This window comes from Ochotona princeps, chromosome Y (assembly GCF_030435755.1).
Source record: "Ochotona princeps isolate mOchPri1 chromosome Y, mOchPri1.hap1, whole genome shotgun sequence".
NCBI lineage: Eukaryota > Metazoa > Chordata > Mammalia > Lagomorpha > Ochotonidae > Ochotona > Ochotona princeps.
In genome coordinates this window covers 4,257,362-4,401,540 of record NC_080866.1, presented here as the reverse complement: position 1 = coordinate 4,401,540, position 144,179 = coordinate 4,257,362, and positions in this window count along the sequence as shown.

Sequence of the window (144,179 nt, the reverse complement as noted above, 5' to 3'; positions counted from 1 at the left end):
AGCATTCAGAACTCGGGAATCAGAGCTCAAAATACAGAACTGTAAACTCAGAACATAAATGTCAGCATTCACCACTCAGAACTCAGCTTTTCGAAATCGGAATTCACAACTCGGAATTCACAATTTCAGAATTCAGAACTCGGAATTCAGAAATCAGAAGTCAGGAAACATATCTAAGATCTCAGAATTCTGAACGCAGAACTCAGATTTCAGTTCTCAGAATGCAGAACGCAGAACTCAGAATTCTGAACTCAGATTTCAGAAGTCAGAATTCAGATGTCAGAATTCTGAATTCAATTTCATTTCAGAATTCAGCACTCAGATTGCAGAACTGAATATATTCAGATGTCAGAATTCGCAATCCTGAACTCAGAACTCAGAATTCAGAATTCAGAATTTGGGACTCAGAACTCAGAATTTTGAACTCAGAACTCAGAATAAAGGACTCACAATGCAGAACTCAGAATGCAGAACTCAGTGTTCAGAACTCAGAATTTCCAACCCTGAAATCAGAACTCTGATTTCAGAACTGAGAATTCATAATCAGAACGTAGGACTTAAATTTAAGTTCTCCCAATGCAGAACTCAGAATTCAGAGCCCAGGATTCAGAACTCAGGACTCACAAATCATACAGAGATGTCAGAACTCTGAAATCAGAGTTCAAAATACAGAACTGTGAACTCAGATTTCACAACTCAGATCTCAGAATTCAGAAATAAGAGATTCAAATTTTGAATTCAGCACTCGCAACTCACTACTTAGCACTCAGAACTGATGTCAAAATTCAGAATTCCGAATTGCGTTTCATTTCAGAATTCAGAACTCAGATTGCACAACCGAATCTATTCAAAACTCAGAGTTACCAATCCTGAAATCAGAACTCAGATTCAGAATTCAGAACTTGGAACCCAGAAGTCAGAATACGGGACTCAGATTGCAGAACTCAGTGTTCAAAACTCAGAATTTCCAACCCTGAAATCAGAACTCAGAACTGATAATCCATAACTCAGAAGTAAGAACTGAAATTTCAGAACTCACAATTCAGAACTCAGAATTCAGAGCTCAGATTCCTGGACTCATAATTCAGAATTCAGAACTCAGATCTCAGAACTCAGAATTCAGTTTCATTTCAGAATTTAGAAATCAGATTGCAAAACTGAATATGTTCAATAGTCATAGTTACCAATCACTAATTCAGAACTCAGATTCAGATTTCAGAAATTGGAACTCAGAACTCGCAATTTTGAACTCAGAACTCAGAATTTTGAACTCAGAACTCAGAATGCAGAACGCAGTGTACAGAACTCAGAGCTCAGAACTCAAAGTCAGATTTCAGATTTCAGCATTCAGAACTCGGGAATCAGAGCTCAAAATACAGAACTGTAAACTCAGAACATAAATGTCAGCATTCACCACTCAGAACTCAGCTTTTCGAAATCGGAATTCACAACTCGGAATTCACAATTTCAGAATTCAGAACTCGGAATTCAGAAATCAGAAGTCAGGAAACATACCTAAGATCTCAGAATTCTGAACGCAGAACTCAGATTTCCGTTCTCAGAATGCAGAACGCAGAACTCAGAATTCTGAACTCAGAATTCAGAAGTCAGAATTCAGATGTCAGAATTCTGAATTCAATTTCATTTCAGAATTCAGCACTCAGATTGCAGAACTGAATATATTCAGATGTCAGAATTCGCAATCCTGAACTCAGAACTCAGAATTCAGAATTCAGAAATTGGGACTCAGAACTCACAATTTTGAACTAAGAACTCAGAATACAGGACTCACAATGCAGAACTCAGAATGCAGAACTCAGTGTTCAGAACTCAGAATTTCCAACCCTGAAATCAGAACTCTGATTTCAGAACAGAGAATTCATAATCAGAACTTAGGGCTTAAATTTAAGTTCTCCCAATGCAGAACTCAGAATTCAGAGCCCAGGACTCAGAACTCAAAATTCAGAATTCAGACTTTGCAACACTGAGTTTAGAACTCTGATTTGGCATCTCAGAACTCAGAACTCAGAACTCAGAACTCAGAAGATAGATCTAACAACTCCGAATTCAGAAATCACAGATTCAATCTTTGAATTCAGCACTCAGAACTCAAACTCAGGACTCCAATTTCAGAATTCAGAATTCAGAGATTCGGACTGAGAACTGAGAATTCCAATTTCAGAATTCAGAACTCAGAACTCAGAACTCAGGACTCACAAATCATACAGAGATGTCAGAACTCTGAAATCAGAGTTCAAAATACAGAACTGTGAACTCAGATTTCACAACTCAGATCTCAGAATTCAGAAATAAGAGATTCAAATTTTGAATTCAGCACTCGCAACTCACTACTTAGCACTCAGAACTGATGTCAAAATTCAGAATTCCGAATTGCGTTTCATTTCAGAATTCAGAACTCAGATTGCACAACCGAATCTATTCAAAACTCAGAGTTACCAATCCTGAAATCAGAACTCAGATTCAGAATTCAGAACTTGGAACCCAGAAGTCAGAATACGGGACTCAGATTGCAGAACTCAGTGTTCAAAACTCAGAATTTCCAACCTTGAAATCAGAACTCAGAACTGATAATTCATAACTCAGAAGTAAGAACTGAAATTTCAGAACTCACAATTCAGAACTCAGAATTCAGAGCTCAGATTCCTGGACTCAGAATTCAGAATTCAGAACTCAGATCTCAGATCTCAGAATTCAGTTTCATTTCAGAATTCAGAACTCAGATTGCAAAACTGAATATGTTCAATAGTCATAGTTACCAATCACTAATTCAGAACTCAGATTCAGATTTCAGAAATTGGAACTCAGAACTCGCAAATTTGAACTCAGAACTCAGAATTTTGAACTCAGAACTCAGAATGCAGAACGCAGTGTACAGAACTCAGAGCTCAGAACTCAAAGTCAGATTTCAGATTTCAGCATTCAGAACTCGGGAATCAGAGCTCAAAATACAGAACTGTAAACTCAGAACATAAATGTCAGCATTCACCACTCAGAACTCAGCTTTTCGAAATCGGAATTCACAACTCGGAATTCACAATTTCAGAATTCAGAACTCGGAATTCAGAAATCAGAAGTCAGGAAACATATCTAAGATCTCAGAATTCTGAACGCAGAACTCAGATTTCAGTTCTCAGAATGCAGAACGCAGAACTCAGAATTCTGAACTCAGATTTCAGAAGTCAGAATTCAGATGTCAGAATTCTGAATTCAATTTCATTTCAGAATTCAGCACTCAGATTGCAGAACTGAATATATTCAGATGTCAGAATTCGCAATCCTGAACTCAGAACTCAGAATTCAGAATTCAGAATTTGGGACTCAGAACTCAGAATTTTGAACTCAGAACTCAGAATACAGGACTCACAATGCAGAACTCAGAATGCAGAACTCAGTGTTCAGAACTCAGAATTTCCAACCCTGAAATCAGAACTCTGATTTCAGAACTGAGAATTCATAATCAGAACGTAGGACTTAAATTTAAGTTCTCCCAATGCAGAACTCAGAATTCAGAGCCCAGGATTCAGAACTCAAAATTCAGAATTCAGAACTAAGAACTCAGAACTCCCAAATCCAAATGAAGATTTCCAAACTCAGTATTCAGAATTCAGACTTTGCAACACTGAGTTTAGAACTCTGATTTGGCATCTCAGAACTCAGAACTCAGAACTCAGAAGATAGATCTAACAACTCCGAATTCAGAAATCACAGATTCAATCTTTGAATTCAGCACTCAGAACTCAAACTCAGGACTCCAATTTCAGAATTCAGAATTCAGAGATTCGGACTGAGAACTGAGAATTCCAATTTCAGAACTCAGAACTCAGAACTCAGAACTCAGGACTCACAAATCATACAGAGATGTCAGAACTCTGAAATCAGAGTTCAAAATACAGAACTGTGAACTCAGATTTCACAACTCAGATCTCAGAATTCAGAAATAAGAGATTCAAATTTTGAATTCAGCACTCGCAACTCACTACTTAGCACTCAGAACTGATGTCAAAATTCAGAATTCCGAATTGCGTTTCATTTCAGAATTCAGAACTCAGATTGCACAACCGAATCTATTCAAAACTCAGAGTTACCAATCCTGAAATCAGAACTCAGATTCAGAATTCAGAACTTGGAACCCAGAAGTCAGAATACGGGACTCAGATTGCAGAACTCAGTGTTCAAAACTCAGAATTTCCAACCCTGAAATCAGAACTCAGAACTGATAATTCATAACTCAGAAGTAAGAACTGAAATTTCAGAACTCACAATTCAGAACTCAGAATTCAGAGCTCAGATTCCTGGACTCAGAATTCAGAATTCAGAACTCAGATCTCAGATCTCAGAATTCAGTTTCATTTCAGAATTCAGAACTCAGATTGCAAAACTGAATATGTTCAATAGTCATAGTTACCAATCACTAATTCAGAACTCAGATTCAGATTTCAGAAATTGGAACTCAGAACTCGCAATTTTGAACTCAGAACTCAGAATGCAGAACGCAGTGTACAGAACTCAGAGCTCAGAACTCAAAGTCAGATTTCAGATTTCAGCATTCAGAACTCGGGAATCAGAGCTCAAAATACAGAACTGTAAACTCAGAACATAAATGTCAGCATTCACCACTCAGAACTCAGCTTTTCGAAATCGGAATTCACAACTCGGAATTCACAATTTCAGAATTCAGAACTCGGAATTCAGAAATCAGAAGTCAGGAAACATATCTAAGATCTCAGAATTCTGAACGCAGAACTCAGATTTCAGTTCTCAGAATGCAGAACGCAGAACTCAGAATTCTGAACTCAGATTTCAGAAGTCAGAATTCAGATGTCAGAATTCTGAATTCAATTTCATTTCAGAATTCAGCACTCAGATTGCAGAACTGAATATATTCAGATGTCAGAATTCGCAATCCTGAACTCAGAACTCAGAATTCAGAATTCAGAATTTGGGACTCAGAACTCAGAATTTTGAACTCAGAACTCAGAATACAGGACTCACAATGCAGAACTCAGAATGCAGAACTCAGTGTTCAGAACTCAGAATTTCCAACCCTGAAATCAGAACTCTGATTTCAGAACTGAGAATTCATAATCAGAACTTAGGACTTAAATTTAAGTTCTCCCAATGCAGAACTCAGAATTCAGAGCCCAGGATTCAGAACTCAAAATTCAGAATTCAGAACTAAGAACTCAGAACTCCCAAATCCAAATGAAGATTTCCAAACTCAGTATTCAGAATTCAGACTTTGCAACACTGAGTTTAGAACTCTGATTTGGCATCTCAGAACTCAGAACTCAGAACTCAGAAGATAGATCTAACAACTCCGAATTCAGAAATCACAGATTCAATCTTTGAATTCAGCACTCAGAACTCAAACTCAGGACTCCAATTTCAGAATTCAGAATTCAGAGATTCGGACTGAGAACTGAGAATTCCAATTTCAGAATTCAGAACTCAGAACTCAGAACTCAGGACTCACAAATCATACAGAGATGTCAGAACTCTGAAATCAGAGTTCAAAATACAGAACTGTGAACTCAGATTTCACAACTCAGATCTCAGAATTCAGAAATAAGAGATTCAAATTTTGAATTCAGCACTCGCAACTCACTACTTAGCACTCAGAACTGATGTCAAAATTCAGAATTCCGAATTGCGTTTCATTTCAGAATTCAGAACTCAGATTGCACAACCGAATCTATTCAAAACTCAGAGTTACCAATCCTGAAATCAGAACTCAGATTCAGAATTCAGAACTTGGAACCCAGAAGTCAGAATACGGGACTCAGATTGCAGAACTCAGTGTTCAAAACTCAGAATTTCCAACCCTGAAATCAGAACTCAGAACTGATAATTCATAACTCAGAAGTAAGAACTGAAATTTCAGAACTCACAATTCAGAACTCAGAATTCAGAGCTCAGATTCCTGGACTCAGAATTCAGAATTCAGAACTCAGATCTCAGAACTCAGAATTCAGTTTCATTTCAGAATTCAGAACTCAGATTGCAAAACTGAATATGTTCAATAGTCATAGTTACCAATCACTAATTCAGAACTCAGATTCAGATTTCAGAAATTGGAACTCAGAACTCGCAATTTTGAACTCAGAACTCAGAATGCAGAACGCAGTGTACAGAACTCAGAGCTCAGAACTCAAAGTCAGATTTCAGATTTCAGCATTCAGAACTCGGGAATCAGAGCTCAAAATACAGAACTGTAAACTCAGAACATAAATGTCAGCATTCACCACTCAGAACTCAGCTTTTCGAAATCGGAATTCACAACTCGGAATTCACAATTTCAGAATTCAGAACTCGGAATTCAGAAATCAGAAGTCAGGAAACATATCTAAGATCTCAGAATTCTGAACGCAGAACTCAGATTTCAGTTCTCAGAATGCAGAACGCAGAACTCAGAATTCTGAACTCAGATTTCAGAAGTCAGAATTCAGATGTCAGAATTCTGAATTCAATTTCATTTCAGAATTCAGCACTCAGATTGCAGAACTGAATATATTCAGATGTCAGAATTCGCAATCCTGAACTCAGAACTCAGAATTCAGAATTCAGAATTTGGGACTCAGAACTCAGAATTTTGAACTCAGAACTCAGAATACAGGACTCACAATGCAGAACTCAGAATGCAGAACTCAGTGTTCAGAACTCAGAATTTCCAACCCTGAAATCAGAACTCTGATTTCAGAACTGAGAATTCATAATCAGAACGTAGGACTTAAATTTAAGTTCTCCCAATGCAGAACTCAGAATTCAGAGCCCAGGATTCAGAACTCAAAATTCAGAATTCAGAACTAAGAACTCAGAACTCCCAAATCCAAATGAAGATTTCCAAACTCAGTATTCAGAATTCAGACTTTGCAACACTGAGTTTAGAACTCTGATTTGGCATCTCAGAACTCAGAACTCAGAACTCAGAAGATAGATCTAAGAACTCAGAATTCAGAAATCACAGATTCAATCTTTGAATTCAGCACTCAGAACTCAAACTCAGGACTCCAATTTCAGAATTCAGAATTCAGAGATTCGGACTGAGAACTGAGAATTCCAATTTCAGAATTCAGAACTCAGAACTCAGAACTCAGAACTCAGGACTCACAAATCATACAGAGATGTCAGAACTCTGAAATCAGAGTTCAAAATACAGAACTGTGAACTCAGATTTCACAACTCAGATCTCAGAATTCAGAAATAAGAGATTCAAATTTTGAATTCAGCACTCGCAACTCACTACTTAGCACTCAGAACTGATGTCAAAATTCAGAATTCCGAATTGCGTTTCATTTCAGAATTCAGAACTCAGATTGCACAACCGAATCTATTCAAAACTCAGAGTTACCAATCCTGAAATCAGAACTCAGATTCAGAATTCAGAACTTGGAACCCAGAAGTCAGAATACGGGACTCAGATTGCAGAACTCAGTGTTCAAAACTCAGAATTTCCAACCCTGAAATCAGAACTCAGAACTGATAATTCATAACTCAGAAGTAAGAACTGAAATTTCAGAACTCACAATTCAGAACTCAGAATTCAGAGCTCAGATTCCTGGACTCAGAATTCAGAATTCAGAACTCAGATCTCAGAACTCAGAATTCAGTTTCATTTCAGAATTCAGAACTCAGATTGCAAAACTGAATATGTTCAATAGTCATAGTTACCAATCACTAATTCAGAACTCAGATTCAGATTTCAGAAATTGGAACTCAGAACTCGCAATTTTGAACTCAGAACTCAGAATGCAGAACGCAGTGTACAGAACTCAGAGCTCAGAACTCAAAGTCAGATTTCAGATTTCAGCATTCAGAACTCGGGAATCAGAGCTCAAAATACAGAACTGTAAACTCAGAACATAAATGTCAGCATTCACCACTCAGAACTCAGCTTTTCGAAATCGGAATTCACAACTCGGAATTCACAATTTCAGAATTCAGAACTCGGAATTCAGAAATCAGAAGTCAGGAAACATATCTAAGATCTCAGAATTCTGAACGCAGAACTCAGATTTCAGTTCTCAGAATGCAGAACGCAGAACTCAGAATTCTGAACTCAGATTTCAGAAGTCAGAATTCAGATGTCAGAATTCTGAATTCAATTTCATTTCAGAATTCAGCACTCAGATTGCAGAACTGAATATATTCAGATGTCAGAATTCGCAATCCTGAACTCAGAACTCAGAATTCAGAATTCAGAATTTGGGACTCAGAACTCAGAATTTTGAACTCAGAACTCAGAATACAGGACTCACAATGCAGAACTCAGAATGCAGAACTCAGTGTTCAGAACTCAGAATTTCCAACCCTGAAATCAGAACTCTGATTTCAGAACTGAGAATTCATAATCAGAACGTAGGACTTAAATTTAAGTTCTCCCAATGCAGAACTCAGAATTCAGAGCCCAGGATTCAGAACTCAAAATTCAGAATTCAGAACTAAGAACTCAGAACTCCCAAATCCAAATGAAGATTTCCAAACTCAGTATTCAGAATTCAGACTTTGCAACACTGAGTTTAGAACTCTGATTTTGCATCTCAGAACTCAGAACTCAGAACTCAGAAGATAGATCTAACAACTCCGAATTCAGAAATCACAGATTCAATCTTTGAATTCAGCACTCAGAACTCAAACTCAGGACTCCAATTTCAGAATTCAGAATTCAGAGATTCGGACTGAGAACTGAGAATTCCAATTTCAGAATTCAGAACTCAGAACTCAGAACTCAGGACTCACAAATCATACAGAGATGTCAGAACTCTGAAATCAGAGTTCAAAATACAGAACTGTGAACTCAGATTTCACAACTCAGATCTCAGAATTCAGAAATAAGAGATTCAAATTTTGAATTCAGCACTCGCAACTCACTACTTAGCACTCAGAACTGATGTCAAAATTCAGAATTCCGAATTGCGTTTCATTTCAGAATTCAGAACTCAGATTGCACAACCGAATCTATTCAAAACTCAGAGTTACCAATCCTGAAATCAGAACTCAGATTCAGAATTCAGAACTTGGAACCCAGAAGTCAGAATACGGGACTCAGATTGCAGAACTCAGTGTTCAAAACTCAGAATTTCCAACCCTGAAATCAGAACTCAGAACTGATAATTCATAACTCAGAAGTAAGAACTGAAATTTCAGAACTCACAATTCAGAACTCAGAATTCAGAGCTCAGATTCCTGGACTCAGAATTCAGAATTCAGAACTCAGATCTCAGAACTCAGAATTCAGTTTCATTTCAGAATTCAGAACTCAGATTGCAAAACTGAATATGTTCAATAGTCATAGTTACCAATCACTAATTCAGAACTCAGATTCAGATTTCAGAAATTGGAACTCAGAACTCGCAAATTTGAACTCAGAACTCAGAATTTTGAACTCAGAACTCAGAATGCAGAACGCAGTGTACAGAACTCAGAGCTCAGAACTCAAAGTCAGATTTCAGATTTCAGCATTCAGAACTCGGGAATCAGAGCTCAAAATACAGAACTGTAAACTCAGAACATAAATGTCAGCATTCACCACTCAGAACTCAGCTTTTCGAAATCGGAATTCACAACTCGGAATTCACAATTTCAGAATTCAGAACTCGGAATTCAGAAATCAGAAGTCAGGAAACATACCTAAGATCTCAGAATTCTGAACGCAGAACTCAGATTTCAGTTCTCAGAATGCAGAACGCAGAACTCGGAATTCTGAACTCAGAATTCAGATGTCAGAATTCTGAATTCAATTTCATTTCAGAATTCAGCACTCAGATTGCAGAACTGAATATATTCAGATGTCAGAATTCGCAATCCTGAACTCAGAACACAGAATTCAGAATTCAGAAATTGGGACTCAGAACTCAGAATTTTGAACTCAGAACTCAGAATACAGGACTCACAATGCAGAACTCAGAATGCAGAACTCAGTGTTCAGAACTCAGAATTTCCAACCCTGAAATCAGAACTCTGATTTCAGAACTGAGAATTCATAATCAGAACTTAGGACTTAAATTTAAGTTCTCCCAATGCAGAACTCAGAATTCAGAGCCCAGGATTCAGAACTCAAAATTCAGAATTCAGAACTAAGAACTCAGAACTCCCAAATCCAAATGAAGATTTCCAAACTCAGTATTCAGAATTCAGACTTTGCAACACTGAGTTTAGAACTCTGATTTTGCATCTCAGAACTCAGAACTCAGAACTCAGAAGATAGATCTAAGAACTCAGAATTCAGAAATCACAGATTCAATCTTTGAATTCAGCACTCAGAACTCAAACTCAGGACTCCAATTTCAGAATTCAGAATTCAGAGATTCGGACTGAGAACTGAGAATTCCAATTTCAGAATTCAGAACTCAGAACTCAGAACTCAGAACTCAGGACTCACAAATCATACAGAGATGTCAGAACTCTGAAATCAGAGTTCAAAATACAGAACTGTGAACTCAGATTTCACAACTCAGATCTCAGAATTCAGAAATAAGAGATTCAAATTTTGAATTCAGCACTCGCAACTCACTACTTAGCACTCAGAACTGATGTCAAAATTCAGAATTCCGAATTGCGTTTCATTTCAGAATTCAGAACTCAGATTGCACAACCGAATCTATTCAAAACTCAGAGTTACCAATCCTGAAATCAGAACTCAGATTCAGAATTCAGAACTTGGAACCCAGAAGTCAGAATACGGGACTCAGATTGCAGAACTCAGTGTTCAAAACTCAGAATTTCCAACCCTGAAATCAGAACTCAGAACTGATAATTCATAACTCAGAAGTAAGAACTGAAATTTCAGAACTCACAATTCAGAACTCAGAATTCAGAGCTCAGATTCCTGGACTCAGAATTCAGAATTCAGAACTCAGATCTCAGAACTCAGAATTCAGTTTCATTTCAGAATTCAGAACTCAGATTGCAAAACTGAATATGTTCAATAGTCATAGTTACCAATCACTAATTCAGAACTCAGATTCAGATTTCAGAAATTGGAACTCAGAACTCGCAATTTTGAACTCAGAACTCAGAATTTTGAGCTCAGAACTCAGAATGCAGAACGCAGTGTACAGAACTCAGAGCTCAGAACTCAAAGTCAGATTTCAGATTTCAGCATTCAGAACTCGGGAATCAGAGCTCAAAATACAGAACTGTAAACTCAGAACATAAATGTCAGCATTCACCACTCAGAACTCAGCTTTTCGAAATCGGAATTCACAACTCGGAATTCACAATTTCAGAATTCAGAACTCGGAATTCAGAAATCAGAAGTCAGGAAACATACCTAAGATCTCAGAATTCTGAACGCAGAACTCAGATTTCAGTTCTCAGAATGCAGAACGCAGAACTCGGAATTCTGAACTCAGAATTCAGAAGTCAGAATTCAGATGTCAGAATTCTGAATTCAATTTCATTTCAGAATTCAGCACTCAGATTGCAGAACTGAATATATTCAGATGTCAGAATTCGCAATCCTGAATTCAGAACTCAGAATTCAGAATTCAGAAACTGAGACTCAGAACTCAGAATTTTGAACTCAGAACTCAGAATACAGGACTCACAATGCAGAACTCAGAATGCAGAACTCAGTGTTCAGAACTCAGAATTTCCAACCCTGAAATCAGAACTCTGATTTCAGAACTGAGAATTCATAATCAGAACTTAGGACTTAAATTTAAGTTCTCCCAATGCAGAACTCAGAATTCAGAGCCCAGGATTCAGAACTCAAAATTCAGAATTCAGAACTAAGAACTCAGAACTCCCAAATCCAAATGAAGATTTCCAAACTCAGTATTCAGAATTCAGACTTTGCAACACTGAGTTTAGAACTCTGATTTGGCATCTCAGAACTCAGAACTCAGAAGATAGATCTAAGAACTCCGAATTCAGAAATCACAGATTCAATCTTTGAATTCAGCACTCAGAACTCAAACTCAGGACTCCAATTTCAGAATTCAGAATTCAGAGATTCGGACTGAGAACTGAGAATTCCAATTTCAGAATTCAGAACTCAGAACTCAGAACTCAGAACTCAGGACTCACAAATCATACAGAGATGTCAGAACTCTGAAATCAGAGTTCAAAATACAGAACTGTGAACTCAGATTTCACAACTCAGATCTCAGAATTCAGAAATAAGAGATTCAAATTTTGAATTCAGCACTCGCAACTCACTACTTAGCACTCAGAACTGATGTCAAAATTCAGAATTCCGAATTGCGTTTCATTTCAGAATTCAGAACTCAGATTGCACAACCGAATCTATTCAAAACTCAGAGTTACCAATCCTGAAATCAGAACTCAGATTCAGAATTCAGAACTTGGAACCCAGAAGTCAGAATACGGGACTCAGATTGCAGAACTCAGTGTTCAAAACTCAGAATTTCCAACCCTGAAATCAGAACTCAGAACTGATAATTCATAACTCAGAAGTAAGAACTGAAATTTCAGAACTCACAATTCAGAACTCAGAATTCAGAGCTCAGATTCCTGGACTCAGAATTCAGAATTCAGAACTCAGATCTCAGAACTCAGAATTCAGTTTCATTTCAGAATTCAGAACTCAGATTGCAAAACTGAATATGTTCAATAGTCATAGTTACCAATCACTAATTCAGAACTCAGATTCAGATTTCAGAAATTGGAACTCAGAACTCGCAATTTTGAACTCAGAACTCAGAATTTTGAGCTCAGAACTCAGAATGCAGAACGCAGTGTACAGAACTCAGAGCTCAGAACTCAAAGTCAGATTTCAGATTTCAGCATTCAGAACTCGGGAATCAGAGCTCAAAATACAGAACTGTAAACTCAGAACATAAATGTCAGCATTCACCACTCAGAACTCAGCTTTTCGAAATCGGAATTCACAACTCGGAATTCACAATTTCAGAATTCAGAACTCGGAATTCAGAAATCAGAAGTCAGGAAACATACCTAAGATCTCAGAATTCTGAACGCAGAACTCAGATTTCAGTTCTCAGAATGCAGAACGCAGAACTCGGAATTCTGAACTCAGAATTCAGAAGTCAGAATTCAGATGTCAGAATTCTGAATTCAATTTCATTTCAGAATTCAGCACTCAGATTGCAGAACTGAATATATTCAGATGTCAGAATTCGCAATCCTGAATTCAGAACTCAGAATTCAGAATTCAGAAACTGAGACTCAGAACTCAGAATTTTGAACTCAGAACTCAGAATACAGGACTCACAATGCAGAACTCAGAATGCAGAACTCAGTGTTCAGAACTCAGAATTTCCAACCCTGAAATCAGAACTCTGATTTCAGAACTGAGAATTCATAATCAGAACTTAGGACTTAAATTTAAGTTCTCCCAATGCAGAACTCAGAATTCAGAGCCCAGGATTCAGAACTCAAAATTCAGAATTCAGAACTAAGAACTCAGAACTCCCAAATCCAAATGAAGATTTCCAAACTCAGTATTCAGAATTCAGACTTTGCAACACTGAGTTTAGAACTCTGATTTGGCATCTCAGAACTCAGAACTCAGAAGATAGATCTAAGAACTCCGAATTCAGAAATCACAGATTCAATCTTTGAATTCAGCACTCAGAACTCAAACTCAGGACTCCAATTTCAGAATTCAGAATTCAGAGATTCGGACTGAGAACTGAGAATTCCAATTTCAGAATTCAGAACTCAGAACTCAGAACTCAGAACTCAGGACTCACAAATCATACAGAGATGTCAGAACTCTGAAATCAGAGTTCAAAATACAGAACTGTGAACTCAGATTTCACAACTCAGATCTCAGAATTCAGAAATAAGAGATTCAAATTTTGAATTCAGCACTCGCAACTCACTACTTAGCACTCAGAACTGATGTCAAAATTCAGAATTCCGAATTGCGTTTCATTTCAGAATTCAGAACTCAGATTGCACAACCGAATCTATTCAAAACTCAGAGTTACCAATCCTGAAATCAGAACTCAGATTCAGAATTCAGAACTTGGAACCCAGAAGTCAGAATACGGGACTCAGATTGCAGAACTCAGTGTTCAAAACTCAGAATTTCCAACCCTGAAATCAGAACTCAGAACTGATAATTCATAACTCAGAAGTAAGAACTGAAATTTCAGAACTCACAATTCAGAACTCAGAATTCAGAGCTCAGATTCCTGGACTCAGAATTCAGAATTCAGAACTCAGATCTCAGAACTCAGAATTCAGTTTCATTTCAGAATTCAGAACTCAGATTGCAAAACTGAATATGTTCAATAGTCATAGTTACCAATCACTAATTCAGAACTCAGATTCAGATTTCAGAAATTGGAACTCAGAACTCGCAATTTTGAACTCAGAACTCAGAATTTTGAGCTCAGAACTCAGAATGCAGAACGCAGTGTACAGAACTCAGAGCTCAGAACTCAAAGTCAGATTTCAGATTTCAGCATTCAGAACTCGGGAATCAGAGCTCAAAATACAGAACTGTAAACTCAGAACATAAATGTCAGCATTCACCACTCAGAACTCAGCTTTTCGAAATCGGAATTCACAACTCGGAATTCACAATTTCAGAATTCAGAACTCGGAATTCAGAAATCAGAAGTCAGGAAACATACCTAAGATCTCAGAATTCTGAACGCAGAACTCAGATTTCAGTTCTCAGAATGCAGAACGCAGAACTCGGAATTCTGAACTCAGAATTCAGAAGTCAGAATTCAGATGTCAGAATTCTGAATTCAATTTCATTTCAGAATTCAGCACTCAGATTGCAGAACTGAATATATTCAGATGTCAGAATTCGCAATCCTGAATTCAGAACTCAGAATTCAGAATTCAGAAACTGAGACTCAGAACTCAGAATTTTGAACTCAGAACTCAGAATACAGGACTCACAATGCAGAACTCAGAATGCAGAACTCAGTGTTCAGAACTCAGAATTTCCAACCCTGAAATCAGAACTCTGATTTCAGAACTGAGAATTCATAATCAGAACTTAGGACTTAAATTTAAGTTCTCCCAATGCAGAACTCAGAATTCAGAGCCCAGGATTCAGAACTCAAAATTCAGAATTCAGAACTAAGAACTCAGAACTCCCAAATCCAAATGAAGATTTCCAAACTCAGTATTCAGAATTCAGACTTTGCAACACTGAGTTTAGAACTCTGATTTGGCATCTCAGAACTCAGAACTCAGAAGATAGATCTAAGAACTCCGAATTCAGAAATCACAGATTCAATCTTTGAATTCAGCACTCAGAACTCAAACTCAGGACTCCAATTTCAGAATTCAGAATTCAGAGATTCGGACTGAGAACTGAGAATTCCAATTTCAGAATTCAGAACTCAGAACTCAGAACTCAGAACTCAGGACTCACAAATCATACAGAGATGTCAGAACTCTGAAATCAGAGTTCAAAATACAGAACTGTGAACTCAGATTTCACAACTCAGATCTCAGAATTCAGAAATAAGAGATTCAAATTTTGAATTCAGCACTCGCAACTCACTACTTAGCACTCAGAACTGATGTCAAAATTCAGAATTCCGAATTGCGTTTCATTTCAGAATTCAGAACTCAGATTGCACAACCGAATCTATTCAAAACTCAGAGTTACCAATCCTGAAATCAGAACTCAGATTCAGAATTCAGAACTTGGAACCCAGAAGTCAGAATACGGGACTCAGATTGCAGAACTCAGTGTTCAAAACTCAGAATTTCCAACCCTGAAATCAGAACTCAGAACTGATAATTCATAACTCAGAAGTAAGAACTGAAATTTCAGAACTCACAATTCAGAACTCAGAATTCAGAGCTCAGATTCCTGGACTCAGAATTCAGAATTCAGAACTCAGATCTCAGAACTCAGAATTCAGTTTCATTTCAGAATTCAGAACTCAGATTGCAAAACTGAATATGTTCAATAGTCATAGTTACCAATCACTAATTCAGAACTCAGATTCAGATTTCAGAAATTGGAACTCAGAACTCGCAATTTTGAACTCAGAACTCAGAATTTTGAGCTCAGAACTCAGAATGCAGAACGCAGTGTACAGAACTCAGAGCTCAGAACTCAAAGTCAGATTTCAGATTTCAGCATTCAGAACTCGGGAATCAGAGCTCAAAATACAGAACTGTAAACTCAGAACATAAATGTCAGCATTCACCACTCAGAACTCAGCTTTTCGAAATCGGAATTCACAACTCGGAATTCACAATTTCAGAATTCAGAACTCGGAATTCAGAAATCAGAAGTCAGGAAACATACCTAAGATCTCAGAATTCTGAACGCAGAACTCAGATTTCAGTTCTCAGAATGCAGAACGCAGAACTCGGAATTCTGAACTCAGAATTCAGAAGTCAGAATTCAGATGTCAGAATTCTGAATTCAATTTCATTTCAGAATTCAGCACTCAGATTGCAGAACTGAATATATTCAGATGTCAGAATTCGCAATCCTGAATTCAGAACTCAGAATTCAGAATTCAGAAACTGAGACTCAGAACTCAGAATTTTGAACTCAGAACTCAGAATACAGGACTCACAATGCAGAACTCAGAATGCAGAACTCAGTGTTCAGAACTCAGAATTTCCAACCCTGAAATCAGAACTCTGATTTCAGAACTGAGAATTCATAATCAGAACTTAGGACTTAAATTTAAGTTCTCCCAATGCAGAACTCAGAATTCAGAGCCCAGGATTCAGAACTCAAAATTCAGAATTCAGAACTAAGAACTCAGAACTCCCAAATCCAAATGAAGATTTCCAAACTCAGTATTCAGAATTCAGACTTTGCAACACTGAGTTTAGAACTCTGATTTGGCATCTCAGAACTCAGAACTCAGAAGATAGATCTAAGAACTCCGAATTCAGAAATCACAGATTCAATCTTTGAATTCAGCACTCAGAACTCAAACTCAGGACTCCAATTTCAGAATTCAGAATTCAGAGATTCGGACTGAGAACTGAGAATTCCAATTTCAGAATTCAGAACTCAGAACTCAGAACTCAGAACTCAGGACTCACAAATCATACAGAGATGTCAGAACTCTGAAATCAGAGTTCAAAATACAGAACTGTGAACTCAGATTTCACAACTCAGATCTCAGAATTCAGAAATAAGAGATTCAAATTTTGAATTCAGCACTCGCAACTCACTACTTAGCACTCAGAACTGATGTCAAAATTCAGAATTCCGAATTGCGTTTCATTTCAGAATTCAGAACTCAGATTGCACAACCGAATCTATTCAAAACTCAGAGTTACCAATCCTGAAATCAGAACTCAGATTCAGAATTCAGAACTTGGAACCCAGAAGTCAGAATACGGGACTCAGATTGCAGAACTCAGTGTTCAAAACTCAGAATTTCCAACCCTGAAATCAGAACTCAGAACTGATAATTCATAACTCAGAAGTAAGAACTGAAATTTCAGAACTCACAATTCAGAACTCAGAATTCAGAGCTCAGATTCCTGGACTCAGAATTCAGAATTCAGAACTCAGATCTCAGAACTCAGAATTCAGTTTCATTTCAGAATTCAGAACTCAGATTGCAAAACTGAATATGTTCAATAGTCATAGTTACCAATCACTAATTCAGAACTCAGATTCAGATTTCAGAAATTGGAACTCAGAACTCGCAATTTTGAACTCAGAACTCAGAATTTTGAGCTCAGAACTCAGAATGCAGAACGCAGTGTACAGAACTCAGAGCTCAGAACTCAAAGTCAGATTTCAGATTTCAGCATTCAGAACTCGGGAATCAGAGCTCAAAATACAGAACTGTAAACTCAGAACATAAATGTCAGCATTCACCACTCAGAACTCAGCTTTTCGAAATCGGAATTCACAACTCGGAATTCACAATTTCAGAATTCAGAACTCGGAATTCAGAAATCAGAAGTCAGGAAACATACCTAAGATCTCAGAATTCTGAACGCAGAACTCAGATTTCAGTTCTCAGAATGCAGAACGCAGAACTCGGAATTCTGAACTCAGAATTCAGAAGTCAGAATTCAGATGTCAGAATTCTGAATTCAATTTCATTTCAGAATTCAGCACTCAGATTGCAGAACTGAATATATTCAGATGTCAGAATTCGCAATCCTGAATTCAGAACTCAGAATTCAGAATTCAGAAACTGAGACTCAGAACTCAGAATTTTGAACTCAGAACTCAGAATACAGGACTCACAATGCAGAACTCAGAATGCAGAACTCAGTGTTCAGAACTCAGAATTTCCAACCCTGAAATCAGAACTCTGATTTCAGAACTGAGAATTCATAATCAGAACTTAGGACTTAAATTTAAGTTCTCCCAATGCAGAACTCAGAATTCAGAGCCCAGGATTCAGAACTCAAAATTCAGAATTCAGAACTAAGAACTCAGAACTCCCAAATCCAAATGAAGATTTCCAAACTCAGTATTCAGAATTCAGACTTTGCAACACTGAGTTTAGAACTCTGATTTGGCATCTCAGAACTCAGAACTCAGAAGATAGATCTAAGAACTCCGAATTCAGAAATCACAGATTCAATCTTTGAATTCAGCACTCAGAACTCAAACTCAGGACTCCAATTTCAGAATTCAGAATTCAGAGATTCGGACTGAGAACTGAGAATTCCAATTTCAGAATTCAGAACTCAGAACTCAGAACTCAGAACTCAGGACTCACAAATCATACAGAGATGTCAGAACTCTGAAATCAGAGTTCAAAATACAGAACTGTGAACTCAGATTTCACAACTCAGATCTCAGAATTCAGAAATAAGAGATTCAAATTTTGAATTCAGCACTCGCAACTCACTACTTAGCACTCAGAACTGATGTCAAAATTCAGAATTCCGAATTGCGTTTCATTTCAGAATTCAGAACTCAGATTGCACAACCAAATCTATTGAAAACTCAGAGTTACCAATCCTGAAATCAGAACTCAGATTCAGAATTCAGAACTTGGAACCCAGAAGTCAGAATACGGGACTCAGATTGCAGAACTCAGTGTTCAAAACTCAGAATTTCCAACCCTGAAATCAGAACTCAGAACTGATAATTCATAACTCAGAAGTAAGAACTGAAATTTCAGAACTCACAATTCAGAACTCAGAATTCAGAGCTCAGATTCCTGGACTCAGAATTCAGAATTCAGAACTCAGATCTCAGAACTCAGAATTCAGTTTCATTTCAGAATTCAGAACTCAGATTGCAAAACTGAATATGTTCAATAGTCATAGTTACCAATCACTAATTCAGAACTCAGATTCAGATTTCAGAAATTGGAACTCAGAACTCGCAAATTTGAACTCAGATCTCAGAATTTTGAACTCAGAACTCAGAATGCAGAACGCAGTGTACAGAACTCAGAGCTCAGAACTCAAAGTCAGATTTCAGATTTCAGCATTCAGAACTCGGGAATCAGAGCTCAAAATACAGAACTGTAAACTCAGAACATAAATGTCAGCATTCACCACTCAGAACTCAGCTTTTCGAAATCGGAATTCACAACTCGGAATTCACAATTTCAGAATTCAGAACTCGGAATTCAGAAATCAGAAGTCAGGAAACATATCTAAGATCTCAGAATTCTGAACGCAGAACTCAGATTTCAGTTCTCAGAATGCAGAACGCAGAACTCGGAATTCTGAACTTGGAACCCAGAAGTCAGAATTCAGATGTCAGAATTCTGAATTCAATTTCATTTCAGAATTCAGCACTCAGATTGCAGAACTGAATATATTCAGATGTCAGAATTCGCAATCCTGAACTCAGAACTCAGAATTCAGAATTCAGAAATTGGGACTCAGAACTCAGAATTTTGAACTCAGAACTCAGAATACAGGACTCACAATGCAGAACTCAGAATGCAGAACTCAGTGTTCAGAACTCAGAATTTCCAACCCTGAAATCAGAACTCTGATTTCAGAACTGAGAATTCATAATCAGAACTTAGGACTTAAATTTAACTTCTCCCAATGCAGAACTCAGAATTCAGAGCCCAGGATTCAGAACTCAAAATTCAGAATTCAGAACTAAGAACTCAGAACTCCCAAATCCAAATGAAGATTCCCAAACTCAGTATTCAGAATTCAGACTTTGCAACACTGAGTTTAGAACTCTGATTTGGCATCTCAGAACTCAGAACTCAGAACTCAGAAGATAGATCTAAGAACTCAGAATTCAGAAATCACAGATTCAATCTTTGAATTCAGCACTCAGAACTCAAACTCAGGACTCCAATTTCAGAATTCAGAATTCAGAGATTCGGACTGAGAACTGAGAATTCCAATTTCAGAATTCAGAACTCAGAACTCAGAACTCAGGACTCACAAATCATACAGAGATGTCAGAACTCTGAAATCAGAGTTCAAAATACAGAACTGTGAACTCAGATTTCACAACTCAGATCTCAGAATTCAGAAATAAGAGATTCAAATTTTGAATTCAGCACTCGCAACTCACTACTTAGCACTCAGAACTGATGTCAAAATTCAGAATTCCGAATTGCGTTTCATTTCAGAATTCAGAACTCAGATTGCACAACCGAATCTATTCAAAACTCAGAGTTACCAATCCTGAAATCAGAACTCAGATTCAGAATTCAGAACTTGGAACCCAGAAGTCAGAATACGGGACTCAGATTGCAGAACTCAGTGTTCAAAACTCAGAATTTCCAACCCTGAAATCAGAACTCAGAACTGATAATTCATAACTCAGAAGTAAGAACTGAAATTTCAGAACTCACAATTCAGAACTCAGAATTCAGAGCTCAGATTCCTGGACTCAGAATTCAGAATTCAGAACTCAGATCTCAGAACTCAGAATTCAGTTTCATTTCAGAATTCAGAACTCAGATTGCAAAACTGAATATGTTCAATAGTCATAGTTACCAATCACTAATTCAGAACTCAGATTCAGATTTCAGAAATTGGAACTCAGAACTCGCAAATTTGAACTCAGAACTCAGAATGCAGAACGCAGTGTACAGAACTCAGAGCTCAGAACTCAAAGTCAGATTTCAGATTTCAGCATTCAGAACTCGGGAATCAGAGCTCAAAATACAGAACTGTAAACTCAGAACATAAATGTCAGCATTCACCACTCAGAACTCAGCTTTTCGAAATCGGAATTCACAACTCGGAATTCACAATTTCAGAATTCAGAACTCGGAATTCAGAAATCAGAAGTCAGGAAACATATCTAAGATCTCAGAATTCTGAACGCAGAACTCAGATTTCAGTTCTCAGAATGCAGAACGCAGAACTCGGAATTCTGAACTCAGAATTCAGAAGTCAGAATTCAGATGTCAGAATTCTGAATTCAATTTCATTTCAGAATTCAGCACTCAGATTGCAGAACTGAATATATTCAGATGTCAGAATTCGCAATCCTGAATTCAGAACTCAGAATTCAGAATTCAGAAACTGAGACTCAGAACTCAGAATTTTGAACTCAGAACTCAGAATACAGGACTCACAATGCAGAACTCAGAATGCAGAACTCAGTGTTCAGAACTCAGAATTTCCAACCCTGAAATCAGAACTCTGATTTCAGAACTGAGAATTCATAATCAGAACTTAGGACTTAAATTTAAGTTCTCCCAATGCAGAACTCAGAATTCAGAGCCCAGGATTCAGAACTCAAAATTCAGAATTCAGAACTAAGAACTCAGAACTCCCAAATCCAAAAGAAGATTTCCAAACTCAGTATTCAGAATTCAGACTTTGCAACACTGAGTTTAGAACTCTGATTTGGCATCTCAGAACTCAGAACTCAGAAGATAGATCTAAGAACTCCGAATTCAGAAATCACAGATTCAATCTTTGAATTCAGCACTCAGAACTCAAACTCAGGACTCCAATTTCAGAATTCAGAATTCAGAGATTCGGACTGAGAACTGAGAATTCCAATTTCAGAATTCAGAACTCAGAACTCAGAACTCAGAACTCAGGACTCACAAATCATACAGAGATGTCAGAACTCTGAAATCAGAGTTCAAAATACAGAACTGTGAACTCAGATTTCACAACTCAGATCTCAGAATTCAGAAATAAGAGATTCAAATTTTGAATTCAGCACTCGCAACTCACTACTTAGCACTCAGAACTGATGTCAAAATTCAGAATTCCGAATTGCGTTTCATTTCAGAATTCAGAACTCAGATTGCACAACCAAATCTATTGAAAACTCAGAGTTACCAATCCTGAAATCAGAACTCAGATTCAGAATTCAGAACTTGGAACCCAGAAGTCAGAATACGGGACTCAGATTGCAGAACTCAGTGTTCAAAACTCAGAATTTCCAACCCTGAAATCAGAACTCAGAACTGATAATTCATAACTCAGAAGTAAGAACTGAAATTTCAGAACTCACAATTCAGAACTCAGAATTCAGAGCTCAGATTCCTGGACTCAGAATTCAGAATTCAGAACTCAGATCTCAGAACTCAGAATTCAGTTTCATTTCAGAATTCAGAACTCAGATTGCAAAACTGAATATGTTCAATAGTCATAGTTACCAATCACTAATTCAGAACTCAGATTCAGATTTCAGAAATTGGAACTCAGAACTCGCAAATTTGAACTCAGATCTCAGAATTTTGAACTCAGAACTCAGAATGCAGAAAGCAGTGTACAGAACTCAGAGCTCAGAACTCAAAGTCAGATTTCAGATTTCAGCATTCAGAACTCGGGAATCAGAGCTCAAAATACAGAACTGTAAACTCAGAACATAAATGTCAGCATTCACCACTCAGAACTCAGCTTTTCGAAATCGGAATTCACAACTCGGAATTCACAATTTCAGAATTCAGAACTCGGAATTCAGAAATCAGAAGTCAGGAAACATATCTAAGATCTCAGAATTCTGAACGCAGAACTCAGATTTCAGTTCTCAGAATGCAGAACGCAGAACTCGGAATTCTGAACTTGGAACCCAGAAGTCAGAATTCAGATGTCAGAATTCTGAATTCAATTTCATTTCAGAATTCAGCACTCAGATTGCAGAACTGAATATATTCAGATGTCAGAATTCGCAATCCTGAACTCAGAACTCAGAATTCAGAATTCAGAAATTGGGACTCAGAACTCAGAATTTTGAACTCAGAACTCAGAATACAGGACTCACAATGCAGAACTCAGAATGCAGAACTCAGTGTTCAGAACTCAGAATTTCCAACCCTGAAATCAGAACTCTGATTTCAGAACTGAGAATTCATAATCAGAACTTAGGACTTAAATTTAACTTCTCCCAATGCAGAACTCAGAATTCAGAGCCCAGGATTCAGAACTCAAAATTCAGAATTCAGAACTAAGAACTCAGAACTCCCAAATCCAAATGAAGATTCCCAAACTCAGTATTCAGAATTCAGACTTTGCAACACTGAGTTTAGAACTCTGATTTGGCATCTCAGAACTCAGAACTCAGAACTCAGAAGATAGATCTAAGAACTCAGAATTCAGAAATCACAGATTCAATCTTTGAATTCAGCACTCAGAACTCAAACTCAGGACTCCAATTTCAGAATTCAGAATTCAGAGATTCGGACTGAGAACTGAGAATTCCAATTTCAGAATTCAGAACTCAGAACTCAGAACTCAGGACTCACAAATCATACAGAGATGTCAGAACTCTGAAATCAGAGTTCAAAATACAGAACTGTGAACTCAGATTTCACAACTCAGATCTCAGAATTCAGAAATAAGAGATTCAAATTTTGAATTCAGCACTCGCAACTCACTACTTAGCACTCAGAACTGATGTCAAAATTCAGAATTCCGAATTGCGTTTCATTTCAGAATTCAGAACTCAGATTGCACAACCGAATCTATTCAAAACTCAGAGTTACCAATCCTGAAATCAGAACTCAGATTCAGAATTCAGAACTTGGAACCCAGAAGTCAGAATACGGGACTCAGATTGCAGAACTCAGTGTTCAAAACTCAGAATTTCCAACCCTGAAATCAGAACTCAGAACTGATAATTCATAACTCAGAAGTAAGAACTGAAATTTCAGAACTCACAATTCAGAACTCAGAATTCAGAGCTCAGATTCCTGGACTCAGAATTCAGAATTCAGAACTCAGATCTCAGAACTCAGAATTCAGTTTCATTTCAGAATTCAGAACTCAGATTGCAAAACTGAATATGTTCAATAGTCATAGTTACCAATCACTAATTCAGAACTCAGATTCAGATTTCAGAAATTGGAACTCAGAACTCGCAAATTTGAACTCAGAACTCAGAATGCAGAACGCAGTGTACAGAACTCAGAGCTCAGAACTCAAAGTCAGATTTCAGATTTCAGCATTCAGAACTCGGGAATCAGAGCTCAAAATACAGAACTGTAAACTCAGAACATAAATGTCAGCATTCACCACTCAGAACTCAGCTTTTCGAAATCGGAATTCACAACTCGGAATTCACAATTTCAGAATTCAGAACTCGGAATTCAGAAATCAGAAGTCAGGAAACATATCTAAGATCTCAGAATTCTGAACGCAGAACTCAGATTTCAGTTCTCAGAATGCAGAACGCAGAACTCGGAATTCTGAGCTCAGATTTCAGAAGTCAGAATTCAGATGTCAGAATTCTGAATTCAATTTCATTTCAGAATTCAGCACTCAGATTGCAGAACTGAATATATTCAGATGTCAGAATTCGCAATCCTGAATTCAGAACTCAGAATTCAGAATTCAGAAACTGAGACTCAGAACTCAGAATTTTGAACTCAGAACTCAGAATACAGGACTCACAATGCAGAACTCAGAATGCAGAACTCAGTGTTCAGAACTCAGAATTTCCAACCCTGAAATCAGAACTCTGATTTCAGAACTGAGAATTCATAATCAGAACTTAGGACTTAAATTTAAGTTCTCCCAATGCAGAACTCAGAATTCAGAGCCCAGGATTCAGAACTCAAAATTCAGAATTCAGAACTAAGAACTCAGAACTCCCAAATCCAAATGAAGATTCCCAAACTCAGTATTCAGAATTCAGACTTTGCAACACTGAGTTTAGAACTCTGATTTGGCATCTCAGAACTCAGAACTCAGAACTCAGAAGATAGATCTAAGAACTCAGATTTCAGAAATCACAGATTCAATCTTTGAATTCAGCACTCAGAACTCAAACTCAGGACTCCAATTTCAGAATTCAGAATTCAGAGATTCGGACTGAGAACTGAGAATTCCAATTTCAGAATTCAGAACTCAAAACTCAGAACTCAGAACTCAGGACTCACAAATCATACAGAGATGTCAGAACTCTGAAATCAGAGTTCAAAATACAGAACTGTGAACTCAGATTTCACAACTCAGATCTCAGAATTCAGAAATAAGAGATTCAAATTTTGAATTCAGCACTCGCAACTCACTACTTAGCACTCAGAACTGATGTCAAAATTCAGAATTCCGAATTGCGTTTCATTTCAGAATTCAGAACTCAGATTGCACAACCGAATCTATTCAAAACTCAGAGTTACCAATCCTGAAATCAGAACTCAGATTCAGAATTCAGAACTTGGAACCCAGAAGTCAGAATACGGGACTCAGATTGCAGAACTCAGTGTTCAAAACTCAGAATTTCCAACCCTGAAATCAGAACTCAGAACTGATAATTCATAACTCAGAAGTAAGAACTGAAATTTCAGAACTCACAATTCAGAACTCAGAATTCAGAGCTCAGATTCCTGGACTCAGAATTCAGAATTCAGAACTCAGATCTCAGAACTCAGAATTCAGTTTCATTTCAGAATTCAGAACTCAGATTGCAAAACTGAATATGTTCAATACTCATAATTACCAATCACTAATTCAGAACTCAGATTCAGATTTCAGAAATTGGAACTCAGAACTCGCAATTTTGAACTCAGAACTCAGAATTTTGAACTCAGAACTCAGAATGCAGAACGCAGTGTACAGAACTCAGAGCTCAGAACTCAAAGTCAGATTTCAGATTTCAGCATTCAGAACTCGGGAATCAGAGCTCAAAATACAGAACTGTAAACTCAGAACATAAATGTCAGCATTCACCACTCAGAACTCAGCTTTTCGAAATCGGAATTCACAACTCGGAATTCACAATTTCAGAATTCAGAACTCGGAATTCAGAAATCAGAAGTCAGGAAACATATCTAAGATCTCAGAATTCTGAACGCAGAACTCAGATTTCAGTTCTCAGAATGCAGAACGCAGAACTCGGAATTCTGAACTCAGATTTCAGAAGTCAGAATTCAGATGTCAGAATTCTGAATTCAATTTCATTTCAGAATTCAGCACTCAGATTGCAGAACTGAATATATTCAGATGTCAGAATTCGCAATCCTGAACTCAGACTCAGAATTCAGAATTCAGAAATTGGGACTCAGAACTCAGAATTTTGAACTCAGAACTCAGAATACAGGACTCACAATGCAGAACTCAGAATGCAGAACTCAGTGTTCAGAACTCAGAATTTCCAACCCTGAAATCAGAACTCTGATTTCAGAACTGAGAATTCATAATCAGAACTTAGGACTTAAATTTAAGTTCTCCCAATGCAGAACTCAGAATTCAGAGCCCAGGATTCAGAACTCAAAATTCAGAATTCAGAACTAAGAACTCAGAACTCCCAAATCCAAATGAAGATTTCCAAACTCAGTATTCAGAATTCAGACTTTGCAACACTGAGTTTAGAACTCTGATTTGGCATCTCAGAACTCAGAACTCAGAACTCAGAAGATAGATCTAAGAACTCAGAATTCAGAAATCACAGATTCAATCTTTGAATTCAGCACTCAGAACTCAAACTCAGGACTCCAATTTCAGAATTCAGAATTCAGAGATTCGGACTGAGAACTGAGAATTCCAATTTCAGAATTCAGAACTCAAAACTCAGAACTCAGAACTCAGGACTCACAAATCATACAGAGATGTCAGAACTCTGAAATCAGAGTTCAAAATACAGAACTGTGAACTCAGATTTCACAACTCAGATCTCAGAATTCAGAAATAAGAGATTCAAATTTTGAATTCAGCACTCGCAACTCACTACTTAGCACTCAGAACTGATGTCAAAATTCAGAATTCCGAATTGCGTTTCATTTCAGAATTCAGAACTCAGATTGCACAACCGAATCTATTCAAAACTCAGAGTTACCAATCCTGAAATCAGAACTCAGATTCAGAATTCAGAACTTGGAACCCAGAAGTCAGAATACGGGACTCAGATTGCAGAACTCAGTGTTCAAAACTCAGAATTTCCAACCCTGAAATCAGAACTCAGAACTGATAATTCATAACTCAGAAGTAAGAACTGAAATTTCAGAACTCACAATTCAGAACTCAGAATTCAGAGCTCAGATTCCTGGACTCAGAATTCAGAATTCAGAACTCAGATCTCAGAACTCAGAATTCAGTTTCATTTCAGAATTCAGAACTCAGATTGCAAAACTGAATATGTTCAATAGTCATAGTTACCAATCACTAATTCAGAACTCAGATTCAGATTTCAGAAATTGGAACTCAGTACTCGCAAATTTGAACTCAGAACTCAGAATTTTGAACTCAGAACTCAGAATGCAGAACGCAGTGTACAGAACTCAGAGCTCAGAACTCAAAGTCAGATTTCAGATTTCAGCATTCAGAACTCGGGAATCAGAGCTCAAAATACAGAACTGTAAACTCAGAACATAAATGTCAGCATTCACCACTCAGAACTCAGCTTTTCGAAATCGGAATTCACAACTCGGAATTCACAATTTCAGAATTCAGAACTCGGAATTCAGAAATCAGAAGTCAGGAAACATATCTAAGATCTCAGAATTCTGAACGCAGAACTCAGATTTCAGTTCTCAGAATGCAGAACGCAGAACTCGGAATTCTGAACTCAGAATTCAGAAGTCAGAATTCAGATGTCAGAATTCTGAATTCAATTTCATTTCAGAATTCAGCACTCAGATTGCAGAACTGAATATATTCAGATGTCAGAATTCGCAATCCTGAACTCAGAACTCAGAATTCAGAATTCAGAAACTGGGACTCGGAACTCAGAATTTTGAACTCAGAACTCAGAATACAGGACTCACAATGCAGAACTCAGAATGCAGAACTCAGTGTTCAGAACTCAGAATTTCCAACCCTGAAATCAGAACTCTGATTTCAGAACTGAGAATTCATAATCAGAACTTAGGACTTAAATTTAAGTTCTCCCAATGCAGAACTCAGAATTCAGAGCCCAGGATTCAGAACTCAAAATTCAGAATTCAGAACTAAGAACTCAGAACTCCCAAATCCAAATGAAGATTTCCAAACTCAGTATTCAGAATTCAGACTTTGCAACACTGAGTTTAGAACTCTGATTTGGCATCTCAGAACTCAGAACTCAGAACTCAGAAGATAGATCTAAGAACTCCGAATTCAGAAATCACAGATTCAATCTTTGAATTCAGCACTCAGAACTCAAACTCAGGACTCCAATTTCAGAATTCAGAACTCAAAACTCAGAACTCAGAACTCAGGACTCACAAATCATACAGAGATGTCAGAACTCTGAAATCAGAGTTCAAAATACAGAACTGTGAACTCAGATTTCACAACTCAGATCTCAGAATTCAGAAATAAGAGATTCAAATTTTGAATTCAGCACTCGCAACTCACTACTTAGCACTCAGAACTGATGTCAAAATTCAGAATTCCGAATTGCGTTTCATTTCAGAATTCAGAACTCAGATTGCACAACCGAATCTATTCAAAACTCAGAGTTACCAATCCTGAAATCAGAACTCAGATTCAGAATTCAGAACTTGGAACCCAGAAGTCAGAATACGGGACTCAGATTGCAGAACTCAGTGTTCAAAACTCAGAATTTCCAACCCTGAAATCAGAACTCAGAACTGATAATTCATAACTCAGAAGTAAGAACTGAAATTTCAGAACTCACAATTCAGAACTCAGAATTCAGAGCTCAGATTCCTGGACTCAGAATTCAGAATTCAGAACTCAGATCTCAGATCTCAGAATTCAGTTTCATTTCAGAATTCAGAACTCAGATTGCAAAACTGAATATGTTCAATAGTCATAGTTACCAATCACTAATTCAGAACTCAGATTCAGATTTCAGAAATTGGAACTCAGAACTCGCAATTTTGAACTCAGAACTCAGAATTTTGAGCTCAGAACTCAGAATGCAGAACGCAGTGTACAGAACTCAGAGCTCAGAACTCAAAGTCAGATTTCAGATTTCAGCATTCAGAACTCGGGAATCAGAGCTCAAAATACAGAACTGTAAACTCAGAACATAAATGTCAGCATTCACCACTCAGAACTCAGCTTTTCGAAATCGGAATTCACAACTCGGAATTCACAATTTCAGAATTCAGAACTCGGAATTCAGAAATCAGAAGTCAGGAAACATACCTAAGATCTCAGAATTCTGAACGCAGAACTCAGATTTCAGTTCTCAGAATGCAGAACGCAGAACTCGGAATTCTGAACTCAGAATTCAGAAGTCAGAATTCAGATGTCAGAATTCTGAATTCAATTTCATTTCAGAATTCAGCACTCAGATTGCAGAACTGAATATATTCAGATGTCAGAATTCGCAATCCTGAATTCAGAACTCAGAATTCAGAATTCAGAAACTGAGACTCAGAACTCAGAATTTTGAACTCAGAACTCAGAATACAGGACTCACAATGCAGAACTCAGAATGCAGAACTCAGTGTTCAGAACTCAGAATTTCCAACCCTGAAATCAGAACTCTGATTTCAGAACTGAGAATTCATAATCAGAACTTAGGACTTAAATTTAAGTTCTCCCAATGCAGAACTCAGAATTCAGAGCCCAGGATTCAGAACTCAAAATTCAGAATTCAGAACTAAGAACTCAGAACTCCCAAATCCAAATGAAGATTTCCAAACTCAGTATTCAGAATTCAGACTTTGCAACACTGAGTTTAGAACTCTGATTTGGCATCTCAGAACTCAGAACTCAGAAGATAGATCTAAGAACTCAGAATTCAGAAATCACAGATTCAATCTTTGAATTCAGCACTCAGAACTCAAACTCAGGACTCCAATTTCAGAATTCAGAATTCAGAGATTCGGACTGAGAACTGAGAATTCCAATTTCAGAATTCAGAACTCAGAACTCAGAACTCAGAACTCAGGACTCACAAATCATACAGAGATGTCAGAACTCTGAAATCAGAGTTCAAAATACAGAACTGTGAACTCAGATTTCACAACTCAGATCTCAGAATTCAGAAATAAGAGATTCAAATTTTGAATTCAGCACTCGCAACTCACTACTTAGCACTCAGAACTGATGTCAAAATTCAGAATTCCGAATTGCGTTTCATTTCAGAATTCAGAACTCAGATTGCACAACCGAATCTATTCAAAACTCAGAGTTACCAATCCTGAAATCAGAACTCAGATTCAGAATTCAGAACTTGGAACCCAGAAGTCAGAATACGGGACTCAGATTGCAGAACTCAGTGTTCAAAACTCAGAATTTCCAACCCTGAAATCAGAACTCAGAACTGATAATTCATAACTCAGAAGTAAGAACTGAAATTTCAGAACTCACAATTCAGAACTCAGAATTCAGAGCTCAGATTCCTGGACTCAGAATTCAGAATTCAGAACTCAGATCTCAGAACTCAGAATTCAGTTTCATTTCAGAATTCAGAACTCAGATTGCAAAACTGAATATGTTCAATAGTCATAGTTACCAATCACTAATTCAGAACTCAGATTCAGATTTCAGAAATTGGAACTCAGAACTCGCAAATTTGAACTCAGAACTCAGAATGCAGAACGCAGTGTACAGAACTCAGAGCTCAGAACTCAAAGTCAGATTTCAGATTTCAGCATTCAGAACTCGGGAATCAGAGCTCAAAATACAGAACTGTAAACTCAGAACATAAATGTCAGCATTCACCACTCAGAACTCAGCTTTTCGAAATCGGAATTCACAACTCGGAATTCACAATTTCAGAATTCAGAACTCGGAATTCAGAAATCAGAAGTCAGGAAACATATCTAAGATCTCAGAATTCTGAACGCAGAACTCAGATTTCAGTTCTCAGAATGCAGAACGCAGAACTCGGAATTCTGAACTCAGATTTCAGAAGTCAGAATTCAGATGTCAGAATTCTGAATTCAATTTCATTTCAGAATTCAGCACTCAGATTGCAGAACTGAATATATTCAGATGTCAGAATTCGCAATCCTGAATTCAGAACTCAGAATTCAGAATTCAGAAACTGAGACTCAGAACTCAGAATTTTGAACTCAGAACTCAGAATACAGGACTCACAATGCAGAACTCAGAATGCAGAACTCAGTGTTCAGAACTCAGAATTTCCAACCCTGAAATCAGAACTCTGATTTCAGAACTGAGAATTCATAATCAGAACTTAGGACTTAAATTTAAGTTCTCCCAATGCAGAACTCAGAATTCAGAGCCCAGGATTCAGAACTCAAAATTCAGAATTCAGAACTAAGAACTCAGAACTCCCAAATCCAAATGAAGATTCCCAAACTCAGTATTCAGAATTCAGACTTTGCAACACTGAGTTTAGAACTCTGATTTGGCATCTCAGAACTCAGAACTCAGAAGATAGATCTAAGAACTCAGAATTCAGAAATCACAGATTCAATCTTTGAATTCAGCACTCAGAACTCAAACTCAGGACTCCAATTTCAGAATTCAGAATTCAGAGATTCGGACTGAGAACTGAGAATTCCAATTTCAGAATTCAGAACTCAAAACTCAGAACTCAGAACTCAGGACTCACAAATCATACAGAGATGTCAGAACTCTGAAATCAGAGTTCAAAATACAGAACTGTGAACTCAGATTTCACAACTCAGATCTCAGAATTCAGAAATAAGAGATTCAAATTTTGAATTCAGCACTCGCAACTCACTACTTAGCACTCAGAACTGATGTCAAAATTCAGAATTCCGAATTGCGTTTCATTTCAGAATTCAGAACTCAGATTGCACAACCGAATCTATTCAAAACTCAGAGTTACCAATCCTGAAATCAGAACTCAGATTCAGAATTCAGAACTTGGAACCCAGAAGTCAGAATACGGGACTCAGATTGCAGAACTCAGTGTTCAAAACTCAGAATTTCCAACCTTGAAATCAGAACTCAGAACTGATAATTCATAACTCAGAAGTAAGAACTGAAATTTCAGAACTCACAATTCAGAACTCAGAATTCAGAGCTCAGATTCCTGGACTCAGAATTCAGAATTCAGAACTCAGATCTCAGAACTCAGAATTCAGTTTCATTTCAGAATTCAGAACTCAGATTGCAAAACTGAATATGTTCAATACTCATAGTTACCAATCACTAATTCAGAACTCAGATTCAGATTTCAGAAATTGGAACTCAGAACTCGCAAATTTGAACTCAGAACTCAGAATTTTGAACTCAGAACTCAGAATGCAGAACGCAGTGGACAGAACTCAGAGCTCAGAACTCAAAGTCAGATTTCAGATTTCAGCATTCAGAACTCGGGAATCAGAGCTCAAAATACAGAACTGTAAACTCAGAACATAAATGTCAGCATTCACCACTCAGAACTCAGCTTTTCGAAATCGGAATTCACAACTCGGAATTCACAATTTCAGAATTCAGAACTCGGAATTCAGAAATCAGAAGTCAGGAAACATATCTAAGATCTCAGAATTCTGAACGCAGAACTCAGATTTCAGTTCTCAGAATGCAGAACGCAGAACTCGGAATTCTGAACTCAGATTTCAGAAGTCAGAATTCAGATGTCAGAATTCTGAATTCAATTTCATTTCAGAATTCAGCACTCAGATTGCAGAACTGAATATATTCAGATGTCAGAATTCGCAATCCTGAACTCAGACTCAGAATTCAGAATTCAGAAATTGGGACTCAGAACTCAGAATTTTGAACTCAGAACTCAGAATACAGGACTCAGAATGCAGAACTCAGTGTTCAGAACTCAGAATTTCCAACCCTGAAATCAGAACTCTGATTTCAGAACTGAGAATTCATAATCAGAACTTAGGACTTAAATTTAAGTTCTCCCAATGCAGAACTCAGAATTCAGAGCCCAGGATTCAGAACTCAAAATTCAGAATTCAGAACTAAGAACTCAGAACTCCCAAATCCAAATGAAGATTTCCAAACTCAGTATTCAGAATTCAGACTTTGCAACACTGAGTTTAGAACTCTGATTTGGCATCTCAAAACTCAGAACTCAGAACTCAGAAGATAGATCTAAGAACTCAGAATTCAGAAATCACAGATTCAATCTTTGAATTCAGCACTCAGAACTCAAACTCAGGACTCCAATTTCAGAATTCAGAATTCAGAGATTCGGACTGAGAACTGAGAATTCCAATTTCAGAATTCAGAACTCAAAACTCAGAACTCAGAACTCAGGACTCACAAATCATACAGAGATGTCAGAACTCTGAAATCAGAGTTCAAAATACAGAACTGTGAACTCAGATTTCACAACTCAGATCTCAGAATTCAGAAATAAGAGATTCAAATTTTGAATTCAGCACTCGCAACTCACTACTTAGCACTCAGAACTGATGTCAAAATTCAGAATTCCGAATTGCGTTTCATTTCAGAATTCAGAACTCAGATTGCACAACCGAATCTATTCAAAACTCAGAGTTACCAATCCTGAAATCAGAACTCAGATTCAGAATTCAGAACTTGGAACCCAGAAGTCAGAATACGGGACTCAGATTGCAGAACTCAGTGTTCAAAACTCAGAATTTCCAACCCTGAAATCAGAACTCAGAACTGATAATTCATAACTCAGAAGTAAGAACTGAAATTTCAGAACTCACAATTCAGAACTCAGAATTCAGAGCTCAGATTCCTGGACTCAGAATTCAGAATTCAGAACTCAGATCTCAGATCTCAGAATTCAGTTTCATTTCAGAATTCAGAACTCAGATTGCAAAACTGAATATGTTCAATAGTCATAGTTACCAATCACTAATTCAGAACTCAGATTCAGATTTCAGAAATTGGAACTCAGAACTCGCAAATTTGAACTCAGAACTCAGAATTTTGAACTCAGAACTCAGAATGCAGAACGCAGTGTACAGAACTCAGAGCTCAGAACTCAAAGTCAGATTTCAGATTTCAGCATTCAGAAATCGGGAATCAGAGCTCAAAATACAGAACTGTAAACTCAGAACATAAATGTCAGCATTCACCACTCAGAACTCAGCTTTTCGAAATCGGAATTCACAACTCGGAATTCACAATTTCAGAATTCAGAACTCGGAATTCAGAAATCAGAAGTCAGGAAACATATCTAAGATCTCAGAATTCTGAACGCAGAACTCAGATTTCAGTTCTCAGAATGCAGAACGCAGAACTCGGAATTCTGAACTCAGAATTCAGAAGTCAGAATTCAGATGTCAGAATTCTGAATTCAATTTCATTTCAGAATTCAGCACTCAGATTGCAGAACTGAATATATTCAGATGTCAGAATTCGCAATCCTGAACTCAGAACTCAGAATTCAGAATTCAGAAACTGGGACTCGGAACTCAGAATTTTGAACTCAGAACTCAGAATACAGGACTCACAATGCAGAACTCAGAATGCAGAACTCAGTGTTCAGAACTCAGAATTTCCAACCCTGAAATCAGAACTCTGATTTCAGAACTGAGAATTCATAATCAGAACTTAGGACTTAAATTTAAGTTCTCCCAATGCAGAACTCAGAATTCAGAGCCCAGGATTCAGAACTCAAAATTCAGAATTCAGAACTAAGAACTCAGAACTCCCAAATCCAAATGAAGATTTCCAAACTCAGTATTCAGAATTCAGACTTTGCAACACTGAGTTTAGAACTCTGATTTGGCATCTCAGAACTCAGAACTCAGAACTCAGAAGATAGATCTAAGAACTCAGAATTCAGAAATCACAGATTCAATCTTTGAATTCAGCACTCAGAACTCAAACTCAGGACTCCAATTTCAGAATTCAGAATTCAGAGATTCGGACTGAGAACTGAGAATTCCAATTTCAGAATTCAGAACTCAAAACTCAGAACTCAGAACTCAGGACTCACAAATCATACAGAGATGTCAGAACTCTGAAATCAGAGTTCAAAATACAGAACTGTGAACTCAGATTTCACAACTCAGATCTCAGAATTCAGAAATAAGAGATTCAAATTTTGAATTCAGCACTCTCAACTCACTACTTAGCACTCAGAACTGATGTCAAAATTCAGAATTCCGAATTGCGTTTCATTTCAGAATTCAGAACTCAGATTGCACAACTGAATCTATTCAAAACTCAGAGTTACCAATCCTGAAATCAGAACTCAGATTCAGAATTCAGAACTTGGAACCCAGAAGTCAGAATACGGGACTCAGATTGCAGAACTCAGTGTTCAAAACTCAGAATTTCCAACCCTGAAATCAGAACTCAGAACTGATAATTCATAACTCAGAAGTAAGAACTGAAATTTCAGAACTCACAATTCAGAACTCAGAATTCAGAGCTCAGATTCCTGGACTCAGAATTCAAAATTCAGAACTCAGATCTCAGAACTCAGAATTCAGTTTCATTTCAGAATTCAGAACTCAGATTGTAAAACTGAATATGTTCAATACTCATAGTTACCAATCACTAATTCAGAACTCAGATTCAGATTTCAGAAATTGGAACTCAGAACTCGCAATTTTGAACTCAGAACTCAGAATTTTGAACTCAGAACTCAGAATGCAGAACGCAGTGGACAGAACTCAGAGCTCAGAACTCAAAGTCAGATTTCAGATTTCAGCATTCAGAACTCGGGAATCAGAGCTCAAAATACAGAACTGTAAACTCAGAACATAAATGTCAGCATTCACCACTCAGAACTCAGCTTTTCGAAATCGGAATTCACAACTTGGAATTCACAATTTCAGAATTCAGAACTCGGAATTCAGAAATCAGAAGTCAGGAAACATATCTAAGATCTCAGAATTCTGAACGCAGAACTCAGATTTCAGTTCTCAGAATGCAGAACGCAGAACTCGGAATTCTGAACTCAGATTTCAGAAGTCAGAATTCAGATGTCAGAATTCTGAATTCAATTTCATTTCAGAATTCAGCACTCAGATTGCAGAACTGAATATATTCAGATGTCAGAATTCGCAATCCTGAACTCAGACTCAGAATTCAGAATTCAGAAATTGGGACTCAGAACTCAGAATTTTGAACTCAGAACTCAGAATACAGGACTCACAATGCAGAACTCAGAATTCAGAACTCAGAATTTCCAACCCTGAAATCAGAACTCTGATTTCAGAACTGAGAATTCATAATCAGAACTTAGGACTTAAATTTAAGTTCTCCCAATGCAGAACTCAGAATTCAGAGCCCAGGATTCAGAACTCAAAATTCAGAATTCAGAACTAAGAACTCAGAACTCCCAAATCCAAATGAAGATTTCCAAACTCAGTATTCAGAATTCAGACTTTGCAACACTGAGTTTAGAACTCTGATTTGGCATCTCAGAACTCAGAACTCAGAACTCAGAAGATAGATCTAAGAACTCAGAATTCAGAAATCACAGATTCAATCTTTGAATTCAGCACTCAGAACTCAAACTCAGGACTCCAATTTCAGAATTCAGAATTCAGAGATTCGGACTGAGAACTGAGAATTCCAATTTCAGAATTCAGAACTCAAAACTCAGAACTCAGAACTCAGGACTCACAAATCATACAGAGATGTCAGAACTCTGAAATCAGAGTTCAAAATACAGAACTGTGAACTCAGATTTCACAACTCAGATCTCAGAATTCAGAAATAAGAGATTCAAATTTTGAATTCAGCACTCGCAACTCACTACTTAGCACTCAGAACTGATGTCAAAATTCAGAATTCCGAATTGCGTTTCATTTCAGAATTCAGAACTCAGATTGCACAACCGAATCTATTCAAAACTCAGAGTTACCAATCCTGAAATCAGAACTCAGATTCAGAATTCAGAACTTGGAACCCAGAAGTCAGAATACGGGACTCAGATTGCAGAACTCAGTGTTCAAAACTCAGAATTTCCAACCTTGAAATCAGAACTCAGAACTGATAATTCATAACTCAGAAGTAAGAACTGAAATTTCAGAACTCACAATTCAGAACTCAGAATTCAGAGCTCAGATTCCTGGACTCAGAATTCAGAATTCAGAACTCAGATCTCAGAACTCAGAATTCAGTTTCATTTCAGAATTCAGAACTCAGATTGCAAAACTGAATATGTTCAATAGTCATAGTTACCAATCACTAATTCAGAACTCAGATTCAGATTTCAGAAATTGGAACTCAGAACTCGCAAATTTGAACTCAGAACTCAGAATTTTGAACTCAGAACTCAGAATGCAGAACGCAGTGTACAGAACTCAGAGCTCAGAACTCAAAGTCAGATTTCAGATTTCAGCATTCAGAACTCGGGAATCAGAGCTCAAAATACAGAACTGTAAACTCAGAACATAAATGTCAGCATTCACCACTCAGAACTCAGCTTTTCGAAATCGGAATTCACAACTCGGAATTCACAATTTCAGAATTCAGAACTCGGAATTCAGAAATCAGAAGTCAGGAAACATACCTAAGATCTCAGAATTCTGAACGCAGAACTCAGATTTCAGTTCTCAGAATGCAGAACGCAGAACTCAGAATTCTGAACTCAGAATTCAGAAGTCAGAATTCAGATGTCAGAATTCTGAATTCAATTTCATTTCAGAATTCAGCACTCAGATTGCAGAACTGAATATATTCAGATGTCAGAATTCGCAATCCTGAACTCAGAACTCAGAATTCAGAATTCAGAATTTGGGACTCAGAACTCAGAATTTTGAACTCAGAACTCAGAATACAGGACTCACAATGCAGAACTCAGAATGCAGAACTCAGTGTTCAGAACTCAGAATTTCCAACCCTGAAATCAGAACTCTGATTTCAGAACTGAGAATTCATAATCAGAACTTAGGACTTAAATTTAAGTTCTCCCAATGCAGAACTCAGAATTCAGAGCCCAGGATTCAGAACTCAAAATTCAGAATTCAGAACTAAGAACTCAGAACTCCCAAATCCAAATGAAGATTTCCAAACTCAGTATTCAGAATTCAGACTTTGCAACACTGAGTTTAGAACTCTGATTTGGCATCTCAGAACTCAGAACTCAGAACTCAGAAGATAGATCTAAGAACTCCGAATTCAGAAATCACAGATTCAATCTTTGAATTCAGCACTCAGAACTCAAACTCAGGACTCCAATTTCAGAATTCAGAATTCAGAGATTCGGACTGAGAACTGAGAATTCCAATTTCAGAATTCAGAACTCAGAACTCAGAACTCAGGACTCACAAATCATACAGAGATGTCAGAACTCTGAAATCAGAGTTCAAAATACAGAACTGTGAACTCAGATTTCACAACTCAGATCTCAGAATTCAGAAATAAGAGATTCAAATTTTGAATTCAGCACTCGCAACTCACTACTTAGCACTCAGAACTGATGTCAAAATTCAGAATTCCGAATTGCGTTTCATTTCAGAATTCAGAACTCAGATTGCACAACCAAATCTATTCAAAACTCAGAGTTACCAATCCTGAAATCAGAACTCAGATTCAGAATTCAGAACTTGGAACCCAGAAGTCAGAATACGGGACTCAGATTGCAGAACTCAGTGTTCAAAATTCAGAATTTCCAACCCTGAAATCAGAACTCAGAACTGATAATCCATAACTCAGAAGTAAGAACTGAAATTTCAGAACTCACAATTCAGAACTCAGAATTCAGAGCTCAGATTCCTGGACTCAGAATTCAGAATTCAGAACTCAGATCTCAGAACTCAGAATTCAGTTTCATTTCAGAATTCAGAACTCAGATTGCAAAACTGAATATGTTCAATAGTCATAGTTACCAATCACTAATTCAGAACTCAGATTCAGATTTCAGAAATTGGAACTCAGAACTCGCAATTTTGAACTCAGAACTCAGAATTTTGAACTCAGAACTCAGAATGCAGAACGCAGTGTACAGAACTCAGAGCTCAGAACTCAAAGTCAGATTTCAGATTTCAGCATTCAGAACTCGGGAATCAGAGCTCAAAATACAGAACTGTAAACTCAGAACATAAATGTCAGCATTCACCACTCAGAACTCAGCTTTTCGAAATCGGAATTCACAACTCGGAATTCACAATTTCAGAATTCAGAACTCGGAATTCAGAAATCAGAAGTCAGGAAACATACCTAAGATCTCAGAATTCTGAACGCAGAACTCAGATTTCAGTTCTCAGAATGCAGAACGCAGAACTCAGAATTCTGAACTCAGAATTCAGAAGTCAGAATTTGGGACTCAGAACTCAGAATTTTGAACTCAGAACTCAGAATACAGGACTCACAATGCAGAACTCAGAATGCAGAACTCAGTGTTCAGAACTCAGAATTTCCAACCCTGAAATCAGAACTCTGATTTCAGAACTGAGAATTCATAATCAGAACTTAGGACTTAAATTTAAGTTCTCCCAATGCAGAACTCAGAATTCAGAGCCCAGGATTCAGAACTCAAAATTCAGAATTCAGAACTAAGAACTCAGAACTCCCAAATCCAAATGAAGATTTCCAAACTCAGTATTCAGAATTCAGACTTTGCAACACTGAGTTTAGAACTCTGATTTGGCATCTCAGAACTCAGAACTCAGAACTCAGAAGATAGATCTAAGAACTCCGAATTCAGAAATCACAGATTCAATCTTTGAATTCAGCACTCAGAACTCAAACTCAGGACTCCAATTTCAGAATTCAGAATTCAGAGATTCGGACTGAGAACTGAGAATTCCAATTTCAGAATTCAGAACTCAGAACTCAGAACTCAGGACTCACAAATCATACAGAGATGTCAGAACTCTGAAATCAGAGTTCAAAATACAGAACTGTGAACTCAGATTTCACAACTCAGATCTCAGAATTCAGAAATAAGAGATTCAAATTTTGAATTCAGCACTCGCAACTCACTACTTAGCACTCAGAACTGATGTCAAAATTCAGAATTCCAAATTGCGTTTCATTTCAGAATTCAGAACTCAGATTGCACAACCGAATCTATTCAAAACTCAGAGTTACCAATCCTGAAATCAGAACTCAGATTCAGAATTCAGAACTTGGAACCCAGAAGTCAGAATACGGGACTCAGATTGCAGAACTCAGTGTTCAAAACTCAGAATTTCCAACCCTGAAATCAGAATTCAGGACTGATAATCCATAACTCAGAAGTAAGAACTGAAATTTCAGAACTCACAATTCAGAACTCAGAATTCAGAGCTCAGATTCCTGGACTCAGAATTCAGAATTCAGAACTCAGATCTCAGAACTCAGAATTCAGTTTCATTTCAGAATTCAGAACTCAGATTGCAAAACTGAATATGTTCAATAGTCATAGTTACCAATCACTAATTCAGAACTCAGATTCAGATTTCAGAAATTGGAACTCAGAACTCGCAATTTTGAACTCAGAACTCAGAATTTTGAACTCAGAACTCAGAATGCAGAACGCAGTGGACAGAACTCAGAGCTCAGAACTCAAAGTCAGATTTCAGATTTCAGCATTCAGAACTCGGGAATCAGAGCTCAAAATACAGAACTGTAAACTCAGAACATAAATGTCAGCATTCACCACTCAGAACTCAGCTTTTCGAAATCGGAATTCACAACTCGGAATTCACAATTTCAGAATTCAGAACTCGGAATTCAGAAATCAGAAGTCAGGAAACATAGCTAAGATCTCAGAATTCTGAACGCAGAACTCAGATTTCAGTTCTCAGAATGCAGAACGCAGAACTCAGAATTCTGAACTCAGAATTCAGAAGTCAGAATTCAGATGTCAGAATTCTGAATTCAATTTCATTTCAGAATTCAGCACTCAGATTGCAGAACTGAATATATTCAGATGTCAGAATTCGCAATCCTGAACTCAGAACTCAGAATTCAGAATTCAGAAATTGGGACTCAGAACTCAGAATTTTGAACTCAGAACTCAGAATACAGGACTCACAATGCAGAACTCAGAATGCAGAACTCAGTGTTCAGAACTCAGAATTTCCAACCCTGAAATCAGAACTCTGATTTCAGAACTGAGAATTCATAATCAGAACTTAGGACTTAAATTTAAGTTCTCCCAATGCAGAACTCAGAATTCAGAGCCCAGGATTCAGAACTCAAAATTCAGAATTCAGAACTAAGAACTCAGAACTCCCAAATCCAAATGAAGATTTCCAAACTCAGTATTCAGAATTCAGACTTTGCAACACTGAGTTTAGAACTCTGATTTGGCATCTCAGAACTCAGAACTCAGAACTCAGAAGATAGATCTAAGAACTCCGAATTCAGAAATCACAGATTCAATCTTTGAATTCAGCACTCAGAACTCAAACTCAGGACTCCAATTTCAGAATTCAGAATTCAGAGATTCGGACTGAGAACTGAGAATTCCAATTTCAGAATTCAGAACTCAGAACTCAGAACTCAGGACTCACAAATCATACAGAGATGTCAGAACTCTGAAATCAGAGTTCAAAATACAGAACTGTGAACTCAGATTTCACAACTCAGATCTCAGAATTCAGAAATAAGAGATTCAAATTTTGAATTCAGCACTCGCAACTGACTACTTAGCACTCAGAACTGATGTCAAAATTCAGAATTCCAAATTGCGTTTCATTTCAGAATTCAGAACTCAGATTGCACAACCGAATCTATTCAAAACTCAGAGTTACCAATCCTGAAATCAGAACTCAGATTCAGAATTCAGAACTTGGAACCCAGAAGTCAGAATACGGGACTCAGATTGCAGAACTCAGTGTTCAAAACTCAGAATTTCCAACCCTGAAATCAGAACTCAGGACTGATAATCCATAACTCAGAAGTAAGAACTGAAATTTCAGAACTCACAATTCAGAACTCAGAATTCAGAGCTCAGATTCCTGGACTCAGAATTCAGAATTCAGAACTCAGATCTCAGAACTCAGAATTCAGTTTCATTTCAGAATTCAGAACTCAGATTGCAAAACTGAATATGTTCAATAGTCATAGTTACCAATCACTAATTCAGAACTCAGATTCAGATTTCAGAAATTGGAACTCAGAACTCGCAATTTTGAACTCAGAACTCAGAATTTTGAACTCAGAACTCAGAATGCAGAACGCAGTGTACAGAACTCAGAGCTCAGAACTCAAAGTCAGATTTCAGATTTCAGCATTCAGAACTCGGGAATCAGAGCTCAAAATACAGAACTGTAAACTCAGAACATAAATGTCAGCATTCACCACTCAGAACTCAGCTTTTCGAAATCGGAATTCACAACTCGGAATTCACAATTTCAGAATTCAGAACTCGGAATTCAGAAATCAGAAGTCAGGAAACATAGCTAAGATCTCAGAATTCTGAACGCAGAACTCAGATTTCAGTTCTCAGAATGCAGAACGCAGAACTCAGAATTCTGAACTCAGAATTCAGAAGTCAGAATTCAGATGTCAGAATTCTGAATTCAATTTCATTTCAGAATTCAGCACTCAGATTGCAGAACTGAATATATTCAGATGTCAGAATTCGCAATCCTGAACTCAGAACTCAGAATTCAGAATTCAGAAATTGGGACTCAGAACTCAGAATTTTGAACTCAGAACTCAGAATACAGGACTCACAATGCAGAACTCAGAATGCAGAACTCAGTGTTCAGAACTCAGAATTTCCAACCCTGAAATCAGAACTCTGATTTCAGAACTGAGAATTCATAATCAGAACTTAGGACTTAAATTTAAGTTCTCCCAATGCAGAACTCAGAATTCAGAGCCCAGGATTCAGAACTCAAAATTCAGAATTCAGAACTAAGAACTCAGAACTCCCAAATCCAAATGAAGATTTCCAAACTCAGTATTCAGAATTCAGACTTTGCAACACTGAGTTTAGAACTCTGATTTGGCATCTCAGAACTCAGAACTCAGAACTCAGAAGATAGATCTAACAACTCCGAATTCAGAAATCACAGATTCAATCTTTGAATTCAGCACTCAGAACTCAAACTCAGGACTCCAATTTCAGAATTCAGAATTCAGAGATTCGGACTGAAAACTGAGAATTCCAATTTCAGAATTCAGAACTCAGAACTCAGAACTCAGGACTCACAAATCATACAGAGATGTCAGAACTCTGAAATCAGAGTTCAAAATACAGAACTGTGAACTCAGATTTCACAACTCAGATCTCAGAATTCAGAAATAAGAGATTCAAATTTTGAATTCAGCACTCGCAACTCACTACTTAGCACTCAGAACTGATGTCAAAATTCAGAATTCCGAATTGCGTTTCATTTCAGAATTCAGAACTCAGATTGCACAACCGAATCTATTCAAAACTCAGAGTTACCAATCCTGAAATCAGAACTCAGATTCAGAATTCAGAACTTGGAACCCAGAAGTCAGAATACGGGACTCAGATTGCAGAACTCAGTGTTCAAAACTCAGAATTTCCAACCCTGAAATCAGAACTCAGAACTGATAATCCATAACTCAGAAGTAAGAACTGAAATTTCAGAACTCACAATTCAGAACTCAGAATTCAGAGCTCAGATTCCTGGACTCAGAATTCAGAATTCAGAACTCAGATCTCAGAACTCAGAATTCAGTTTCATTTCAGAATTCAGAACTCAGATTGCAAAACTGAATATGTTCAATAGTCATAGTTACCAATCACTAATTCAGAACTCAGATTCAGATTTCAGAAATTGGAACTCAGAACTCGCAATTTTGAACTCAGAACTCAGAATTTTGAACTCAGAACTCAGAATGCAGAACGCAGTGTACAGAACTCAGAGCTCAGAACTCAAAGTCAGATTTCAGATTTCAGCATTCAGAACTCGGGAATCAGAGCTCAAAATACAGAACTGTAAACTCAGAACATAAATGTCAGCATTCACCACTCAGAACTCAGCTTTTCGAAATCGGAATTCACAACTCGGAATTCACAATTTCAGAATTCAGAACTCGGAATTCAGAAATCAGAAGTCAGGAAACATACCTAAGATCTCAGAATTCTGAACGCAGAACTCAGATTTCAGTTCTCAGAATGCAGAACGCAGAACTCAGAATTCTGAACTCAGAATTCAGAAGTCAGAATTCAGATGTCAGAATTCTGAATTCAATTTCATTTCAGAATTCAGCACTCAGATTGCAGAACTGAATATATTCAGATGTCAGAATTCGCAATCCTGAACTCAGAACTCAGAATTCAGAATTCAGAAATTGGGACTCAGAACTCAGAATTTTGAACTCAGAACTCAGAATACAGGACTCACAATGCAGAACTCAGAATGCAGAACTCAGTGTTCAGAACTCAGAATTTCCAACCCTGAAATCAGAACTCTGATTTCAGAACTGAGAATTCATAATCAGAACTTAGGACTTAAATTTAAGTTCTCCCAATGCAGAACTCAGAATTCAGAGCCCAGGATTCAGAACTCAAAATTCAGAATTCAGAACTAAGAACTCAGAACTCCCAAATCCAAATGAAGATTTCCAAACTCAGTATTCAGAATTCAGACTTTGCAACACTGAGTTTAGAACTCTGATTTGGCATCTCAGAACTCAGAACTCAGAAGATAGATCTAAGAACTCAGAATTCAGAAATCACAGATTCAATCTTTGAATTCAGCACTCAGAACTCAAACTCAGGACTCCAATTTCAGAATTCAGAATTCAGAGATTCGGACTGAGAACTGAGAATTCCAATTTCAGAATTCAGAACTCAGAACTCAGAACTCAGGACTCACAAATCATACAGAGATGTCAGAACTCTGAAATCAGAGTTCAAAATACAGAACTGTGAACTCAGATTTCACAACTCAGATCTCAGAATTCAGAAATAAGAGATTCAAATTTTGAATTCAGCACTCGCAACTCACTACTTAGCACTCAGAACTGATGTCAAAATTCAGAATTCCGAATTGCGTTTCATTTCAGAATTCAGAACTCAGATTGCACAACCGAATCTATTCAAAACTCAGAGTTACCAATCCTGAAATCAGAACTCAGATTCAGAATTCAGAACTTGGAACCCAGAAGTCAGAATACGGGACTCAGATTGCAGAACTCAGTGTTCAAAACTCAGAATTTCCAACCCTGAAATCAGAACTCAGAACTGATAATCCATAACTCAGAAGTAAGAACTGAAATTTCAGAACTCACAATTCAGAACTCAGAATTCAGAGCTCAGATTCCTGGACTCAGAATTCAGAATTCAGAACTCAGATCTCAGAACTCAGAATTCAGTTTCATTTCAGAATTCAGAACTCAGATTGCAAAACTGAATATGTTCAATAGTCATAGTTACCAATCACTAATTCAGAACTCAGATTCAGATTTCAGAAATTGGAACTCAGAACTCGCAATTTTGAACTCAGAACTCAGAATTTTGAACTCAGAACTCAGAATGCAGAACGCAGTGTACAGAACTCAGAGCTCAGAACTCAAAGTCAGATTTCAGATTTCAGCATTCAGAACTCGGGAATCAGAGCTCAAAATACAGAACTGTAAACTCAGAACATAAATGTCAGCATTCACCACTCAGAACTCAGCTTTTCGAAATCGGAATTCACAACTCGGAATTCACAATTTCAGAATTCAGAACTCGGAATTCAGAAATCAGAAGTCAGGAAACATACCTAAGATCTCAGAATTCTGAACGCAGAACTCAGATTTCCGTTCTCAGAATGCAGAACGCAGAACTCGGAATTCTGAACTCAGAATTCAGAAGTCAGAATTCAGATGTCAGAATTCTGAATTCAATTTCATTTCAGAATTCAGCACTCAGATTGCAGAACTGAATATATTCAGAAGTCAGAATTCGCAATCCTGAACTCAGAACTCAGAATTCAGAATTCAGAAATTGGGACTCAGAACTCAGAATTTTGAACTCAGAACTCAGAATACAGGACTCACAATGCAGAACTCAGAATGCAGAACTCAGTGTTCAGAACTCAGAATTTCCAACCCTGAAATCAGAACTCTGATTTCAGAACTGAGAATTCATAATCAGAACTTAGGACTTAAATTTAAGTTCTCCCAATGCAGAACTCAGAATTCAGAGCCCAGGATTCAGAACTCAAAATTCAGAATTCAGAACTAAGAACTCAGAACTCCCAAATCCAAATGAAGATTTCCAAACTCAGTATTCAGAATTCAGACTTTGCAACACTGAGTTTAGAACTCTGATTTGGCATCTCAGAACTCAGAACTCAGAAGATAGATCTAAGAACTCAGAATTCAGAAATCACAGATTCAATCTTTGAATTCAGCACTCAGAACTCAAACTCAGGACTCCAATTTCAGAATTCAGAATTCAGAGATTCGGACTGAGAACTGAGAATTCCAATTTCAGAATTCAGAACTCAGAACTCAGAACTCAGAACTCAGGACTCACAAATCATACAGAGATGTCAGAACTCTGAAATCAGAGTTCAAAATACAGAACTGTGAACTCAGATTTCACAACTCAGATCTCAGAATTCAGAAATAAGAGATTCAAATTTTGAATTCAGCACTCGCAACTGACTACTTAGCACTCAGAACTGATGTCAAAATTCAGAATTCCAAATTGCGTTTCATTTCAGAATTCAGAACTCAGATTGCACAACCGAATCTATTCAAAACTCAGAGTTACCAATCCTGAAATCAGAACTCAGATTCAGAATTCAGAACTTGGAACCCAGAAGTCAGAATACGGGACTCAGATTGCAGAACTCAGTGTTCAAAACTCAGAATTTCCAACCCTGAAATCAGAACTCAGGACTGATAATCCATAACTCAGAAGTAAGAACTGAAATTTCAGAACTCACAATTCAGAACTCAGAATTCAGAGCTCAGATTCCTGGACTCAGAATTCAGAATTCAGAACTCAGATCTCAGAACTCAGAATTCAGTTTCATTTCAGAATTCAGAACTCAGATTGCAAAACTGAATATGTTCAATAGTCATAGTTACCAATCACTAATTCAGAACTCAGATTCAGATTTCAGAAATTGGAACTCAGAACTCGCAATTTTGAACTCAGAACTCAGAATTTTGAACTCAGAACTCAGAATGCAGAACGCAGTGTACAGAACTCAGAGCTCAGAACTCAAAGTCAGATTTCAGATTTCAGCATTCAGAACTCGGGAATCAGAGCTCAAAATACAGAACTGTAAACTCAGAACATAAATGTCAGCATTCACCACTCAGAACTCAGCTTTTCGAAATCGGAATTCACAACTCGGAATTCACAATTTCAGAATTCAGAACTCGGAATTCAGAAATCAGAAGTCAGGAAACATACCTAAGATCTCAGAATTCTGAACGCAGAACTCAGATTTCAGTTCTCAGAATGCAGAACGCAGAACTCAGAATTCTGAACTCAGAATTCAGAAGTCAGAATTCAGATGTCAGAATTCTGAATTCAATTTCATTTCAGAATTCAGCACTCAGATTGCAGAACTGAATATATTCAGATGTCAGAATTCGCAATCCTGAACTCAGAACTCAGAATTCAGAATTCAGAAATTGGGACTCAGAACTCAGAATTTTGAACTCAGAACTCAGAATACAGGACTCACAATGCAGAACTCAGAATGCAGAACTCAGTGTTCAGAACTCAGAATTTCCAACCCTGAAATCAGAACTCTGATTTCAGAACTGAGAATTCATAATCAGAACTTAGGACTTAAATTTAAGTTCTCCCAATGCAGAACTCAGAATTCAGAGCCCAGGATTCAGAACTCAAAATTCAGAATTCAGAACTAAGAACTCAGAACTCCCAAATCCAAATGAAGATTTCCAAACTCAGTATTCAGAATTCAGACTTTGCAACACTGAGTTTAGAACTCTGATTTGGCATCTCAGAACTCAGAACTCAGAAGATAGATCTAAGAACTCAGAATTCAGAAATCACAGATTCAATCTTTGAATTCAGCACTCAGAACTCAAACTCAGGACTCCAATTTCAGAATTCAGAATTCAGAGATTCGGACTGAGAACTGAGAATTCCAATTTCAGAATTCAGAACTCAGAACTCAGAACTCAGGACTCACAAATCATACAGAGATGTCAGAACTCTGAAATCAGAGTTCAAAATACAGAACTGTGAACTCAGATTTCACAACTCAGATCTCAGAATTCAGAAATAAGAGATTCAAATTTTGAATTCAGCACTCGCAACTCACTACTTAGCACTCAGAACTGATGTCAAAATTCAGAATTCCGAATTGCGTTTCATTTCAGAATTCAGAACTCAGATTGCACAACCGAATCTATTCAAAACTCAGAGTTACCAATCCTGAAATCAGAACTCAGATTCAGAATTCAGAACTTGGAACCCAGAAGTCAGAATACGGGACTCAGATTGCAGAACTCAGTGTTCAAAACTCAGAATTTCCAACCCTGAAATTAGAACTCAGAACTGATAATTCATAACTCAGAAGTAAGAACTGAAATTTCAGAACTCACAATTCAGAACTCAGAATTCAGAGCTCAGATTCCTGGACTCAGAATTCAGAATTCAGAACTCAGATCTCAGAACTCAGAATTCAGTTTCATTTCAGAATTCAGAACTCAGATTGCAAAACTGAATATGTTCAATAGTCATAGTTACCAATCACTAATTCAGAACTCAGATTCAGATTTCAGAAATTGGAACTCAGAACTCGCAATTTTGAACTCAGAACTCAGAATTTTGAACTCAGAACTCAGAATGCAGAACGCAGTGTACAGAACTCAGAGCTCAGAACTCAAAGTCAGATTTCAGATTTCAGCATTCAGAACTCGGGAATCAGAGCTCAAAATACAGAACTGTAAACTCAGAACATAAATGTCAGCATTCACCACTCAGAACTCAGCTTTTCGAAATCGGAATTCACAACTCGGAATTCACAATTTCAGAATTCAGAACTCGGAATTCAGAAATCAGAAGTCAGGAAACATAGCTAAGATCTCAGAATTCTGAACGCAGAACTCAGATTTCAGTTCTCAGAATGCAGAACGCAGAACTCAGAATTCTGAACTCAGAATTCAGAAGTCAGAATTCAGATGTCAGAATTCTGAATTCAATTTCATTTCAGAATTCAGCACTCAGATTGCAGAACTGAATATATTCAGATGTCAGAATTCGCAATCCTGAACTCAGAACTCAGAATTCAGAATTCAGAAATTGGGACTCAGAACTCAGAATTTTGAACTCAGAACTCAGAATACAGGACTCACAATGCAGAACTCAGAATGCAGAACTCAGTGTTCAGAACTCAGAATTTCCAACCCTGAAATCAGAACTCTGATTTCAGAACTGAGAATTCATAATCAGAACTTAGGACTTAAATTTAAGTTCTCCCAATGCAGAACTCAGAATTCAGAGCCCAGGATTCAGAACTCAAAATTCAGAATTCAGAACTAAGAACTCAGAACTCCCAAATCCAAATGAAGATTTCCAAACTCAGTATTCAGAATTCAGACTTTGCAACACTGAGTTTAGAACTCTGATTTGGCATCTCAGAACTCAGAACTCAGAAGATAGATCTAAGAACTCAGAATTCAGAAATCACAGATTCAATCTTTGAATTCAGCACTCAGAACTCAAACTCAGGACTCCAATTTCAGAATTCAGAATTCAGAGATTCGGACTGAGAACTGAGAATTCCAATTTCAGAATTCAGAACTCAGAACTCAGAACTCAGGACTCACAAATCATACAGAGATGTCAGAACTCTGAAATCAGAGTTCAAAATACAGAACTGTGAACTCAGATTTCACAACTCAGATCTCAGAATTCAGAAATAAGAGATTCAAATTTTGAATTCAGCACTCGCAACTCACTACTTAGCACTCAGAACTGATGTCAAAATTCAGAATTCCGAATTGCGTTTCATTTCAGAATTCAGAACTCAGATTGCACAACCGAATCTATTCAAAACTCAGAGTTACCAATCCTGAAATCAGAACTCAGATTCAGAATTCAGAACTTGGAACCCAGAAGTCAGAATACGGGACTCAGATTGCAGAACTCAGTGTTCAAAACTCAGAATTTCCAACCCTGAAATCAGAACTCAGGACTGATAATCCATAACTCAGAAGTAAGAACTGAAATTTCAGAACTCACAATTCAGAACTCAGAATTCAGAGCTCAGATTCCTGGACTCAGAATTCAGAATTCAGAACTCAGATCTCAGAACTCAGAATTCAGTTTCATTTCAGAATTCAGAACTCAGATTGCAAAACTGAATATGTTCAATAGTCATAGTTACCAATCACTAATTCAGAACTCAGATTCAGATTTCAGAAATTGGAACTCAGAACTCGCAATTTTGAACTCAGAACTCAGAATTTTGAACTCAGAACTCAGAATGCAGAACGCAGTGTACAGAACTCAGAGCTCAGAACTCAAAGTCAGATTTCAGATTTCAGCATTCAGAACTCGGGAATCAGAGCTCAAAATACAGAACTGTAAACTCAGAACATAAATGTCAGCATTCACCACTCAGAACTCAGCTTTTCGAAATCGGAATTCACAACTCGGAATTCACAATTTCAGAATTCAGAACTCGGAATTCAGAAATCAGAAGTCAGGAAACATACCTAAGATCTCAGAATTCTGAACGCAGAACTCAGATTTCAGTTCTCAGAATGCAGAACGCAGAACTCAGAATTCTGAACTCAGAATTCAGAAGTCAGAATTCAGATGTCAGAATTCTGAATTCAATTTCATTTCAGAATTCAGCACTCAGATTGCAGAACTGAATATATTCAGATGTCAGAATTCGCAATCCTGAACTCAGAACTCAGAATTCAGAATTCAGAAATTGGGACTCAGAACTCAGAATTTTGAACTCAGAACTCAGAATACAGGACTCACAATGCAGAACTCAGAATGCAGAACTCAGTGTTCAGAACTCAGAATTTCCAACCCTGAAATCAGAACTCTGATTTCAGAACTGAGAATTCATAATCAGAACTTAGGACTTAAATTTAAGTTCTCCCAATGCAGAACTCAGAATTCAGAGACCAGGATTCAGAACTCAAAATTCAGAATTCAGAACTAAGAACTCAGAACTCCCAAATCCAAATGAAGATTTCCAAACTCAGTATTCAGAATTCAGACTTTGCAACACTGAGTTTAGAACTCTGATTTGGCATCTCAGAACTCAGAACTCAGAACTCAGAAGATAGATCTAACAACTCCGAATTCAGAAATCACAGATTCAATCTTTGAATTCAGCACTCAGAACTCAAACTCAGGACTCCAATTTCAGAATTCAGAATTCAGAGATTCGGACTGAAAACTGAGAATTCCAATTTCAGAATTCAGAACTCAGAACTCAGAACTCAGGACTCACAAATCATACAGAGATGTCAGAACTCTGAAATCAGAGTTCAAAATACAGAACTGTGAACTCAGATTTCACAACTCAGATCTCAGAATTCAGAAATAAGAGATTCAAATTTTGAATTCAGCACTCGCAACTCACTACTTAGCACTCAGAACTGATGTCAAAATTCAGAATTCCGAATTGCGTTTCATTTCAGAATTCAGAACTCAGATTGCACAACCGAATCTATTCAAAACTCAGAGTTACCAATCCTGAAATCAGAACTCAGATTCAGAATTCAGAACTTGGAACCCAGAAGTCAGAATACGGGACTCAGATTGCAGAACTCAGTGTTCAAAACTCAGAATTTCCAACCCTGAAATCAGAACTCAGAACTGATAATCCATAACTCAGAAGTAAGAACTGAAATTTCAGAACTCACAATTCAGAACTCAGAATTCAGAGCTCAGATTCCTGGACTCAGAATTCAGAATTCAGAACTCAGATCTCAGAACTCAGAATTCAGTTTCATTTCAGAATTCAGAACTCAGATTGCAAAACTGAATATGTTCAATAGTCATAGTTACCAATCACTAATTCAGAACTCAGATTCAGATTTCAGAAATTGGAACTCAGAACTCGCAATTTTGAACTCAGAACTCAGAATTTTGAACTCAGAACTCAGAATGCAGAACGCAGTGTACAGAACTCAGAGCTCAGAACTCAAAGTCAGATTTCAGATTTCAGCATTCAGAACTCGGGAATCAGAGCTCAAAATACAGAACTGTAAACTCAGAACATAAATGTCAGCATTCACCACTCAGAACTCAGCTTTTCGAAATCGGAATTCACAACTCGGAATTCACAATTTCGGAATTCAGAACTCGGAATTCAGAAATCAGAAGTCAGGAAACATACCTAAGATCTCAGAATTCTGAACGCAGAACTCAGATTTCAGTTCTCAGAATGCAGAACGCAGAACTCAGAATTCTGAACTCAGAATTCAGAAGTCAGAATTCAGATGTCAGAATTCTGAATTCAATTTCATTTCAGAATTCAGCACTCAGATTGCAGAACTGAATATATTCAGATGTCAGAATTCGCAATCCTGAACTCAGAACTCAGAATTCAGAATTCAGAAATTGGGACTCAGAACTCAGAATTTTGAACTCAGAACTCAGAATACAGGACTCACAATGCAGAACTCAGAATGCAGAACTCAGTGTTCAGAACTCAGAATTTCCAACCCTGAAATCAGAACTCTGATTTCAGAACTGAGAATTCATAATCAGAACTTAGGACTTAAATTTAAGTTCTCCCAATGCAGAACTCAGAATTCAGAGCCCAGGATTCAGAACTCAAAATTCAGAATTCAGAACTAAGAACTCAGAACTCCCAAATCCAAATGAAGATTTCCAAACTCAGTATTCAGAATTCAGACTTTGCAACACTGAGTTTAGAACTCTGATTTGGCATCTCAGAACTCAGAACTCAGAAGATAGATCTAAGAACTCAGAATTCAGAAATCACAGATTCAATCTTTGAATTCAGCACTCAGAACTCAAACTCAGGACTCCAATTTCAGAATTCAGAATTCAGAGATTCGGACTGAGAACTGAGAATTCCAATTTCAGAATTCAGAACTCAGAACTCAGAACTCAGGACTCACAAATCATACAGAGATGTCAGAACTCTGAAATCAGAGTTCAAAATACAGAACTGTGAACTCAGATTTCACAACTCAGATCTCAGAATTCAGAAATAAGAGATTCAAATTTTGAATTCAGCACTCGCAACTCACTACTTAGCACTCAGAACTGATGTCAAAATTCAGAATTCCGAATTGCGTTTCATTTCAGAATTCAGAACTCAGATTGCACAACCGAATCTATTCAAAACTCAGAGTTACCAATCCTGAAATCAGAACTCAGATTCAGAATTCAGAACTTGGAACCCAGAAGTCAGAATACGGGACTCAGATTGCAGAACTCAGTGTTCAAAACTCAGAATTTCCAACCCTGAAATTAGAACTCAGAACTGATAATTCATAACTCAGAAGTAAGAACTGAAATTTCAGAACTCACAATTCAGAACTCAGAATTCAGAGCTCAGATTCCTGGACTCAGAATTCAGAATTCAGAACTCAGATCTCAGAACTCAGAATTCAGTTTCATTTCAGAATTCAGAACTCAGATTGCAAAACTGAATATGTTCAATAGTCATAGTTACCAATCACTAATTCAGAACTCAGATTCAGATTTCAGAAATTGGAACTCAGAACTCGCAATTTTGAACTCAGAACTCAGAATTTTGAACTCAGAACTCAGAATGCAGAACGCAGTGTACAGAACTCAGAGCTCAGAACTCAAAGTCAGATTTCAGATTTCAGCATTCAGAACTCGGGAATCAGAGCTCAAAATACAGAACTGTAAACTCAGAACATAAATGTCAGCATTCACCACTCAGAACTCAGCTTTTCGAAATCGGAATTCACAACTCGGAATTCACAATTTCAGAATTCAGAACTCGGAATTCAGAAATCAGAAGTCAGGAAACATACCTAAGATCTCAGAATTCTGAACGCAGAACTCAGATTTCAGTTCTCAGAATGCAGAACGCAGAACTCAGAATTCTGAACTCAGAATTCAGAAGTCAGAATTCAGATGTCAGAATTCTGAATTCAATTTCATTTCAGAATTCAGCACTCAGATTGCAGAACTGAATATATTCAGATGTCAGAATTCGCAATCCTGAACTCAGAACTCAGAATTCAGAATTCAGAAATTGGGACTCAGAACTCAGAATTTTGAACTCAGAACTCAGAATACAGGACTCACAATGCAGAACTCAGAATGCAGAACTCAGTGTTCAGAACTCAGAATTTCCAACCCTGAAATCAGAACTCTGATTTCAGAACTGAGAATTCATAATCAGAACTTAGGACTTAAATTTAAGTTCTCCCAATGCAGAACTCAGAATTCAGAGCCCAGGATTCAGAACTCAAAATTCAGAATTCAGAACTAAGAACTCAGAACTCCCAAATCCAAATGAAGATTTCCAAACTCAGTATTCAGAATTCAGACTTTGCAACACTGAGTTTAGAACTCTGATTTGGCATCTCAGAACTCAGAACTCAGAAGATAGATCTAAGAACTCAGAATTCAGAAATCACAGATTCAATCTTTGAATTCAGCACTCAGAACTCAAACTCAGGACTCCAATTTCAGAATTCAGAATTCAGAGATTCGGACTGAGAACTGAGAATTCCAATTTCAGAATTCAGAACTCAGAACTCAGAACTCAGGACTCACAAATCATACAGAGATGTCAGAACTCTGAAATCAGAGTTCAAAATACAGAACTGTGAACTCAGATTTCACAACTCAGATCTCAGAATTCAGAAATAAGAGATTCAAATTTTGAATTCAGCACTCGCAACTCACTACTTAGCACTCAGAACTGATGTCAAAATTCAGAATTCCGAATTGCGTTTCATTTCAGAATTCAGAACTCAGATTGCACAACCGAATCTATTCAAAACTCAGAGTTACCAATCCTGAAATCAGAACTCAGATTCAGAATTCAGAACTTGGAACCCAGAAGTCAGAATACGGGACTCAGATTGCAGAACTCAGTGTTCAAAACTCAGAATTTCCAACCCTGAAATCAGAACTCAGAACTGATAATCCATAACTCAGAAGTAAGAACTGAAATTTCAGAACTCACAATTCAGAACTCAGAATTCAGAGCTCAGATTCCTGGACTCAGAATTCAGAATTCAGAACTCAGATCTCAGAACTCAGAATTCAGTTTCATTTCAGAATTCAGAACTCAGATTGCAAAACTGAATATGTTCAATAGTCATAGTTACCAATCACTAATTCAGAACTCAGATTCAGATTTCAGAAATTGGAACTCAGAACTCGCAATTTTGAACTCAGAACTCAGAATTTTGAACTCAGAACTCAGAATGCAGAACGCAGTGTACAGAACTCAGAGCTCAGAACTCAAAGTCAGATTTCAGATTTCAGCATTCAGAACTCGGGAATCAGAGCTCAAAATACAGAACTGTAAACTCAGAACATAAATGTCAGCATTCACCACTCAGAACTCAGCTTTTCGAAATCGGAATTCACAACTCGGAATTCACAATTTCAGAATTCAGAACTCGGAATTCAGAAATCAGAAGTCAGGAAACATAGCTAAGATCTCAGAATTCTGAACGCAGAACTCAGATTTCAGTTCTCAGAATGCAGAACGCAGAACTCAGAATTCTGAACTCAGAATTCAGAAGTCAGAATTCAGATGTCAGAATTCTGAATTCAATTTCATTTCAGAATTCAGCACTCAGATTGCAGAACTGAATATATTCAGATGTCAGAATTCGCAATCCTGAACTCAGAACTCAGAATTCAGAATTCAGAAATTGGGACTCAGAACTCAGAATTTTGAACTCAGAACTCAGAATACAGGACTCACAATGCAGAACTCAGAATGCAGAACTCAGTGTTCAGAACTCAGAATTTCCAACCCTGAAATCAGAACTCTGATTTCAGAACTGAGAATTCATAATCAGAACTTAGGACTTAAATTTAAGTTCTCCCAATGCAGAACTCAGAATTCAGAGCCCAGGATTCAGAACTCAAAATTCAGAATTCAGAACTAAGAACTCAGAACTCCCAAATCCAAATGAAGATTTCCAAACTCAGTATTCAGAATTCAGACTTTGCAACACTGAGTTTAGAACTCTGATTTGGCATCTCAGAACTCAGAACTCAGAAGATAGATCTAAGAACTCAGAATTCAGAAATCACAGATTCAATCTTTGAATTCAGCACTCAGAACTCAAACTCAGGACTCCAATTTCAGAATTCAGAATTCAGAGATTCGGACTGAGAACTGAGAATTCCAATTTCAGAATTCAGAACTCAGAACTCAGAACTCAGGACTCACAAATCATACAGAGATGTCAGAACTCTGAAATCAGAGTTCAAAATACAGAACTGTGAACTCAGATTTCACAACTCAGATCTCAGAATTCAGAAATAAGAGATTCAAATTTTGAATTCAGCACTCGCAACTCACTACTTAGCACTCAGAACTGATGTCAAAATTCAGAATTCCGAATTGCGTTTCATTTCAGAATTCAGAACTCAGATTGCACAACCGAATCTATTCAAAACTCAGAGTTACCAATCCTGAAATCAGAACTCAGATTCAGAATTCAGAACTTGGAACCCAGAAGTCAGAATACGGGACTCAGATTGCAGAACTCAGTGTTCAAAACTCAGAATTTCCAACCCTGAAATCAGAACTCAGAACTGATAATTCATAACTCAGAAGTAAGAACTGAAATTTCAGAACTCACAATTCAGAACTCAGAATTCAGAGCTCAGATTCCTGGACTCAGAATTCAGAATTCAGAACTCAGATCTCAGATCTCAGAATTCAGTTTCATTTCAGAATTCAGAACTCAGATTGCAAAACTGAATATGTTCAATAGTCATAGTTACCAATCACTAATTCAGAACTCAGATTCAGATTTCAGAAATTGGAACTCAGAACTCGCAATTTTGAACTCAGAACTCAGAATTTTGAACTCAGAACTCAGAATGCAGAACGCAGTGTACAGAACTCAGAGCTCAGAACTCAAAGTCAGATTTCAGATTTCAGCATTCAGAACTCGGGAATCAGAGCTCAAAATACAGAACTGTAAACTCAGAACATAAATGTCAGCATTCACCACTCAGAACTCAGCTTTTCGAAATCGGAATTCACAACTCGGAATTCACAATTTCAGAATTCAGAACTCGGAATTCAGAAATCAGAAGTCAGGAAACATATCTAAGATCTCAGAATTCTGAACGCAGAACTCAGATTTCAGTTCTCAGAATGCAGAACGCAGAACTCGGAATTCTGAACTCAGAATTCAGAAGTCAGAATTCAGATGTCAGAATTCTGAATTCAATTTGATTTCAGAATTCAGCACTCAGATTGCAGAACTGAATATATTCAGATGTCAGAATTCGCAATCCTGAACTCAGAACTCAGAATTCAGAATTCAGAAATTGGGACTCAGAACTCAGAATTTTGAACTCAGAACTCAGAATACAGGACTCACAATGCAGAACTCAGAATGCAGAACTCAGTGTTCAGAACTCAGAATTTCCAACCCTGAAATCAGAACTCTGATTTCAGAACTGAGAATTCATAATCAGAACGTAGGACTTAAATTTAAGTTCTCCCAATGCAGAACTCAGAATTCAGAGCCCAGGATTCAGAACTCAAAATTCAGAATTCAGAACTAAGAACTCAGAACTCCCAAATCCAAATGAAGATTTCCAAACTCAGTATTCAGAATTCAGACTTTGCAACACTGAGTTTAGAACTCTGATTTGGCATCTCAGAACTCAGAACTCAGAACTCAGAAGATAGATCTAAGAACTCAGAATTCAGAAATCACAGATTCAATCTTTGAATTCAGCACTCAGAACTCAAACTCAGGACTCCAATTTCAGAACTCAGAACTCAGGACTCACAAATCATACAGAGATGTCAGAACTCTGAAATCAGAGTTCAAAATACAGAACTGTGAACTCAGATTTCACAACTCAGATCTCAGAATTCAGAAATAAGAGATTCAAATTTTGAATTCAGCACTCGCAACTCACTACTTAGCACTCAGAACTGATGTCAAAATTCAGAATTCCGAATTGCGTTTCATTTCAGAATTCAGAACTCAGATTGCACAACCAAATCTATTCAAAACTCAGAGTTACCAATCCTGAACTCAGAACTCAGATTCAGAATTCAGAACTTGGAACCCAGAAGTCAGAATACGGGACTCAGATTGCAGAACTCAGTGTTCAAAACTCAGAATTTCCAACCCTGAAATCAGAACTCAGAACTGATAATTCATAACTCAGAAGTAAGAACTGAAATTTCAGAACTCACAATTCAGAACTCAGAATTCAGAGCTCAGATTCCTGGACTCAGAATTCAGAATTCAGAACTCAGATCTCAGAACTCAGAATTCAGTTTCATTTCAGAATTCAGAACTCAGATTGCAAAACTGAATATGTTCAATAGTCATAGTTACCAATCACTAATTCAGAACTCAGATTCAGATTTCAGAAATTGGAACTCAGAACTCGCAAATTTGAACTCAGAACTCAGAATTTTGAACTCAGAACTCAGAATGCAGAACGCAGTGTACAGAACTCAGAGCTCAGAACTCAAAGTCAGATTTCAGATTTCAGCATTCAGAACTCGGGAATCAGAGCTCAAAATACAGAACTGTAAACTCAGAACATAAATGTCAGCATTCACCACTCAGAACTCAGCTTTTCAAAATCGGAATTCACAACTCGGAATTCACAATTTCAGAATTCAGAACTCGGAATTCAGAAATCAGAAGTCAGGAAACATATCTAAGATCTCAGAATTCTGAACGCAGAACTCAGATTTCAGTTCTCAGAATGCAGAACGCAGAACTCGGAATTCTGAACTCAGAATTCAGAAGTCAGAATTCAGATGTCAGAATTCTGAATTCAATTTCATTTCAGAATTCAGCACTCAGATTGCAGAACTGAATATATTCAGATGTCAGAATTCGCAATCCTGAACTCAGAACTCAGAATTCAGAATTCAGAAATTGGGACTCAGAACTCAGAATTTTGAACTCAGAACTCAGAATACAGGACTCACAATGCAGAACTCAGAATGCAGAACTCAGTGTTCAGAACTCAGAATTTCCAACCCTGAAATCAGAACTCTGATTTCAGAACTGAGAATTCATAATCAGAACTTAGGACTTAAATTTAAGTTCTCCCAATGCAGAACTCAGAATTCAGAGCCCAGGATTCAGAACTCAAAATTCAGAATTCAGAACTAAGAACTCAGAACTCCCAAATCCAAATGAAGATTCCCAAACTCAGTATTCAGAATTCAGACTTTGCAACACTGAGTTTAGAACTCTGATTTGGCATCTCAGAACTCAGAACTCAGAAGATAGATCTAAGAACTCAGAATTCAGAAATCACAGATTCAATCTTTGAATTCAGCACTCAGAACTCAAACTCAGGACTCCAGTTTCAGAATTCAGAATTCAGAGATTCGGACTGAGAACTGAGAATTCCAATTTCAGAATTCAGAACTCAGAACTCAGAACTCAGGACTCACAAATCATACTCAGATGTCAGAACTCTGAAATCAGAGTTCAAAATACAGAACTGTGAACTCAGATTTCACAACTCAGATCTCAGAATTCAGAAATAAGAGATTCAAATTTTGAATTCAGCACTCGCAACTCACTACTTAGCACTCAGAACTGATGTCAAAATTCAGAATTCCGAATTGCGTTTCATTTCAGAATTCAGAACTCAGATTGCACAACCGAATCTATTCAAAACTCAGAGTTACCAATCCTGAACTCAGAACTCAGATTCAGAATTCAGAACTTGGAACCCAGAAGTCAGAATACGGGACTCAGATTGCAGAACTCAGTGTTCAAAACTCAGAATTTCCAACCCTGAAATCAGAACTCAGGACTGATAATTCATAACTCAGAAGTAAGGACTGAAATTTCAGAACTCACAATTCAGAACTCAAAATTCAGAGCTCAGATTCCTGGACTCATAATTCAGAATTCAGAACTCAGATCTCAGAACTCAGAATTCAGTTTCATTTCAGAATTCAGAACTCAGATTGCAAAACTGAATATGTTCAATAGTCATAGTTACCAATCACTAATTCAGAACTCAGATTCAGATTTCAGAAATTGGAACTCAGAACTCGCAAATTTGAACTCAGAACTCAGAATTTTGAACTCAGAACTCAGAATGCAGAACGCAGTGTACAGAACTCAGAGCTCAGAACTCAAAGTCAGATTTCAGATTTCAGAATTCAGAACTCGGGAATCAGAGCTCAAAATACAGAACTGTAAACTCAGAACATAAATGTCAGCATTCACCACTCAGAACTCAGCTTTTCGAAATCGGAATTCACAACTCGGAATTCACAATTTCAGAATTCAGAACTCGGAATTCAGAAATCAGAAGTCAGGAAACATACCTAAGATCTCAGAATTCTGAACACAGAATTCAGATTTCAGTTCTCAGAATGCAGAACGCAGAACTCAGAATTCTGAACTCAGAATTCAGAAGTCAGAATTCAGATGTCAGAATTCTGAATTCAATTTGATTTCAGAATTCAGCACTCAGATTGCAGAACTGAATATATTCAGATGTCAGAATTCGCAATCCTGAACTCAGAACTCAGAATTCAGAATTCAGAAATTGGGACTCAGAACTCAGAATTTTGAACTCAGAACTCAGAATACAGGACTCACAATGCAGAACTCAGAATGCAGAACTCAGTGTTCAGAACTCAGAATTTCCAACCTTGAAATCAGAACTCTGATTTCAGAACTGAGAATTCATAATCAGAACTTAGGACTTAAATTTAAGTTCTCCCAATGCAGAACTCAGAATTCAGAGCCCAGGATTCAGAACTCAAAATTCAGAATTCAGAATTCAGAACTCAGAACTCCCAAATCCAAATGAAGATTTCCAAACTCAGTATTCAGAATTCAGACTTTGCAACACTGAGTTTAGAACTCTGATTTGGCATCTCAGAACTCAGAACTCAGAACTCAGAAGACAGATCTAACAACTCCGAATTCAGAAATCACAGATTCAATCTTTGAATTCAGCACTCAGAACTCAAACTCAGGACTCCAATTTCAGAATTCAGAATTCAGGACTCACAAATCATACTCAGATGTCAGAACTCTGAAATCAGAGTTCAAAATACAGAACTGTGAACTCAGATTTCACAACTCAGATCTCAGAATTCAGAAATAAGAGATTCAAATTTTGAATTCAGCACTCGCAACTCACTACTTAGCACTCAGAACTGATGTCAAAATTCAGAATTCCGAATTGCGTTTCATTTCAGAATTCAGAACTCAGATTGCACAACCGAATCTATTCAAAACTCAGAGTTACCAATCCTGAAATCAGAACTCAGATTCAGAATTCAGAACTTGGAACCCAGAAGTCAGAATACGGGACTCAGATTGCAGAACTCAGTGTTCAAAACTCAGAATTTCCAACCCTGAAATCAGAACTCAGAACTGATAATTCATAACTCAGAAGTAAGAACTGAAATTTCAGAACTCACAATTCAGAACTCAGAATTCAGAGCTCAGATTCCTGGACTCAGAATTCAGAATTCAGAACTCAGATCTCAGAACTCAGAATTCAGTTTCATTTCAGAATTCAGAACTCAGATTGCAAAACTGAATATGTTCAATAGTCATAGTTACCAATCACTAATTCAGAACTCAGATTCAGATTTCAGAAATTGGAACTCAGAACTCGCAATTTTGAACTCAGAACTCAGAATTTTGAACTCAGAACTCAGAATGCAGAACGCAGTGTACAGAACTCAGAACTCAGAACTCAAAGTCAGATTTCAGATTTCAGCATTCAGAACTCGGGAATCAGAGCTCAAAATACAGAACTGTAAACTCAGAACATAAATGTCAGCATTCACCACTCAGAACTCAGCTTTTCAAAATCGGAATTCACAACTCGGAATTCACAATTTCAGAATTCAGAACTCGGAATTCAGAAATCAGAAGTCAGGAAACATACCTAAGATCTCAGAATTCTGAACGCAGAACTCAGATTTCCGTTCTCAGAATGCAGAACGCAGAACTCAGAATTCTGAACTCAGAATTCAGAAGTCAGAATTCAGATGTCAGAATTCTGAATTCAATTTCATTTCAGAATTCAGCACTCAGATTGCAGAACTGAATATATTCAGATGTCAGAATTCGCAATCCTGAACTCAGAACTCAGAATTCAGAATTCAGAAATTGGGACTCAGAACTCAGAATTTTGAACTCAGAACTCAGAATACAGGACTCACAATGCAGAACTCAGAATGCAGAACTCAGTGTTCAGAACTCAGAATTTCCAACCCTGAAATCAGAACTCTGATTTCAGAACTGAGAATTCATAATCAGAACTTAGGACTTAAATTTAAGTTCTCCCAATGCAGAACTCAGAATTCAGAGCCCAGGATTCAGAACTCAAAATTCAGAATTCAGAACTAAGAACTCAGAACTCCCAAATCCAAATGAAGATTTCCAAACTCAGTATTCAGAATTCAGACTTTGCAACACTGAGTTTAGAACTCTGATTTGGCATCTCAGAACTCAGAACTCAGAACTCAGAAGATAGATCTAAGAACTCAGAATTCAGAAATCACAGATTCAATCTTTGAATTCAGCACTCAGAACTCAAACTCAGGACTCCAATTTCAGAATTCAGAATTCAGAGATTCGGACTGAGAACTGAGAATTCCAATTTCAGAATTCAGAACTCAGAACTGTGAACTCAGGACTCACAAATCATACAGAGATGTCAGAACTCTGAAATCAGAGTTCAAAATACAGAACTGTGAACTCAGATTTCACAACTCAGATCTCAGAATTCAGAAATAAGAGATTCAAATTTTGAATTCAGCACTCGCAACTGACTACTTAGCACTCAGAACTGATGTCAAAATTCAGAATTCCGAATTGCGTTTCATTTCAGAATTCAGAACTCAGATTGCACAACCGAATCTATTCAAAACTCAGAGTTACCAATCCTGAAATCAGAACTCAGATTCAGAATTCAGAACTTGGAACCCAGAAGTCAGAATACGGGACTCAGATTGCAGAACTCAGTGTTCAAAAGTCAGAATTTCCAACCCTGAAATCAGAACTCAGAACTGATAATTCATAACTCAGAAGTAAGAACTGAAATTTCAGAACTCACAATGCAGAACTCAGAATGCAGAGCTCAGATTCCTGGACTCAGAATTCAGAATTCAGAACTCAGATCTCAGATCTCAGAATTCAGTTTCATTTCAGAATTCAGAACTCAGATTGCAAAACTGAATATGTTCAATAGTCATAGTTACCAATCACTAATTCAGAACTCAGATTCAGATTTCAGAAATTGGAACTCAGAACTCGCAATTTTGAACTCAGAACTCAGAATTTTGAACTCAGAACTCAGAATGCAGAACGCAGTGTACAGAACTCAGAGCTCAGAACTCAAAGTCAGATTTCAGATTTCAGCATTCAGAACTCGGGAATCAGAGCTCAAAATACAGAACTGTAAACTCAGAACATAAATGTCAGCATTCACCACTCAGAACTCAGCTTTTCGAAATCGGAATTCACAACTCGGAATTCACAATTTCAGAATTCAGAACTCGGAATTCAGAAATCAGAAGTCAGGAAACATATCTAAGATCTCAGAATTCTGAACGCAGAACTCAGATTTCAGTTCTCAGAATGCAGAACGCAGAACTCGGAATTCTGAACTCAGAATTCAGAAGTCAGAATTCAGATGTCAGAATTCTGAATTCAATTTGATTTCAGAATTCAGCACTCAGATTGCAGAACTGAATATATTCAGATGTCAGAATTCGCAATCCTGAACTCAGAACTCAGAATTCAGAATTCAGAAATTGGGACTCAGAACTCAGAATTTTGAACTCAGAACTCAGAATACAGGACTCACAATGCAGAACTCAGAATGCAGAACTCAGTGTTCAGAACTCAGAATTTCCAACCCTGAAATCAGAACTCTGATTTCAGAACTGAGAATTCATAATCAGAACTTAGGACTTAAATTTAAGTTCTCCCAATGCAGAACTCAGAATTCAGAGCCCAGGATTCAGAACTCAAAATTCAGAATTCAGAACTAAGAACTCAGAACTCCCAAATCCAAATGAAGATTTCCAAACTCAGTATTCAGAATTCAGACTTTGCAACACTGAGTTTAGAACTCTGATTTGGCATCTCAGAACTCAGAACTCAGAACTCAGAAGATAGATCTAAGAACTCAGAATTCAGAAATCACAGATTCAATCTTTGAATTCAGCACTCAGAACTCAAACTCAGGACTCCAATTTCAGAATTCAGAATTCAGGACTCACAAATCATACTCAGATGTCAGAACTCTGAAATCAGAGTTCAAAATACAGAACTGTGAACTCAGATTTCACAACTCAGATCTCAGAATTCAGAAATAAGAGATTCAAATTTTGAATTCAGCACTCGCAACTCACTACTTAGCACTCAGAACTGATGTCAAAATTCAGAATTCCGAATTGCGTTTCATTTCAGAATTCAGAACTCAGATTGCACAACCAAATCTATTCAAAACTCAGAGTTACCAATCCTGAACTCAGAACTCAGATTCAGAATTCAGAACTTGGAACCCAGAAGTCAGAATACGGGACTCAGATTGCAGAACTCAGTGTTCAAAACTCAGAATTTCCAACCCTGAAATCAGAACTCAGAACTGATAATTCATAACTCAGAAGTAAGAACTGAAATTTCAGAACTCACAATTCAGAACTCAGAATTCAGAGCTCAGATTCCTGGACTCAGAATTCAGAATTCAGAACTCAGATCTCAGAACTCAGAATTCAGTTTCATTTCAGAATTCAGAACTCAGATTGCAAAACTGAATATGTTCAATAGTCATAGTTACCAATCACTAATTCAGAACTCAGATTCAGATTTCAGAAATTGGAACTCAGAACTCGCAAATTTGAACTCAGAACTCAGAATTTTGAACTCAGAACTCAGAATGCAGAACGCAGTGTACAGAACTCAGAGCTCAGAACTCAAAGTCAGATTTCAGATTTCAGCATTCAGAACTCGGGAATCAGAGCTCAAAATACAGAACTGTAAACTCAGAACATAAATGTCAGCATTCACCACTCAGAACTCAGCTTTTCAAAATCGGAATTCACAACTCGGAATTCACAATTTCAGAATTCAGAACTCGGAATTCAGAAATCAGAAGTCAGGAAACATATCTAAGATCTCAGAATTCTGAACGCAGAACTCAGATTTCAGTTCTCAGAATGCAGAACGCAGAACTCGGAATTCTGAACTCAGAATTCAGAAGTCAGAATTCAGATGTCAGAATTCTGAATTCAATTTCATTTCAGAATTCAGCACTCAGATTGCAGAACTGAATATATTCAGATGTCAGAATTCGCAATCCTGAACTCAGAACTCAGAATTCAGAATTCAGAAATTGGGACTCAGAACTCACAATTTTGAACTCAGAACTCAGAATACAGGACTCACAATGCAGAACTCAGAATGCAGAACTCAGTGTTCAGAACTCAGAATTTCCAACCCTGAAATCAGAACTCTGATTTCAGAACTGAGAATTCATAATCAGAACTTAGGACTTAAATTTAAGTTCTCCCAATGCAGAACTCAGAATTCAGAGCCCAGGATTCAGAACTCAAAATTCAGAATTCAGAACTAAGAACTCAGAACTCCCAAATCCAAATGAAGATTCCCAAACTCAGTATTCAGAATTCAGACTTTGCAACACTGAGTTTAGAACTCTGATTTGGCATCTCAGAACTCAGAACTCAGAAGATAGATCTAAGAACTCAGAATTCAGAAATCACAGATTCAATCTTTGAATTCAGCACTCAGAACTCAAACTCAGGACTCCAGTTTCAGAATTCAGAATTCAGAGATTCGGACTGAGAACTGAGAATTCCAATTTCAGAATTCAGAACTCAGAACTCAGAACTCAGGACTCACAAATCATACTCAGATGTCAGAACTCTGAAATCAGAGTTCAAAATACAGAACTGTGAACTCAGATTTCACAACTCAGATCTCAGAATTCAGAAATAAGAGATTCAAATTTTGAATTCAGCACTCGCAACTCACTACTTAGCACTCAGAACTGATGTCAAAATTCAGAATTCCGAATTGCGTTTCATTTCAGAATTCAGAACTCAGATTGCACAACCGAATCTATTCAAAACTCAGAGTTACCAATCCTGAAATCAGAACTCAGATTCAGAATTCAGAACTTGGAACCCAGAAGTCAGAATACGGGACTCAGATTGCAGAACTCAGTGTTCAAAACTCAGAATTTCCAACCCTGAAATCAGAACTCAGGACTGATAATTCATAACTCAGAAGTAAGGACTGAAATTTCAGAACTCACAATTCAGAACTCAAAATTCAGAGCTCAGATTCCTGGACTCATAATTCAGAATTCAGAACTCAGATCTCAGAACTCAGAATTCAGTTTCATTTCAGAATTCAGAACTCAGATTGCAAAACTGAATATGTTCAATAGTCATAGTTACCAATCACTAATTCAGAACTCAGATTCAGATTTCAGAAATTGGAACTCAGAACTCGCAATTTTGAACTCAGAACTCAGAATTTTGAACTCAGAACTCAGAATGCAGAACGCAGTGTACAGAACTCAGAGCTCAGAACTCAAAGTCAGATTTCAGATTTCAGCATTCAGAACTCGGGAATCAGAGCTCAAAATACAGAACTGTAAACTCAGAACATAAATGTCAGCATTCACCACTCAGAACTCAGCTTTTCGAAATCGGAATTCACAACTCGGAATTCACAATTTCAGAATTCAGAACTCGGAATTCAGAAATCAGAAGTCAGGAAACATACCTAAGATCTCAGAATTCTGAACACAGAACTCAGATTTCAGTTCTCAGAATGCAGAACGCAGAACTCAGAATTCTGAACTCAGAATTCAGAAGTCAGAATTCAGATGTCAGAATTCTGAATTCAATTTCATTTCAGAATTCAGCACTCAGATTGCAGAACTGAATATATTCAGATGTCAGAATTCGCAATCCTGAACTCAGAACTCAGAATTCAGAATTCAGAAATTGGGACTCAGAACTCAGAATTTTGAACTCAGAACTCAGAATACAGGACTCACAATGCAGAACTCAGAATGCAGAACTCAGTGTTCAGAACTCAGAATTTCCAACCTTGAAATCAGAACTCTGATTTCAGAACTGAGAATTCATAATCAGAACTTAGGACTTAAATTTAAGTTCTCCCAATGCAGAACTCAGAATTCAGAGCCCAGGATTCAGAACTCAAAATTCAGAATTCAGAACTAAGAACTCAGAACTCCCAAATCCAAATGAAGATTTCCAAACTCAGTATTCAGAATTCAGACTTTGCAACACTGAGTTTAGAACTCTGATTTGGCATCTCAGAACTCAGAACTCAGAACTCAGAAGATAGATCTAACAACTCCGAATTCAGAAATCACAGATTCAATCTTTGAATTCAGCACTCAGAACTCAAACTCAGGACTCCAATTTCAGAATTCAGAATTCAGGACTCACAAATCATACTCAGATGTCAGAACTCTGAAATCAGAGTTCAAAATACAGAACTGTGAACTCAGATTTCACAACTCAGATCTCAGAATTCAGAAATAAGAGATTCAAATTTTGAATTCAGCACTCGCAACTCACTACTTAGCACTCAGAACTGATGTCAAAATTCAGAATTCCGAATTGCGTTTCATTTCAGAATTCAGAACTCAGATTGCACAACCGAATCTATTCAAAACTCAGAGTTACCAATCCTGAAATCAGAACTCAGATTCAGAATTCAGAACTTGGAACCCAGAAGTCAGAATACGGGACTCAGATTGCAGAACTCAGTGTTCAAAACTCAGAATTTCCAACCCTGAAATCAGAACTCAGAACTGATAATTCATAACTCAGAAGTAAGAACTGAAATTTCAGAACTCACAATTCAGAACTCAGAATTCAGAGCTCAGATTCCTGGACTCAGAATTCAGAATTCAGAACTCAGATCTCAGAACTCAGAATTCAGTTTCATTTCAGAATTCAGAACTCAGATTGCAAAACTGAATATGTTCAATAGTCATAGTTACCAATCACTAATTCAGAACTCAGATTCAGATTTCAGAAATTGGAACTCAGAACTCGCAAATTTGAACTCAGAACTCAGAATTTTGAACTCAGAACTCAGAATGCAGAACGCAGTGTACAGAACTCAGAGCTCAGAACTCAAAGTCAGATTTCAGATTTCAGCATTCAGAACTCGGGAATCAGAGCTCAAAATACAGAACTGTAAACTCAGAACATAAATGTCAGCATTCACCACTCAGAACTCAGCTTTTCAAAATCGGAATTCACAACTCGGAATTCACAATTTCAGAATTCAGAACTCGGAATTCAGAAATCAGAAGTCAGGAAACATATCTAAGATCTCAGAATTCTGAACGCAGAACTCAGATTTCAGTTCTCAGAATGCAGAACGCAGAACTCGGAATTCTGAACTCAGAATTCAGAAGTCAGAATTCAGATGTCAGAATTCTGAATTCAATTTCATTTCAGAATTCAGCACTCAGATTGCAGAACTGAATATATTCAGATGTCAGAATTCGCAATCCTGAACTCAGAACTCAGAATTCAGAATTCAGAAACTGGGACTCAGAACTCAGAATTTTGAACTCAGAACTCAGAATACAGGACTCACAATGCAGAACTCAGAATGCAGAACTCAGTGTTCAGAACTCAGAATTTCCAACCCTGAAATCAGAACTCTGATTTCAGAACTGAGAATTCATAATCAGAACTTAGGACTTAAATTTAAGTTCTCCCAATGCAGAACTCAGAATTCAGAGCCCAGGATTCAGAACTCAAAATTCAGAATTCAGAACTAAGAACTCAGAACTCCCAAATCCAAATGAAGATTTCCAAACTCAGTATTCAGAATTCAGACTTTGCAACACTGAGTTTAGAACTCTGATTTGGCATCTCAGAACTCAGAACTCAGAACTCAGAAGATAGATCTAAGAACTCAGAATTCAGAAATCACAGATTCAATCTTTGAATTCAGCACTCAGAACTCAAACTCAGGACTCCAATTTCAGAATTCAGAATTCAGGACTCACAAATCATACTCAGATGTCAGAACTCTGAAATCAGAGTTCAAAATACAGAACTGTGAACTCAGATTTCACAACTCAGATCTCAGAATTCAGAAATAAGAGATTCAAATTTTGAATTCAGCACTCGCAACTCACTACTTAGCACTCAGAACTGATGTCAAAATTCAGAATTCCGAATTGCGTTTCATTTCAGAATTCAGAACTCAGATTGCACAACCGAATCTATTCAAAACTCAGAGTTACCAATCCTGAAATCAGAACTCAGATTCAGAATTCAGAACTTGGAACCCAGAAGTCAGAATACGGGACTCAGATTGCAGAACTCAGTGTTCAAAAGTCAGAATTTCCAACCCTGAAATCAGAACTCAGAACTGATAATTCATAACTCAGAAGTAAGAACTGAAATTTCAGAACTCACAATTCAGAACTAAGAATTCAGAGCTCAGATTCCTGGACTCAGAATTCAGAATTCAGAACTCAGATCTCAGAACTCAGAATTCAGTTTCATTTCAGAATTCAGAACTCAGATTGCAAAACTGAATATGTTCAATAGTCATAGTTACCAATCACTAATTCAGAACTCAGATTCAGATTTCAGAAATTGGAACTCAGAACTCGCAAATTTGAACTCAGAACTCAGAATTTTGAACTCAGAACTCAGAATGCAGAACGCAGTGTACAGAACTCAGAGCTCAGAACTCAAAGTCAGATTTCAGATTTCAGCATTCAGAACTCGGGAATCAGAGCTCAAAATACAGAACTGTAAACTCAGAACATAAATGTCAGCATTCACCACTCAGAACTCAGCTTTTCGAAATCGGAATTCACAACTCGGAATTCACAATTTCAGAATTCAGAACTCGGAATTCAGAAATCAGAAGTCAGGAAACATATCTAAGATCTCAGAATTCTGAACGCAGAACTCAGATTTCAGTTCTCAGAATGCAGAACGCAGAACTCGGAATTCTGAACTCAGAATTCAGAAGTCAGAATTCAGATGTCAGAATTCTGAATTCAATTTCATTTCAGAATTCAGCACTCAGATTGCAGAACTGAATATATTCAGATGTCAGAATTCGCAATCCTGAACTCAGAACTCAGAATTCAGAATTCAGAAACTGGGACTCAGAACTCAGAATTTTGAACTCAGAACTCAGAATACAGGACTCACAATGCAGAACTCAGAATGCAGAACTCAGTGTTCAGAACTCAGAATTTCCAACCCTGAAATCAGAACTCTGATTTCAGAACTGAGAATTCATAATCAGAACTTAGGACTTAAATTTAAGTTCTCCCAATGCAGAACTCAGAATTCAGAGCCCAGGATTCAGAACTCAAAATTCAGAATTCAGAACTAAGAACTCAGAACTCCCAAATCCAAATGAAGATTCCCAAACTCAGTATTCAGAATTCAGACTTTGCAACACTGAGTTTAGAACTCTGATTTGGCATCTCAGAACTCAGAACTCAGAAGATAGATCTAAGAACTCAGAATTCAGAAATCACAGATTCAATCTTTGAATTCAGCACTCAGAACTCAAACTCAGGACTCCAATTTCAGAATTCAGAATTCAGAGATTCGGACTGAGAACTGAGAATTCCAATTTCAGAATTCAGAACTCAGAACTCAGAACTCAGGACTCACAAATCATACAGAGATGTCAGAACTCTGAAATCAGAGTTCAAAATACAGAACTGTGAACTCAGATTTCACAACTCAGATCTCAGAATTCAGAAATAAGAGATTCAAATTTTGAATTCAGCACTCGCAACTCACTACTTAGCACTCAGAACTGATGTCAAAATTCAGAATTCCGAATTGCGTTTCATTTCAGAATTCAGAACTCAGATTGCACAACCGAATCTATTCAAAACTCAGAGTTACCAATCCTGAAATCAGAACTCAGATTCAGAATTCAGAACTTGGAACCCAGAAGTCAGAATACGGGACTCAGATTGCAGAACTCAGTGTTCAAAACTCAGAATTTCCAACCCTGAAATCAGAACTCAGAACTGATAATTCATAACTCAGAAGTAAGAACTGAAATTTCAGAACTCACAATTCAGAACTCAGAATTCAGAGCTCAGATTCCTGGACTCAGAATTCAGAATTCAGAACTCAGATCTCAGAACTCAGAATTCAGTTTCATTTCAGAATTCAGAACTCAGATTGCAAAACTGAATATGTTCAATAGTCATAGTTACCAATCACTAATTCAGAACTCAGATTCAGATTTCAGAAATTGGAACTCAGAACTCGCAATTTTGAACTCAGAACTCAGAATTTTGAACTCAGAACTCAGAATGCAGAACGCAGTGTACAGAACTCAGAGCTCAGAACTCAAAGTCAGATTTCAGATTTCAGCATTCAGAACTCGGGAATCAGAGCTCAAAATACAGAACTGTAAACTCAGAACATAAATGTCAGCATTCACCACTCAGAACTCAGCTTTTCGAAATCGGAATTCACAACTCGGAATTCACAATTTCAGAATTCAGAACTCGGAATTCAGAAATCAGAAGTCAGGAAACATACCTAAGATCTCAGAATTCTGAACGCAGAACTCAGATTTCAGTTCTCAGAATGCAGAACGCAGAACTCAGAATTCTGAACTCAGAATTCAGAAGTCAGAATTCAGATGTCAGAATTCTGAATTCAATTTCATTTCAGAATTCAGCACTCAGATTGCAGAACTGAATATATTCAGATGTCAGAATTCGCAATCCTGAACTCAGAACTCAGAATTCAGAATTCAGAAATTGGGACTCAGAACTCAGAATTTTGAACTCAGAACTCAGAATACAGGACTCACAATGCAGAACTCAGAATGCAGAACTCAGTGTTCAGAACTCAGAATTTCCAACCCTGAAATCAGAACTCTGATTTCAGAACTGAGAATTCATAATCAGAACTTAGGACTTAAATTTAAGTTCTCCCAATGCAGAACTCAGAATTCAGAGCCCAGGATTCAGAACTCAAAATTCAGAATTCAGAACTAAGAACTCAGAACTCCCAAATCCAAATGAAGATTTCCAAACTCAGTATTCAGAATTCAGACTTTGCAACACTGAGTTTAGAACTCTGATTTGGCATCTCAGAACTCAGAACTCAGAAGATAGATCTAAGAACTCCAAATTCAGAAATCACAGATTCAATCTTTGAATTCAGCACTCAGAACTCAAACTCAGGACTCCAATTTCAGAATTCAGAATTCAGAGATTCGGACTGAGAACTGAGAATTCCAATTTCAGAATTCAGAACTCAGAACTCAGAACTCAGGACTCACAAATCATACAGAGATGTCAGAACTCTGAAATCAGAGTTCAAAATACAGAACTGTGAACTCAGATTTCACAACTCAGATCTCAGAATTCAGAAATAAGAGATTCAAATTTTGAATTCAGCACTCGCAACTCACTACTTAGCACTCAGAACTGATGTCAAAATTCAGAATTCCGAATTGCGTTTCATTTCAGAATTCAGAACTCAGATTGCACAACCGAATCTATTCAAAACTCAGAGTTACCAATCCTGAAATCAGAACTCAGATTCAGAATTCAGAACTTGGAACCCAGAAGTCAGAATACGGGACTCAGATTGCAGAACTCAGTGTTCAAAACTCAGAATTTCCAACCCTGAAATCAGAACTCAGAACTGATAATCCATAACTCAGAAGTAAGAACTGAAATTTCAGAACTCACAATTCAGAACTCAGAATTCAGAGCTCAGATTCCTGGACTCAGAATTCAGAATTCAGAACTCAGATCTCAGAACTCAGAATTCAGTTTCATTTCAGAATTCAGAACTCAGATTGCAAAACTGAATATGTTCAATAGTCATAGTTACCAATCACTAATTCAGAACTCAGATTCAGATTTCAGAAATTGGAACTCAGAACTCGCAATTTTGAACTCAGAACTCAGAATTTTGAACTCAGAACTCAGAATGCAGAACGCAGTGTACAGAACTCAGAGCTCAGAACTCAAAGTCAGATTTCAGATTTCAGCATTCAGAACTCGGGAATCAGAGCTCAAAATACAGAACTGTAAACTCAGAACATAAATGTCAGCATTCACCACTCAGAACTCAGCTTTTCGAAATCGGAATTCACAACTCGGAATTCACAATTTCAGAATTCAGAACTCGGAATTCAGAAATCAGAAGTCAGGAAACATACCTAAGATCTCAGAATTCTGAACGCAGAACTCAGATTTCCGTTCTCAGAATGCAGAACGCAGAACTCGGAATTCTGAACTCAGAATTCAGAAGTCAGAATTCAGATGTCAGAATTCTGAATTCAATTTCATTTCAGAATTCAGCACTCAGATTGCAGAACTGAATATATTCAGATGTCAGAATTCGCAATCCTGAACTCAGAACTCAGAATTCAGAATTCAGAAATTGGGACTCAGAACTCAGAATTTTGAACTCAGAACTCAGAATACAGGACTCACAATGCAGAACTCAGAATGCAGAACTCAGTGTTCAGAACACAGAAGTTCCAACCCTGAAATCAGAACTCTGATTTCAGAACTGAGAATTCATAATCAGAACTTAGGACTTAAATTTAAGTTCTCCCAATGCAGAACTCAGAATTCAGAGCCCAGGATTCAGAACTCAAAATTCAGAATTCAGAACTAAGAACTCAGAACTCCCAAATCCAAATGAAGATTTCCAAACTCAGTATTCAGAATTCAGACTTTGCAACACTGAGTTTAGAACTCTGATTTGGCATCTCAGAACTCAGAACTCAGAAGATAGATCTAAGAACTCCGAATTCAGAAATCACAGATTCAATCTTTGAATTCAGCACTCAGAACTCAAACTCAGGACTCCAATTTCAGAATTCAGAATTCAGAGATTCGGACTGAGAACTGAGAATTCCAATTTCAGAATTCAGAACTCAGAACTCAGAACTCAGAACTCAGGACTCACAAATCATACAGAGATGTCAGAACTCTGAAATCAGAGTTCAAAATACAGAACTGTGAACTCAGATTTCACAACTCAGATCTCAGAATTCAGAAATAAGAGATTCAAATTTTGAATTCAGCACTCGCAACTCACTACTTAGCACTCAGAACTGATGTCAAAATTCAGAATTCCGAATTGCGTTTCATTTCAGAATTCAGAACTCAGATTGCACAACCGAATCTATTCAAAACTCAGAGTTACCAATCCTGAAATCAGAACTCAGATTCAGAATTCAGAACTTGGAACCCAGAAGTCAGAATACGGGACTCAGATTGCAGAACTCAGTGTTCAAAACTCAGAATTTCCAACCCTGAAATTAGAACTCAGAACTGATAATTCATAACTCAGAAGTAAGAACTGAAATTTCAGAACTCACAATTCAGAACTCAGAATTCAGAGCTCAGATTCCTGGACTCAGAATTCAGAATTCAGAACTCAGATCTCAGAACTCAGAATTCAGTTTCATTTCAGAATTCAGAACTCAGATTGCAAAACTGAATATGTTCAATAGTCATAGTTACCAATCACTAATTCAGAACTCAGATTCAGATTTCAGAAATTGGAACTCAGAACTCGCAATTTTGAACTCAGAACTCAGAATTTTGAACTCAGAACTCAGAATGCAGAACGCAGTGTACAGAACTCAGAGCTCAGAACTCAAAGTCAGATTTCAGATTTCAGCATTCAGAACTCGGGAATCAGAGCTCAAAATACAGAACTGTAAACTCAGAACATAAATGTCAGCATTCACCACTCAGAACTCAGCTTTTCGAAATCGGAATTCACAACTCGGAATTCACAATTTCAGAATTCAGAACTCGGAATTCAGAAATCAGAAGTCAGGAAACATAGCTAAGATCTCAGAATTCTGAACGCAGAACTCAGATTTCAGTTCTCAGAATGCAGAACGCAGAACTCAGAATTCTGAACTCAGAATTCAGAAGTCAGAATTCAGATGTCAGAATTCTGAATTCAATTTCATTTCAGAATTCAGCACTCAGATTGCAGAACTGAATATATTCAGATGTCAGAATTCGCAATCCTGAACTCAGAACTCAGAATTCAGAATTCAGAAATTGGGACTCAGAACTCAGAATTTTGAACTCAGAACTCAGAATACAGGACTCACAATGCAGAACTCAGAATGCAGAACTCAGTGTTCAGAACTCAGAATTTCCAACCCTGAAATCAGAACTCTGATTTCAGAACTGAGAATTCATAATCAGAACTTAGGACTTAAATTTAAGTTCTCCCAATGCAGAACTCAGAATTCAGAGCCCAGGATTCAGAACTCAAAATTCAGAATTCAGAACTAAGAACTCAGAACTCCCAAATCCAAATGAAGATTTCCAAACTCAGTATTCAGAATTCAGACTTTGCAACACTGAGTTTAGAACTCTGATTTGGCATCTCAGAACTCAGAACTCAGAAGATAGATCTAAGAACTCAGAATTCAGAAATCACAGATTCAATCTTTGAATTCAGCACTCAGAACTCAAACTCAGGACTCCAATTTCAGAATTCAGAATTCAGAGATTCGGACTGAGAACTGAGAATTCCAATTTCAGAATTCAGAACTCAGAACTCAGAACTCAGGACTCACAAATCATACAGAGATGTCAGAACTCTGAAATCAGAGTTCAAAATACAGAACTGTGAACTCAGATTTCACAACTCAGATCTCAGAATTCAGAAATAAGAGATTCAAATTTTGAATTCAGCACTCGCAACTCACTACTTAGCACTCAGAACTGATGTCAAAATTCAGAATTCCGAATTGCGTTTCATTTCAGAATTCAGAACTCAGATTGCACAACCGAATCTATTCAAAACTCAGAGTTACCAATCCTGAAATCAGAACTCAGATTCAGAATTCAGAACTTGGAACCCAGAAGTCAGAATACGGGACTCAGATTGCAGAACTCAGTGTTCAAAACTCAGAATTTCCAACCCTAAAATCAGAACTCAGAACTGATAATCCATAACTCAGAAGTAAGAACTGAAATTTCAGAACTCACAATTCAGAACTCAGAATTCAGAGCTCAGATTCCTGGACTCAGAATTCAGAATTCAGAACTCAGATCTCAGAACTCAGAATTCAGTTTCATTTCAGAATTCAGAACTCAGATTGCAAAACTGAATATGTTCAATAGTCATAGTTACCAATCACTAATTCAGAACTCAGATTCAGATTTCAGAAATTGGAACTCAGAACTCGCAATTTTGAACTCAGAACTCAGAATTTTGAACTCAGAACTCAGAATGCAGAACGCAGTGTACAGAACTCAGAGCTCAGAACTCAAAGTCAGATTTCAGATTTCAGCATTCAGAACTCGGGAATCAGAGCTCAAAATACAGAACTGTAAACTCAGAACATAAATGTCAGCATTCACCACTCAGAACTCAGCTTTTCGAAATCGGAATTCACAACTCGGAATTCACAATTTCAGAATTCAGAACTCGGAATTCAGAAATCAGAAGTCAGGAAACATACCTAAGATCTCAGAATTCTGAACGCAGAACTCAGATTTCCGTTCTCAGAATGCAGAACGCAGAACTCGGAATTCTGAACTCAGAATTCAGAAGTCAGAATTCAGATGTCAGAATTCTGAATTCAATTTCATTTCAGAATTCAGCACTCAGATTGCAGAACTGAATATATTCAGAAGTCAGAATTCGCAATCCTGAACTCAGAACTCAGAATTCAGAATTCAGAAATTGGGACTCAGAACTCAGAATTTTGAACTCAGAACTCAGAATACAGGACTCACAATGCAGAACTCAGAATGCAGAACTCAGTGTTCAGAACTCAGAAGTTCCAACCCTGAAATCAGAACTCTGATTTCAGAACTGAGAATTCATAATCAGAACTTAGGACTTAAATTTAAGTTCTCCCAATGCAGAACTCAGAATTCAGAGCCCAGGATTCAGAACTCAAAATTCAGAATTCAGAACTAAGAACTCAGAACTCCCAAATCCAAATGAAGATTTCCAAACTCAGTATTCAGAATTCAGACTTTGCAACACTGAGTTTAGAACTCTGATTTGGCATCTCAGAACTCAGAACTCAGAAGATAGATCTAAGAACTCCGAATTCAGAAATCACAGATTCAATCTTTGAATTCAGCACTCAGAACTCAAACTCAGGACTCCAATTTCAGAATTCAGAATTCAGAGATTCGGACTGAGAACTGAGAATTCCAATTTCAGAATTCAGAACTCAGAACTCAGAACTCAGAACTCAGGACTCACAAATCATACAGAGATGTCAGAACTCTGAAATCAGAGTTCAAAATACAGAACTGTGAACTCAGATTTCACAACTCAGATCTCAGAATTCAGAAATAAGAGATTCAAATTTTGAATTCAGCACTCGCAACTCACTACTTAGCACTCAGAACTGATGTCAAAATTCAGAATTCCGAATTGCGTTTCATTTCAGAATTCAGAACTCAGATTGCACAACCGAATCTATTCAAAACTCAGAGTTACCAATCCTGAAATCAGAACTCAGATTCAGAATTCAGAACTTGGAACCCAGAAGTCAGAATACGGGACTCAGATTGCAGAACTCAGTGTTCAAAACTCAGAATTTCCAACCCTGAAATTAGAACTCAGAACTGATAATTCATAACTCAGAAGTAAGAACTGAAATTTCAGAACTCACAATTCAGAACTCAGAATTCAGAGCTCAGATTCCTGGACTCATAATTCAGAATTCAGAACTCAGATCTCAGAACTCAGAATTCAGTTTCATTTCAGAATTCAGAACTCAGATTGCAAAACTGAATATGTTCAATAGTCATAGTTACCAATCACTAATTCAGAACTCAGATTCAGATTTCAGAAATTGGAACTCAGAACTCGCAATTTTGAACTCAGAACTCAGAATTTTGAACTCAGAACTCAGAATGCAGAACGCAGTGTACAGAACTCAGAGCTCAGAACTCAAAGTCAGATTTCAGATTTCAGCATTCAGAACTCGGGAATCAGAGCTCAAAATACAGAACTGTAAACTCAGAACATAAATGTCAGCATTCACCACTCAGAACTCAGCTTTTCGAAATCGGAATTCACAACTCGGAATTCACAATTTCAGAATTCAGAACTCGGAATTCAGAAATCAGAAGTCAGGAAACATAGCTAAGATCTCAGAATTCTGAACGCAGAACTCAGATTTCAGTTCTCAGAATGCAGAACGCAGAACTCAGAATTCTGAACTCAGAATTCAGAAGTCAGAATTCAGATGTCAGAATTCTGAATTCAATTTCATTTCAGAATTCAGCACTCAGATTGCAGAACTGAATATATTCAGATGTCAGAATTCGCAATCCTGAACTCAGAACTCAGAATTCAGAATTCAGAAATTGGGACTCAGAACTCAGAATTTTGAACTCAGAACTCAGAATACAGGACTCACAATGCAGAACTCAGAATGCAGAACTCAGTGTTCAGAACTCAGAATTTCCAACCCTGAAATCAGAACTCTGATTTCAGAACTGAGAATTCATAATCAGAACTTAGGACTTAAATTTAAGTTCTCCCAATGCAGAACTCAGAATTCAGAGCCCAGGATTCAGAACTCAAAATTCAGAATTCAGAACTAAGAACTCAGAACTCCCAAATCCAAATGAAGATTTCCAAACTCAGTATTCAGAATTCAGACTTTGCAACACTGAGTTTAGAACTCTGATTTGGCATCTCAGAACTCAGAACTCAGAAGATAGATCTAAGAACTCAGAATTCAGAAATCACAGATTCAATCTTTGAATTCAGCACTCAGAACTCAAACTCAGGACTCCAATTTCAGAATTCAGAATTCAGAGATTCGGACTGAGAACTGAGAATTCCAATTTCAGAATTCAGAACTCAGAACTCAGAACTCAGGACTCACAAATCATACAGAGATGTCAGAACTCTGAAATCAGAGTTCAAAATACAGAACTGTGAACTCAGATTTCACAACTCAGATCTCAGAATTCAGAAATAAGAGATTCAAATTTTGAATTCAGCACTCGCAACTCACTACTTAGCACTCAGAACTGATGTCAAAATTCAGAATTCCGAATTGCGTTTCATTTCAGAATTCAGAACTCAGATTGCACAACCGAATCTATTCAAAACTCAGAGTTACCAATCCTGAAATCAGAACTCAGATTCAGAATTCAGAACTTGGAACCCAGAAGTCAGAATACGGGACTCAGATTGCAGAACTCAGTGTTCAAAACTCAGAATTTCCAACCCTGAAATCAGAACTCAGAACTGATAATCCATAACTCAGAAGTAAGAACTGAAATTTCAGAACTCACAATTCAGAACTCAGAATTCAGAGCTCAGATTCCTGGACTCAGAATTCAGAATTCAGAACTCAGATCTCAGAACTCAGAATTCAGTTTCATTTCAGAATTCAGAACTCAGATTGCAAAACTGAATATGTTCAATAGTCATAGTTACCAATCACTAATTCAGAACTCAGATTCAGATTTCAGAAATTGGAACTCAGAACTCGCAATTTTGAACTCAGAACTCAGAATTTTGAACTCAGAACTCAGAATGCAGAACGCAGTGTACAGAACTCAGAGCTCAGAACTCAAAGTCAGATTTCAGATTTCAGCATTCAGAACTCGGGAATCAGAGCTCAAAATACAGAACTGTAAACTCAGAACATAAATGTCAGCATTCACCACTCAGAACTCAGCTTTTCGAAATCGGAATTCACAACTCGGAATTCACAATTTCAGAATTCAGAACTCGGAATTCAGAAATCAGAAGTCAGGAAACATACCTAAGATCTCAGAATTCTGAACGCAGAACTCAGATTTCCGTTCTCAGAATGCAGAACGCAGAACTCGGAATTCTGAACTCAGAATTCAGAAGTCAGAATTCAGATGTCAGAATTCTGAATTCAATTTCATTTCAGAATTCAGCACTCAGATTGCAGAACTGAATATATTCAGAAGTCAGAATTCGCAATCCTGAACTCAGAACTCAGAATTCAGAATTCAGAAATTGGGACTCAGAACTCAGAATTTTGAACTCAGAACTCAGAATACAGGACTCACAATGCAGAACTCAGAATGCAGAACTCAGTGTTCAGAACTCAGAATTTCCAACCCTGAAATCAGAACTCGGATTTCAGAACTGAGAATTCATAATCAGAACTTAGGACTTAAATTTAAGTTCTCCCAATGCAGAACTCAGAATTCAGAGCCCAGGATTCAGAACTCAAAATTCAGAATTCAGAACTAAGAACTCAGAACTCCCAAATCCAAATGAAGATTTCCAAACTCAGTATTCAGAATTCAGACTTTGCAACACTGAGTTTAGAACTCTGATTTGGCATCTCAGAACTCAGAACTCAGAAGATAGATCTAAGAACTCAGAATTCAGAAATCACAGATTCAATCTTTGAATTCAGCACTCAGAACTCAAACTCAGGACTCCAATTTCAGAATTCAGAATTCAGAGATTCGGACTGAGAACTGAGAATTCCAATTTCAGAATTCAGAACTCAGAACTAGAACTCAGAACTCAGGACTCACAAATCATACAGAGATGTCAGAACTCTGAAATCAGAGTTCAAAATACAGAACTGTGAACTCAGATTTCACAACTCAGATCTCAGAATTCAGAAATAAGAGATTCAAATTTTGAATTCAGCACTCGCAACTCACTACTTAGCACTCAGAACTGATGTCAAAATTCAGAATTCCGAATTGCGTTTCATTTCAGAATTCAGAACTCAGATTGCACAACCGAATCTATTCAAAACTCAGAGTTACCAATCCTGAAATCAGAACTCAGATTCAGAATTCAGAACTTGGAACCCAGAAGTCAGAATACGGGACTCAGATTGCAGAACTCAGTGTTCAAAACTCAGAATTTCCAACCCTGAAATCAGAACTCAGAACTGATAATCCATAACTCAGAAGTAAGAACTGAAATTTCAGAACTCACAATTCAGAACTCAGAATTCAGAGCTCAGATTCCTGGACTCAGAATTCAGAATTCAGAACTCAGATCTCAGAACTCAGAATTCAGTTTCATTTCAGAATTCAGAACTCAGATTGCAAAACTGAATATGTTCAATAGTCATAGTTACCAATCACTAATTCAGAACTCAGATTCAGATTTCAGAAATTGGAACTCAGAACTCGCAATTTTGAACTCAGAACTCAGAATTTTGAACTCAGAACTCAGAATGCAGAACGCAGTGTACAGAACTCAGAGCTCAGAACTCAAAGTCAGATTTCAGATTTCAGCATTCAGAACTCGGGAATCAGAGCTCAAAATACAGAACTGTAAACTCAGAACATAAATGTCAGCATTCACCACTCAGAACTCAGCTTTTCGAAATCGGAATTCACAACTCGGAATTCACAATTTCAGAATTCAGAACTCGGAATTCAGAAATCAGAAGTCAGGAAACATACCTAAGATCTCAGAATTCTGAACGCAGAACTCAGATTTCCGTTCTCAGAATGCAGAACGCAGAACTCGGAATTCTGAACTCAGAATTCAGAAGTCAGAATTCAGATGTCAGAATTCTGAATTCAATTTCATTTCAGAATTCAGCACTCAGATTGCAGAACTGAATATATTCAGAAGTCAGAATTCGCAATCCTGAACTCAGAACTCAGAATTCAGAATTCAGAAATTGGGACTCAGAACTCAGAATTTTGAACTCAGAACTCAGAATACAGGACTCACAATGCAGAACTCAGAATGCAGAACTCAGTGTTCAGAACTCAGAATTTCCAACCCTGAAATCAGAACTCGGATTTCAGAACTGAGAATTCATAATCAGAACTTAGGACTTAAATTTAAGTTCTCCCAATGCAGAACTCAGAATTCAGAGCCCAGGATTCAGAACTCAAAATTCAGAATTCAGAACTAAGAACTCAGAACTCCCAAATCCAAATGAAGATTTCCAAACTCAGTATTCAGAATTCAGACTTTGCAACACTGAGTTTAGAACTCTGATTTGGCATCTCAGAACTCAGAACTCAGAAGATAGATCTAAGAACTCAGAATTCAGAAATCACAGATTCAATCTTTGAATTCAGCACTCAGAACTCAAACTCAGGACTCCAATTTCAGAATTCAGAATTCAGAGATTCGGACTGAGAACTGAGAATTCCAATTTCAGAATTCAGAACTCAGAACTAGAACTCAGAACTCAGGACTCACAAATCATACAGAGATGTCAGAACTCTGAAATCAGAGTTCAAAATACAGAACTGTGAACTCAGATTTCACAACTCAGATCTCAGAATTCAGAAATAAGAGATTCAAATTTTGAATTCAGCACTCGCAACTCACTACTTAGCACTCAGAACTGATGTCAAAATTCAGAATTCCGAATTGCGTTTCATTTCAGAATTCAGAACTCAGATTGCACAACCGAATCTATTCAAAACTCAGAGTTACCAATCCTGAAATCAGAACTCAGATTCAGAATTCAGAACTTGGAACCCAGAAGTCAGAATACGGGACTCAGATTGCAGAACTCAGTGTTCAAAACTCAGAATTTCCAACCCTGAAATCAGAACTCAGAACTGATAATCCATAACTCAGAAGTAAGAACTGAAATTTCAGAACTCACAATTCAGAACTCAGAATTCAGAGCTCAGATTCCTGGACTCAGAATTCAGAATTCAGAACTCAGATCTCAGAACTCAGAATTCAGTTTCATTTCAGAATTCAGAACTCAGATTGCAAAACTGAATATGTTCAATAGTCATAGTTACCAATCACTAATTCAGAACTCAGATTCAGATTTCAGAAATTGGAACTCAGAACTCGCAATTTTGAACTCAGAACTCAGAATTTTGAACTCAGAACTCAGAATGCAGAACGCAGTGTACAGAACTCAGAGCTCAGAACTCAAAGTCAGATTTCAGATTTCAGCATTCAGAACTCGGGAATCAGAGCTCAAAATACAGAACTGTAAACTCAGAACATAAATGTCAGCATTCACCACTCAGAACTCAGCTTTTCGAAATCGGAATTCACAACTCGGAATTCACAATTTCAGAATTCAGAACTCGGAATTCAGAAATCAGAAGTCAGGAAACATACCTAAGATCTCAGAATTCTGAACGCAGAACTCAGATTTCCGTTCTCAGAATGCAGAACGCAGAACTCGGAATTCTGAACTCAGAATTCAGAAGTCAGAATTCAGATGTCAGAATTCTGAATTCAATTTCATTTCAGAATTCAGCACTCAGATTGCAGAACTGAATATATTCAGAAGTCAAAATTCGCAATCCTGAACTCAGAACTCAGAATTCAGAATTCAGAAATTGGGACTCAGAACTCAGAATTTTGAACTCAGAACTCAGAATACAGGACTCACAATGCAGAACTCAGAATGCAGAACTCAGTGTTCAGAACTCAGAATTTCCAACCCTGAAATCAGAACTCGGATTTCAGAACTGAGAATTCATAATCAGAACTTAGGACTTAAATTTAAGTTCTCCCAATGCAGAACTCAGAATTCAGAGCCCAGGATTCAGAACTCAAAATTCAGAATTCAGAACTAAGAACTCAGAACTCCCAAATCCAAATGAAGATTTCCAAACTCAGTATTCAGAATTCAGACTTTGCAACACTGAGTTTAGAACTCTGATTTGGCATCTCAGAACTCAGAACTCAGAAGATAGATCTAAGAACTCAGAATTCAGAAATCACAGATTCAATCTTTGAATTCAGCACTCAGAACTCAAACTCAGGACTCCAATTTCAGAATTCAGAATTCAGAGATTCGGACTGAGAACTGAGAATTCCAATTTCAGAATTCAGAACTCAGAACTAGAACTCAGAACTCAGGACTCACAAATCATACAGAGATGTCAGAACTCTGAAATCAGAGTTCAAAATACAGAACTGTGAACTCAGATTTCACAACTCAGATCTCAGAATTCAGAAATAAGAGATTCAAATTTTGAATTCAGCACTCGCAACTCACTACTTAGCACTCAGAACTGATGTCAAAATTCAGAATTCCGAATTGCGTTTCATTTCAGAATTCAGAACTCAGATTGCACAACCGAATCTATTCAAAACTCAGAGTTACCAATCCTGAAATCAGAACTCAGATTCAGAATTCAGAACTTGGAACCCAGAAGTCAGAATACGGGACTCAGATTGCAGAACTCAGTGTTCAAAACTCAGAATTTCCAACCCTGAAATTAGAACTCAGAACTGATAATTCATAACTCAGAAGTAAGAACTGAAATTTCAGAACTCACAATTCAGAACTCAGAATTCAGAGCTCAGATTCCTGGACTCAGAATTCAGAATTCAGAACTCAGATCTCAGAACTCAGAATTCAGTTTCATTTCAGAATTCAGAACTCAGATTGCACAACCGAATCTATTCAAAACTCAGAGTTACCAATCACTAATTCAGAACTCAGATTCAGATTTCAGAAATTGGAACTCAGAACTCGCAATTTTGAACTCAGAACTCAGAATTTTGAACTCAGAACTCAGAATGCAGAACGCAGTGTACAGAACTCAGAGCTCAGAACTCAAAGTCAGATTTCAGATTTCAGCATTCAGAACTCGGGAATCAGAGCTCAAAATACAGAACTGTAAACTCAGAACATAAATGTCAGCATTCACCACTCAGAACTCAGCTTTTCGAAATCGGAATTCACAACTCGGAATTCACAATTTCAGAATTCAGAACTCGGAATTCAGAAATCAGAAGTCAGGAAACATACCTAAGATCTCAGAATTCTGAACGCAGAACTCAGATTTCAGTTCTCAGAATGCAGAACGCAGAACTCAGAATTCTGAACTCAGAATTCAGAAGTCAGAATTCAGATGTCAGAATTCTGAATTCAATTTCATTTCAGAATTCAGCACTCAGATTGCAGAACTGAATATATTCAGATGTCAGAATTCGCAATCCTGAACTCAGAACTCAGAATTCAGAATTCAGAAACTGGGACTCAGAACTCAGAATTTTGAACTCAGAACTCAGAATACAGGACTCACAATGCAGAACTCAGAATGCAGAACTCAGTGTTCAGAACTCAGAATTTCCAACCCTGAAATCAGAACTCTGATTTCAGAACTGAGAATTCATAATCAGAACTTAGGACTTAAATTTAAGTTCTCCCAATGCAGAACTCAGAATTCAGAGCCCAGGATTCAGAACCCCAAATGCAGAATTCAGAACTAAGAACTCAGAACTCCCAAATCCAAATGAAGATTCCCAAACTCAGTATTCAGAATTCAGACTTTGCAACACTGAGTTTAGAACTCTGATTTGGCATCTCAGAACTCAGAACTCAGAACTCAGAAGATAGATCTAAGAACTCAGAATTCAGAAATCACAGATTCAATCTTTGAATTCAGCACTCAGAACTCAAACTCAGGACTCCAATTTCAGAATTCAGAATTCAGAGATTCGGACTGAGAACTGAGAATTCCAATTTCAGAATTCAGAACTCAGAACTCAGAACTCAGAACTCAGGACTCACAAATCATACAGAGATGTCAGAACTCTGAAATCAGAGTTCAAAATACAGAAATGTGAACTCAGATTTCACAACTCAGATCTCAGAATTCAGAAATAAGAGATTCAAATTTTGAATTCAGCACTCGCAACTCACTACTTAGCACTCAGAACTGATGTCAAAATTCAGAATTCCGAATTGCGTTTCATTTCAGAATTCAGAACTCAGATTGCACAACCGAATCTATTCAAAACTCAGAGTTACCAATCCTGAAATCAGAACTCAGATTCAGAATTCAGAACTTGGAACCCAGAAGTCAGAATACGGGACTCAGATTGCAGAACTCAGTGTTCAAAACTCAGAATTTCCAACCCTGAAATTAGAACTCAGAACTGATAATTCATAACTCAGAAGTAAGAACTGAAATTTCAGAACTCACAATTCAGAACTCAGAATTCAGAGCTCAGATTCCTGGACTCAGAATTCAGAATTCAGAACTCAGATCTCAGAACTCAGAATTCAGTTTCATTTCAGAATTCAGAACTCAGATTGCACAACCGAATCTATTCAAAACTCAGAGTTACCAATCACTAATTCAGAACTCAGATTCAGATTTCAGAAATTGGAACTCAGAACTCGCAATTTTGAACTCAGAACTCAGAATTTTGAACTCAGAACTCAGAATGCAGAACGCAGTGTACAGAACTCAGAGCTCAGAACTCAAAGTCAGATTTCAGATTTCAGCATTCAGAACTCGGGAATCAGAGCTCAAAATACAGAACTGTAAACTCAGAACATAAATGTCAGCATTCACCACTCAGAACTCAGCTTTTCGAAATCAGAATTCACAACTCGGAATTCACAATTTCAGAATTCAGAACTCGGAATTCAGAAATCAGAAGTCAGGAAACATACCTAAGATCTCAGAATTCTGAACGCAGAACTCAGATTTCAGTTCTCAGAATGCAGAACGCAGAACTCAGAATTCTGAACTCAGAATTCAGAAGTCAGAATTCAGATGTCAGAATTCTGAATTCAATTTCATTTCAGAATTCAGCACTCAGATTGCAGAACTGAATATATTCAGATGTCAGAATTCGCAATCCTGAACTCAGAACTCAGAATTCAGAATTCAGAACTCAGATCTCAGAACTCAGAATTCAGTTTCATTTCAGAATTCAGAACTCAGATTGCAAAACTGAATATGTTCAATAGTCATAGTTACCAATCACTAATTCAGAACTCAGATTCAGATTTCAGAAATTGGAACTCAGAACTCGCAATTTTGAACTCAGAACTCAGAATTTTGAACTCAGAACTCAGAATGCAGAACGCAGTGTACAGAACTCAGAGCTCAGAACTCAAAGTCAGATTTCAGATTTCAGCATTCAGAACTCGGGAATCAGAGCTCAAAATACAGAACTGTAAACTCAGAACATAAATGTCAGCATTCACCACTCAGAACTCAGCTTTTCAAAATCGGAATTCACAACTCGGAATTCACAATTTCAGAATTCAGAACTCGGAATTCAGAAATCAGAAGTCAGGAAACATACCTAAGATCTCAGAATTCTGAACGCAGAACTCAGATTTCCGTTCTCAGAATGCAGAACGCAGAACTCGGAATTCTGAACTCAGAATTCAGAAGTCAGAATTCAGATGTCAGAATTCTGAATTCAATTTCATTTCAGAATTCAGCACTCAGATTGCAGAACTGAATATATTCAGATGTCAGAATTCGCAATCCTGAACTCAGAACTCAGAATTCAGAATTCAGAAATTGGGACTCAGAACTCAGAATTTTGAACTCAGAACTCAGAATACAGGACTCACAATGCAGAACTCAGAATGCAGAACTCAGTGTTCAGAACTCAGAATTTCCAACCCTGAAATCAGAACTCTGATTTCAGAACTGAGAATTCATAATCAGAACTTAGGACTTAAATTTAAGTTCTCCCAATGCAGAACTCAGAATTCAGAGCCCAGGATTCAGAACTCAAAATTCAGAATTCAGAACTAAGAACTCAGAACTCCCAAATCCAAATGAAGATTCCCAAACTCAGTATTCAGAATTCAGACTTTGCAACACTGAGTTTAGAACTCTGATTTGGCATCTCAGAACTCAGAACTCAGAACTCAGAAGATAGATCTAAGAACTCAGAATTCAGAAATCACAGATTCAATCTTTGAATTCAGCACTCAGAACTCAAACTCAGGACTCCAATTTCAGAATTCAGAATTCAGAGATTCGGACTGAGAACTGAGAATTCCAATTTCAGAATTCAGAACTCAGAACTCAGAACTCAGAACTCAGGACTCACAAATCATACAGAGATGTCAGAACTCTGAAATCAGAGTTCAAAATACAGAAATGTGAACTCAGATTTCACAACTCAGATCTCAGAATTCAGAAATAAGAGATTCAAATTTTGAATTCAGCACTCGCAACTCACTACTTAGCACTCAGAACTGATGTCAAAATTCAGAATTCCGAATTGCGTTTCATTTCAGAATTCAGAACTCAGATTGCACAACCGAATCTATTCAAAACTCAGAGTTACCAATCCTGAAATCAGAACTCAGATTCAGAATTCAGAACTTGGAACCCAGAAGTCAGAATACGGGACTCAGATTGCAGAACTCAGTGTTCAAAACTCAGAATTTCCAACCCTGAAATCAGAACTCAGAACTGATAATTCATAACTCAGAAGTAAGAACTGAAATTTCAGAACTCACAATTCAGAACTCAGAATTCAGAGCTCAGATTCCTGGACTCAGAATTCAGAATTCAGAACTCAGATCTCAGAACTCAGAATTCAGTTTCATTTCAGAATTCAGAACTCAGATTGCAAAACTGAATATGTTCAATAGTCATAGTTACCAATCACTAATTCAGAACTCAGATTCAGATTTCAGAAATTGGAACTCAGAACTCGCAATTTTGAACTCAGAACTCAGAATTTTGAACTCAGAACTCAGAATGCAGAACGCAGTGTACAGAACTCAGAACTCAGAACTCAAAGTCAGATTTCAGATTTCAGCATTCAGAACTCGGGAATCAGAGCTCAAAATACAGAACTGTAAACTCAGAACATAAATGTCAGCATTCACCACTCAGAACTCAGCTTTTCGAAATCGGAATTCACAACTCGGAATTCACAATTTCAGAATTCAGAACTCGGAATTCAGAAATCAGAAGTCAGGAAACATAGCTAAGATCTCAGAATTCTGAACGCAGAACTCAGATTTCCGTTCTCAGAATGCAGAACGCAGAACTCGGAATTCTGAACTCAGAATTCAGAAGTCAGAATTCAGATGTCAGAATTCTGAATTCAATTTCATTTCAGAATTCAGCACTCAGATTGCAGAACTGAATATATTCAGATGTCAGAATTCGCAATCCTGAACTCAGAACTCAGAATTCAGAATTCAGAAATTGGGACTCAGAACTCAGAATTTTGAACTCAGAACTCAGAATACAGGACTCACAATGCAGAACTCAGAATGCAGAACTCAGTGTTCAGAACTCAGAATTTCCAACCCTGAAATCAGAACTCTGATTTCAGAACTGAGAATTCATAATCAGAACTTAGGACTTAAATTTAAGTTCTCCCAATGCAGAACTCAGAATTCAGAGCCCAGGATTCAGAACTCAAAATTCAGAATTCAGAACTAAGAACTCAGAACTCCCAAATCCAAATGAAGATTTCCAAACTCAGTATTCAGAATTCAGACTTTGCAACACTGAGTTTAGAACTCTGATTTGGCATCTCAGAACTCAGAACTCAGAACTCAGAAGATAGATCTAAGAACTCAGAATTCAGAAATCACAGATTCAATCTTTGAATTCAGCACTCAGAACTCAAACTCAGGACTCCAATTTCAGAATTCAGAATTCAGAGATTCGGACTGAGAACTGAGAATTCCAATTTCAGAATTCAGAACTCAGAACTCAGAACTCAGGACTCACAAATCATACAGAGATGTCAGAACTCTGAAATCAGAGTTCAAAATACAGAACTGTGAACTCAGATTTCACAACTCAGATCTCAGAATTCAGAAATAAGAGATTCAAATTTTGAATTCAGCACTCGCAACTCACTACTTAGCACTCAGAACTGATGTCAAAATTCAGAATTCCGAATTGCGTTTCATTTCAGAATTCAGAACTCAGATTGCACAACCGAATCTATTCAAAACTCAGAGTTACCAATCCTGAAATCAGAACTCAGATTCAGAATTCAGAACTTGGAACCCAGAAGTCAGAATACGGGACTCAGATTGCAGAACTCAGTGTTCAAAACTCAGAATTTCCAACCCTGAAATCAGAACTCAGAACTGATAATTCATAACTCAGAAGTAAGAACTGAAATTTCAGAACTCACAATTCAGAACTCAGAATTCAGAGCTCAGATTCCTGGACTCAGAATTCAGAATTCAGAACTCAGATCTCAGAACTCAGAATTCAGTTTCATTTCAGAATTCAGAACTCAGATTGCAAAACTGAATATGTTCAATAGTCATAGTTACCAATCACTAATTCAGAACTCAGATTCAGATTTCAGAAATTGGAACTCAGAACTCGCAATTTTGAACTCAGAACTCAGAATTTTGAACTCAGAACTCAGAATGCAGAACGCAGTGTACAGAACTCAGAACTCAGAACTCAAAGTCAGATTTCAGATTTCAGCATTCAGAACTCGGGAATCAGAGCTCAAAATACAGAACTGTAAACTCAGAACATAAATGTCAGCATTCACCACTCAGAACTCAGCTTTTCAAAATCGGAATTCACAACTCGGAATTCACAATTTCAGAATTCAGAACTCGGAATTCAGAAATCAGAAGTCAGGAAACATACCTAAGATCTCAGAATTCTGAACGCAGAACTCAGATTTCCGTTCTCAGAATGCAGAACGCAGAACTCAGAATTCTGAACTCAGAATTCAGAAGTCAGAATTCAGATGTCAGAATTCTGAATTCAATTTCATTTCAGAATTCAGCACTCAGATTGCAGAACTGAATATATTCAGATGTCAGAATTCGCAATCCTGAACTCAGAACTCAGAATTCAGAATTCAGAAATTGGGACTCAGAACTCAGAATTTTGAACTCAGAACTCAGAATACAGGACTCACAATGCAGAACTCAGAATGCAGAACTCAGTGTTCAGAACTCAGAATTTCCAACCCTGAAATCAGAACTCTGATTTCAGAACTGAGAATTCATAATCAGAACTTAGGACTTAAATTTAAGTTCTCCCAATGCAGAACTCAGAATTCAGAGCCCAGGATTCAGAACTCAAAATTCAGAATTCAGAACTAAGAACTCAGAACTCCCAAATCCAAATGAAGATTTCCAAACTCAGTATTCAGAATTCAGACTTTGCAACACTGAGTTTAGAACTCTGATTTGGCATCTCAGAACTCAGAACTCAGAACTCAGAAGATAGATCTAAGAACTCAGAATTCAGAAATCACAGATTCAATCTTTGAATTCAGCACTCAGAACTCAAACTCAGGACTCCAATTTCAGAATTCAGAATTCAGAGATTCGGACTGAGAACTGAGAATTCCAATTTCAGAATTCAGAACTCAGAACTCAGAACTCAGGACTCACAAATCATACAGAGATGTCAGAACTCTGAAATCAGAGTTCAAAATACAGAACTGTGAACTCAGATTTCACAACTCAGATCTCAGAATTCAGAAATAAGAGATTCAAATTTTGAATTCAGCACTCGCAACTCACTACTTAGCACTCAGAACTGATGTCAAAATTCAGAATTCCGAATTGCGTTTCATTTCAGAATTCAGAACTCAGATTGCACAACCGAATCTATTCAAAACTCAGAGTTACCAATCCTGAAATCAGAACTCAGATTCAGAATTCAGAACTTGGAACCCAGAAGTCAGAATACGGGACTCAGATTGCAGAACTCAGTGTTCAAAAGTCAGAATTTCCAACCCTGAAATCAGAACTCAGAACTGATAATTCATAACTCAGAAGTAAGAACTGAAATTTCAGAACTCACAATTCAGAACTCAGAATTCAGAGCTCAGATTCCTGGACTCAGAATTCAGAATTCAGAACTCAGATCTCAGATCTCAGAATTCAGTTTCATTTCAGAATTCAGAACTCAGATTGCAAAACTGAATATGTTCAATAGTCATAGTTACCAATCACTAATTCAGAACTCAGATTCAGATTTCAGAAATTGGAACTCAGAACTCGCAATTTTGAACTCAGAACTCAGAATTTTGAACTCAGAACTCAGAATGCAGAACGCAGTGTACAGAACTCAGAGCTCAGAACTCCAAGTCAGATTTCAGATTTCAGCATTCAGAACTCGGGAATCAGAGCTCAAAATACAGAACTGTAAACTCAGAACATAAATGTCAGCATTCACCACTCAGAACTCAGCTTTTCGAAATCGGAATTCACAACTCGGAATTCACAATTTCAGAATTCAGAACTCGGAATTCAGAAATCAGAAGTCAGGAAACATATCTAAGATCTCAGAATTCTGAACGCAGAACTCAGATTTCCGTTCTCAGAATGCAGAACGCAGAACTCGGAATTCTGAACTCAGAATTCAGAAGTCAGAATTCAGATGTCAGAATTCTGAATTCAATTTGATTTCAGAATTCAGCACTCAGATTGCAGAACTGAATATATTCAGATGTCAGAATTCGCAATCCTGAACTCAGAACTCAGAATTCAGAATTCAGAAATTGGGACTCAGAACTCAGAATTTTGAACTCAGAACTCAGAATACAGGACTCACAATGCAGAACTCAGAATGCAGAACTCAGTGTTCAGAACTCAGAATTTCCAACCCTGAAATCAGAACTCTGATTTCAGAACTGAGAATTCATAATCAGAACTTAGGACTTAAATTTAAGTTCTCCCAATGCAGAACTCAGAATTCAGAGCCCAGGATTCAGAACTCAAAATTCAGAATTCAGAACTAAGAACTCAGAACTCCCAAATCCAAATGAAGATTTCCAAACTCAGTATTCAGAATTCAGACTTTGCAACACTGAGTTTAGAACTCTGATTTGGCATCTCAGAACTCAGAACTCAGAACTCAGAAGATAGATCTAAGAACTCAGAATTCAGAAATCACAGATTCAATCTTTGAATTCAGCACTCAGAACTCAAACTCAGGACTCCAATTTCAGAATTCAGAATTCAGAGATTCGGACTGAGAACTGAGAATTCCAATTTCAGAATTCAGAACTCAGAACTCAGAACTCAGGACTCACAAATCATACAGAGATGTCAGAACTCTGAAATCAGAGTTCAAAATACAGAACTGTGAACTCAGATTTCACAACTCAGATCTCAGAATTCAGAAATAAGAGATTCAAATTTTGAATTCAGCACTCGCAACTCACTACTTAGCACTCAGAACTGATGTCAAAATTCAGAATTCCGAATTGCGTTTCATTTCAGAATTCAGAACTCAGATTGCACAACCGAATCTATTCAAAACTCAGAGTTACCAATCCTGAAATCAGAACTCAGATTCAGAATTCAGAACTTGGAACCCAGAAGTCAGAATACGGGACTCAGATTGCAGAACTCAGTGTTCAAAAGTCAGAATTTCCAACCCTGAAATCAGAACTCAGAACTGATAATTCATAACTCAGAAGTAAGAACTGAAATTTCAGAACTCACAATTCAGAACTCAGAATTCAGAGCTCAGATTCCTGGACTCAGAATTCAGAATTCAGAACTCAGATCTCAGATCTCAGAATTCAGTTTCATTTCAGAATTCAGAACTCAGATTGCAAAACTGAATATGTTCAATAGTCATAGTTACCAATCACTAATTCAGAACTCAGATTCAGATTTCAGAAATTGGAACTCAGAACTCGCAATTTTGAACTCAGAACTCAGAATTTTGAACTCAGAACTCAGAATGCAGAACGCAGTGTACAGAACTCAGAGCTCAGAACTCCAAGTCAGATTTCAGATTTCAGCATTCAGAACTCGGGAATCAGAGCTCAAAATACAGAACTGTAAACTCAGAACATAAATGTCAGCATTCACCACTCAGAACTCAGCTTTTCGAAATCGGAATTCACAACTCGGAATTCACAATTTCAGAATTCAGAACTCGGAATTCAGAAATCAGAAGTCAGGAAACATATCTAAGATCTCAGAATTCTGAACGCAGAACTCAGATTTCCGTTCTCAGAATGCAGAACGCAGAACTCGGAATTCTGAACTCAGAATTCAGAAGTCAGAATTCAGATGTCAGAATTCTGAATTCAATTTGATTTCAGAATTCAGCACTCAGATTGCAGAACTGAATATATTCAGATGTCAGAATTCGCAATCCTGAACTCAGAACTCAGAATTCAGAATTCAGAAATTGGGACTCAGAACTCAGAATTTTGAACTCAGAACTCAGAATACAGGACTCACAATGCAGAACTCAGAATGCAGAACTCAGTGTTCAGAACTCAGAATTTCCAACCCTGAAATCAGAACTCTGATTTCAGAACTGAGAATTCATAATCAGAACTTAGGACTTAAATTTAAGTTCTCCCAATGCAGAACTCAGAATTCAGAGCCCAGGATTCAGAACTCAAAATTCAGAATTCAGAACTAAGAACTCAGAACTCCCAAATCCAAATGAAGATTTCCAAACTCAGTATTCAGAATTCAGACTTTGCAACACTGAGTTTAGAACTCTGATTTGGCATCTCAGAACTCAGAACTCAGAACTCAGAAGATAGATCTAAGAACTCAGAATTCAGAAATCACAGATTCAATCTTTGAATTCAGCACTCAGAACTCAAACTCAGGACTCCAATTTCAGAATTCAGAATTCAGGACTCACAAATCATACAGAGATGTCAGAACTCTGAAATCAGAGTTCAAAATACAGAACTGTGAACTCAGATTTCACAACTCAGATCTCAGAATTCAGAAATAAGAGATTCAAATTTTGAATTCAGCACTCGCAACTCACTACTTAGCACTCAGAACTGATGTCAAAATTCAGAATTCCGAATTGCGTTTCATTTCAGAATTCAGAACTCAGATTGCACAACCAAATCTATTCAAAACTCAGAGTTACCAATCCTGAACTCAGAACTCAGATTCAGAATTCAGAACTTGGAACCCAGAAGTCAGAATACGGGACTCAGATTGCAGAACTCAGTGTTCAAAACTCAGAATTTCCAACCCTGAAATTAGAACTCAGAACTGATAATTCATAACTCAGAAGTAAGAACTGAAATTTCAGAACTCACAATTCAGAACTCAGAATTCAGAGCTCAGATTCCTGGACTCAGAATTCAGAATTCAGAACTCAGATCTCAGAACTCAGAATTCAGTTTCATTTCAGAATTCAGAACTCAGATTGCAAAACTGAATATGTTCAATAGTCATAGTTACCAATCACTAATTCAGAACTCAGATTCAGATTTCAGAAATTGGAACTCAGAACTCGCAATTTTGAACTCAGAACTCAGAATTTTGAACTCAGAACTCAGAATGCAGAACGCAGTGTACAGAACTCAGAACTCAGAACTCAAAGTCAGATTTCAGATTTCAGCATTCAGAACTCGGGAATCAGAGCTCAAAATACAGAACTGTAAACTCAGAACATAAATGTCAGCATTCACCACTCAGAACTCAGCTTTTCAAAATCGGAATTCACAACTCGGAATTCACAATTTCAGAATTCAGAACTCGGAATTCAGAAATCAGAAGTCAGGAAACATACCTAAGATCTCAGAATTCTGAACGCAGAACTCAGATTTCCGTTCTCAGAATGCAGAACGCAGAACTCAGAATTCTGAACTCAGAATTCAGAAGTCAGAATTCAGATGTCAGAATTCTGAATTCAATTTCATTTCAGAATTCAGCACTCAGATTGCAGAACTGAATATATTCAGATGTCAGAATTCGCAATCCTGAACTCAGAACTCAGAATTCAGAATTCAGAAATTGGGACTCAGAACTCAGAATTTTGAACTCAGAACTCAGAATACAGGACTCACAATGCAGAACTCAGAATGCAGAACTCAGTGTTCAGAACTCAGAATTTCCAACCCTGAAATCAGAACTCTGATTTCAGAACTGAGAATTCATAATCAGAACTTAGGACTTAAATTTAAGTTCTCCCAATGCAGAACTCAGAATTCAGAGCCCAGGATTCAGAACTCAAAATTCAGAATTCAGAACTAAGAACTCAGAACTCCCAAATCCAAATGAAGATTTCCAAACTCAGTATTCAGAATTCAGACTTTGCAACACTGAGTTTAGAACTCTGATTTGGCATCTCAGAACTCAGAACTCAGAACTCAGAAGATAGATCTAAGAACTCAGAATTCAGAAATCACAGATTCAATCTTTGAATTCAGCACTCAGAACTCAAACTCAGGACTCCAATTTCAGAATTCAGAATTCAGAGATTCGGACTGAGAACTGAGAATTCCAATTTCAGAATTCAGAACTCAGAACTCAGAACTCAGGACTCACAAATCATACAGAGATGTCAGAACTCTGAAATCAGAGTTCAAAATACAGAACTGTGAACTCAGATTTCACAACTCAGATCTCAGAATTCAGAAATAAGAGATTCAAATTTTGAATTCAGCACTCGCAACTCACTACTTAGCACTCAGAACTGATGTCAAAATTCAGAATTCCGAATTGCGTTTCATTTCAGAATTCAGAACTCAGATTGCACAACCGAATCTATTCAAAACTCAGAGTTACCAATCCTGAAATCAGAACTCAGATTCAGAATTCAGAACTTGGAACCCAGAAGTCAGAATACGGGACTCAGATTGCAGAACTCAGTGTTCAAAAGTCAGAATTTCCAACCCTGAAATCAGAACTCAGAACTGATAATTCATAACTCAGAAGTAAGAACTGAAATTTCAGAACTCACAATTCAGAACTCAGAATTCAGAGCTCAGATTCCTGGACTCAGAATTCAGAATTCAGAACTCAGATCTCAGATCTCAGAATTCAGTTTCATTTCAGAATTCAGAACTCAGATTGCAAAACTGAATATGTTCAATAGTCATAGTTACCAATCACTAATTCAGAACTCAGATTCAGATTTCAGAAATTGGAACTCAGAACTCGCAATTTTGAACTCAGAACTCAGAATTTTGAACTCAGAACTCAGAATGCAGAACGCAGTGTACAGAACTCAGAGCTCAGAACTCAAAGTCAGATTTCAGATTTCAGCATTCAGAACTCGGGAATCAGAGCTCAAAATACAGAACTGTAAACTCAGAACATAAATGTCAGCATTCACCACTCAGAACTCAGCTTTTCGAAATCGGAATTCACAACTCGGAATTCACAATTTCAGAATTCAGAACTCGGAATTCAGAAATCAGAAGTCAGGAAACATATCTAAGATCTCAGAATTCTGAACGCAGAACTCAGATTTCAGTTCTCAGAATGCAGAACGCAGAACTCGGAATTCTGAACTCAGAATTCAGAAGTCAGAATTCAGATGTCAGAATTCTGAATTCAATTTGATTTCAGAATTCAGCACTCAGATTGCAGAACTGAATATATTCAGATGTCAGAATTCGCAATCCTGAACTCAGAACTCAGAATTCAGAATTCAGAAATTGGGACTCAGAACTCAGAATTTTGAACTCAGAACTCAGAATACAGGACTCACAATGCAGAACTCAGAATGCAGAACTCAGTGTTCAGAACTCAGAATTTCCAACCCTGAAATCAGAACTCTGATTTCAGAACTGAGAATTCATAATCAGAACTTAGGACTTAAATTTAAGTTCTCCCAATGCAGAACTCAGAATTCAGAGCCCAGGATTCAGAACTCAAAATTCAGAATTCAGAACTAAGAACTCAGAACTCCCAAATCCAAATGAAGATTTCCAAACTCAGTATTCAGAATTCAGACTTTGCAACACTGAGTTTAGAACTCTGATTTGGCATCTCAGAACTCAGAACTCAGAACTCAGAAGATAGATCTAAGAACTCAGAATTCAGAAATCACAGATTCAATCTTTGAATTCAGCACTCAGAACTCAAACTCAGGACTCCAATTTCAGAATTCAGAATTCAGGACTCACAAATCATACTCAGATGTCAGAACTCTGAAATCAGAGTTCAAAATACAGAACTGTGAACTCAGATTTCACAACTCAGATCTCAGAATTCAGAAATAAGAGATTCAAATTTTGAATTCAGCACTCGCAACTCACTACTTAGCACTCAGAACTGATGTCAAAATTCAGAATTCCGAATTGCGTTTCATTTCAGAATTCAGAACTCAGATTGCACAACCAAATCTATTCAAAACTCAGAGTTACCAATCCTGAACTCAGAACTCAGATTCAGAATTCAGAACTTGGAACCCAGAAGTCAGAATACGGGACTCAGATTGCAGAACTCAGTGTTCAAAACTCAGAATTTCCAACCCTGAAATTAGAACTCAGAACTGATAATTCATAACTCAGAAGTAAGAACTGAAATTTCAGAACTCACAATTCAGAACTCAGAATTCAGAGCTCAGATTCCTGGACTCAGAATTCAGAATTCAGAACTCAGATCTCAGAACTCAGAATTCAGTTTCATTTCAGAATTCAGAACTCAGATTGCAAAACTGAATATGTTCAATAGTCATAGTTACCAATCACTAATTCAGAACTCAGATTCAGATTTCAGAAATTGGAACTCAGAACTCGCAAATTTGAACTCAGAACTCAGAATTTTGAACTCAGAACTCAGAATGCAGAACGCAGTGTACAGAACTCAGAGCTCAGAACTCAAAGTCAGATTTCAGATTTCAGCATTCAGAACTCGGGAATCAGAGCTCAAAATACAGAACTGTAAACTCAGAACATAAATGTCAGCATTCACCACTCAGAACTCAGCTTTTCAAAATCGGAATTCACAACTCGGAATTCACAATTTCAGAATTCAGAACTCGGAATTCAGAAATCAGAAGTCAGGAAACATATCTAAGATCTCAGAATTCTGAACGCAGAACTCAGATTTCAGTTCTCAGAATGCAGAACGCAGAACTCGGAATTCTGAACTCAGAATTCAGAAGTCAGAATTCAGATGTCAGAATTCTGAATTCAATTTCATTTCAGAATTCAGCACTCAGATTGCAGAACTGAATATATTCAGATGTCAGAATTCGCAATCCTGAACTCAGAACTCAGAATTCAGAATTCAGAAATTGGGACTCAGAACTCACAATTTTGAACTCAGAACTCAGAATACAGGACTCACAATGCAGAACTCAGAATGCAGAACTCAGTGTTCAGAACTCAGAATTTCCAACCCTGAAATCAGAACTCTGATTTCAGAACTGAGAATTCATAATCAGAACTTAGGACTTAAATTTAAGTTCTCCCAATGCAGAACTCAGAATTCAGAGCCCAGGATTCAGAACTCAAAATTCAGAATTCAGAACTAAGAACTCAGAACTCCCAAATCCAAATGAAGATTTCCAAACTCAGTATTCAGAATTCAGACTTTGCAACACTGAGTTTAGAACTCTGATTTGGCATCTCAGAACTCAGAACTCAGAACTCAGAAGATAGATCTAAGAACTCAGAATTCAGAAATCACAGATTCAATCTTTGAATTCAGCACTCAGAACTCAAACTCAGGACTCCAGTTTCAGAATTCAGAATTCAGAGATTCGGACTGAGAACTGAGAATTCCAATTTCAGAATTCAGAACTCAGAACTCAGAACTCAGGACTCACAAATCATACTCAGATGTCAGAACTCTGAAATCAGAGTTCAAAATACAGAACTGTGAACTCAGATTTCACAACTCAGATCTCAGAATTCAGAAATAAGAGATTCAAATTTTGAATTCAGCACTCGCAACTCACTACTTAGCACTCAGAACTGATGTCAAAATTCAGAATTCCGAATTGCGTTTCATTTCAGAATTCAGAACTCAGATTGCACAACCGAATCTATTCAAAACTCAGAGTTACCAATCCTGAAATCAGAACTCAGATTCAGAATTCAGAACTTGGAACCCAGAAGTCAGAATACGGGACTCAGATTGCAGAACTCAGTGTTCAAAACTCAGAATTTCCAACCCTGAAATCAGAACTCAGAACTGATAATTCATAACTCAGAAGTAAGAACTGAAATTTCAGAACTCACAATTCAGAACTCAGAATTCAGAGCTCAGATTCCTGGACTCAGAATTCAGAATTCAGAACTCAGATCTCAGAACTCAGAATTCAGTTTCATTTCAGAATTCAGAACTCAGATTGCAAAACTGAATATGTTCAATAGTCATAGTTACCAATCACTAATTCAGAACTCAGATTCAGATTTCAGAAATTGGAACTCAGAACTCGCAAATTTGAACTCAGAACTCAGAATTTTGAACTCAGAACTCAGAATGCAGAACGCAGTGTACAGAACTCAGAGCTCAGAACTCAAAGTCAGATTTCAGATTTCAGCATTCAGAACTCGGGAATCAGAGCTCAAAATACAGAACTGTAAACTCAGAACATAAATGTCAGCATTCACCACTCAGAACTCAGCTTTTCAAAATCGGAATTCACAACTCGGAATTCACAATTTCAGAATTCAGAACTCGGAATTCAGAAATCAGAAGTCAGGAAACATATCTAAGATCTCAGAATTCTGAACGCAGAACTCAGATTTCAGTTCTCAGAATGCAGAACGCAGAACTCGGAATTCTGAACTCAGAATTCAGAAGTCAGAATTCAGATGTCAGAATTCTGAATTCAATTTCATTTCAGAATTCAGCACTCAGATTGCAGAACTGAATATATTCAGATGTCAGAATTCGCAATCCTGAACTCAGAACTCAGAATTCAGAATTCAGAAACTGGGACTCAGAACTCACAATTTTGAACTCAGAACTCAGAATACAGGACTCACAATGCAGAACTCAGAATGCAGAACTCAGTGTTCAGAACTCAGAATTTCCAACCCTGAAATCAGAACTCTAATTTCAGAACTGAGAATTCATAATCAGAACTTAGGACTTAAATTTAAGTTCTCCCAATGCAGAACTCAGAATTCAGAGCCCAGGATTCAGAACTCAAAATTCAGAATTCAGAACTAAGAACTCAGAACTCCCAAATCCAAATGAAGATTCCCAAACTCAGTATTCAGAATTCAGACTTTGCAACACTGAGTTTAGAACTCTGATTTGGCATCTCAGAACTCAGAACTCAGAAGATAGATCTAAGAACTCAGAATTCAGAAATCACAGATTCAATCTTTGAATTCAGCACTCAGAACTCAAACTCAGGACTCCAATTTCAGAATTCAGAATTCAGAGATTCGGACTGAGAACTGAGAATTCCAATTTCAGAATTCAGAACTCAGAACTCAGAACTCAGGACTCACAAATCATACAGAGATGTCAGAACTCTGAAATCAGAGTTCAAAATACAGAACTGTGAACTCAGATTTCACAACTCAGATCTCAGAATTCAGAAATAAGAGATTCAAATTTTGAATTCAGCACTCGCAACTCACTACTTAGCACTCAGAACTGATGTCAAAATTCAGAATTCCGAATTGCGTTTCATTTCAGAATTCAGAACTCAGATTGCACAACCGAATCTATTCAAAACTCAGAGTTACCAATCCTGAAATCAGAACTCAGATTCAGAATTCAGAACTTGGAACCCAGAAGTCAGAATACGGGACTCAGATTGCAGAACTCAGTGTTCAAAACTCAGAATTTCCAACCCTGAAATCAGAACTCAGAACTGATAATTCATAACTCAGAAGTAAGAACTGAAATTTCAGAACTCACAATTCAGAACTCAGAATTCAGAGCTCAGATTCCTGGACTCAGAATTCAGAATTCAGAACTCAGATCTCAGAACTCAGAATTCAGTTTCATTTCAGAATTCAGAACTCAGATTGCAAAACTGAATATGTTCAATAGTCATAGTTACCAATCACTAATTCAGAACTCAGATTCAGATTTCAGAAATTGGAACTCAGAACTCGCAATTTTGAACTCAGAACTCAGAATTTTGAACTCAGAACTCAGAATGCAGAACGCAGTGTACAGAACTCAGAGCTCAGAACTCAAAGTCAGATTTCAGATTTCAGCATTCAGAACTCGGGAATCAGAGCTCAAAATACAGAACTGTAAACTCAGAACATAAATGTCAGCATTCACCACTCAGAACTCAGCTTTTCGAAATCGGAATTCACAACTCGGAATTCACAATTTCAGAATTCAGAACTCGGAATTCAGAAATCAGAAGTCAGGAAACATACCTAAGATCTCAGAATTCTGAACGCAGAACTCAGATTTCAGTTCTCAGAATGCAGAACGCAGAACTCAGAATTCTGAACTCAGAATTCAGAAGTCAGAATTCAGATGTCAGAATTCTGAATTCAATTTCATTTCAGAATTCAGCACTCAGATTGCAGAACTGAATATATTCAGATGTCAGAATTCGCAATCCTGAACTCAGAATTCAGAAATTGGGACTCAGAACTCAGAATTTTGAACTCAGAACTCAGAATACAGGACTCACAATGCAGAACTCAGAATGCAGAACTCAGTGTTCAGAACTCAGAATTTCCAACCCTGAAATCAGAACTCTGATTTCAGAACTGAGAATTCATAATCAGAACTTAGGACTTAAATTTAAGTTCTCCCAATGCAGAACTCAGAATTCAGAGCCCAGGATTCAGAACTCAAAATTCAGAATTCAGAACTAAGAACTCAGAACTCCCAAATCCAAATGAAGATTTCCAAACTCAGTTTTCAGAATTCAGACTTTGCAACACTGAGTTTAGAACTCTGATTTGGCATCTCAGAACTCAGAACTCAGAACTCAGAAGATAGATCTAAGAACTCAGAATTCAGAAATCACAGATTCAATCTTTGAATTCAGCACTCAGAACTCAAATTCAGGACTCCAGTTTCAGAATTCAGAATTCAGAGATTCGGACTGAGAACTGAGAATTCCAATTTCAGAATTCAGAACTCAGAACTCAGAACTCAGGACTCACAAATCATACAGAGATGTCAGAACTCTGAAATCAGAGTTCAAAATACAGAACTGTGAACTCAGATTTCACAACTCAGATCTCAGAATTCAGAAATAAGAGATTCAAATTTTGAATTCAGCACTCGCAACTCACTACTTAGCACTCAGAACTGATGTCAAAATTCAGAATTCCGAATTGCGTTTCATTTCAGAATTCAGAACTCAGATTGCACAACCGAATCTATTCAAAACTCAGAGTTACCAATCCTGAAATCAGAACTCAGATTCAGAATTCAGAACTTGGAACCCAGAAGTCAGAATACGGGACTCAGATTGCAGAACTCAGTGTTCAAAACTCAGAATTTCCAACCCTGAAATCAGAACTCAGGACTGATAATTCATAACTCAGAAGTAAGAACTGAAATTTCAGAACTCACAATTCAGAACTCAGAATTCAGAGCTCAGATTCCTGGACTCAGAATTCAGAATTCAGAACTCAGATCTCAGAACTCAGAATTCAGTTTCATTTCAGAATTCAGAACTCAGATTGCAAAACTGAATATGTTCAATAGTCATAGTTACCAATCACTAATTCAGAACTCAGATTCAGATTTCAGAAATTGGAACTCAGAACTCGCAATTTTGAACTCAGAACTCAGAATTTTGAACTCAGAACTCAGAATGCAGAACGCAGTGTACAGAACTCAGAGCTCAGAACTCAAAGTCAGATTTCAGATTTCAGCATTCAGAACTCGGGAATCAGAGCTCAAAATACAGAACTGTAAACTCAGAACATAAATGTCAGCATTCACCACTCAGAACTCAGCTTTTCGAAATCGGAATTCACAACTCGGAATTCACAATTTCAGAATTCAGAACTCGGAATTCAGAAATCAGAAGTCAGGAAACATATCTAAGATCTCAGAATTCTGAACGCAGAACTCAGATTTCAGTTCTCAGAATGCAGAACGCAGAACTCGGAATTCTGAACTCAGAATTCAGAAGTCAGAATTCAGATGTCAGAATTCTGAATTCAATTTGATTTCAGAATTCAGCACTCAGATTGCAGAACTGAATATATTCAGATGTCAGAATTCGCAATCCTGAACTCAGAACTCAGAATTCAGAATTCAGAAATTGGGACTCAGAACTCAGAATTTTGAACTCAGAACTCAGAATACAGGACTCACAATGCAGAACTCAGAATGCAGAACTCAGTGTTCAGAACTCAGAATTTCCAACCCTGAAATCAGAACTCTGATTTCAGAACTGAGAATTCATAATCAGAACTTAGGACTTAAATTTAAGTTCTCCCAATGCAGAACTCAGAATTCAGAGCCCAGGATTCAGAACTCAAAATTCAGAATTCAGAACTAAGAACTCAGAACTCCCAAATCCAAATGAAGATTTCCAAACTCAGTATTCAGAATTCAGACTTTGCAACACTGAGTTTAGAACTCTGATTTGGCATCTCAGAACTCAGAACTCAGAACTCAGAAGATAGATCTAAGAACTCAGAATTCAGAAATCACAGATTCAATCTTTGAATTCAGCACTCAGAACTCAAATTCAGGACTCCAGTTTCAGAATTCAGAATTCAGAGATTCGGACTGAGAACTGAGAATTCCAATTTCAGAATTCAGAACTCAGAACTCAGAACTCAGGACTCACAAATCATACTCAGATGTCAGAACTCTGAAATCAGAGTTCAAAATACAGAACTGTGAACTCAGATTTCACAACTCAGATCTCAGAATTCAGAAATAAGAGATTCAAATTTTGAATTCAGCACTCGCAACTCACTACTTAGCACTCAGAACTGATGTCAAAATTCAGAATTCCGAATTGCGTTTCATTTCAGAATTCAGAACTCAGATTGCACAACCGAATCTATTCAAAACTCAGAGTTACCAATCCTGAAATCAGAACTCAGATTCAGAATTCAGAACTTGGAACCCAGAAGTCAGAATACGGGACTCAGATTGCAGAACTCAGTGTTCAAAACTCAGAATTTCCAACCCTGAAATCAGAACTCAGGACTGATAATTCATAACTCAGAAGTAAGAACTGAAATTTCAGAACTCACAATTCAGAACTCAGAATTCAGAGCTCAGATTCCTGGACTCAGAATTCAGAATTCAGAACTCAGATCTCAGATCTCAGAATTCAGTTTCATTTCAGAATTCAGAACTCAGATTGCAAAACTGAATATGTTCAATAGTCATAGTTACCAATCACTAATTCAGAACTCAGATTCAGATTTCAGAAATTGGAACTCAGAACTCGCAAATTGGAACTCAGAACTCAGAATTTTGAACTCAGAACTCAGAATGCAGAACGCAGTGTACAGAACTCAGAGCTCAGAACTCAAAGTCAGATTTCAGATTTCAGCATTCAGAACTCGGGAATCAGAGCTCAAAATACAGAACTGTAAACTCAGAACATAAATGTCAGCATTCACCACTCAGAACTCAGCTTTTCGAAATCGGAATTCACAACTCGGAATTCACAATTTCAGAATTCAGAACTCGGAATTCAGAAATCAGAAGTCAGGAAACATATCTAAGATCTCAGAATTCTGAACGCAGAACTCAGATTTCAGTTCTCAGAATGCAGAACGCAGAACTCGGAATTCTGAACTCAGAATTCAGAAGTCAGAATTCAGATGTCAGAATTCTGAATTCAATTTCATTCCAGAATTCAGCACTCAGATTGCAGAACTGAATATATTCAGATGTCAGAATTCGCAATCCTGAACTCAGAACTCAGAATTCAGAATTCAGAAACTGGGACTCAGAACTCACAATTTTGAACTCAGAACTCAGAATACAGGACTCACAATGCAGAACTCAGAATGCAGAACTCAGTGTTCAGAACTCAGAATTTCCAACCCTGAAATCAGAACTCTGATTTCAGAACTGAGAATTCATAATCAGAACTTAGGACTTAAATTTAAGTTCTCCCAATGCAGAACTCAGAATTCAGAGCCCAGGATTCAGAACTCAAAATTCAGAATTCAGAACTAAGAACTCAGAACTCCCAAATCCAAATGAAGATTTCCAAACTCAGTATTCAGAATTCAGACTTTGCAACACTGAGTTTAGAACTCTGATTTGGCATCTCAGAACTCAGAACTCAGAAGATAGATCTAACAACTCAGAATTCAGAAATCACAGATTCAATCTTTGAATTCAGCACTCAGAACTCAAACTCAGGACTCCAATTTCAGAATTCAGAATTCAGAGATTCGGACTGAGAACTGAGAATTCCAATTTCAGAATTCAGAACTCAGAACTCAGAACTCAGGACTCACAAATCATACTCAGATGTCAGAACTCTGAAATCAGAGTTCAAAATACAGAACTGTGAACTCAGATTTCACAACTCAGATCTCAGAATTCAGAAATAAGAGATTCAAATTTTGAATTCAGCACTCGCAACTCACTACTTAGCACTCAGAACTGATGTCAAAATTCAGAATTCCGAATTGCGTTTCATTTCAGAATTCAGAACTCAGATTGCACAACCGAATCTATTCAAAACTCAGAGTTACCAATCCTGAAATCAGAACTCAGATTCAGAATTCAGAACTTGGAACCCAGAAGTCAGAATACGGGACTCAGATTGCAGAACTCAGTGTTCAAAACTCAGAATTTCCAACCCTGAAATCAGAACTCAGGACTGATAATTCATAACTCAGAAGTAAGAACTGAAATTTCAGAACTCACAATTCAGAACTCAGAATTCAGAGCTCAGATTCCTGGACTCAGAATTCAGAATTCAGAACTCAGATCTCAGATCTCAGAATTCAGTTTCATTTCAGAATTCAGAACTCAGATTGCAAAACTGAATATGTTCAATAGTCATAGTTACCAATCACTAATTCAGAACTCAGATTCAGATTTCAGAAATTGGAACTCAGAACTCGCAAATTGGAACTCAGAACTCAGAATTTTGAACTCAGAACTCAGAATGCAGAACGCAGTGTACAGAACTCAGAGCTCAGAACTCAAAGTCAGATTTCAGATTTCAGCATTCAGAACTCGGGAATCAGAGCTCAAAATACAGAACTGTAAACTCAGAACATAAATGTCAGCATTCACCACTCAGAACTCAGCTTTTCGAAAAGGAATTCACAACTCGGAATTCACAATTTCAGAATTCAGAACTCGGAATTCAGAAATCAGAAGTCAGGAAACATATCTAAGATCTCAGAATTCTGAACGCAGAACTCAGATTTCAGTTCTCAGAATGCAGAACGCAGAACTCGGAATTCTGAACTCAGAATTCAGAAGTCAGAATTCAGATGTCAGAATTCTGAATTCAATTTCATTCCAGAATTCAGCACTCAGATTGCAGAACTGAATATATTCAGATGTCAGAATTCGCAATCCTGAACTCAGAACTCAGAATTCAGAATTCAGAAACTGGGACTCAGAACTCACAATTTTGAACTCAGAACTCAGAATACAGGACTCACAATGCAGAACTCAGAATGCAGAACTCAGTGTTCAGAACTCAGAATTTCCAACCCTGAAATCAGAACTCTGATTTCAGAACTGAGAATTCATAATCAGAACTTAGGACTTAAATTTAAGTTCTCCCAATGCAGAACTCAGAATTCAGAGCCCAGGATTCAGAACTCAAAATTCAGAATTCAGAACTAAGAACTCAGAACTCCCAAATCCAAATGAAGATTTCCAAACTCAGTATTCAGAATTCAGACTTTGCAACACTGAGTTTAGAACTCTGATTTGGCATCTCAGAACTCAGAACTCAGAAGATAGATCTAAGAACTCAGAATTCAGAAATCACAGATTCAATCTTTGAATTCAGCACTCAGAACTCAAACTCAGGACTCCAATTTCAGAATTCAGAATTCAGAGATTCGGACTGAGAACTGAGAATTCCAATTTCAGAATTCAGAACTCAGAACTCAGAACTCAGGACTCACAAATCATACTCAGATGTCAGAACTCTGAAATCAGAGTTCAAAATACAGAACTGTGAACTCAGATTTCACAACTCAGATCTCAGAATTCAGAAATAAGAGATTCAAATTTTGAATTCAGCACTCGCAACTCACTACTTAGCACTCAGAACTGATGTCAAAATTCAGAATTCCGAATTGCGTTTCATTTCAGAATTCAGAACTCAGATTGCACAACCGAATATATTCAAAACTCAGAGTTACCAATCCTGAAATCAGAACTCAGATTCAGAATTCAGAACTTGGAACCCAGAAGTCAGAATACGGGACTCAGATTGCAGAACTCAGTGTTCAAAACTCAGAATTTCCAACCCTGAAATCAGAACTCAGGACTGATAATTCATAACTCAGAAGTAAGAACTGAAATTTCAGAACTCACAATTCAGAACTCAGAATTCAGAGCTCAGATTCCTGGACTCAGAATTCAGAATTCAGAACTCAGAACTCAGATCTCAGAATTCAGTTTCATTTCAGAATTCAGAACTCAGATTGCAAAACTGAATATGTTCAATAGTCATAGTTACCAATCACTAATTCAGAACTCAGATTCAGATTTCAGAAATTGGAACTCAGAACTCGCAAATTGGAACTCAGAACTCAGAATTTTGAACTCAGAACTCAGAATGCAGAACGCAGTGTACAGAACTCAGAGCTCAGAACTCCAAGTCAGATTTCAGATTTCAGCATTCAGAACTCGGGAATCAGAGCTCAAAATACAGAACTGTAAACTCAGAACATAAATGTCAGCATTCACCACTCAGAACTCAGCTTTTCGAAAAGGAATTCACAACTCGGAATTCACAATTTCAGAATTCAGAACTCGGAATTCAGAAATCAGAAGTCAGGAAACATATCTAAGATCTCAGAATTCTGAACGCAGAACTCAGATTTCAGTTCTCAGAATGCAGAACGCAGAACTCGGAATTCTGAACTCAGAATTCAGAAGTCAGAATTCAGATGTCAGAATTCTGAATTCAATTTCATTCCAGAATTCAGCACTCAGATTGCAGAACTGAATATATTCAGATGTCAGAATTCGCAATCCTGAACTCAGAACTCAGAATTCAGAATTCAGAAACTGGGACTCAGAACTCACAATTTTGAACTCAGAACTCAGAATACAGGACTCACAATGCAGAACTCAGAATGCAGAACTCAGTGTTCAGAACTCAGAATTTCCAACCCTGAAATCAGAACTCTGATTTCAGAACTGAGAATTCATAATCAGAACTTAGGACTTAAATTTAAGTTCTCCCAATGCAGAACTCAGAATTCAGAGCCCAGGATTCAGAACTCAAAATTCAGAATTCAGAACTAAGAACTCAGAACTCCCAAATCCAAATGAAGATTTCCAAACTCAGTATTCAGAATTCAGACTTTGCAACACTGAGTTTAGAACTCTGATTTGGCATCTCAGAACTCAGAACTCAGAAGATAGATCTAAGAACTCAGAATTCAGAAATCACAGATTCAATCTTTGAATTCAGCACTCAGAACTCAAACTCAGGACTCCAATTTCAGAATTCAGAATTCAGAGATTCGGACTGAGAACTGAGAATTCCAATTTCAGAATTCAGAACTCAGAACTCAGAACTCAGGACTCACAAATCATACTCAGATGTCAGAACTCTGAAATCAGAGTTCAAAATACAGAACTGTGAACTCAGATTTCACAACTCAGATCTCAGAATTCAGAAATAAGAGATTCAAATTTTGAATTCAGCACTCGCAACTCACTACTTAGCACTCAGAACTGATGTCAAAATTCAGAATTCCGAATTGCGTTTCATTTCAGAATTCAGAACTCAGATTGCACAACCGAATCTATTCAAAACTCAGAGTTACCAATCCTGAAATCAGAACTCAGATTCAGAATTCAGAACTTGGAACCCAGAAGTCAGAATACGGGACTCAGATTGCAGAACTCAGTGTTCAAAACTCAGAATTTCCAACCCTGAAATCAGAACTCAGGACTGATAATTCATAACTCAGAAGTAAGAACTGAAATTTCAGAACTCACAATTCAGAACTCAGAATTCAGAGCTCAGATTCCTGGACTCAGAATTCAGAATTCAGAACTCAGAACTCAGATCTCAGAATTCAGTTTCATTTCAGAATTCAGAACTCAGATTGCAAAACTGAATATGTTCAATAGTCATAGTTACCAATCACTAATTCAGAACTCAGATTCAGATTTCAGAAATTGGAACTCAGAACTCGCAAATTTGAACTCAGAACTCAGAATTTTGAACTCAGATCTCAGAATGCAGAACGCAGTGTACAGAACTCAGAGCTCAGAACTCCAAGTCAGATTTCAGATTTCAGCATTCAGAACTCGGGAATCAGAGCTCAAAATACAGAACTGTAAACTCAGAACATAAATGTCAGCATTCACCACTCAGAACTCAGCTTTTCGAAAAGGAATTCACAACTCGGAATTCACAATTTCAGAATTCAGAACTCGGAATTCAGAAATCAGAAGTCAGGAAACATATCTAAGATCTCAGAATTCTGAACGCAGAACTCAGATTTCAGTTCTCAGAATGCAGAACGCAGAACTCGGAATTCTGAACTCAGAATTCAGAAGTCAGAATTCAGATGTCAGAATTCTGAATTCAATTTCATTCCAGAATTCAGCACTCAGATTGCAGAACTGAATATATTCAGATGTCAGAATTCGCAATCCTGAACTCAGAACTCAGAATTCAGAATTCAGAAACTGGGACTCAGAACTCACAATTTTGAACTCAGAACTCAGAATACAGGACTCACAATGCAGAACTCAGAATGCAGAACTCAGTGTTCAGAACTCAGAATTTCCAACCCTGAAATCAGAACTCTGATTTCAGAACTGAGAATTCATAATCAGAACTTAGGACTTAAATTTAAGTTCTCCCAATGCAGAACTCAGAATTCAGAGCCCAGGATTCAGAACTCAAAATTCAGAATTCAGAACTAAGAACTCAGAACTCCCAAATCCAAATGAAGATTTCCAAACTCAGTATTCAGAATTCAGACTTTGCAACACTGAGTTTAGAACTCTGATTTGGCATCTCAGAACTCAGAACTCAGAAGATAGATCTAAGAACTCAGAATTCAGAAATCACAGATTCAATCTTTGAATTCAGCACTCAGAACTCAAACTCAGGACTCCAATTTCAGAATTCAGAATTCAGAGATTCGGACTGAGAACTGAGAATTCCAATTTCAGAATTCAGAACTCAGAACTCAGAACTCAGGACTCACAAATCATACTCAGATGTCAGAACTCTGAAATCAGAGTTCAAAATACAGAACTGTGAACTCAGATTTCACAACTCAGATCTCAGAATTCAGAAATAAGAGATTCAAATTTTGAATTCAGCACTCGCAACTCACTACTTAGCACTCAGAACTGATGTCAAAATTCAGAATTCCGAATTGCGTTTCATTTCAGAATTCAGAACTCAGATTGCACAACCGAATATATTCAAAACTCAGAGTTACCAATCCTGAAATCAGAACTCAGATTCAGAATTCAGAACTTGGAACCCAGAAGTCAGAATACGGGACTCAGATTGCAGAACTCAGTGTTCAAAACTCAGAATTTCCAACCCTGAAATCAGAACTCAGGACTGATAATTCATAACTCAGAAGTAAGAACTGAAATTTCAGAACTCACAATTCAGAACTCAGAATTCAGAGCTCAGATTCCTGGACTCAGAATTCAGAATTCAGAACTCAGAACTCAGATCTCAGAATTCAGTTTCATTTCAGAATTCAGAACTCAGATTGCAAAACTGAATATGTTCAATAGTCATAGTTACCAATCACTAATTCAGAACTCAGATTCAGATTTCAGAAATTGGAACTCAGAACTCGCAAATTGGAACTCAGAACTCAGAATTTTGAACTCAGAACTCAGAATGCAGAACGCAGTGTACAGAACTCAGAGCTCAGAACTCCAAGTCAGATTTCAGATTTCAGCATTCAGAACTCGGGAATCAGAGCTCAAAATACAGAACTGTAAACTCAGAACATAAATGTCAGCATTCACCACTCAGAACTCAGCTTTTCGAAAAGGAATTCACAACTCGGAATTCACAATTTCAGAATTCAGAACTCGGAATTCAGAAATCAGAAGTCAGGAAACATATCTAAGATCTCAGAATTCTGAACGCAGAACTCAGATTTCAGTTCTCAGAATGCAGAACGCAGAACTCGGAATTCTGAACTCAGAATTCAGAAGTCAGAATTCAGATGTCAGAATTCTGAATTCAATTTCATTCCAGAATTCAGCACTCAGATTGCAGAACTGAATATATTCAGATGTCAGAATTCGCAATCCTGAACTCAGAACTCAGAATTCAGAATTCAGAAACTGGGACTCAGAACTCACAATTTTGAACTCAGAACTCAGAATACAGGACTCACAATGCAGAACTCAGAATGCAGAACTCAGTGTTCAGAACTCAGAATTTCCAACCCTGAAATCAGAACTCTGATTTCAGAACTGAGAATTCATAATCAGAACTTAGGACTTAAATTTAAGTTCTCCCAATGCAGAACTCAGAATTCAGAGCCCAGGATTCAGAACTCAAAATTCAGAATTCAGAACTAAGAACTCAGAACTCCCAAATCCAAATGAAGATTTCCAAACTCAGTATTCAGAATTCAGACTTTGCAACACTGAGTTTAGAACTCTGATTTGGCATCTCAGAACTCAGAACTCAGAAGATAGATCTAAGAACTCAGAATTCAGAAATCACAGATTCAATCTTTGAATTCAGCACTCAGAACTCAAACTCAGGACTCCAATTTCAGAATTCAGAATTCAGAGATTCGGACTGAGAACTGAGAATTCCAATTTCAGAATTCAGAACTCAGAACTCAGAACTCAGGACTCACAAATCATACTCAGATGTCAGAACTCTGAAATCAGAGTTCAAAATACAGAACTGTGAACTCAGATTTCACAACTCAGATCTCAGAATTCAGAAATAAGAGATTCAAATTTTGAATTCAGCACTCGCAACTCACTACTTAGCACTCAGAACTGATGTCAAAATTCAGAATTCCGAATTGCGTTTCATTTCAGAATTCAGAACTCAGATTGCACAACCGAATCTATTCAAAACTCAGAGTTACCAATCCTGAAATCAGAACTCAGATTCAGAATTCAGAACTTGGAACCCAGAAGTCAGAATACGGGACTCAGATTGCAGAACTCAGTGTTCAAAACTCAGAATTTCCAACCCTGAAATCAGAACTCAGGACTGATAATTCATAACTCAGAAGTAAGAACTGAAATTTCAGAACTCACAATTCAGAACTCAGAATTCAGAGCTCAGATTCCTGGACTCAGAATTCAGAATTCAGAACTCAGAACTCAGATCTCAGAATTCAGTTTCATTTCAGAATTCAGAACTCAGATTGCAAAACTGAATATGTTCAATAGTCATAGTTACCAATCACTAATTCAGAACTCAGATTCAGATTTCAGAAATTGGAACTCAGAACTCGCAAATTTGAACTCAGAACTCAGAATTTTGAACTCAGATCTCAGAATGCAGAACGCAGTGTACAGAACTCAGAGCTCAGAACTCCAAGTCAGATTTCAGATTTCAGCATTCAGAACTCGGGAATCAGAGCTCAAAATACAGAACTGTAAACTCAGAACATAAATGTCAGCATTCACCACTCAGAACTCAGCTTTTCGAAAAGGAATTCACAACTCGGAATTCACAATTTCAGAATTCAGAACTCGGAATTCAGAAATCAGAAGTCAGGAAACATATCTAAGATCTCAGAATTCTGAACGCAGAACTCAGATTTCAGTTCTCAGAATGCAGAACGCAGAACTCGGAATTCTGAACTCAGAATTCAGAAGTCAGAATTCAGATGTCAGAATTCTGAATTCAATTTCATTCCAGAATTCAGCACTCAGATTGCAGAACTGAATATATTCAGATGTCAGAATTCGCAATCCTGAACTCAGAACTCAGAATTCAGAATTCAGAAACTGGGACTCAGAACTCACAATTTTGAACTCAGAACTCAGAATACAGGACTCACAATGCAGAACTCAGAATGCAGAACTCAGTGTTCAGAACTCAGAATTTCCAACCCTGAAATCAGAACTCTGATTTCAGAACTGAGAATTCATAATCAGAACTTAGGACTTAAATTTAAGTTCTCCCAATGCAGAACTCAGAATTCAGAGCCCAGGATTCAGAACTCAAAATTCAGAATTCAGAACTAAGAACTCAGAACTCCCAAATCCAAATGAAGATTTCCAAACTCAGTATTCAGAATTCAGACTTTGCAACACTGAGTTTAGAACTCTGATTTGGCATCTCAGAACTCAGAACTCAGAAGATAGATCTAAGAACTCAGAATTCAGAAATCACAGATTCAATCTTTGAATTCAGCACTCAGAACTCAAACTCAGGACTCCAATTTCAGAATTCAGAATTCAGAGATTCGGACTGAGAACTGAGAATTCCAATTTCAGAATTCAGAACTCAGAACTCAGAACTCAGGACTCACAAATCATACAGAGATGTCAGAACTCTGAAATCAGAGTTCAAAATACAGAACTGTGAACTCAGATTTCACAACTCAGATCTCAGAATTCAGAAATAAGAGATTCAAATTTTGAATTCAGCACTCGCAACTCACTACTTAGCACTCAGAACTGATGTCAAAATTCAGAATTCCGAATTGCGTTTCATTTCAGAATTCAGAACTCAGATTGCACAACCGAATCTATTCAAAACTCAGAGTTACCAATCCTGAAATCAGAACTCAGATTCAGAATTCAGAACTTGGAACCCAGAAGTCAGAATACGGGACTCAGATTGCAGAACTCAGTGTTCAAAACTCAGAATTTCCAACCCTGAAATCAGAACTCAGGACTGATAATTCATAACTCAGAAGTAAGAACTGAAATTTCAGAACTCACAATTCAGAACTCAGAATTCAGAGCTCAGATTCCTGGACTCAGAATTCAGAATTCAGAACTCAGATCTCAGATCTCAGAATTCAGTTTCATTTCAGAATTCAGAACTCAGATTGCAAAACTGAATATGTTCAATAGTCATAGTTACCAATCACTAATTCAGAACTCAGATTCAGATTTCAGAAATTGGAACTCAGAACTCGCAATTTTGAACTCAGAACTCAGAATTTTGAACTCAGAACTCAGAATGCAGAACGCAGTGTACAGAACTCAGAGCTCAGAACTCCAAGTCAGATTTCAGATTTCAGCATTCAGAACTCGGGAATCAGAGCTCAAAATACAGAACTGTAAACTCAGAACATAAATGTCAGCATTCACCACTCAGAACTCAGCTTTTCGAAATCGGAATTCACAACTCGGAATTCACAATTTCAGAATTCAGAACTCGGAATTCAGAAATCAGAAGTCAGGAAACATACCTAAGATCTCAGAATTCTGAACGCAGAACTCAGATTTCAGTTCTCAGAATGCAGAACGCAGAACTCAGAATTCTGAACTCAGATTTCAGAAGTCAGAATTCAGATGTCAGAATTCTGAATTCAATTTCATTCCAGAATTCAGCACTCAGATTGCAGAACTGAATATATTCAGATGTCAGAATTCGCAATCCTGAACTCAGAACTCAGAATTCAGAATTCAGAAATTGGGACTCAGAACTCAGAATTTTGAACTCAGAACTCAGAATACAGGACTCACAATGCAGAACTCAGAATGCAGAACTCAGTGTTCAGAACTCAGAATTTCCAACCCTGAAATCAGAACTCTGATTTCAGAACTGAGAATTCATAATCAGAACTTAGGACTTAAATTTAAGTTCTCCCAATGCAGAACTCAGAATTCAGAGCCCAGGATTCAGAACTCAAAATTCAGAATTCAGAACTAAGAACTCAGAACTCTCAAATCCAAATGAAGATTTCCAAACTCAGTATTCAGAATTCAGACTTTGCAACACTGAGTTTAGAACTCTGATTTGGCATCTCAGAACTCAGAACTCAGAAGATAGATCTAAGAACTCCGAATTCAGAAATCACAGATTCAATCTTTGAATTCAGCACTCAGAACTCAAACTCAGGACTCCAATTTCAGAATTCAGAATTCAGAGATTCGGACTGAGAACTGAGAATTCCAATTTCAGAATTCAGAACTCAGAACTCAGAACTCAGGACTCACAAATCATACAGAGATGTCAGAACTCTGAAATCAGAGTTCAAAATACAGAACTGTGAACTCAGATTTCACAACTCAGATCTCAGAATTCAGAAATAAGAGATTCAAATTTTGAATTCAGCACTCGCAACTCACTACTTAGCACTCAGAACTGATGTCAAAATTCAGAATTCCGAATTGCGTTTCATTTCAGAATTCAGAACTCAGATTGCACAACCGAATCTATTCAAAACTCAGAGTTACCAATCCTGAAATCAGAACTCAGATTCAGAATTCAGAACTTGGAACCCAGAAGTCAGAATACGGGACTCAGATTGCAGAACTCAGTGTTCAAAACTCAGAATTTCCAACCCTGAAATCAGAACTCAGAACTGATAATTCATAACTCAGAAGTAAGAACTGAAATTTCAGAACTCACAATTCAGAACTCAGAATTCAGAGCTCAGATTCCTGGACTCAGAATTCAGAATTCAGAACTCAGATCTCAGATCTCAGAATTCAGTTTCATTTCAGAATTCAGAACTCAGATTGCAAAACTGAATATGTTCAATAGACATAGTTACCAATCACTAATTCAGAACTCAGATTCAGATTTCAGAAATTGGAACTCAGAACTCGCAAATTTGAACTCAGAACTCAGAATTTTGAACTCAGAACTCAGAATGCAGAACGCAGTGTACAGAACTCAGAGCTCAGAACTCAAAGTCAGATTTCAGATTTCAGCATTCAGAACTCGGGAATCAGAGCTCAAAATACAGAACTGTAAACTCAGAACATAAATGTCAGCATTCACCACTCAGAACTCAGCTTTTCGAAATCGGAATTCACAACTCGGAATTCACAATTTCAGAATTCAGAACTCGGAATTCAGAAATCAGAAGTCAGGAAACATATCTAAGATCTCAGAATTCTGAACGCAGAACTCAGATTTCAGTTCTCAGAATGCAGAACGCAGAACTCAGAATTCTGAACTCAGAATTCAGAAGTCAGAATTCAGATGTCAGAATTCTGAATTCAATTTCATTCCAGAATTCAGCACTCAGATTGCAGAACTGAATATATTCAGATGTCAGAATTCGCAATCCTGAACTCAGAACTCAGAATTCAGAATTCAGAAACTGGGACTCAGAACTCACAATTTTGAACTCAGAACTCAGAATACAGGACTCACAATGCAGAACTCAGAATGCAGAACTCAGTGTTCAGAACTCAGAATTTCCAACCCTGAAATCAGAACTCTGATTTCAGAACTGAGAATTCATAATCAGAACTTAGGACTTAAATTTAAGTTCTCCCAATGCAGAACTCAGAATTCAGAGCCCAGGATTCAGAACTCAAAATTCAGAATTCAGAACTAAGAACTCAGAACTCCCAAATCCAAATGAAGATTTCCAAACTCAGTATTCAGAATTCAGACTTTGCAACACTGAGTTTAGAACTCTGATTTGGCATCTCAGAACTCAGAACTCAGAAGATAGATCTAAGAACTCAGAATTCAGAAATCACAGATTCAATCTTTGAATTCAGCACTCAGAACTCAAACTCAGGACTCCAATTTCAGAATTCAGAATTCAGAGATTCGGACTGAGAACTGAGAATTCCAATTTCAGAATTCAGAACTCAGAACTCAGAACTCAGGACTCACAAATCATACTCAGATGTCAGAACTCTGAAATCAGAGTTCAAAATACAGAACTGTGAACTCAGATTTCACAACTCAGATCTCAGAATTCAGAAATAAGAGATTCAAATTTTGAATTCAGCACTCGCAACTCACTACTTAGCACTCAGAACTGATGTCAAAATTCAGAATTCCGAATTGCGTTTCATTTCAGAATTCAGAACTCAGATTGCACAACCGAATCTATTCAAAACTCAGAGTTACCAATCCTGAAATCAGAACTCAGATTCAGAATTCAGAACTTGGAACCCAGAAGTCAGAATACGGGACTCAGATTGCAGAACTCAGTGTTCAAAACTCAGAATTTCCAACCCTGAAATCAGAACTCAGGACTGATAATTCATAACTCAGAAGTAAGAACTGAAATTTCAGAACTCACAATTCAGAACTCAGAATTCAGAGCTCAGATTCCTGGACTCAGAATTCAGAATTCAGAACTCAGATCTCAGATCTCAGAATTCAGTTTCATTTCAGAATTCAGAACTCAGATTGCAAAACTGAATATGTTCAATAGTCATAGTTACCAATCACTAATTCAGAACTCAGATTCAGATTTCAGAAATTGGAACTCAGAACTCGCAAATTTGAACTCAGAACTCAGAATTTTGAACTCAGAACTCAGAATGCAGAACGCAGTGTACAGAACTCAGAGCTCAGAACTCAAAGTCAGATTTCAGATTTCAGCATTCAGAACTCGGGAATCAGAGCTCAAAATACAGAACTGTAAACTCAGAACATAAATGTCAGCATTCACCACTCAGAACTCAGCTTTTCAAAATCGGAATTCACAACTCGGAATTCACAATTTCAGAATTCAGAACTCGGAATTCAGAAATCAGAAGTCAGGAAACATACCTAAGATCTCAGAATTCTGAACGCAGAACTCAGATTTCAGTTCTCAGAATGCAGAACGCAGAACTCAGAATTCTGAACTCAGAATTCAGAAGTCAGAATTCAGATGTCAGAATTCTGAATTCAATTTCATTCCAGAATTCAGCACTCAGATTGCAGAACTGAATATATTCAGATGTCAGAATTCGCAATCCTGAACTCAGAACTCAGAATTCAGAATTCAGAAACTGGGACTCAGAACTCAGAATTTTGAACTCAGAACTCAGAATACAGGACTCACAATGCAGAACTCAGAATGCAGAACTCAGTGTTCAGAACTCAGAATTTCCAACCCTGAAATCAGAACTCTGATTTCAGAACTGAGAATTCATAATCAGAACTTAGGACTTAAATTTAAGTTCTCCCAATGCAGAACTCAGAATTCAGAGCCCAGGATTCAGAACTCAAAATTCAGAATTCAGAACTAAGAACTCAGAACTCCCAAATCCAAATGAAGATTTCCAAACTCAGTATTCAGAATTCAGACTTTGCAACACTGAGTTTAGAACTCTGATTTGGCATCTCAGAACTCAGAACTCAGAAGATAGATCTAAGAACTCCGAATTCAGAAATCACAGATTCAATCTTTGAATTCAGCACTCAGAACTCAAACTCAGGACTCCAATTTCAGAATTCAGAATTCAGAGATTCGGACTGAGAACTGAGAATTCCAATTTCAGAATTCAGAACTCAGAACTCAGAACTCAGGACTCACAAATCATACAGAGATGTCAGAACTCTGAAATCAGAGTTCAAAATACAGAACTGTGAACTCAGATTTCACAACTCAGATCTCAGAATTCAGAAATAAGAGATTCAAATTTTGAATTCAGCACTCGCAACTCACTACTTAGCACTCAGAACTGATGTCAAAATTCAGAATTCCGAATTGCGTTTCATTTCAGAATTCAGAACTCAGATTGCACAACCGAATCTATTCAAAACTCAGAGTTACCAATCCTGAAATCAGAACTCAGATTCAGAATTCAGAACTTGGAACCCAGAAGTCAGAATACGGGACTCAGATTGCAGAACTCAGTGTTCAAAACTCAGAATTTCCAACCCTGAAATCAGAACTCAGGACTGATAATTCATAACTCAGAAGTAAGAACTGAAATTTCAGAACTCACAATTCAGAACTCAGAATTCAGAGCTCAGATTCCTGGACTCAGAATTCAGAATTCAGAACTCAGATCTCAGATCTCAGAATTCAGTTTCATTTCAGAATTCAGAACTCAGATTGCAAAACTGAATATGTTCAATAGTCATAGTTACCAATCACTAATTCAGAACTCAGATTCAGATTTCAGAAATTGGAACTCAGAACTCGCAATTTTGAACTCAGAACTCAGAATTTTGAACTCAGAACTCAGAATGCAGAACGCAGTGTACAGAACTCAGAGCTCAGAACTCCAAGTCAGATTTCAGATTTCAGCATTCAGAACTCGGGAATCAGAGCTCAAAATACAGAACTGTAAACTCAGAACATAAATGTCAGCATTCACCACTCAGAACTCAGCTTTTCGAAATCGGAATTCACAACTCGGAATTCACAATTTCAGAATTCAGAACTCGGAATTCAGAAATCAGAAGTCAGGAAACATACCTAAGATCTCAGAATTCTGAACGCAGAACTCAGATTTCAGTTCTCAGAATGCAGAACGCAGAACTCGGAATTCTGAACTCAGAATTCAGAAGTCAGAATTCAGATGTCAGAATTCTGAATTCAATTTCATTTCAGAATTCAGCACTCAGATTGCAGAACTGAATATATTCAGATGTCAGAATTCGCAATCCTGAACTCAGAACTCAGAATTCAGAATTCAGAAATTGGGACTCAGAACTCAGAATTTTGAACTCAGAACTCAGAATACAGGACTCACAATGCAGAACTCAGAATGCAGAACTCAGTGTTCAGAACTCAGAATTTCCAACCCTGAAATCAGAACTCTGATTTCAGAACTGAGAATTCATAATCAGAACTTAGGACTTAAATTTAAGTTCTCCCAATGCAGAACTCAGAATTCAGAGCCCAGGATTCAGAACTCAAAATTCAGAATTCAGAACTAAGAACTCAGAACTCCCAAATCCAAATGAAGATTTCCAAACTCAGTATTCAGAATTCAGACTTTGCAACACTGAGTTTAGAACTCTGATTTGGCATCTCAGAACTCAGAACTCAGAAGATAGATCTAAGAACTCAGAATTCAGAAATCACAGATTCAATCTTTGAATTCAGCACTCAGAACTCAAACTCAGGACTCCAATTTCAGAATTCAGAATTCAGAGATTCGGACTGAGAACTGAGAATTCCAATTTCAGAATTCAGAACTCAGAACTCAGAACTCAGGACTCACAAATCATACTCAGATGTCAGAACTCTGAAATCAGAGTTCAAAATACAGAACTGTGAACTCAGATTTCACAACTCAGATCTCAGAATTCAGAAATAAGAGATTCAAATTTTGAATTCAGCACTCGCAACTCACTACTTAGCACTCAGAACTGATGTCAAAATTCAGAATTCCGAATTGCGTTTCATTTCAGAATTCAGAACTCAGATTGCACAACCGAATCTATTCAAAACTCAGAGTTACCAATCCTGAAATCAGAACTCAGATTCAGAATTCAGAACTTGGAACCCAGAAGTCAGAATACGGGACTCAGATTGCAGAACTCAGTGTTCAAAACTCAGAATTTCCAACCCTGAAATCAGAACTCAGGACTGATAATTCATAACTCAGAAGTAAGAACTGAAATTTCAGAACTCACAATTCAGAACTCAGAATACAGAGCTCAGATTCCTGGACTCAGAATTCAGAATTCAGAACTCAGATCTCAGATCTCAGAATTCAGTTTCATTTCAGAATTCAGAACTCAGATTGCAAAACTGAATATGTTCAATAGTCATAGTTACCAATCACTAATTCAGAACTCAGATTCAGATTTCAGAAATTGGAACTCAGAACTCGAAAATTTGAACTCAGAACTCAGAATTTTGAACTCAGAACTCAGAATGCAGAACGCAGTGTACAGAACTCAGAGCTCAGAACTCCAAGTCAGATTTCAGATTTCAGCATTCAGAACTCGGGAATCAGAGCTCAAAATACAGAACTGTAAACTCAGAACATAAATGTCAGCATTCACCACTCAGAACTCAGCTTTTCGAAATCGGAATTCACAACTCGGAATTCACAATTTCAGAATTCAGAACTCGGAATTCAGAAATCAGAAGTCAGGAAACATACCTAAGATCTCAGAATTCTGAACGCAGAACTCAGATTTCAGTTCTCAGAATGCAGAACGCAGAACTCGGAATTCTGAACTCAGAATTCAGAAGTCAGAATTCAGATGTCAGAATTCTGAATTCAATTTCATTTCAGAATTCAGCACTCAGATTGCAGAACTGAATATATTCAGATGTCAGAATTCGCAATCCTGAACTCAGAACTCAGAATTCAGAATTCAGAAATTGGGACTCAGAACTCAGAATTTTGAACTCAGAACTCAGAATACAGGACTCACAATGCAGAACTCAGAATGCAGAACTCAGTGTTCAGAACTCAGAATTTCCAACCCTGAAATCAGAACTCTGATTTCAGAACTGAGAATTCATAATCAGAACTTAGGACTAAAATTTAAGTTCTCCCAATGCAGAACTCAGAATTCAGAGCCCAGGATTCAGAACTCAAAATTCAGAATTCAGAACTAAGAACTCAGAACTCCCAAATCCAAATGAAGATTTCCAAACTCAGTATTCAGAATTCAGACTTTGCAACACTGAGTTTAGAACTCTGATTTGGCATCTCAGAACTCAGAACTCAGAAGATAGATCTAAGAACTCAGAATTCAGAAATCACAGATTCAATCTTTGAATTCAGCACTCAGAACTCAAACTCAGGACTCCAATTTCAGAATTCAGAATTCAGAGATTCGGACTGAGAACTGAGAATTCCAATTTCAGAATTCAGAACTCAGAACTCAGAACTCAGGACTCACAAATCATACTCAGATGTCAGAACTCTGAAATCAGAGTTCAAAATACAGAACTGTGAACTCAGATTTCACAACTCAGATCTCAGAATTCAGAAATAAGAGATTCAAATTTTGAATTCAGCACTCGCAACTCACTACTTAGCACTCAGAACTGATGTCAAAATTCAGAATTCCGAATTGCGTTTCATTTCAGAATTCAGAACTCAGATTGCACAACCGAATCTATTCAAAACTCAGAGTTACCAATCCTGAAATCAGAACTCAGATTCAGAATTCAGAACTTGGAACCCAGAAGTCAGAATACGGGACTCAGATTGCAGAACTCAGTGTTCAAAACTCAGAATTTCCAACCCTGAAATCAGAACTCAGGACTGATAATTCATAACTCAGAAGTAAGAACTGAAATTTCAGAACTCACAATTCAGAACTCAGAATACAGAGCTCAGATTCCTGGACTCAGAATTCAGAATTCAGAACTCAGATCTCAGATCTCAGAATTCAGTTTCATTTCAGAATTCAGAACTCAGATTGCAAAACTGAATATGTTCAATAGTCATAGTTACCAATCACTAATTCAGAACTCAGATTCAGATTTCAGAAATTGGAACTCAGAACTCGAAAATTTGAACTCAGAACTCAGAATTTTGAACTCAGAACTCAGAATGCAGAACGCAGTGTACAGAACTCAGAGCTCAGAACTCCAAGTCAGATTTCAGATTTCAGCATTCAGAACTCGGGAATCAGAGCTCAAAATACAGAACTGTAAACTCAGAACATAAATGTCAGCATTCACCACTCAGAACTCAGCTTTTCGAAATCGGAATTCACAACTCGGAATTCACAATTTCAGAATTCAGAACTCGGAATTCAGAAATCAGAAGTCAGGAAACATACCTAAGATCTCAGAATTCTGAACGCAGAACTCAGATTTCAGTTCTCAGAATGCAGAACGCAGAACTCGGAATTCTGAACTCAGAATTCAGAAGTCAGAATTCAGATGTCAGAATTCTGAATTCAATTTCATTTCAGAATTCAGCACTCAGATTGCAGAACTGAATATATTCAGATGTCAGAATTCGCAATCCTGAACTCAGAACTCAGAATTCAGAATTCAGAAATTGGGACTCAGAACTCAGAATTTTGAACTCAGAACTCAGAATACAGGACTCACAATGCAGAACTCAGAATGCAGAACTCAGTGTTCAGAACTCAGAATTTCCAACCCTGAAATCAGAACTCTGATTTCAGAACTGAGAATTCATAATCAGAACTTAGGACTAAAATTTAAGTTCTCCCAATGCAGAACTCAGAATTCAGAGCCCAGGATTCAGAACTCAAAATTCAGAATTCAGAACTAAGAACTCAGAACTCCCAAATCCAAATGAAGATTTCCAAACTCAGTATTCAGAATTCAGACTTTGCAACACTGAGTTTAGAACTCTGATTTGGCATCTCAGAACTCAGAACTCAGAAGATAGATCTAAGAACTCAGAATTCAGAAATCACAGATTCAATCTTTGAATTCAGCACTCAGAACTCAAACTCAGGACTCCAATTTCAGAATTCAGAATTCAGAGATTCGGACTGAGAACTGAGAATTCCAATTTCAGAATTCAGAACTCAGAACTCAGAACTCAGGACTCACAAATCATACAGAGATGTCAGAACTCTGAAATCAGAGTTCAAAATACAGAACTGTGAACTCAGATTTCACAACTCAGATCTCAGAATTCAGAAATAAGAGATTCAAATTTTGAATTCAGCACTCGCAACTCACTACTTAGCACTCAGAACTGATGTCAAAATTCAGAATTCCGAATTGCGTTTCATTTCAGAATTCAGAACTCAGATTGCACAACCGAATCTATTCAAAACTCAGAGTTACCAATCCTGAAATCAGAACTCAGATTCAGAATTCAGAACTTGGAACCCAGAAGTCAGAATACGGGACTCAGATTGCAGAACTCAGTGTTCAAAACTCAGAATTTCCAACCCTGAAATCAGAACTCAGGACTGATAATTCATAACTCAGAAGTAAGAACTGAAATTTCAGAACTCACAATTCAGAACTCAGAATACAGAGCTCAGATTCCTGGACTCAGAATTCAGAATTCAGAACTCAGATCTCAGATCTCAGAATTCAGTTTCATTTCAGAATTCAGAACTCAGATTGCAAAACTGAATATGTTCAATAGTCATAGTTACCAATCACTAATTCAGAACTCAGATTCAGATTTCAGAAATTGGAACTCAGAACTCGAAAATTTGAACTCAGAACTCAGAATTTTGAACTCAGAACTCAGAATGCAGAACGCAGTGTACAGAACTCAGAGCTCAGAACTCAAAGTCAGATTTCAGATTTCAGCATTCAGAACTCGGGAATCAGAGCTCAAAATACAGAACTGTAAACTCAGAACATAAATGTCAGCATTCACCACTCAGAACTCAGCTTTTCGAAATCGGAATTCACAACTCGGAATTCACAATTTCAGAATTCAGAACTCGGAATTCAGAAATCAGAAGTCAGGAAACATACCTAAGATCTCAGAATTCTGAACGCAGAACTCAGATTTCAGTTCTCAGAATGCAGAACGCAGAACTCAGAATTCTGAACTCAGATTTCAGAAGTCAGAATTCAGATGTCAGAATTCTGAATTCAATTTCATTTCAGAATTCAGCACTCAGATTGCAGAACTGAATATATTCAGATGTCAGAATTCGCAATCCTGAACTCAGAACTCAGAATTCAGAATTCAGAAATTGGGACTCAGAACTCAGAATTTTGAACTCAGAACTCAGAATACAGGACTCACAATGCAGAACTCAGAATGCAGAACTCAGTGTTCAGAACTCAGAATTTCCAACCCTGAAATCAGAACTCTGATTTCAGAACTGAGAATTCATAATCAGAACTTAGGACTTAAATTTAAGTTCTCCCAATGCAGAACTCAGAATTCAGAGCCCAGGATTCAGAACTCAAAATTCAGAATTCAGAACTAAGAACTCAGAACTCCCAAATCCAAATGAAGATTTCCAAACTCAGTATTCAGAATTCAGACTTTGCAACACTGAGTTTAGAACTCTGATTTGGCATCTCAGAACTCAGAACTCAGAAGATAGATCTAAGAACTCAGAATTCAGAAATCACAGATTCAATCTTTGAATTCAGCACTCAGAACTCAAACTCAGGACTCCAATTTCAGAATTCAGAATTCAGAGATTCGGACTGAGAACTGAGAATTCCAATTTCAGAATTCAGAACTCAGAACTCAGAACTCAGGACTCACAAATCATACTCAGATGTCAGAACTCTGAAATCAGAGTTCAAAATACAGAACTGTGAACTCAGATTTCACAACTCAGATCTCAGAATTCAGAAATAAGAGATTCAAATTTTGAATTCAGCACTCGCAACTCACTACTTAGCACTCAGAACTGATGTCAAAATTCAGAATTCCGAATTGCGTTTCATTTCAGAATTCAGAACTCAGATTGCACAACCGAATCTATTCAAAACTCAGAGTTACCAATCCTGAAATCAGAACTCAGATTCAGAATTCAGAACTTGGAACCCAGAAGTCAGAATACGGGACTCAGATTGCAGAACTCAGTGTTCAAAACTCAGAATTTCCAACCCTGAAATCAGAACTCAGGACTGATAATTCATAACTCAGAAGTAAGAACTGAAATTTCAGAACTCACAATTCAGAACTCAGAATACAGAGCTCAGATTCCTGGACTCAGAATTCAGAATTCAGAACTCAGATCTCAGATCTCAGAATTCAGTTTCATTTCAGAATTCAGAACTCAGATTGCAAAACTGAATATGTTCAATAGTCATAGTTACCAATCACTAATTCAGAACTCAGATTCAGATTTCAGAAATTGGAACTCAGAACTCGCAATTTTGAACTCAGAACTCAGAATTTTGAACTCAGAACTCAGAATGCAGAACGCAGTGTACAGAACTCAGAGCTCAGAACTCCAAGTCAGATTTCAGATTTCAGCATTCAGAACTCGGGAATCAGAGCTCAAAATACAGAACTGTAAACTCAGAACATAAATGTCAGCATTCACCACTCAGAACTCAGCTTTTCGAAATCGGAATTCACAACTCGGAATTCACAATTTCAGAATTCAGAACTCGGAATTCAGAAATCAGAAGTCAGGAAACATATCTAAGATCTCAGAATTCTGAACGCAGAACTCAGATTTCAGTTCTCAGAATGCAGAACGCAGAACTCGGAATTCTGAACTCAGAATTCAGAAGTCAGAATTCAGATGTCAGAATTCTGAATTCAATTTCATTCCAGAATTCAGCACTCAGATTGCAGAACTGAATATATTCAGATGTCAGAATTCGCAATCCTGAACTCAGAACTCAGAATTCAGAATTCAGAAATTGGGACTCAGAACTCACAATTTTGAACTCAGAACTCAGAATACAGGACTCACAATGCAGAACTCAGAATGCAGAACTCAGTGTTCAGAACTCAGAATTTCCAACCCTGAAATCAGAACTCTGATTTCAGAACTGAGAATTCATAATCAGAACTTAGGACTTAAATTTAAGTTCTCCCAATGCAGAACTCAGAATTCAGAGCCCAGGATTCAGAACTCAAAATTCAGAATTCAGAACTAAGAACTCAGAACTCCCAAATCCAAATGAAGATTTCCAAACTCAGTATTCAGAATTCAGACTTTGCAACACTGAGTTTAGAACTCTGATTTGGCATCTCAGAACTCAGAACTCAGAAGATAGATCTAAGAACTCAGAATTCAGAAATCACAGATTCAATCTTTGAATTCAGCACTCAGAAATCAAACTCAGGACTCCAATTTCAGAATTCAGAATTCAGAGATTCGGACTGAGAACTGAGAATTCCAATTTCAGAATTCAGAACTCAGAACTCAGAACTCAGGACTCACAAATCATACAGAGATGTCAGAACTCTGAAATCAGAGTTCAAAATACAGAACTGTGAACTCAGATTTCACAACTCAGATCTCAGAATTCAGAAATAAGAGATTCAAATTTTGAATTCAGCACTCGCAACTCACTACTTAGCACTCAGAACTGATGTCAAAATTCAGAATTCCGAATTGCGTTTCATTTCAGAATTCAGAACTCAGATTGCACAACCGAATCTATTCAAAACTCAGAGTTACCAATCCTGAAATCAGAACTCAGATTCAGAATTCAGAACTTGGAACCCAGAAGTCAGAATACGGGACTCAGATTGCAGAACTCAGTGTTCAAAACTCAGAATTTCCAACCCTGAAATCAGAACTCAGAACTGATAATTCATAACTCAGAAGTAAGAACTGAAATTTCAGAACTCACAATTCAGAACTCAGAATTCAGAGCTCAGATTCCTGGACTCAGAATTCAGAATTCAGAACTCAGATCTCAGATCTCAGAATTCAGTTTCATTTCAGAATTCAGAACTCAGATTGCAAAACTGAATATGTTCAATAGTCATAGTTACCAATCACTAATTCAGAACTCAGATTCAGATTTCAGAAATTGGAACTCAGAACTCGAAAATTTGAACTCAGAACTCAGAATTTTGAACTCAGAACTCAGAATGCAGAACGCAGTGTACAGAACTCAGAGCTCAGAACTCCAAGTCAGATTTCAGATTTCAGCATTCAGAACTCGGGAATCAGAGCTCAAAATACAGAACTGTAAACTCAGAACATAAATGTCAGCATTCACCACTCAGAACTCAGCTTTTCGAAATCGGAATTCACAACTCGGAATTCACAATTTCAGAATTCAGAACTCGGAATTCAGAAATCAGAAGTCAGGAAACATACCTAAGATCTCAGAATTCTGAACGCAGAACTCAGATTTCAGTTCTCAGAATGCAGAACGCAGAACTCGGAATTCTGAACTCAGAATTCAGAAGTCAGAATTCAGATGTCAGAATTCTGAATTCAATTTCATTTCAGAATTCAGCACTCAGATTGCAGAACTGAATATATTCAGATGTCAGAATTCGCAATCCTGAACTCAGAACTCAGAATTCAGAATTCAGAAACTGGGACTCAGAACTCAGAATTTTGAACTCAGAACTCAGAATACAGGACTCACAATGCAGAACTCAGAATGCAGAACTCAGTGTTCAGAACTCAGAAGTTCCAACCCTGAAATCAGAACTCTGATTTCAGAACTGAGAATTCATAATCAGAACTTAGGACTTAAATTTAAGTTCTCCCAATGCAGAACTCAGAATTCAGAGCCCAGGATTCAGAACTCAAAATTCAGAATTCAGAACTAAGAACTCAGAACTCCCAAATCCAAATGAAGATTTCCAAACTCAGTATTCAGAATTCAGACTTTGCAACACTGAGTTTAGAACTCTGATTTGGCATCTCAGAACTCAGAACTCAGAAGATAGATCTAAGAACTCAGAATTCAGAAATCACAGATTCAATCTTTGAATTCAGCACTCAGAACTCAAACTCAGGACTCCAATTTCAGAATTCAGAATTCAGAGATTCGGACTGAGAACTGAGAATTCCAATTTCAGAATTCAGAACTCAGAACTCAGAACTCAGGACTCACAAATCATACAGAGATGTCAGAACTCTGAAATCAGAGTTCAAAATACAGAACTGTGAACTCAGATTTCACAACTCAGATCTCAGAATTCAGAAATAAGAGATTCAAATTTTGAATTCAGCACTCGCAACTCACTACTTAGCACTCAGAACTGATGTCAAAATTCAGAATTCCGAATTGCGTTTCATTTCAGAATTCAGAACTCAGATTGCACAACCGAATCTATTCAAAACTCAGAGTTACCAATCCTGAAATCAGAACTCAGATTCAGAATTCAGAACTTGGAACCCAGAAGTCAGAATACGGGACTCAGATTGCAGAACTCAGTGTTCAAAACTCAGAATTTCCAACCCTGAAATCAGAACTCAGGACTGATAATTCATAACTCAGAAGTAAGAACTGAAATTTCAGAACTCACAATTCAGAACTCAGAATTCAGAGCTCAGATTCCTGGACTCAGAATTCAGAATTCAGAACTCAGATCTCAGATCTCAGAATTCAGTTTCATTTCAGAATTCAGAACTCAGATTGCAAAACTGAATATGTTCAATAGTCATAGTTACCAATCACTAATTCAGAACTCAGATTCAGATTTCAGAAATTGGAACTCAGAACTCGCAAATTGGAACTCAGAACTCAGAATTTTGAACTCAGAACTCAGAATGCAGAACGCAGTGTACAGAACTCAGAGCTCAGAACTCCAAGTCAGATTTCAGATTTCAGCATTCAGAACTCGGGAATCAGAGCTCAAAATACAGAACTGTAAACTCAGAACATAAATGTCAGCATTCACCACTCAGAACTCAGCTTTTCGAAATCGGAATTCACAACTCGGAATTCACAATTTCAGAATTCAGAACTCGGAATTCAGAAATCAGAAGTCAGGAAACATATCTAAGATCTCAGAATTCTGAACGCAGAACTCAGATTTCAGTTCTCAGAATGCAGAACGCAGAACTCGGAATTCTGAACTCAGAATTCAGAAGTCAGAATTCAGATGTCAGAATTCTGAATTCAATTTCATTCCAGAATTCAGCACTCAGATTGCAGAACTGAATATATTCAGATGTCAGAATTCGCAATCCTGAACTCAGAACTCAGAATTCAGAATTCAGAAATTGGGACTCAGAACTCACAATTTTGAACTCAGAACTCAGAATACAGGACTCACAATGCAGAACTCAGAATGCAGAACTCAGTGTTCAGAACTCAGAAGTTCCAACCCTGAAATCAGAACTCTGATTTCAGAACTGAGAATTCATAATCAGAACTTAGGACTTAAATTTAAGTTCTCCCAATGCAGAACTCAGAATTCAGAGCCCAGGATTCAGAACTCAAAATTCAGAATTCAGAACTAAGAACTCAGAACTCCCAAATCCAAATGAAGATTTCCAAACTCAGTATTCAGAATTCAGACTTTGCAACACTGAGTTTAGAACTCTGATTTGGCATCTCAGAACTCAGAACTCAGAAGATAGATCTAACAACTCCGAATTCAGAAATCACAGATTCAATCTTTGAATTCAGCACTCAGAAATCAAACTCAGGACTCCAATTTCAGAATTCAGAATTCAGAGATTCGGACTGAGAACTGAGAATTCCAATTTCAGAATTCAGAACTCAGAACTCAGAACTCAGGACTCACAAATCATACTCAGATGTCAGAACTCTGAAATCAGAGTTCAAAATACAGAACTGTGAACTCAGATTTCACAACTCAGATCTCAGAATTCAGAAATAAGAGATTCAAATTTTGAATTCAGCACTCGCAACTCACTACTTAGCACTCAGAACTGATGTCAAAATTCAGAATTCCGAATTGCGTTTCATTTCAGAATTCAGAACTCAGATTGCACAACCGAATCTATTCAAAACTCAGAGTTACCAATCCTGAAATCAGAACTCAGATTCAGAATTCAGAACTTGGAACCCAGAAGTCAGAATACAGGACTCAGATTGCAGAACTCAGTGTTCAAAACTCAGAATTTCCAACCCTGAAATCAGAACTCAGGACTGATAATTCATAACTCAGAAGTAAGAACTGAAATTTCAGAACTCACAATTCAGAACTCAGAATTCAGAGCTCAGATTCCTGGACTCAGAATTCAGAATTCAGAACTCAGATCTCAGATCTCAGAATTCAGTTTCATTTCAGAATTCAGAACTCAGATTGCAAAACTGAATATGTTCAATAGTCATAGTTACCAATCACTAATTCAGAACTCAGATTCAGATTTCAGAAATTGGAACTCAGAACTCGAAAATTTGAACTCAGAACTCAGAATTTTGAACTCAGAACTCAGAATGCAGAACGCAGTGTACAGAACTCAGAGCTCAGAACTCCAAGTCAGATTTCAGATTTCAGCATTCAGAACTCGGGAATCAGAGCTCAAAATACAGAACTGTAAACTCAGAACATAAATGTCAGCATTCACCACTCAGAACTCAGCTTTTCGAAATCGGAATTCACAACTCGGAATTCACAATTTCAGAATTCAGAACTCGGAATTCAGAAATCAGAAGTCAGGAAACATACCTAAGATCTCAGAATTCTGAACGCAGAACTCAGATTTCAGTTCTCAGAATGCAGAACGCAGAACTCAGAATTCTGAACTCAGAATTCAGAAGTCAGAATTCAGATGTCAGAATTCTGAATTCAATTTCATTCCAGAATTCAGCACTCAGATTGCAGAACTGAATATATTCAGATGTCAGAATTCGCAATCCTGAACTCAGAACTCAGAATTCAGAATTCAGAAACTGGGACTCAGAACTCACAATTTTGAACTCAGAACTCAGAATACAGGACTCACAATGCAGAACTCAGAATGCAGAACTCAGTGTTCAGAACTCAGAATTTCCAACCCTGAAATCAGAACTCTGATTTCAGAACTGAGAATTCATAATCAGAACTTAGGACTTAAATTTAAGTTCTCCCAATGCAGAACTCAGAATTCAGAGCCCAGGATTCAGAACTCAAAATTCAGAATTCAGAACTAAGAACTCAGAACTCCCAAATCCAAATGAAGATTTCCAAACTCAGTATTCAGAATTCAGACTTTGCAACACTGAGTTTAGAACTCTGATTTGGCATCTCAGAACTCAGAACTCAGAAGATAGATCTAAGAACTCAGAATTCAGAAATCACAGATTCAATCTTTGAATTCAGCACTCAGAAATCAAACTCAGGACTCCAATTTCAGAATTCAGAATTCAGAGATTCGGACTGAGAACTGAGAATTCCAATTTCAGAATTCAGAACTCAAAACTCAGAACTCAGAACTCAGGACTCACAAATCATACAGAGATGTCAGAACTCTGAAATCAGAGTTCAAAATACAGAACTGTGAACTCAGATTTCACAACTCAGATCTCAGAATTCAGAAATAAGAGATTCAAATTTTGAATTCAGCACTCGCAACTCGCTACTTAGCACTCAGAACTGATGTCAAAATTCAGAATTCCGAATTGCGTTTCATTTCAGAATTCAGAACTCAGATTGCACAACCGAATCTATTCAAAACTCAGAGTTACCAATCCTGAAATCAGAACTCAGATTCAGAATTCAGAACTTGGAACCCAGAAGTCAGAATACGGGACTCAGATTGCAGAACTCAGTGTTCAAAACTCAGAATTTCCAACCCTGAAATCAGAACTCAGGACTGATAATTCATAACTCAGAAGTAAGAACTGAAATTTCAGAACTCACAATTCAGAACTCAGAATTCAGAGCTCAGATTCCTGGACTCAGAATTCAGAATTCAGAACTCAGGTCTCAGATCTCAGAATTCAGTTTCATTTCAGAATTCAGAACTCAGATTGCAAAACTGAATATGTTCAATAGTCATAGTTACCAATCACTAATTCAGAACTCAGATTCAGATTTCAGAAATTGGAACTCAGAACTCGCAATTTTGAACTCAGAACTCAGAATTTTGAACTCAGAACTCAGAATGCAGAACGCAGTGTACAGAACTCAGAGCTCAGAACTCCAAGTCAGATTTCAGATTTCAGCATTCAGAACTCGGGAATCAGAGCTCAAAATACAGAACTGTAAACTCAGAACATAAATGTCAGCATTCACCACTCAGAACTCAGCTTTTCGAAATCGGAATTCACAACTCGGAATTCACAATTTCAGAATTCAGAACTCGGAATTCAGAAATCAGAAGTCAGGAAACATATCTAAGATCTCAGAATTCTGAACGCAGAACTCAGATTTCAGTTCTCAGAATGCAGAACGCAGAACTCGGAATTCTGAACTCAGAATTCAGAAGTCAGAATTCAGATGTCAGAATTCTGAATTCAATTTCATTTCAGAATTCAGCACTCAGATTGCAGAACTGAATATATTCAGATGTCAGAATTCGCAATCCTGAACTCAGAACTCAGAATTCAGAATTCAGAAATTGGGACTCAGAACTCACAATTTTGAACTCAGAACTCAGAATACAGGACTCACAATGCAGAACTCAGAATGCAGAACTCAGTGTTCAGAACTCAGAATTTCCAACCCTGAAATCAGAACTCTGATTTCAGAACTGAGAATTCATAATCAGAACTTAGGACTTAAATTTAAGTTCTCCCAATGCAGAACTCAGAATTCAGAGCCCAGGATTCAGAACTCAAAATTCAGAATTCAGAACTAAGAACTCAGAACTCCCAAATCCAAATGAAGATTTCCAAACTCAGTATTCAGAATTCAGACTTTGCAACACTGAGTTTAGAACTCTGATTTGGCATCTCAGAACTCAGAACTCAGAACTCAGAAGATAGATCTAAGAACTCAGAATTCAGAAATCACAGATTCAATCTTTGAATTCAGCACTCAGAACTCAAACTCAGGACTCCAATTTCAGAATTCAGAATTCAGAGATTCGGACTGAGAACTGAGAATTCCAATTTCAGAATTCAGAACTCAGAACTCAGAACTCAGGACTCACAAATCATACAGAGATGTCAGAACTCTGAAATCAGAGTTCAAAATACAGAACTGTGAACTCAGATTTCACAACTCAGATCTCAGAATTCAGAAATAAGAGATTCAAATTTTGAATTCAGCACTCGCAACTCGCTACTTAGCACTCAGAACTGATGTCAAAATTCAGAATTCCGAATTGCGTTTCATTTCAGAATTCAGAACTCAGATTGCACAACCGAATCTATTCAAAACTCAGAGTTACCAATCCTGAAATCAGAACTCAGATTCAGAATTCAGAACTTGGAACCCAGAAGTCAGAATACGGGACTCAGATTGCAGAACTCAGTGTTCAAAACTCAGAATTTCCAACCCTGAAATCAGAACTCAGGACTGATAATTCATAACTCAGAAGTAAGAACTGAAATTTCAGAACTCACAATTCAGAACTCAGAATTCAGAGCTCAGATTCCTGGACTCAGAATTCAGAATTCAGAACTCAGATCTCAGATCTCAGAATTCAGTTTCATTTCAGAATTCAGAACTCAGATTGCAAAACTGAATATGTTCAATAGTCATAGTTACCAATCACTAATTCAGAACTCAGATTCAGATTTCAGAAATTGGAACTCAGAACTCGCAATTTTGAACTCAGAACTCAGAATTTTGAACTCAGAACTCAGAATGCAGAACGCAGTGTACAGAACTCAGAGCTCAGAACTCCAAGTCAGATTTCAGATTTCAGCATTCAGAACTCGGGAATCAGAGCTCAAAATACAGAACTGTAAACTCAGAACATAAATGTCAGCATTCACCACTCAGAACTCAGCTTTTCGAAATCGGAATTCACAACTCGGAATTCACAATTTCAGAATTCAGAACTCGGAATTCAGAAATCAGAAGTCAGGAAACATATCTAAGATCTCAGAATTCTGAACGCAGAACTCAGATTTCAGTTCTCAGAATGCAGAACGCAGAACTCGGAATTCTGAACTCAGAATTCAGAAGTCAGAATTCAGATGTCAGAATTCTGAATTCAATTTCATTTCAGAATTCAGCACTCAGATTGCAGAACTGAATATATTCAGATGTCAGAATTCGCAATCCTGAACTCAGAACTCAGAATTCAGAATTCAGAAACTGGGACTCAGAACTCACAATTTTGAACTCAGAACTCAGAATACAGGACTCACAATGCAGAACTCAGAATGCAGAACTCAGTGTTCAGAACTCAGAATTTCCAACCCTGAAATCAGAACTCTGATTTCAGAACTGAGAATTCATAATCAGAACTTAGGACTTAAATTTAAGTTCTCCCAATGCAGAACTCAGAATTCAGAGCCCAGGATTCAGAACTCAAAATTCAGAATTCAGAACTAAGAACTCAGAACTCCCAAATCCAAATGAAGATTTCCAAACTCAGTATTCAGAATTCAGACTTTGCAACACTGAGTTTAGAACTCTGATTTGGCATCTCAGAACTCAGAACTCAGAAGATAGATCTAAGAACTCAGAATTCAGAAATCACAGATTCAATCTTTGAATTCAGCACTCAGAACTCAAACTCAGGACTCCAATTTCAGAATTCAGAATTCAGAGATTCGGACTGAGAACTGAGAATTCCAATTTCAGAATTCAGAACTCAACTCAGAACTCAGGACTCACAAATCATACTCAGATGTCAGAACTCTGAAATCAGAGTTCAAAATACAGAACTGTGAACTCAGATTTCACAACTCAGATCTCAGAATTCAGAAATAAGAGATTCAAATTTTGAATTCAGAACTCGCAACTCACTACTTAGCACTCAGAACTGATGTCAAAATTCAGAATTCCGAATTGCGTTTCATTTCAGAATTCAGAACTCAGATTGCACAACCGAATCTATTCAAAACTCAGAGTTACCAATCCTGAAATCAGAACTCAGATTCAGAATTCAGAACTTGGAACCCAGAAGTCAGAATACGGGACTCAGATTGCAGAACTCAGTGTTCAAAACTCAGAATTTCCAACCCTGAAATCAGAACTCAGGACTGATAATTCATAACTCAGAAGTAAGAACTGAAATTTCAGAACTCACAATTCAGAACTCAGAATTCAGAGCTCAGATTCCTGGACTCAGAATTCAGAATTCAGAACTCAGATCTCAGATCTCAGAATTCAGTTTCATTTCAGAATTCAGAACTCAGATTGCAAAACTGAATATGTTCAATAGTCATAGTTACCAATCACTAATTCAGAACTCAGATTCAGATTTCAGAAATTGGAACTCAGAACTCGAAAATTTGAACTCAGAACTCAGAATTTTGAACTCAGAACTCAGAATGCAGAACGCAGTGTACAGAACTCAGAGCTCAGAACTCCAAGTCAGATTTCAGATTTCAGCATTCAGAACTCGGGAATCAGAGCTCAAAATACAGAACTGTAAACTCAGAACATAAATGTCAGCATTCACCACTCAGAACTCAGCTTTTCGAAATCGGAATTCACAACTCGGAATTCACAATTTCAGAATTCAGAACTCGGAATTCAGAAATCAGAAGTCAGGAAACATATCTAAGATCTCAGAATTCTGAACGCAGAACTCAGATTTCAGTTCTCAGAATGCAGAACGCAGAACTCGGAATTCTGAACTCAGAATTCAGAAGTCAGAATTCAGATGTCAGAATTCTGAATTCAATTTCATTTCAGAATTCAGCACTCAGATTGCAGAACTGAATATATTCAGATGTCAGAATTCGCAATCCTGAACTCAGAACTCAGAATTCAGAATTCAGAAACTGGGACTCAGAACTCACAATTTTGAACTCAGAACTCAGAATACAGGACTCACAATGCAGAACTCAGAATGCAGAACTCAGTGTTCAGAACTCAGAATTTCCAACCCTGAAATCAGAACTCTGATTTCAGAACTGAGAATTCATAATCAGAACTTAGGACTTAAATTTAAGTTCTCCCAATGCAGAACTCAGAATTCAGAGCCCAGGATTCAGAACTCAAAATTCAGAATTCAGAACTAAGAACTCAGAACTCCCAAATCCAAATGAAGATTTCCAAACTCAGTATTCAGAATTCAGACTTTGCAACACTGAGTTTAGAACTCTGATTTGGCATCTCAGAACTCAGAACTCAGAAGATAGATCTAAGAACTCAGAATTCAGAAATCACAGATTCAATCTTTGAATTCAGCACTCAGAACTCAAACTCAGGACTCCAATTTCAGAATTCAGAATTCAGAGATTCGGACTGAGAACTGAGAATTCCAATTTGGGAATTCAGAACTCAACTCAGAACTCAGGACTCACAAATCATACTCAGATGTCAGAACTCTGAAATCAGAGTTCAAAATACAGAACTGTGAACTCAGATTTCACAACTCAGATCTCAGAATTCAGAAATAAGAGATTCAAATTTTGAATTCAGAACTCGCAACTCACTACTTAGCACTCAGAACTGATGTCAAAATTCAGAATTCCGAATTGCGTTTCATTTCAGAATTCAGAACTCAGATTGCACAACCGAATCTATTCAAAACTCAGAGTTACCAATCCTGAAATCAGAACTCAGATTCAGAATTCAGAACTTGGAACCCAGAAGTCAGAATACGGGACTCAGATTGCAGAACTCAGTGTTCAAAACTCAGAATTTCCAACCCTGAAATCAGAACTCAGGACTGATAATTCATAACTCAGAAGTAAGAACTGAAATTTCAGAACTCAGAATTCAGAACTCAGAATTCAGAGCTCAGATTCCTGGACTCAGAATTCAGAATTCAGAACTCAGATCTCAGATCTCAGAATTCAGTTTCATTTCAGAATTCAGAACTCAGATTGCAAAACTGAATATGTTCAATAGTCATAGTTACCAATCACTAATTCAGAACTCAGATTCAGATTTCAGAAATTGGAACTCAGAACTCGAAAATTTGAACTCAGAACTCAGAATTTTGAACTCAGAACTCAGAATGCAGAACGCAGTGTACAGAACTCAGAGCTCAGAACTCAAAGTCAGATTTCAGATTTCAGCATTCAGAACTCGGGAATCAGAGCTCAAAATACAGAACTGTAAACTCAGAACATAAATGTCAGCATTCACCACTCAGAACTCAGCTTTTCGAAATCGGAATTCACAACTCGGAATTCACAATTTCAGAATTCAGAACTCGGAATTCAGAAATCAGAAGTCAGGAAACATATCTAAGATCTCAGAATTCTGAACGCAGAACTCAGATTTCAGTTCTCAGAATGCAGAACGCAGAACTCAGAATTCTGAACTCAGAATTCAGAAGTCAGAATTCAGATGTCAGAATTCTGAATTCAATTTCATTTCAGAATTCAGCACTCAGATTGCAGAACTGAATATATTCAGATGTCAGAATTCGCAATCCTGAACTCAGAACTCAGAATTCAGAATTCAGAAATTGGGACTCAGAACTCAGAATTTTGAACTCAGAACTCAGAATACAGGACTCACAATGCAGAACTCAGAATGCAGAACTCAGTGTTCAGAACTCAGAATTTCCAACCCTGAAATCAGAACTCTGATTTCAGAACTGAGAATTCATAATCAGAACTTAGGACTTAAATTTAAGTTCTCCCAATGCAGAACTCAGAATTCAGAGCCCAGGATTCAGAACTCAAAATTCAGAATTCAGAACTAAGAACTCAGAACTCCCAAATCCAAATGAAGATTTCCAAACTCAGTATTCAGAATTCAGACTTTGCAACACTGAGTTTAGAACTCTGATTTTGCATCTCAGAACTCAGAACTCAGAAGATAGATCTAAGAACTCAGAATTCAGAAATCACAGATTCAATCTTTGAATTCAGCACTCAGAACTCAAACTCAGGACTCCAATTTCAGAATTCAGAATTCAGAGATTCGGACTGAGAACTGAGAATTCCAATTTCAGAATTCAGAACTCAGAACTCAGAACTCAGGACTCACAAATCATACAGAGATGTCAGAACTCTGAAATCAGAGTTCAAAATACAGAACTGTGAACTCAGATTTCACAACTCAGATCTCAGAATTCAGAAATAAGAGATTCAAATTTTGAATTCAGCACTCGCAACTCACTACTTAGCACTCAGAACTGATGTCAAAATTCAGAATTCCGAATTGCGTTTCATTTCAGAATTCAGAACTCAGATTGCACAACCGAATCTATTCAAAACTCAGAGTTACCAATCCTGAAATCAGAACTCAGATTCAGAATTCAGAACTTGGAACCCAGAAGTCAGAATACGGGACTCAGATTGCAGAACTCAGTGTTCAGAACTCAGAATTTCCAACCCTGAAATCAGAACTCAGGACTGATAATTCATAACTCAGAAGTAAGAACTGAAATTTCAGAACTCACAATTCAGAACTCAGAATTCAGAGCTCAGATTCCTGGACTCAGAATTCAGAATTCAGAACTCAGATCTCAGATCTCAGAATTCAGTTTCATTTCAGAATTCAGAACTCAGATTGCAAAACTGAATATGTTCAATAGTCATAGTTACCAATCACTAATTCAGAACTCAGATTCAGATTTCAGAAATTGGAACTCAGAACTCGCAATTTTGAACTCAGAACTCAGAATTTTGAACTCAGAACTCAGAATGCAGAACGCAGTGTACAGAACTCAGAGCTCAGAACTCCAAGTCAGATTTCAGATTTCAGCATTCAGAACTCGGGAATCAGAGCTCAAAATACAGAACTGTAAACTCAGAACATAAATGTCAGCATTCACCACTCAGAACTCAGCTTTTCGAAATCGGAATTCACAACTCGGAATTCACAATTTCAGAATTCAGAACTCGGAATTCAGAAATCAGAAGTCAGGAAACATACCTAAGATCTCAGAATTCTGAACGCAGAACTCAGATTTCAGTTCTCAGAATGCAGAACGCAGAACTCGGAATTCTGAACTCAGAATTCAGAAGTCAGAATTCAGATGTCAGAATTCTGAATTCAATTTCATTTCAGAATTCAGCACTCAGATTGCAGAACTGAATATATTCAGATGTCAGAATTCGCAATCCTGAACTCAGAACTCAGAATTCAGAATTCAGAAATTGGGACTCAGAACTCAGAATTTTGAACTCAGAACTCAGAATACAGGACTCACAATGCAGAACTCAGAATGCAGAACTCAGTGTTCAGAACTCAGAATTTCCAACCCTGAAATCAGAACTCTGATTTCAGAACTGAGAATTCATAATCAGAACTTAGGACTTAAATTTAAGTTCTCCCAATGCAGAACTCAGAATTCAGAGCCCAGGATTCAGAACTCAAAATTCAGAATTCAGAACTAAGAACTCAGAACTCCCAAATCCAAATGAAGATTTCCAAACTCAGTATTCAGAATTCAGACTTTGCAACACTGAGTTTAGAACTCTGATTTGGCATCTCAGAACTCAGAACTCAGAAGATAGATCTAAGAACTCAGAATTCAGAAATCACAGATTCAATCTTTGAATTCAGCACTCAGAACTCAAACTCAGGACTCCAATTTCAGAATTCAGAATTCAGAGATTCGGACTGAGAACTGAGAATTCCAATTTCAGAATTCAGAACTCAGAACTCAGAACTCAGGACTCACAAATCATACTCAGATGTCAGAACTCTGAAATCAGAGTTCAAAATACAGAACTGTGAACTCAGATTTCACAACTCAGATCTCAGAATTCAGAAATAAGAGATTCAAATTTTGAATTCAGCACTCGCAACTCACTACTTAGCACTCAGAACTGATGTCAAAATTCAGAATTCCGAATTGCGTTTCATTTCAGAATTCAGAACTCAGATTGCACAACCAAATCTATTCAAAACTCAGAGTTACCAATCCTGAAATCAGAACTCAGATTCAGAATTCAGAACTTGGAACCCAGAAGTCAGAATACGGGACTCAGATTGCAGAACTCAGTGTTCAAAACTCAGAATTTCCAACCCTGAAATCAGAACTCAGGACTGATAATTCATAACTCAGAAGTAAGAACTGAAATTTCAGAACTCACAATTCAGAACTCAGAATACAGAGCTCAGATTCCTGGACTCAGAATTCAGAATTCAGAACTCAGATCTCAGATCTCAGAATTCAGTTTCATTTCAGAATTCAGAACTCAGATTGCAAAACTGAATATGTTCAATAGTCATAGTTACCAATCACTAATTCAGAACTCAGATTCAGATTTCAGAAATTGGAACTCAGAACTCGAAAATTTGAACTCAGAACTCAGAATTTTGAACTCAGAACTCAGAATGCAGAACGCAGTGTACAGAACTCAGAGCTCAGAACTCAAAGTCAGATTTCAGATTTCAGCATTCAGAACTCGGGAATCAGAGCTCAAAATACAGAACTGTAAACTCAGAACATAAATGTCAGCATTCACCACTCAGAACTCAGCTTTTTGAAATCGGAATTCACAACTCGGAATTCACAATTTCAGAATTCAGAACTCGGAATTCAGAAATCAGAAGTCAGGAAACATACCTAAGATCTCAGAATTCTGAACGCAGAACTCAGATTTCAGTTCTCAGAATGCAGAACGCAGAACTCAGAATTCTGAACTCAGATTTCAGAAGTCAGAATTCAGATGTCAGAATTCTGAATTCAATTTCATTTCAGAATTCAGCACTCAGATTGCAGAACTGAATATATTCAGATGTCAGAATTCACAATCCTGAACTCAGAACTCAGAATTCAGAATTCAGAAATTGGGACTCAGAACTCAGAATTTTGAACTCAGAACTCAGAATACAGGACTCACAATGCAGAACTCAGAATGCAGAACTCAGTGTTCAGAACTCAGAATTTCCAACCCTGAAATCAGAACTCTGATTTCAGAACTGAGAATTCATAATCAGAACTTAGGACTTAAATTTAAGTTCTCCCAATGCAGAACTCAGAATTCAGAGCCCAGGATTCAGAACTCAAAATTCAGAATTCAGAACTAAGAACTCAGAACTCCCAAATCCAAATGAAGATTTCCAAACTCAGTATTCAGAATTCAGACTTTGCAACACTGAGTTTAGAACTCTGATTTGGCATCTCAGAACTCAGAACTCAGAACTCAGAAGATAGATCTAACAACTCCGAATTCAGAAATCACAGATTCAATCTTTGAATTCAGCACTCAGAACTCAAACTCAGGACTCCAATTTCAGAATTCAGAATTCAGAGATTCGGACTGAGAACTGAGAATTCCAATTTCAGAATTCAGAATTCAGAACTCAGAACTCAGGACTCACAAATCATACAGAGATGTCAGAACTCTGAAATCAGAGTTCAAAATACAGAACTGTGAACTCAGATTTCACAACTCAGATCTCAGAATTCAGAAATAAGAGATTCAAATTTTGAATTCAGCACTCGCAACTCACTACTTAGCACTCAGAACTGATGTCAAAATTCAGAATTCCGAATTGCGTTTCATTTCAGAATTCAGAACTCAGATTGCACAACCGAATCTATTCAAAACTCAGAGTTACCAATCCTGAAATCAGAACTCAGATTCAGAATTCAGAACTTGGAACCCAGAAGTCAGAATACGGGACTCAGATTGCAGAACTCAGTGTTCAGAACTCAGAATTTCCAACCCTGAAATCAGAACTCAGAACTGATAATTCATAACTCAGAAGTAAGAACTGAAATTTCAGAACTCACAATTCAGAACTCAGAATTCAGAGCTCAGATTCCTGGACTCAGAATTCAGAATTCAGAACTCAGATCTCAGAACTCAGAATTCAGTTTCATTTCAGAATTCAGAACTCAGATTGCAAAACTGAATATGTTCAATAGTCATAGTTACCAATCACTAATTCAGAACTCAGATTCAGATTTCAGAAATTGGAACTCAGAACTCGCAATTTTGAACTCAGAACTCAGAATTTTGAACTCAGAACTCAGAATGCAGAACGCAGTGTACAGAACTCAGAGCTCAGAACTCCAAGTCAGATTTCAGATTTCAGCATTCAGAACTCGGGAATCAGAGCTCAAAATACAGAACTGTAAACTCAGAACATAAATGTCAGCATTCACCACTCAGAACTCAGCTTTTCGAAATCGGAATTCACAACTCGGAATTCACAATTTCAGAATTCAGAACTCGGAATTCAGAAATCAGAAGTCAGGAAACATACCTAAGATCTCAGAATTCTGAACGCAGAACTCAGATTTCAGTTCTCAGAATGCAGAACGCAGAACTCGGAATTCTGAACTCAGAATTCAGAAGTCAGAATTCAGATGTCAGAATTCTGAATTCAATTTCATTTCAGAATTCAGCACTCAGATTGCAGAACTGAATATATTCAGATGTCAGAATTCGCAATCCTGAACTCAGAACTCAGAATTCAGAATTCAGAAATTGGGACTCAGAACTCACAATTTTGAACTCAGAACTCAGAATACAGGACTCACAATGCAGAACTCAGAATGCAGAACTCAGTGTTCAGAACTCAGAAGTTCCAACCCTGAAATCAGAACTCTGATTTCAGAACTGAGAATTCATAATCAGAACTTAGGTCTTAAATTTAAGTTCTCCCAATGCAGAACTCAGAATTCAGAGCCCAGGATTCAGAACTCAAAATTCAGAATTCAGAACTAAGAACTCAGAACTCCCAAATCCAAATGAAGATTTCCAAACTCAGTATTCAGAATTCAGACTTTGCAACACTGAGTTTAGAACTCTGATTTGGCATCTCAGAACTCAGAACTCAGAAGATAGATCTAAGAACTCAGAATTCAGAAATCACAGATTCAATCTTTGAATTCAGCACTCAGAACTCAAACTCAGGACTCCAATTTCAGAATTCAGAATTCAGAGATTCGGACTGAGAACTGAGAATTCCAATTTCAGAATTCAGAACTCAGAACTCAGAACTCAGGACTCACAAATCATACAGAGATGTCAGAACTCTGAAATCAGAGTTCAAAATACAGAACTGTGAACTCAGATTTCACAACTCAGATCTCAGAATTCAGAAATAAGAGATTCAAATTTTGAATTCAGCACTCGCAACTCACTACTTAGCACTCAGAACTGATGTCAAAATTCAGAATTCCGAATTGCGTTTCATTTCAGAATTCAGAACTCAGATTGCACAACCGAATCTATTCAAAACTCAGAGTTACCAATCCTGAAATCAGAACTCAGATTCAGAATTCAGAACTTGGAACCCAGAAGTCAGAATACGGGACTCAGATTGCAGAACTCAGTGTTCAAAACTCAGAATTTCCAACCCTGAAATCAGAACTCAGAACTGATAATTCATAACTCAGAAGTAAGAACTGAAATTTCAGAACTCACAATTCAGAACTCAGAATTCAGAGCTCAGATTCCTGGACTCAGAATTCAGAATTCAGAACTCAGATCTCAGAA